Source organism: Papaver somniferum, unplaced genomic scaffold (assembly GCF_003573695.1).
Source record: "Papaver somniferum cultivar HN1 unplaced genomic scaffold, ASM357369v1 unplaced-scaffold_133, whole genome shotgun sequence".
Lineage (NCBI taxonomy): Eukaryota > Viridiplantae > Streptophyta > Magnoliopsida > Ranunculales > Papaveraceae > Papaver > Papaver somniferum.
This window is the reverse complement of record NW_020622492.1, coordinates 7,611,267-7,755,445: the sequence shown is the minus strand read 5'-3', so window position 1 is coordinate 7,755,445 and position 144,179 is coordinate 7,611,267. Positions and strand designations below refer to the sequence as shown.

Below are 144,179 nucleotides of genomic sequence, written 5' to 3'. Positions count from 1 at the left end.
TCACAAGAAGTTAGAACATGTAATATTTCATATATCTCTTTACCTGTAACTGATGAAGTTCCTTTACCTTCTGTTGTACAAGCACCTAAATTAGAGCTGAAACCTCTACATGATCACTTAAAGTACGCTTACTTGGGTGATGGGGAAGAGCTTCTAGTCATTATTGCAAAGAATCTCACAGCAGTACAGGAAGAACGCCTCCTTAGAATCCTTATAGAAGATGATATCAAGCCAGTACGTGATGCTCAACGTATGCTTAACCCTCCAATGATGGAGGTCGTGAAGAAAGAGATCCTCAAATTACTAAGCATGGGAGTGATTTACCCAATTTCTGACAGTAAATGGGTTAGTCCAGTACAAGTGGTGCCTAAGAAATCAGGTGTCACCGTTGTTAGAAATCAAGATGATGAACTCGTTCCTACAAGAGTTCAAAAAAGATGACGAGTGTGCATAGACTACATAAAGCTCAATTCGGCTACCCGCAAGGGTCACTTTCCTTTGCCTTTCATTGATCAGATGTTAGAGAGGTTTGCGGGACATTCACATTATTGCATTTTGGATGGTTATTCTGGCTATAATCAAATTGTTATTGCACCGGAGGATCAAGAGAAGACTACTTTCAATTTTCCTTTCGGTACATTTGCATATAGAAGAATGCAATTTGGTCTTTGCAATGCGCCTGCCACTTTTCAGAGATGTATGGTTAGTATATTTTCTGATTATGTGGAAAACATCATTGAGGTATTTATGGACAACTTTAGTGTTTATGGCGATTCATTTGATATTTGTTTAAATAATCTTGAACTTGTGCTTAAAAGATGCATATACACTAATCTTGTTTTAAACTGGGAGAAATGCCACTTTATGGTAAACCATGGAACTGTACTTAGCCACATTGTGTCCTCTCAAGTGCTCGAAGTAGAAAAAGAAAAGATAGACTTGATTAGGAACTTAAAATACCCCACTTCGGTGAGGGAAATTCGCTCATTTCTTGGTCATGCGGGTTTTTATAAGAGGTTTATCAAAGATTTCTCCAAAATATCAATGCTGATGTGCAAATTGTTGCAAAAGGAGGTTGCCTTTAACTTCGACCAGGAGTGCAAGGATGCTTTTAATAAATTGAAAGAATTTTTGACTATTGCACCAATTATTCAGTCACCTGACTGGAGTTTGCCGTTCGATTTAATGTGTGATTCAAGTGATTATGCAGTCGGAGCTGTTTTGGGTCAAAAAGTAGACAAGAGGTCACATGTGATCTATTATGCATCAAGTACCCTAAACGATGCTCAAATCAATTATCCTACCACTAGTATTTGCATTAGAAAAATTTGTAGCTTATTTGGTGGGTACTAATGTGATTGTATATTCTGATCATGCAGCACTACGATACCAATTGAAAAAGAAGGAGGCTAAGCCAAGACTCATACGTTGGATTCTTTTGCTGCAAGAATTCAATATGGAAATCAGAGATAAGAAAGGTGTTGATAATACAGTTGTCGATCATCTTAGTAGACTTGTTGTTTCCGAAGAAGAACTTCCCTTACAGGATCGTTTTCCAGACGAACAACTTTTCTCGATTGAAGAATCAACACCTTGGTATGTTGATATAGTGAACTATTTGGTTACAAGGAAAGTACCTAGTACGATGTCTAATTTTCAAAAGCTAAAGCTTAAGAAAATAGCCAAGCAGTATATGTGGGATGAGCCCTACTTGTGGAAATATGGTGTTGATCAAATTATCCGCAGGTGCGTACCAAACTCTGAATTTCAGTCAATTCTATCTTTTTGTCATTCTTATGCTTGTGGTGGTCACTTTGGTGCAAAACGTACCGCTCTCAAAGTCCTTGAGAGTGGCTTTTATTGGCCTACCTTATTTGAGGATGCATATGCTTTTTGCAAATCTTTTGATAGATGTCAACGAATGGGAAATCTAGGTGCTCTAAATCAAATGCCACTCAATCCTATTCTCAGTCGAGATTTTTGATGTGTGCGGCATTGATTTTATGGATCTTTTTGTTAATTCGAATGGAAAATTTTATATACTTCTTGTTGTGGATTATGTTTCTAAATGTGTGGAAGCTAAAGCCACCCCTACTAATGATTCTCAAGTTGTTTGTGAGTTTGTGAAGGAATATATTTTCTCTATACATGGTACACCAAGAGTGGTTATCAGTGATGGAGGCTCGCATTTCCAAAAATCCTTCCATGCTCTCTTCAAGAAGTACAACATTACACACAAGATTGGAACGCCGTATCACCCACAAACTAGTGGGCAAGCTGAAATTTTAAATCGTGAGATTAAGTCAATCCTTGGGAAAACCATTAATGCTACACGGAAAGATTGGAGTTACAGACTCAACGATGCACTTTGGGGGTATAGAACGGCATACAAGACACTAATTGGTATGTCTCCATATCGATTGGTTTATGGAAAATCTTGTCATCTCCCAGTTGAACTTGATCATAAGGAATTATGGACGGTAAAAATGTGCAAAATGGAGTATGATAAAGCGGTAAAATAGAGACAACTTCAAATTAATGAGATAGAGGAGATACGTAATGATGCTTACGAGGGTGCCCGTATATACAAGGAAAAGACTAAACTTTTCCATGACAAGATTATTTCTCGGAAAAGTTTTGTTGTGGGTCAAAAAGTTATTCTATTTATTCTCGTCTTAAATTATTTCCTGGTAATCTAAGGTCCCGTTGGAGTGGACCGTTTGTTGTTACTAATGTTTTTCCTCATGATGCAGTTGAGGTTACTAGTCTCGCAACATGAACAACTTTCAAAGTAAATGTCCATAGATTGAAGCCATATTATGAAAACTTCCCTACGGAGAATGTTGAGGTGATTGAACTTCAGGATTTACTCCCTCTGGAGGAGTAGTAAGGAGAATGCCAAGTCGGGCTGACGACTTTAAACCAAGCGCTTAATTGAAATTCAGGATTTACTCCCTTTTATTTTTTGTTTTTATTGTTTTCATATCATATTTGCATCCTCATGTTTAATTTCATTGAATCCGGAATCTATCTTAGAAGAGAATTATGACGAATACCTTTTCGTCAGAAAACTTCAGACTGCGCGTAGTTCAGTCCAGAGACCATAACTGTCAGACAGTTTTCCAAATTCCTTACTAATTTTCACAGTTTTTGCATTTTATCTGCTATTACGTCAGAATTCAGAACTGTCGGTTTTACACATTGAGGACAATGTGAAGTTTAAGTGTGGGGGAGTATTTTGCATATAGATTTTTCACTTTTTTTGTACATAGTTGCATTAAAAAAAAGAAGACTCCAACTTGTAGTTAGTTTAGAGTCACATAGTATACATGTCGCTAAGATTACATCGAAATTCTCACAAGAGTGACTGAATTTTAAGATGACAGAGAACGTGATCGGGTTTCTTGCTTGTTTGAGAGTTAAAGTTGGATTTAACCATGCCAGTGGAAATTGAGGTGCATAATGAATTCAGTAGTAGAATTTTGATCCCCTATAGTGGATACTACCTATTGTTACATCATGTGAGGCACCGACCTTTAATTTTTTGGACGTGTCTAAATATGTTTAGAGTATGTGTCACCGTACATTAATTCCGGGTAGAATGGTGAGATACCCAACCTCCCACCAATATAAGCACTACTTTGATCTCTTGAGTGCTATTTTATCAATCATGATGGTGACATCGAATTGCTAACTTACATACCACTTGTAATCTTGTTCGCAGCTAGCACCATCCACTTTATATCTCTCTACACCAACAGGTCCATAGAAACACATTATCATCAACAAGAGGAGCGACATAAAAATCTACAAGGAAAGTTGAAGACGTTTAAGGTTTACAGGCAACAGTACAGAAATGAGCAGATTTCAGATTCAAGTAAAGCAACAAGACAAGGAGCAGAATTTCTACATGTTGAAGACTTATGTACAAGAGCTAGAATTATCAAGATGAGAGTTCAAGAAGTTTATGATATCAAGACATACAAGTAGTGAAGAATCAAGCGGTAACGTACTTACACCATGGCCTTTGTACTTGTAATTTTATTTTATCTTTATTTGTTTTATTTTCTCTTGTCAAAAAAAAATGAGATAAAAAAAGAGATAAGAGAAAATTTTGTTAGGTTCATTAATAGTTTTATTGTTTTGTTTTGTTTTGTTTTGTTTTCATTTTGTGTATTTGTGTATTTTTCTTGTCTCAATAAAAAAAAACAAAAGCAAAAACAAGAGACGGGAAAAATGTGTTGCATCATATTTTGGTTTGTTTTTAGTTTTGTTCTTTCAATAAAGCCAGTGGGAAAGAAGGAATATCCATAATGAAGTTTCAAACAACAAGGATTTCAAGAAAAAGAGTTACATTATCAAGATTCTACGAAGTTCAAGAGTTATCATCAAGAGTTGAAGACCGAAGACGAAGATGAAGACAATGATTGAAGACCGGAGACATTTCTATGGATGCTGTGAGAGTGGTGCTAACTGCACGTCGAACGGATAACAAGGTAAGTAAGCATATTCTCACCTTCGTTAAGTGGTTAATTTCCTTTCGTAGAGATCATCAGAAAAATGGGTTTTTCAAAACAATAAAAGATGTGGGTTTTTAAAACAATTCTGAGGGTTTTGCCTTCCTACTATTCAACGTGTCGCAGGATTCTCTCTTCACTCCTACCTGAACACATGTGTGACCCATAAAAAAACTGTTTATTATTGAGAGCAACTTCATAAAACCCTTTCTGGTGAGGCAGAGTCAAGACTTTCGATCACTCTCGAACCTGGATTCTTTCGATAAGGGATGGTTATTTCTCTCTCAACTTTTAAGGATGAGATTGTATTCATATATATGTCTAAATTCTTATGACTAGTGTGCAGAATTTCTATGTCTTCTTAGCGCGTTGGATGCTATCATTTCGGAGAACTAGTAAGTTGGAAAAGTAGGTTTTGTGGGTATATCTCTAGTAAGCCCTCACGAGACTATAACTTGTCCACTAGGGACACCTAGGGGTTTAAAGGCCTGTTGCACATGCTAAGTGCATCCGTGACTTCGACGACAATGAGTTGTTGTGTTTTAGATAGTTTTCTCGAGGACTAGAAAAAACCAAGTGTGGGGGCATTTGTTAAGTGTATATTTTGCATATATTTAATATCGAATCCATGCTAGTTTGCTTACATTCGTGCAAATTATTGTATATTACGTTTGTTTTTCTCTATTTGTATTTTATTAGGTGAATCATCCAAAAGGAGCGAATGTGCACTTAAATATGTAATAAAAGAAGTTAGCCACAAGCAGAGAAGGGCCAAGCAGAGAAGGGCCAAAGACCAAGTGGAAATCGTTCGAATCCAAGAGTTCTTGCTATCATTTCGAAGAGTATGAAAAGACGAAGCCAACAGCGAAAGAATTGAGTCAATCCGACATTGTAAGAAGAAATTACGAAGTGAGTCAGAGATACAGAATTTCTGACACACAGAATTGATAAAGGCACCCGGTTGTTTTACTGGGGTCACTTCATCCTCTCTAACATCGGTTCTGCAGCAGATGATCACGATTATGGAGTTCGAGAGAGAAGATGGGCTTGCTGGCTTATTGATGCTGACAGAATATATGAGAGATAGCTCGGGTCTGTGATGGAATAGAGCTGCAGATAATGGCTGCGATGGAGAATCAGGTTGATGCATGGTTTTGCTGTGATGGAATGTTGGCAGAGACAATGATGCTAGGATTGGAAATGACGATGGAGCAGCGATGAAGAAGCTCGAGTTAATAGCAAGGATGAAGAGAACTCGATCATGGTATGCTGCTGCCACGATTGATGTTGGCGCTGGTTATGGAGATGCTGTTCACTTTGGTCGTAGACAATGGCAGAAAACTCATGTTTCAAACAGAGAGCTTTGTCAGTTGTAAGAAATGAGGAAGCTTGGGAAATGCAGAGAAAGTGGAGCTCAACTGATTTACAGGGAGACAAGTAGAGGAGACGGAAAATGGCAGTAACGTTGGTTGTTGTTGAATATGTGCTCGGTCAAAGGTGGAGCTCGAGAACAAGTCAGCGAAATGAGAGCTGTGGCAGATGGAAGAGAAAATGGTGATGGCAGTGCTGAGATGAGGAAAGCTCGAGAAAAGTGAGCTATGGTGATGATTGGAGCAGGTACAGACAGCTTGTGTTGGTCAGGGTATAGTCGGAGCTGTGAACGAAAGAAAAGAAGATTTAGGGATTCTACGGATGTAAAACTCAGCCGTATATAATCTCAGGGCTACTTACGGTGTGGTATTCCACCGTAGACAACTTCAGTTCAGCTTACGGTGTGAAGATTAAACCGTATGCAAACACAGGCGAGGCTACGGAGGGGTTTTTCCCACTGTATGAAAACTCAGGAAAAAGAAAAGAATTTTGCCGTGAAGAATAGATAACGAATACACTGTCAGTTCCCTGGAACTAACAGGACAATGATCGCAAGCCAAAGATCATGGGCTGCGTTTCTGTTGCGTATTGACGCAAGCCCATACGCTGAGGTTATATTTCTTTCACGACCAGACTTTGGCAGCAACCTGTTTTGGAATTTGGTGAGTTTTAGCAACTGTTTTTGGTACGTGATTCGAGCACGGGCACATCAACACTTGGGGACCTATATAAGAGACTCTTCTAATATTTTTAGAGAGATCTTTTAATCTTTTATCAAGCCATTGGAGAGGAGAATCAAGAGAAGAAAAGCTAGGGTTTGGAACTATTTTCATCACTGTAACTATTTTTTTACTATTTTATCATATGAAACTCATAGTTTTTGTTAGTACCATGAGTAGCTAAACCCATAATTGATTGAGGATGAATTCTAAGTTCTAAACTTGATTTGGATTAATATATGCATCTATATTGAGTTGTTCATATGATTAATGTTTGCTTCTACTTTAATGAATTCTATGATTGATTAATTGATTGCACTAGGTGGCCAACTATAGTAGTTTATTGATCGATCTATTGCTAGTAAAGGGTTAGGATATCCGTGTAATTGTTGAATAATTCTTACACGAGTAGAAAACGTGAGACCTTGCAGAGGGATTCTGTAGAGCAATCGCGTGTAGGGAAACATTAGAAAGCGGACCTTGCGCTAAGAGTCTAACTACTAAGACTAACCTAAGTTATAAAACATAAAACATTCGACCAAGATACACCTTGAGTACGCTACTACTTGGTGGCTTGGACAAATAGAATATGATATTTGAGGGCTTCGGTATTCAGTGACCAAAGAACTTTAGGAGGTAGCACTGCGCTAGTTGTTATCCCACGGTTGATGATAATCTATGTATGATTAATGAATGAATATATTAATTCATTGATGGTTTAGTAACGAAGAAGTATTCCTCGATCAACTCTCTCTCTCTGTTGCTTATAACTTAATCTTTCAATTGCTTTATTCACTTTGTTTACAATCTAAAACAAAATCCCCCATTTGTGACCTTTTTGACAACTAAACTCCCTGCTCTTCATGGGAACGATCCTTGCTTCCATTATATTACCAGTTAATTGTGTGAAAATAAGTGATTTAATTTAATTGCACTCACGACACGCATCAATATCATGTTTTTGATAAAATTGCAGTATCATCTGTTTACTTGATAGCTGATAAGAGATAGTTACTACCATTGTGGGTAGTTCATACTATCTAATAAAAAGCTGACGAACTACGGTCGTACTTTATCCCTTCGGGGTACGTAGGCAGCCGCACTGCGGTTCAACGCATGGTTGTTCATATCGTCTAAGAAGGGTGGTTGCTTCTTGGCAGTTCATACCGTCAGTTTGAGATGATTGCAACCCACTCGAGGTAGTTGTAGCTAGTTTACTGGTTATCCATACTACCTGGTAAGAGATGATTATTACCATCCTAGATAATTCATATCATCTGTCTGATCAACACGTGCGATAGAGATGATTGTTACCATTCGAGGTAACTCATATCATCTAACTTCTACCATGAGATAAGAGATGATTATTACTAATCGAGGTAATTCATATCATTTGTCTCGGTACTTGAGAAGGGATGGTTACTTCGCATAGTGGCAGTTCATACCATATGTCTAGTAATGATTACGAACTCCTTTGAGTAGTTCGTATCATTTTAAAATGATGTTCTGTTGAGCTTGACTGAGTAATGTGAGTTTTCCAGGCCCACTGGGGCCCCCCACCTACGGGTGGAAACCCGGAAGATCGTTAGCTATAACGGTAGCTGGTATCTGACTATCCTGATGTTGGCAACTTTCCATCCGTCAGGACTTAATTGCCTCCCCACCTACGGGTGGCAATCCGGAAGACCGTTGGCTGTAACGGTGGCTGGTATCCTACTACTCTGGCAAGAGATACAATGTATCCTCATAGTGGAAAGATGGAAATCATTTATCCGATTTGATGACCCTTGCGAAGTTGAGAAATCTTGTGGGATTTCTGGGCATTATGGTATGGGTCATATGCTCAGAGAATCAATAATTTGAAAGCCCTATCTCTTGAGTGACGTATCGGGAATTTAGAGATTTCCAAGCAGTCTTAACGCGACCCATTTGAAGCATAATTTCCTTGATCCGTCACAAGATTCGACGCACATGCGCATCTACTATTTGGCACCCATAAAAAGAGATTTTTTATTTAGAGATTTTTTAATCTTTAATCACACCTTCGGAGAGAAGAACACAAGGAAGAAAGCTAGGGTTTTGGAGCGATTTCACAATCGTAACAATTTCCCTTTCATTTTCTTATATGTTTAACATGGGTGTTTCTACATCCATGAGTAATTAAACCCATAATTGATTGAGGATGAATTCTAAGTTGTAGACTTGATTTGGATTAATATATGCATCTATTTTGAGTTCTTCATATGATTATTGTTTGCTTCTGCTTTAATGAATGTCTATGATTGATTAATCAATTGCTCTAGGTGGCCGACTATAGTAGTTTACTGATTGATTTATTGCTAGTAAAAGGTTAGGATATCCGTGTCATTGTTAAATAACCCATACAAAGAAATTAAGATCACTAATTTGTTGCACCCACGACACGCATCAAATTTTGGCGCCGTTGTCGGGCAGCCGTTGGTAGCTTTAGTTGTTATTTATTTTTGTTTTTAGATTTTCTTTTTAGTTTTTGATATTTGTTTTCTAGAATTTTGGTTTCAGGTACCTAATCTCTGGCACAGAAACAGTGGGATTATCCGAGGTGCGGAATTCAAACTCGCAAGGGAACGGTACTACAAGCACATCAGCAGTCGCAACAAGAACCGTCTACATCAGAGATGGTTAATACAGATGACGAGCGAGATCCTCCACCCCCGGAGAGAAAGATGTGACAGTTGACATCTCCATGCTTATATTCGCAACCACTATGCATTACAATCACTAACCCAGTGGAGCTGAAGTCGAATCTACTTCACCATTTTCCAAAGTTCAAGGGAGATCTTGGTGAAGATCCGGACCGTCATCTTCAAGTATTTCAGCACAAGATGACAAGTCTTAGGAAAGGTACGGAAGACAGAAATATGGCTATGCTACAAGCCTTTCCGTTTTCATTAATAGATTTAGCAGAAGAATGGTTGTATTACCTTCCTCCGGGGAGTATTACAACATGGACTGAGATGAAAAAGTTATTTCTACAGAATTATTTTCCTGTTTCTAAGGCGGACTCCGTTGATGGGTCGGATAACCGACTTTGTTTTACCGCAAGTGCACGGTGTCCAAATTGTAGACAACAACAAATATGGTTCGTTCCCACAACGAGTGTTCTAAACTACTTCTGACTAATGCAATCAACTTCCTAATCAAAATCAATTCAAGTGGAAAATTTCAGATGTTGTGCTAAGAAAACAGAATGCAAACTGAGCTATTAAAGTGTAGCAAGATGAGGAAAGGTTAAGGATCCGGGAATCCGTCGTAGGCTAGGTTTTACTTATGTTGTTTCGCAAGAGTCTCTATTTTACTCATGTAAAGTTGCAACACCTGGCTACTTAAACATGGAAGATATGTCGCTAAGAATTTTTGATAATGCAATGTAGTACGCCACGGCCGAGTCAGCCGAGCTACTCGCGAGTAACCCGGGTATCGGTCTTTGGCCGATACGATCCTCAAAAACTCGGACGAGCAGGGTACTCTCTATAAACTCGCCGAGTTATTCGGCAGACTTCCTTTCCTCTTCTGCATATATTTTTCACCACAAATATTTATAAAAACTTGAACACGGTCAAGGAGGACTTAGTCATAGGGAAAAATACTTATGATGGTAGATAAACCTGATTTAGGAAAGGAAGTTACTACCGTAATTAATTTACACATTTATAACTATTGAATTATGATTTTTACAAAGAATAATTGACATCATTTTAGGATTGAGAATTAAGAAAAGAAACCAACTAAGACTAGAATTTGGGAACGAGAAATAAGGAAGGTATATCAATCATGTGAACATTACGAGATAAATTAGGAAGCATAAATAAAATGCATATTAATTAGGAAGGAAACTAAAGAAGTCATATTAATTGACCCAGCGAGTAACTCGGCTGGGATCGGTGATCACTCCCCCGCCGAACCGGGACCGATCCCCGAGTCGTACTACATTGTGATAGTCGACTAAGGACTGTTTGATCTCGACCTAAAATTAGAATCCCTAATCACTATGTATACATCGCATACAAAGTAGAAGAGTATTCATAAATCTAATATCAATCAGGTCACAATGGGATTGTCTATAACTTCCCTGTGTAGTATACTTGGCATAAAACATGAAAAGGTTTATAAAACAACAATCAATATGTGAGATACTCAAACATAACAATAACCTCTTGTTCATGAACATAAATAATCTAGCCTATAAGTTCATCCTTTCACCCTAACAGTGGTTTAGAAAATCAAAGCAAAAAGAAAACAATAACAGCAAACCCTTGTTTTCTCCTCGGTAGACGGCCTCTCCAATCTGCGACAACTTATGTATATAAGGTGTTGCTGGGAATCCACATCTGGACCGTGATAAATGTTTCCAGACTCCGACAACAGTACCCAGCTCCATATTCAACAGTACCCAGCTCCATATTCAACAGTACCCAGCTCCATATTCCGTCTGCCTAGGCACCACTTCCAAATTTCGTCACCATTTGCTGCACGAACTCCAGCCAATTACCCAAACAACTCCATTCGACCAACCGAATACATACGAACCCCTAAATGTCACTGTTGCCGCTGTTACCACTACCACCAGCTTAAACTCATTGAAACCAGCCCGTCTTCAACTCATCACCGCAACCAACTGCACTCTCACTCCTTGGTAACCAGCCATACATTTCATAGCTAACAAATTCATAATCAACTTCCTCTTTCTCAAGAACAGCTACCAATAATCCTCGGCCTAAATGAGATCAAATACTAGAGAAACAGACACACCACCGCTTGCCTTCAATCCATCCACCACCACCAGTTACCAGTTGCAGCCATCCCGAGCTCACCCATTCACCGTTTGTTTGAACAACAACAAAATATGGTTTTCTAATACTCTTCCAGCATACAATTCAATATGACCAAAATCGTCAATGCTTCGAACCCTATACATCCACCTCCATTCACATCAATAACTCCAGAAATCAATCCATGCCAAACCCCCAAATTCCTCCTTGTCTTCACTTCTAAATAGCACTTCAATTTAGCCCCAACAGTAGACATCTCTTCCCGGAATTTTGCTTGTTGTAGTCATCTCCTTTTGCAATAGATTAGCTCCACCTAGTCCTCATGATTTCATCTTCATTTTCATATCAGAACTACCCATTGAAACCAATTTCAGGTCATATAAACATGGCCACATCCATCACCTGTTTGAGTGAATAAATCCCACAACTGTCTGCATCATTAGGAATTGTTGTGTCTGGGTTGATTGAAAACCCTAATATCAGCTACGGATTGCCCCAAAATTCGATCGCAATACATCGCAAAACATCAGCCACTTTCTTCCCCTGTTGTTCATTCTTCTTCCTCGAGAACATTCAATGAGACCCGAAATTCATCTCAACTGAATTTCACAGCAAACTCAGATTCATTTTCTTTCTACCAACAATCACCAACAACATACAACATCAGCATCTTCACTTTACTGATTTCATCAGCAAACTCTCTTTAGCCATGGTTTTCTCCGTGAATCTCATCGGACATCTGCTTGACTGAGAAATGAATTTATTTGCTTTGATAAAGAACAAATGCTGCTGTTTCGATGACCACAGAAATGTGGTAAAGAATTGGCCACGTCTCTTCTTTACACCTTAGCCAGGGTGGGCCGGGCTTGAGTAGTGCTGATTTAAACATACCAGGCCAGCCACAATTTAGTAGGGGTGTGCAACGGACGGACGGTTGCGGATTAGGGGTCACCCGCAACCAAACCGTCAAAGCTGCGGATTTGAAAAATCAAACCGTGACCGGCCCAACGCAGATCCGCGGATTGTGCGGTCCGGTTGCGGATTAACCGCGGATTAGGGATTAAAAAAAAAGAGATCTGGGCCTGTCTTTGGCATCGTGTTTTTAGTTGGTAGTCGTTACTACCGTTGCGTAAAGCCTAGTGGAAGCTCATTTAAGGTTTTACTTTACTATTGAATTGAATTGGAAGCCTAGTGGAAGCCCATTTAAGCCTAGTGGAAGCCAATGCTATTGAATTGGGGTCTGGGCCTGTCTTATGTTATAAGGTTTTACTTTACTAACCTACGGTGCGGGTAATCCGCGGTTTTCAATATTCAACCGCATCCAAACCGCTAAAACGTGCGGATTTGAGAATCCCACCCGTGTCCGACCCATACGTTTTGCGGTTCGGATGAAATCCGCAATTTTGCGGACGGATACGGATCAAATCCGCGGTTCCGGTTTTTATGCTCACCCCTACAATTTAGGCTCTATTGCTGCCAGTGATTTTTCTCATTTTTGTTGCAAACATCATTTTCCCTCCCTTAAGTCATTTATAGTTCCAGTTATCGGATTTCCTTGTAATTCTTATAAAAGACTTAAAACAATATTATTAGCAAAATATCGAGTCCTACCTAGTATAAATATGGGTATTAAAGTGTCGTACTTACGTGGTTATCAGATTCCCCCACACTTACATTTTGCTAGTCCCGAGCAAAACAAAGATTAGACCCGCTCAACAGCTAATCATATACAAAACTTCAAGACCCGCTCCACAGCTGGTCATCATGTTTTTTTTTAGAGACTCGCTCCACAGCTGGTCATAATATGATAAGAAAACGGTAAAAAAAATAGACCCGCTCCACAGTTGGACATGAAATGCAATAGGCTCAATAACCATTTTTTTTACAGACCCGCTCCACATCTGGTCTTACTTTGCAAATAAAGTGTAAACAGACCCGCTCAACAGCTGGTCTTGTCTTCACGAAAGTGATCCATTTTTATTTTTATTTTTTTTGTAAGAAAATTCATAACGAAATTGAATGCCTACAAAAAATATATATATACTTCACCACTCCCGCACACTTAAACATTACATTGTCCTCAATGTAATTGAGTCATCCAACATAGAGCTAAGGTGGGAAATTCCAAAATGCGATATGCAAGAGGCAAACAAAAATAGAAGATAGAGTAAAGGGAACAAACTGATGGGTTGTATATTTGCTCCCATCTTGTGCACAACAAGTAATCTCAAAATAAGTGAAGAATGATGCATAACAGCAACCTGCCAACATATATGTAAAGCCTGAAAAGCTGGGGATCAACCCAATACACAAGTTCAGCCGCAAATAAGAACATGTGAAGTCTATAATCAACCAAAAATATGTTAACACTAATCTCTGTACAAAACATTCATAAAAATCAAGTCATACTTTGTCGTGATCAGTAAACCATTCAAACCAACAATTACAGATTGTTCAATAGAGTGTAATTGAAGCACAAACTCTAAATTTGGTTCAAGATCGACTGAAATATTTTCAATAGACAAACTATCTTCACTAGGAGGAAGCAATGCGCTAACCATTACAATAGGCATAGAATCATCACACTCAGCAAAATGATTTAAACATATATCTAGTGGTTCACGTTCATCAATATCAACAACCCCAAAATCTGGTGTTAGGTCAGCGGATTAACTTCCGTTGTTAAGTTACCTTTATCACCCATAGGTTGATACAATGCATTGACAATTTGAATTAGCATGGGGTCATCGGAATCTGCAAAATAGGCTAAACAAGTCGAGAGTGGTTCAAAACCAGCAGTCCAAGTTAACTGCCCCCTATCAATTAGCTCCACATTCATACATGCATCTTGAGAATTATTAGATGGATCAACAAAAAATGGACCTACTGCAACAATAGTTTCATGCATAATGGGATCCTTAGAATCAACAAAATGCAATTAGAAAACAGATAAAGGTTCAAGTTCGTCGGTACAAATTACCTGACCACCATCAATTTGTTAAACATTCATAAACACATTCGTAGAATCACAAGATGGATCAGCCAAAGTAGGGCATAATGCAACAACATTATCATGAATAACGATATCGTTAGATTAGAAGATTCATTGTCATCATAAGCATCTACTACTTCTGAGTCGTTAAACTCAATAGTAGCATCCTCTACATATTCAGGTTCTTCTACATCATAATTGTCTGAACTTTGAGAATCTTGGGTATCGTCACTTCCACTCAAAAATTCTACAAGCTGATCATTATCAGTTTCTTCTTCGGAAGAATAATCACTATACTCTGAAGTACAATTAGAATGAGATTGAGATTGGTTTGAGAACCAACTTTGTTCCTCCTCCAACTGTCTAGTCATTTGACCTACTTGATATTCAACGTTTTCTAAGGCTTTTTGAGTGGTCTATTGAATTTGAGAAGTTTCTCGAGTAATTTCTAATGTATTGTAAGTTAATAACCTTAAGCTATCTTCCAAGCTCAAATTTCTATAGTATGAAACCTCATTGTTCTGCCTATTCAAATATTGTTCACCTACCTCATGCAAATAATTATCCCCATAGTATTGGGTTTGGTACATGTGTGAATAATCAAAGTATTTTGTTGAACATAAATTATTATAAACCAGATTACTATTTTCATATTCCCTCTGGTTTTCTAGTATCTTTATCCTTCTTTCCAAACTAGCTATATTCTGGTTGAAAATCTCAGCATGTGACAAGTTATCTCGATGGTAACTTTGGTACCCATGTGAATAATCATCAGTTTCGTAGTAATGCTGAAAAGGATTTTCATACCTGAGACGATTGTGTTCACGGATCTCCTGATACTGTGGTCCATACCTGTATTCTCCGAGAGGCCCGGACTCATCCCCTCGATAAAATGTCATCGCAACAACGATAGTACCTGAAAAGAAAACTCTAAAACAAAAATATGAAAAGGAACTAAAAAGAAAATAAAAACAAAAACTACACTATGTACAGAAACTATGACTAGAAAATTGAAGATATCAATAAGAGAGTATTTTGCAACCACTCCCCGGCAGCGGCGCCAAAAACTTGATGGTCGATAACCGACTTTGTTTTACCGCAAGTGCACGGTGTCCAAACTGTAGACAACAAGAAATGTGGTTCGCTCCCACAAGGAGTGTTCTAAACTACTTCTAACTAATGCAATCAACTTCCTAATCAAAATCAATTCAAATGGAAAATTTCAGATGTCGTGCTAAGAAAACAGAATGCAAACTGACCTATTAAAGTGTATCAAGATGAGGAAAGTTTAAGGATCCGGGAAACCGTCATAGGCTAGGTTTTACTTATGTTCTTTCGTAAGAGTCTCTATTTTACTCATGCAAAGTTGCAACACCTGGCTACTTAAACATGGAAGATATGTCGCTAAGAATTCTTGATAATCGACTAAGGACTGTTTGATATCGACCTAAAATTAGAATCCCTAATCGCTATGTATACATGGCATACAAAGTAGAAGAGTATTCATAAATCTAATATCAATCAGGTCACAATGGGATTGTCTATAACTTCCCTATGTAGTATACTTGGCATAAAACATGAAAAGATTTATAAACGACAACCAATATGTGACACTAGTGGAAAAGGGGTTAAAATGACCCGTAGCCTCGACCCTCATTGACGGTAAAACCGCAGACCGGTCAAGATGGTTGAGAAATTCTTTAACATCTAAACACGGTCGTCAATAACAAATTTTTATTATTATATTAACCCTCTTCAACTACCGATGCCGCCAGCCTAGATGATTCCGTGGTTCGATTTTCTCGAGATTGAGTCCACTCACTGATCTACGACTGTGATTTAAGTATCTTCTCTCCACATTAAAACTTAAAGAAACTTATCTCTTTATTTATTTTTCTTCTCTCTCACCTCTTTTGCAGGGGAGTTCCTCATCTCTATCCTTTCATTATATCAACATCCATCGTCTTGGTTTTTTCTATGTAAGTTTAATGGAGATTGAGTGTGTTCATTGGATTACTCTCTCACCTCTTTCATTATATCGACCTCCATCGTCTTCTTCTACAATATCTTCAGATCAGGAAGGAAGAGTAAAAGTCAACACCCTCAAACAAATAATCGATTTCAATGGTAGTATGTTCTTTCCATAAAATACTTTTCGTGATTAATTGGGTAATTATCTATGATCATTCTTTTTGTGATAGATCTCTGTTTTTCAATATGATTTTCTATTGTATTTTCTTTTAATTGATCGTTATTTTTTAATGAGGGTTTTATACTTTAATGGAAGAACTGATATATTATTGTAATTGGTTTTGGTTATTTTGCTGATTTCAGGGATTCACCAAAAGAAGAAGAAGTATCAACTGATTTACCAGCAAAAGGTAATTTAATGGTTTTTCTATGATTACTTCAATTCCTATTTTTGATTTCGATGTAAATCATTCGATTTTGTTTTCATTTTTGGGTTTTTTATGAAACATGAAACCTAGGATTTTAATTTGGGTTTTTCTAATTTGATTTTGTCTATATTTCACAAACAGCAGCTGGCTTAAGCTGATCTGTTTTGGGTTTCTTTTGATTTTTTTGGCTGAGATTTAGGGATTTATTTGATGATATTTGTTGGTGATGATTTGGGTATTGTAGGGTTCGAATGCAAAGACATTTTTAGTTCAAGATGGAAAAGATTCAGGTGTTGTTCTTGCTGCTACTAAGACTGACTAACATAAGAACCCTCCAAGAGTGGTGCACAGAACTGTCATGAAGAAGGAATTCAGTAGAATGGCCAAGGCTGTCGCCAACTAGGTAATTTAACAAACCCTTCTCTTATTTATGATACTGCAATTCTTAGTGTACGAGTTTGTCGTACTTCTTAGAATGTTGTTGTAACTCTAATGCAATTGTTTGGGTGCTCTTTTTTCAGTGTACTTACAGCAAAAAAAAAAAAGAATAAGAGCGGAAACCTTAAACTGATAAATTGTTGTGCACCTGAATTATTTTAAAATCCAGTGCATTTCGAATTTTACCTGTTACGGTATGGTATTACTTGACTGCAATGCAGGCAGGGTTGGCAAAAGAGGAGACATTTGCTCGCACATATTTTTATTCATTATTCTTAGTTTGAAAACTTGCTTCTCATACTTTTCAGGTATCCGATTATTATCAAGGTACTAAGTCAAAAAATATCTTGCTTAATACAGATTATCAAAATAAGGTAGCAGCTTTTGGAACTCCAAAAATTTATAAACAAAAGAAATGGACTTTGAAGGAACTTTGTGGTAAGTATGAGCATGGAGTGAGAATGTTATTTTGTAGTGACATTCCCTTTACAGAGAGAAGAGTGTTACTTGCGTTTATATTGCTTCAAACAGCTCAAACCTCCAAGAGACTTTTAGTTTGACACTACTAAGCTCTGTTATTCATTCTGATTAACATTTAGTCATGCTTTTTAGTCGCTTACGCTGTGCTTCTTATTTAATTAGCTGAAATTCAATTTATAAGAATAGGATAGGCGAGCTCAAAAGATTTGTTCGCCTAAAGCTGGAGGACCTTGAGATATTTAAAGTGAAGGTTGTATGATTGAAATTGCTGACGGATTTGGATGTCCAGAGAGAGAGGAAGAATGGGTCAGGTAAGAAAGAAATTCTATTGTCAGCTAATTGCAATTTGGGATTGAGAAGTATTTGTAGAGATTTTTAACACCTGAGACATCACAGTTACTCTACGACTTTGAATTGGGCTGACATAATTGAGTAAAAGGAACTTACACTTAGTTATAGCAACGTGTGTCCTCTCTTTTCAGAAAACATTAGTAAAGAAACTATAAACCCGAGTCCATTAATACGAAGTTTCATTTTTGTTGGACAAACCTTATTCTGTTTTCCATAATCTTTAATGTTACTTGCACAGTCTTAGTGATTAGGTTGAATTAAACAGATTGTAGTACTCTACTTATTATCACAAGTATATTACAGTGGTAAAATAGTTCATTTTACCAGAGACCCTGATTTTTTCAAAATTTTATTATGTTGCGTTATTATTGTTATTAATCTTAGCACTGGTAACTCTGATTGTGATTCCAAAATTTCTGTTTTATTAAAAATGTTTGCTCTTAGGTAGCTTAAAGTTGGTAATTTAAGCTAACTGTGCTTAAAACCTTTCATTTGGGGTTACGTATTGAACTAAAGGACTTGCAAATGACACCGTCATTTGAAGTAACAACCTGAAAAATATGATCAATTAGTTTTATGCTAATTTTTTCAAAACTTATGTGGTTCATCTGTTCATTCTGTAAACACTAAGTGTTAGACTCCTCTAAGAACCAAAGAATGCAATTACTCTTGATGATGGATCTTCTTTTAATGATCCCGAATGTTTCGCAAGCAAGTAAAAGCATGGGTGGATCCGATATATTAGTTTAGACATATCCAGACATAATGGTTCTGTGGAAATTTAAAGATAATAATAATAAAAAAATCCCGTTTATATTTCTTAAGCTTAATTGACTCCTCCTTTGATTTAGGTAAAGGTTTATACATTTTGTGTGGCAATACCTAATTTTGATATACGTCTGCGCTATATCAAAGTGTTTGCAGGATAATCCCTGAGAACGGTGATTCTTCTTATCTAATGGTTTGCAATCTTTACATGTTCATCTATATATTTTTATGGTGTTTTTGGTAATGAAGAGAGGTTGTAACTGACGTAGCAATAATGATGACAGTGCTTGCTGTCTCTAGCTTCTTTGTTGGAATTCAATGTATTCTTTTTAAGGCTTGTGTGCTACATTCTACATGTACACGTGCTTTTGATGTTTATAACTTTCACAGTAAATGTTTTGTTAATTGATCGCGCAAATGGCTCTGCTTTAGAGACTTTTGGTAGCTCTTGCTTCAATTTTTTTGTTGAGTATATAAACTAATCGCCGAGCATTATCTTAGGCGCCGCTAGAAGATGAGGTTGCAGAAGATTGGGGGAGCACATAAAAATTCAAAATGTCGTCGTAATAGGCTAATAGCTAGCAGAGGTAAATGCTTAATTTTTTTTAATATCTAGCAGAGTTTAATGAATGCCCATCTGCATGTATACTACAACTACCATTACATATTTGTAAAAATCCTTTTTCGATACTTTCTTGAATACTTTCTTTTCAGATCCGTTATTGCGTAACATGCAAATAAATTCACAACTATGAATAACGAGGAACTGAAAATTGTTCTCTTAAAAATAGGTTTTCAGAAAGTTGTTGTTACCTATGAATGCAAAATTGTTCAAGGTATGCTCAGCTATCAGCTCAAGCAGTTTGGAAACAAGGTTGTACTCAGTGTTCCTGAAACCAGAGTTGATGAATTCCAGGAGAATGATGTTTATGCAATTGTTATGGAGTAAATCATTTTGCTGGTTAACTGCACTTGTCTTCGAACTTCATTGTCAGTTAGGACTTAAACTGATATTGGTATGAACTCAGAATTTAAACCCTTTTTTGTGTAATTTGAACCTAATGAATCAATGAATGCTAAATCGAAAAATTATTTGAGTTCACCAGTGCAAGTTTGATTTGATTCTCATTTGATTTGGTTTGTTTGAGTTTGATTTGAGATTTAGTCAGATTTATCTATGACTGAATCAAAAAAAAAAAAGATTCAGATTTAGTCAGATTCAGTCAGGCCAGACAGCCAATCTGAATCTATTTTTTTTATATTCAGATTTATATCTATGACTGATACAAGTCGGTCATAAGTATTGAGAGTTGACATCGGTCGTTGATATAAGATTTTCAACGACCCACAGAGACAGGTCATAGTTGAAAAAGACGCCCAAATAGCGACCCTTTTTTCGACCAACAAGTTGATACGAGTTAAATGACTAGCTTTGTCGGTCGGAAACTGCTGATTTCCACTAGTTTGAGATACTCAAACATAACAATAATCTTTTGATTAAAGAACCTCTTGTTCATGAACATAAATAATCTAGCCTATAAGTTTATCCTTTCACCCTAATAGTGGTTTAGAAAATCATAGCAAAAAGAAAACAATAACAACAAACCCTTGTTTTCTCCTCCGTAGACGGCCTCCCCAATCTGCGAAAACTTATGTATATAAAGGTATTGCTGGGAATCCACATCTGGACAGTGATAAATGTTTCCAAGCCCAATGCATAATCTAGCCACAACACCTCACCTTCGAGCCAATTACCCAAACAACTCCATTCGACCAACCGACCACATACAAACCCCTAAATCTCACTGTTGTCGTTGTTACCACTACCACCAGATCAACAATTCAAAACTCATTGAAACCAGGCCGTCTTCAACTCATCACCGCTACCAACTGCACTCTCACTCCTTGGTAACCAGCCATATATTCCATAGCTAACAAATTCATAATCAACTTCCTCTTTCTCAAGAACAGCTACCAGTAGACCTCGGCCTGAATGAGATCATGAATGCTAGAGAAACAGACACACCACTGCTTGCCTTCAATCCAGCCACCACCACTGGTTACCATTTGCAGCCATCCCGAGCTCACCCATTCACCGTTTGTTTGAAGAACAACAAAATCTGGTTTTCTAATACTCTTTCAGCGTACAATTCAATATGACCCAAATCGCCAATGCTTCGAACCCTATACAGCCACCTCCATTCACATCAATAACTCCATAAATCATTTCATGCCAAACCCCCAAATTCCTCCTTGTCTTCACTTCTAAATAGCACTTGAATTTAGCCCCAACATTAGACATCTTTTCCCGGAATTTTGCTTGCTGTAGTCATCTCCTTTCTGCAATTGATTAGCTCCACCGAGTCCTCATGATTTCATCTTCATTTTCATATCAGAAGGACCCATTGGACACGAGCCACGGGAAGAGGTGCTAGATGCTCCACAAAAGTTTCAAGACGGCACCAACTCCACGACTGATGAACTCGAAATCGTTAATATCGGGAATGAAGAATCTCCCAGGCCTATCTCCATCAGCTCAACTTTGTCCACGGATGTACGCACGAAGCTCGTGCAACTTCTCAAAGAATACCAGGACATATTCGCTTGGACGTATGAAGAAATGCCTGATTTAGATGAAAAATTGGTCATCCATCATCTACATGTCATACCTGGATCCAAGCCGATCAAACAATCCCCGAGAAAATTCAGGCACGGGGTAGAAGAGCAAATCAAGACTGAGATACAGAAGTTGCTAGCTGCTGGCTTCATTAAACCCATCCATCATCCGACATGTTTGGCTAATGTGGTTCCGGTAAAAAAGAAGAACGGACAAATCAGGTGCTGCGTGGATTTTAGAGACTTGAACAGATGCTTCCCCAAAGACGATTTTCCCCTACCTAACATTGACATGTTGGTAGATGCCACCAGCGGACACGGCGTTCTCCTTCATGGATCATGATGCAAGTAAGACAGCTTTTCGAACTCCTCTCGGAAATTTTTATTATACTGTAATGCCATTTGGTTGGAAGAATGCCGGTGCAACGTACCAATGCGCTATGACGACAATCTTCCACGACATGATGCATAAGCAAGTTGAAGACTACGTGGACGATATAGTAGTCAAATCGACAGCTCGGGTGAATCACTTATGAGTCCTACGGCTAGTGTTCGAAAGGTGCTGTGAATATAAATTGAAGACGAATCCTTTGAAATGCGCTTTAGGCGTTTCTCAGGCAAGTTCCTGGGATTCCAAGTAACTGCTGAGGGGATCAAGGTGGACCCATCCAAGACCCAAGCTATCCTCACAATGCCGCTGCCGCGAACTGTGAAGGAGATCCAAAGCTTCATGGGCAAGGTGAACTACATTCGACGTTTTATACCTGGTTTGGCCCATCTCGTTGCTTCATTCACCCCCTTGCTGAAGAAAGGAGAGAGTTTCGTCTGGACCGTACTATAATAGGAAGCGTTTCAGAAAATTCAACGGATATTGTCGTCTCCAGCGGTCATGAAGTCCCCTGTCCAAGGAAGACCGTTGTGCCTCTACACCGCCTTCAGTGATACCGCCGTTAGGGCTTTGCTCGCTCAAGAGGATGATGAGGAAGTCGAACATACCATATAATATTTCAGTCGAATATTAAGAGATGCTGAACTCAGATATCCCAAAGAGTAAAAATCATGCCTAGCCCTGATTCATTCCATTCAGAAGTTTAGACATTACCTGCTGTCCAACAAGGTGGTGCTTATATCTAAATCTGATCTTGCGAAGTTTTTACTTTCAAAGCCGGTCTTGATGAGAAGGCCGTCGAAGTGGCTTCTTCGAATGTCAGAGCTAGACATAACGTGTGCATCACCAAGGGTTATCAAAGGACAAGCCATTGCAGATTTACTGGCAGCATTCCCTGGAGAAGGAACTACTGCACTACATGAGGATCTCCCTGAAGAATTTCCAGATATCCCCGTTGACGAAGGAGAGGCATGGCTACTGTATTTTGATGGCTCCGCCACTACTAGAAATAACACTGGAGGGGCAGGCATGGTCCTAGTGTCTCCAACTGGCGAAGCTTTCTCGCATTCCTTCAAGTTGGACTTTCAGTGCACCAACAACTCAACAGAGTATGAAACCTTTCTTATAGGACTGTCAATAGCCAAACAAGCAGGGGCCACTCTCCTGGAGATAAGAGGTGACTCTAAGTTACTGGTTAATCAGATGAATAGAATGTATACGTTGAAGGAGGTAACGCTGGCCCCATATCGATCATAAGCGCAAATATTATTAAACTACTTTGCTGATGCAAGCATAACCCATGTCGGTCGCAACAACAATAGGCATGCCGATTGTTTAGCCACGCTGGCATCCAAATTACAGTTCGAAGGTTTTAAAGAAAACCTGACGGTAAAAAGGAGGACGATATAATCAACATGGCTTTCACAATGCAAAGACACTAGGACCTCTGATTGGCGAACTCCTATCATTCAAGAACTCAACAGCTCGCTTTCTCAAGGAAAGGTCAGTCTCAAAACCCTGCAGAACTTCCTCATGCTTCATGGTATGCTATATCATCGAAGCCCAGATGGCTCCCTATCAAGATGTCTCGTAGATGAAGAAGCGCAGCTGCATCTTAACCGCGTTCATGATGAAATTTGTGGACAAACGTTGGTAGTAACGCTTTATCGACGTATTCAACGCCTGGGCTATTACTGGCTATAAATGGAAACCCAATCTCGGCTACTCCAAAAGGCTTTCTGTAACTGTAAAACACCGCCACATGAATTGGAGATTTTCATCAAAAGTCATGCTAGGGACAGGAGAGAGACGTATATTAGCTATCTCCGCGACGATGTAACTCCTTCTAATCAAAAGGATGCTGTCAAGATGAAACAAAAGGCGAAGAGATTCGTATTTCACGAAGGGATACTGTATCGCAAAATCTTTGGAGGGGATCTGTTACGGTGCCTGGCGGAGGTAGAGATTCCCATCATGTTGAAGGAAATGCATGAAGGGGAACCTCAAGGGAAGAGGAAACTATTTCTACAGATACACGAGAAATACTATTGGCCGACCATGGAGGATGATGCAGTTGCATTTGTTCAAAGCTGCCACAAATGTCAAATTCATGGGAACCTTGTTCACGCACCTTCCACTCCTTTACACTCGACAAGCAGACCATGGCCATTTTATAGCTGGGGACTTGACATTATTGGGAAGATCAATCTGTCGTCATCGAAGCAACACGAGTATATCATAACTGCGACAGAATATTTCACCAAATGGATTGAGGATATTCCTCTACGAGGGACTACATGAGCAATGATTGAGGCTTTCATTAAAGAGTACATCATTTGTCGTTTTGGTGTGCCAAACACATTATCACTGATAACGGCACCCCCTTCGCTAACAAACAGGTACGAGAGTTGGTTGAAGAATATGGGATTAAACAGGTCTTCTCCACCATTTACTATCTTCAAGGAAATGGACAGGTTGAAAGCACCAACAAAACATTAATTCAGATTCTCAGTGGGACAGTACATGACAACCCTAGAGACTGGCACGATCACTTATCGATGGCGTTATGGGCGTATCGGACGGCACCTAGAAGTTCCATTGGGGTTTCTCCATATTCACTTGTTTACGGTGAGGACACGATCCTCCTAGCATAAATTAAGGTTCCGTCAGCCAGGATTGCAGCAGCAAGTGGGGTCCACTAGAACGAGGCTGAAGCATCTATCTCAAGAATCACTGAGTTAGACACTCTCGATTCCCGAAGAAGCAAGGCAGAGGAACGTACTCAAGTGTACAGAAATAGGATCTCCAGGGCGTATGACAAGACTGTGAAGCCACATGTTTTTAAAGTAGGAGATCTAGTCTTGAAGACGTCCAAGCACATCCATCAAGACATGTCTGCGCCAAAGTTCTCTCCGAAATGGGAAGTTCCCTACGTGATTACCAAGGCTTACAATACCGGCTACAACAAGATCATTAAGGTGGATGGAAGCAAGTTAGAAGCAGTCATTAACGGAAAATGCCTCAAGGAATACCATGCTTGATCATTGTCCCGCTACTGTCCCGTGACATGATGATACATGCATCTTTCATTACACATTTGAATTATCAACTTATTCAAAAAAAAAAAACGTTAATGGAAAAACTTCATCCATCTACCGAAAAACCAATGTAATTCATTTCTCAAGAATGTACAAAAAAAATGACATGGAAATTAGCAATAAGGAGGCACGGCTTAGAAGAGGCCATCCAGCAGATTGTAGTTCATTGAGAGCATCATCTTCAGCCTAGTTTGGTATCTCTCTGTCCTATTTTTCAAGTTTTGACCCGCGGCCAGGGCCTTCTCCTACTCCAAGATAGCTTTCGTAACGGGAACTACATTCACAAGGATACCAGCTCGATCAACCTTGATGATGTCAAGACGCTGCCGCAACCAGCCCACGTTGAACTCCATGGATTCGCAGGTAGATACCATGTTCTCCCACTTTTCAAGATTTGATTCAGCAACGTTGCGAATAGAGATGTTCTCCATCTCAGCAATCATGGGAAGAAGGCAGGTTACCGTGGTGACCAAAGCAGATGAACAGTGCCGAACTACGCTCCTGGTTGAGATGTGGCCATACTTTCTCCATACCTTTGTGTACAAAAGCACAAACTCCTTCCGCACTAAGAATCCACCGACAACTCGGTAGATGGAAGATAGGCATTTCATGTGGATATCGAATGAAAGACCCACGTTGGGGTATTCATAAGATGAGATACCCAGATCAGCATCTTCAAGGTCCGCAGGGGTATGTGTGTTTGAGTTTGAATAAAGAGGACTAGTTAAGTCATCATCGTCGATAACTGTCACGCATGTTCCAGTGGGGTATCTCTGCCAAAAAGGGAGGATTATTCGCCTGATCATGAAGAACAAGCAACTGTTCGTAAAATAAAAGGAAAAGAAGAATGAACTGGTACGATCTTCTTAACTCGGAGAACACGAGCAGGGGATTCATCATGAAGCTCAGGTTCACACTGAGATGCAGGTCGTGCACGTTTAGCAGAAGACCCTGGATGGTATGAAGAAGACGATATACTATTGTTTGACATGATGGAGTTTCTGCAAGAAAATCCCATCGCAAAACAGTAAAAAGTGGTTCAAAATCCCTACATATACATATATATCGAGGAAACCTAAAGAAAGACTAAAAGCGGCTGCGGCGAGGTATACCCGATGGATAAGGATTCAACACCGACCAAGTCGTGCTTTCTTCCAAACCATAATCAAGAGTGGAAAGGCCGTTGGATATTTAAAAAAGGAACGGTTTTACCAGCCTCAGACGTTTGAGGCATAGGACGGTGTTCATCTACGTGGTAAATATGTTTTTACTTTAGCTTAATCTTTCTAGTATTTGAACTGTCACCATCTCATGCCTACCCCACAATAATGCAACCATTATGTGTTAGGCAGGGGACTTAATGTTGATGGTGGATTTTAGTTCAGGGCTAAAATTGTAAAACCAATCTTTAATGTGTTGACATCCTGCAAAGGGTAAAGCCATTTGATGAGTGATGAATACTTCTTCGCTTTATTTATTCGAAGCAATTCAATAAATACACAAAATTCACCCAGAATGGTGCATGTAGCAACAATCCCAAATATTCTGTGAGTTTTAACATTATTAATTAATGCACGACTAGCCTAGTGTTTCCTGTGTTGTTCCTAGCCGAGATCTCAATATTAGCATGACATGACGACTGAGTGTTCACTATCAGCAGAGTAACATGAATCTCCAAGTGCCAATTTTGAGACATGCAAGAAATGCCCGTACATGCTACTCTCTGACAAAGAGAATTTCGAATCGATGCACTCTCAACTCGATCGAACGCATTTAATTTCCTTAAGGAAAATCTGGACTGTCCATATCAGTCTCAGAAACGATCAAGACCACACAAGTTGGCCGCGCAATTTAACAAACCTAGCCAAACCCTGGCAAGAGTAGGCGATTGACTTGATGACCATCGACGGGCCCGCTTATGCCCTAGCTAGTCGAACATCACACGAACTCCTCTCAGCACGTCAAACGTCAGCCCTAAAAAAGGGTGGTTGCGCTGCTTTGGAAGAAGCTCGAAGAGCTTAGACTGTTCAAGGAAGTCTTAAAATCATCACGACAGTCCAACTTCACCAGCCTGGTTGGACGACTTAGATCATCCCGCGAATGATCAATGAAGCGCTAATGCACACATTGGCGGGTCCACTTTATCCCTATCTGATCGACTTGCTCACGGCATGGTCATAGAATCATGAACGTTTGCCCAAAACATGATGGGCGTGAGGCTTTTCAAGGGTCACGGAAATTCCACTAGTGTCTTAAATTGATCTCAACCATCCAACTTAGCCAGCATATTTGGATGGCTTAGATCGCGCCTAGGACCATTAGGGGGTGCACATATGTTCACCGTCATCCCAACGTGGCCCCCACACGATCGACCTCTCCAAAGGAGAAGCATAGCTTGCCAAACCGATCGACTAAATTCACGCGTGTGTGACCGTTTTAAAACCCTAATTAGGTTTTGCGGCGCTGCATAATTGTCGCAGTTCGATCGCGTCCATCCATCTTCACCAGCCTAAACATAGGGTGTAGATATAACTCAAGAGGTCCCAAGGATGTTGACGTGATCACCGTGGGCCCACCTATGTGTGTGACCGACCGTCCTGGGCCAACCATGGCCGAGCGCCTCGAAATGCACGCCCAAAGGTGGCATGTCACGCGGATTCCAAATCCTTTGCGGCAATGGATTTCTATCGCATATCGATCACGGCTACTCATCTTCGCCAGTCAACTTGAGTGGCCTAGATCAAACCTTCATGGGACAGAGAGGTATAGACGTGCACAACAACATACCGTCTCCATGCACGACCAATCGGTCCCACCAAAATTGGCGCCCATGAGTAGTTTCGGTCAAGCCAAAGAGGGATGCTTGCGCACCTCTTAGGAAACCTAGGATTCCATCAACGGTCGCAACTAAGTGCCGCAAACCATCTCGTCCGTCCAACTTTGCTAGCTTGGTCGGACAACTTAGGTTAAGAACTAGACGAACAATAAAACACATCGATGATCATCGTCCGCCACTCTTTCACAGGGAGTGATCGACCAGGAGATAGCTCGCCCGTGCGGTCTCCAAACGATCACTCGAAGATGGTTGGGCGTGATGCTATTCTAAGACGCTTATTCCGCGACTTATTCGGTTAAGCTTTAAAACGCGATGCTTCATACATATTGATTGTTTTCATTGCATTACATGCATCGAGCATACACGATATTTCATGAATATCAATTTCTTAAATAACTTAGTTATTTAACCTAATAGCATCACGTGCTATTTCTTGAGGCGGGTCCCATGACTCGACCCACTCACTCGAGACATCAAACATGTCACAAACTGGGGAATACTTATTGGGTACTGGTCTGGCGTTTTACAGCGTGCGGCGTGCAACGCGCCCATATATAAGAACGTGTCAAGAGGCATGGACGGTTAAGATGATGAGGGAAGTGGGCTAAGATGTTATCGTGCAATCACCTACACGACCCCACTAATCCATCACTCAACTTCCCCCACTTCCTACGAGATGAGGGTTTTCGCTCAATGACTTGTATAAATAGGTACTTCGCCTATTTCCAAACAACACGAACAAATACAGGAAAACCAAGTGTTGTCAATCCAGAAAACATCAGAACTGATAGCTTTCATTGTGCAAGCCAGTTCATCATTCTGATATAAGTCATAAACAGCCAACACCTTCATAATCTCAACACCTTCTTCGCTTACCTCCCTAAGATCAACCCCATCTCCTTAACTTTGTGACCGAAGCAAGTCTGGAACGGACATTTCTTGGTTTAGGCCAGAAATGTATAGACCGATCTCTCGAATAAAAATCACTCTCGTGCAATGCATTTGTTTAGGATTTAGATTCGTTTCTCATCCGCACACACCCAAATTTACCAAAACCAGTAGAAACAGTTTTCACTCATAAACACCAGGTTTGAAAGATCATCCATATTTCAGCTATGCAAATCAGCAAGTTGCAGCTCCTAATCCTTATGGGCGACAGAGTGGTTTTCAACAACCACAGTTCCGCCTACAACCCCCATCTCAGCCTCAACAACAGACCCGGAGCTCTAGTTTAGAGGAGATGATGAATATTATGATGCAGAAGCAAGATACAAATGCTCAAGAACAGAAAGCAATCTCTCAGCGTCAAGATGCAATTATGAAGAAACAAGATATGGCTATAAAATACTTGCAACTTGAAATGGGATAGTTAGCTACATACATGAATCAACTGAAAGCACAGACTTCGACAAAGTTGCCGTCACAAACTTTTGTGAATCCAAGGGAGAATTTTAATTAGTACTTTTGAGGAGTGGAAAGCAAAATGAAGAGCCGAAACATCAAGAAAGGGTTAGTTAGGGTTTAGAAAAGGAAGTAGAGGTGGAAACTGTTCCAAAGGAAAATCTAACTTCAACCGGCCAACCTAAGGATTCGGTTCCTATTTTTACCACACCACCTCCTTTTCCTAGTCATTTTTCCAAGTCAAAGAAGTAAGTTCTAGACAAGGATATTATGGATATTTTCAGCAAGGTGCATATCAACATTCCATTCAATGAGGCCATCAGAACGGTACCCAGGTATGCCAAGGTTCTGAAGGATTTATGTTCAAGAAAAGAGAGGTTGATTGCTAACGTGATCACTCGATCAGGTGAGAGAAAGTGCTTCGGATATGTTACTAAAGAAGATTCCTGCAAAGTGTAAAGATCCTGGTGGTTTTACAGTGCCAATTACTATTGGTGAAAAACGGTTTGAGCGTGCTTTGGTTGATTTTGGAGCTTCCATAAGCGCGATGTCAGCCGATGTTTATGATTCTTTGAATATGGAACCTTTAAAGGAGACAGGGATTATCATTCAATTAGATAATAAGTCTAACATATATACTAAGGGACTCGTGGAAGACGTGTTGGTGCAAGTGAATAAACTAATCTTTCCGGTTGATTTCTTTGTTGTGGATATGCAGAATAGGGACTATTGTTCGTCTACTTCATTACTTCTTGGGAGACCATTTATGAAGACTACTAAGACGAAGATTGATTATGATACTGGGACACTCACTATGGAGTTTGACAAAGAGGTTATACGCTTCAATATTTTTGAATCTATGCGTTATCCAAGTGATATCCATTCCGCATTTTCTGTTGATGTTATTGGTTTGTTAGCACAACAGATGTTTGATTTGAACAACGAAGATGAACTTGAATCTGCGCTATAAAATAGCATTGATTTGGACGTCCATGGCATTCCTAACTTGGACATTGATATTCTCAAGGAGTTTGTTGAGATATGTGGTGCTTTAACGGCATCACAAGAAGTTGGAACAAGTAATATTTCATATATCTCTTTACCTGTAACTGATGAAGTTCTTTTACCTTCTGTTGTACAGGAACCTAAGTTAGAGCTGAAACCTCTACCTGATCATTTAAAGTACGCTTACTTGGGTAATGGGGAAGAGCTTCCAGTCATTATTGCAAAGAATCTCACAACAATACAAGAATAACGCCTCCTTAGGGTTCTGAAAGAGCACAAAACGGCTATTGGTTGGACAATTGCTGATATCAAATGCATTAGTCAAGTCATGTGCATACATAGAATCCTAATGGAAAATGATGTAAATCCAGTACGGGATGATAAGCGTAGGCTTAAACCCCCAATGATGGAGGTCGTGAAGAAAGATATCCTCAAAATACTAAGTGTGGGAGTGATTTACCCAATTTATGACAGAAAATGGGTTAGTCTGGTGCAAGTGGTGCCTAAGAAATCAGGTGTCACTGTTGTTAGAAATTGAGATGATGAACTTGGTCCTACAAGAGTTCAAACATGATGGTGAGTGTGCATAGATTACAGAAAGATCAATTTGGCTACCTGCAAGGATCACTTTCCTTTGCCTTTTATTGATCAGATGTTAGAGAGGTTAGCGGGACATTCTCATTATTGCTTTTCAGATGGTTATTCGGGCTACAATCAAATTGTTATTGCACCGGAGGATCAAGAGAAGACTACTTTCACTTGTCCTTTAGGTACATTTGCATATAGAAGAATGTCATTTGGTCTTTGCAATACGCCTGCCACTTTTCAGAGATTTATAGTCAGTATATTTTCTGATTATGTGGAAAACATCATTGAGGTATTTATGGAAGACTTTAGTGTTTATGGTGATTCATTTGATATTTTTTTAAATAATCTTGAACTTGTGCTTAAAAAATGCATAGACACTAATCTTATTTAATCTTGGAGAAATGCCACTTTATGGTAAACCATGGAATTGTACTTGGCCACATCGTGTCCTCTCAAGGGCTCGAAGTAGACAAGGAAAAGATAGACTTGATTAGGAACTTACAATACCCCACTTCGGTGAGGGAGATTCGCTCGTTTCTTGGTCAAGCAGGTTTTTATAGGAGGTTTATCAAAGATTTCTTCAAAATATCAATGTCGATGTGCAAATTATTGCAAAAGGAGGTTGCCTTTAACTTCGACCAGCAGTACGAGGATGCCTTTGATAAATTGAAGGAATTGTTGACTACTGCACCAATTATTAAGTCACCTGACTGGAGTTTGCCATTCGAATTAATGTGTGATACAAGTGACTATGCAGTCGGAGTTGTTTTGGATCAAAAAGTAGACAAGAGGTCACATGTGATTTATTATGCATCAAGGACACTTAATGAGGCTCAAATCAACTATCCTACTCCGGAGAAAGAGTTGTTGGCTATAGTATTTGCATTAGAAAAATTCAGAGCTTATTTGGTGAGTACCAATGTGATTGTATATTCTGATCATGCAGCACTACGGTACCTATTGAAAAAGAAGGAGGCTAAGCCAATTCTCATACGTTGGATTCTTTTGCTACAAGAATTCAACATTGAAATCAGAGATAAAAAAGCTGTTGAGAATACATTTTCTGATCATCTTAGTAGACTTGTTGTTTCCGAATAAGAACTCCCCTTATAGTGTGGATGGGGGAAAACGGTTCGCTGGTTTTTCAGGGAATTGAAGAGACGAGCGTGCCGATAAGACTCCTCGACCGAGCAAACTGCTGAACCTCACACAGATGCATTGCAAAGGGAGTGCTTAGATTCGAGAGATTAATCTGTAGGATCCGGCCTAAACCAAGTCAATGGTCGTTCCAGAGTCAATTCGGTCACAAAGAGGGAGATGGGTTGATCTGTATGAGGGAAGATGAGAATTGTGTGGGATCAATGATGATGAAGGATTGTGGATGTGTTGGAGGTTTCTGCAAGTTTTCTGTGAACTGTTGGGTTCAAAGTCAGTTCTGGTCGATTTATGGAATTTCTGAGAGTGATGACTCGAAAAATTGTTGTTGTTCAATCGTGGATCCAGCGAATTATTTATATTGTCAGAATAACGAATACATTGATCCAGTAAGAGTGACAGTTTCATGAGTTAAAGAGTGGGACAACGGAAGATCGTGGTGAAACCAGTTCCAGGTCATGCGGAAACTTGGTTAACCGTCCACCCACTACTTTGCTAACTCCTTAAACCGTTTGCACGACTTACTCACATTTATCATCGTGGATGAATCCACGTGCCGTAGGCCGCCAGACTAAAACCCTAATTGATATCCCCCATGTGACGTGATTGATGTCTCACGAATCGTGGAGTCTGAATGACAGACGTGTTATTGACTGATTAGACAATGAATATAGGTTCTGTTGAATTGATCATGATTGATGAATGCTCAATGATTCATGGATTGAACATGTTAGACGTTCTTAGATATTGCTCATCTGAGAAAATATTGTGAATTCGAGCAACTGGGCATTGATAAAATATTTATAGTTGGATCAATATTCGAGCAATAGTTCGACGATTACTGATAAATTACTGTATATTGATAGCTGGATCAATGTTCGAACAACTGAGCAAGTATTGCTCAATTCGATAAACTACTGAATATTGATAGTGGGATCAATATTCGAGCAACTGAGCAAATATTACTCAGTTCGACGAATTATTGATAAATTACTGAATATTGATAGCTGGATCAATATTCGAGCAACTGAGCAAGTATTGCTCAATTCGATAAACTACTGAATATTGATAGTTAGATCAATCTTCGAGCAACTGAGCAAGTATTGCTCAGTTCGAAGAATTATTGATGAATTCCTGAATATTGATAGCTGGATCAATATTCGAGCAACTGAGCAAGTATTTCTCAATTCGATAAACTACTGAATATTGATAGTTAGATCAATATTCGAGCAAGTATTGCTCAATTCGATGAATTATTTATTGGTAACGTGACCCAATTAATTAAAATATTGGTAGATTACCGAATATTATATAATCAATCCATATGAATCAATATAAATTTATTAGTGTTTGAATCTTTCTCAGAATGATGATTTGTGGAGCGTTTATTCGAAACCCTAATTTTTGATCAATTGTTCATCAATTGATGAATCGCTAAAAATAGGTCATGAGTGATAGAAGGACCGACCACATGGTATGGTGGTCGTCCATGTGGCACCCCAGTGCTCGAGTGAGCATTCACCAGGGTCCTTAGTTGTCTAGTTGATGAAAGAATGATGATTAAATGCCGGTTTCATCATTTACTGAAATAGTGCTCGTTTGAGCATTAGGTGATAAAACCTAATTATTGAAAAGTAAGGAACCGACCAAGAGGGCATGAGACCGGCCCTTGGTGGTCGTGGGACCAGCTGATGGTCGTTTGAGCAAACTCCAGGTTGGTTGAAAAGAGTTTGGACCCAGTATGAGCGATTGCGCAAATTAGGTCAAAATTATGAAAATGTGTGGGACCGGCTCGTTGCAAGCCTCAGAGCCTCCCTTGGTCGGTCAAGGGAGCATGCCCGTGTCACCATAATGTCCCTGTCTCAATCCTGAGAGTTTCGGTATTTTCTGGTGTGCACTTGAGCAACATTGTGGATTTTCAGAAGAGTTTGATCTTCACTGAAATTCTTGATTTTTTGCTCGAATGAGCAAGTATGCTCGTTTGATCAATATTTCGTGAATATTAAAATAATAATATTTTAATATATTTTCGTGAGTATCCTAGTCGGTTGTGTGACCATATTGATTTTTGGCTTTTTCATGGTTTGAGCAATATTTGAGAAAACATGAAGAAACCATGATTTTTGCTCAAACTGAAGAGTTTCATGAGATGAAGAAAATAATAATTATGAAAGACTATGGATTGTAAGGTGTGGGACCGGCCAAGGCTAGCGCATGGCCGGCCGTCCAGGTAGCCCGGTCCCACGACACCTTTCCCGGTTTTATATTATTATTTTACATGAAACCGTGAAACTATGGAGAAACCATGAGTTTTGTTGAAACGGAGGAGTTTCATGAGATTAGGGAAATAATAATAATGAAAATACAAGGGATTGCAAGGTGTGGGACCGTCCACGGCCAGGGCATGGCCGGCCGGCTAGGTTGCCCGGTCCCGCAACACCTTTCCCTATTTTATATTATTATTTCTCATGAAATCGTGAAAATATGGAGAAACCGTGAGTTTTGTTCAAACAAGGATAGTTGCTAGAATGAAAGAGTTTTCATGGGTTCATGAAAATAACAAAATCAGGAAAAATAATGGAAGAGGCACGGGACCGGCCACGGCTAGGGCCCGGCCGGTGGGCCCGGCCCATGAGCGCCTCTTTATTATTTTAATGTTATTTTCCCTATCCTGTTTTGTGCAGGATTCCTCGTTTTTCCATATTTTCGAATGCTCGTTCGTGCATTCGGGTGCTCGTTCGTGCATCATTGTTGAGTACACTCACACAATTTATGGGACTTACTCAGTGATAGTCCAGATGCCCGATTGTTGAGTATTTATTACTAATTTATAAAATTCAATGGAGAATGATTCATGAAACTGAGTAATAAAAGTGAGTAGTTTTTTATTATCAATCCATAGGATCATCCGTGGATTCGACCATGAATTCGGAACAATAAAACGAGTATTACCATTCCATGGGATCGTGGATTCGACCATAGAATCGGAGTAATGATAGTAGTTATTACCATCCCATGAGATCAGTCGTGGATTCGATCTTGAAATCGGAGTAATGAGATTATCTATTACCATTCCATGAGATCAGCCGTGGATTCGATCATGAAATCGGAGTAATGAGATAAAATAGATTATCTTCTAGGAATTCAGTGGTGAATGTCACGGTAGAATTAATCTATCACATAAGGGATATTATCCAGTTAAACCGTCATACCCATTCTGAAAGGTGCATAGTCAGGAAACATCGAGTGTTTCCGAAGTCCTGAAGGTGTTATTGCTCTCAATCTTACGGAGAACCGCCTGGATCTATACACGGTCTCTCTACATAGTCAGAGAACAGTGAGTGTCACCGACGTCCTGAAGGCGTTGTTGCTCTCAATCTTATGGAGAAACGCCCAATCGTTCTTCTATGTAGAGGTGGGTCTCTCTATGTAGTCAGGGAACATCGAGTCACATACGTCCTGAATGCGTTGTTTCTCTCAATCTTACGGAGAACCTCCCAATTAAGATATTCTATATAGAGGTCATGATGAAATGCGAGGTATCGAACGCTCAGCTAGTAGAGGGAGAAACATATTCATCATGGCTCGTAAAATATGAATCATCACATGCCTGAAAGCCGTGTCTGAAACATGCAGTATCATTATTTTACAATTTTGACCTTTGTTGATAAGCCACCATCTACAACAAGATCGTTTTCCAGACGAACAACTTTTCTCAATTAAAGAATCAACACCTTGGTACGCTGATATATTGAACTATTTGGTTACAAGGAAAGTACCTAGTACAATGTCTACTTTTCAAAAGCTAAAGATTAAGAAAATAGCCAAGCAGTATGTGTGACATGAGCCCTACTTGTGGAAATATGGTGTTGATCAAATTATCCGCATGTGCGTACCAAACTCTGAATTTCAATCAATTCTATCTTTTTGTCATTCTTATGCTTGTGGTGGTCACTTTGGTGTAAAACGTACCGTTCCCAAAGTCCTTGAGAGTGGCTTTTATTGGCCTACCCTATTTGAGGATGCATATGCTTTTTGCAAATCTTGTGATAGATGTTAACGAACGGGCAATCTATGTGCTCGAAATCAAATGCCACTCAATCCTATTCTCACTTTCGAGATTTTTTATGTGTGGGGCATTGATTTTATGGGTCCTTTTGTTAATTTGAACGTAAAATTTTATATAATTCTTGTTGTGGATTATGTTTCTAAATGGGTGGAAGCTAAAGCCACCATTACTAATGATTCTCAAGTTGTTTGTGAGTTTATGAAGGAATACATCTTCTCTAGATATGGTACACCACGAGTGGTTATCAGTGATGGAGGCTCGCACTTCAAGAATTCCTTTCATGCTCTCCTCAAGAAGTACAACATTACATACAAGATTGGTACGCCGTATCACCCACAAACTAGTGGGAAAGCTGAAATTTCAAATCGTGAGATTAAGTCCATTCTTGAGAAAACAATTAACACTAGACGGAAGGATTGGAGTTATAGATTGAACGATGCACTTTGGGCGTACAGAACAACATATAAGACACCGATAGGTATGTCTCCATATCGAATGGTTTATGGGAAATATTGTCATCTCCCATTTGAACTTGAGCATAAGGATTATAGGCGGTAAAGATGTGCAACATGGAGTATGGAAGCTACAAATTAATGAGCTAGAGGAGATACGTAATGATACTTACGAGAGTGCTCGTATATACAAGGAGAAGACCAAAATTTTCCATGGCAAGATGATTTCTCGAAAGAGTTTTGTTGTGGGTCAAAAAGTTATTCTATTTAATTCTTGTCTTAAGTTATTTCCTGGTAGATAAGGTCCCGCTGGAGTGGACCGTTTGTTGTTACTAATGTTTTTCCTCATGGTGCAGTTGAGGTTACTAGTATCGCAAAAGGAACAACTTTCAAAGTCAACGGCCATAGATTGAAGCCATATTACGAAAACTTCCCTATGGAGAATGTGGACGTGACTGAACTTCATGATTTACTCCCTCTGGAGGAGTAGTAAGGAGAATGTCAAGTCGGGCTGCCGACTTTAAACCAAGCGCTAAATGGGAGGCAACCCATAGGTTTTGTATCTTAAACCCTTTTAATTTTTGTTTTTATTGTTTTCATATCATATTTTCATCCCCATGTTTAATTTCATTGAATTCGGAATCTATTTTAGGATTTTTTTTTATGACGAATGAATATCTTTTCGTCAGAAAAATTCATACTTCACGTAGTTCAGTCCAGAAACCATAACTGTCAGATCATTTATCGAAATATTGTTCCCTTTTGAAACTTTGTAGAAAAGACGTAGGCGAACAACTTCTGTGAAATGGAGTTTTTCCAAATTTCTTACAATTTGCACAGTTTGGCGTTTTATCTTTTGTTACGGTAGAATTCAGAGCTTTCGGTTTTACACATTGAAGAAAATGTGACGTTTAAGTGTGGGGGAGTATTTTGCATATATATATATATATATATATATATATATATATATATATATATATATATATATATATATATATATATATCACTTTTTTGTACATATTTGCATGAAAACTCCAACCTTTAGTTAGTTTGAAGTAACATAGTATACATGTCGCTAAGATTACATCGAAATTCTCACAAGAGTGACTGAACTTAAAGATGCCAAAGAACGTGATCGGGTTTCTTGCTTGTTTGAGAGTTAAAGTTGGATTTAACCATGGTAGTGGCAAATGAGGTGCAGACTGAATTCGGTATTAGAGTTGTGATCCCCTATAGTTGAGACTACCTATTGTTACATCATGTGAGGCACCGACCTTCAATTCTTTGTACGTGTCTAAATATGTGCTTTTAGAGTGTGTGTCACTGGTAGGATTAGAAATGATCCTAAAAATTCTAACTGCAAGTGCACAGTGTCGGCAAGCAACACAGGGCAAGCACAGGTCAGTTCCACAGGGACAAGGGGGTGCAAGTGCTATTTTTCTTATTTTAACCAATTTCTAACTGATTACACTAACCAGGGCAGATTACTGATCATGAGACTTTAAACAAGAACAACAAAAGTGACAGTTGAAGCAAGTTCAACACTGACAGTTGAAGCAACAACAACTGACAGTGAGGCAAGATGAATAATGGACAGTGAGTGTGTGAACAAGTAAAGATTGTGATGTTAAGACACCACAGTGAGCAGTGAAGGTAAAACAAGTGTAAGAAAACAAGAAAACAAAGCTAAACAGTTGAAGATGGAATTGTGGATGACAGGGAAGGTTGATGGCAAACTAGGGTTTAGATTCCACCTCTTAACCTAGACTAAGTCGGATATTCCAATTGCAACTAAATTATCCTCCCAAAGTACTAGCTATCTGATTAGAGCATAACTAGTCTGAGGTTTGGACCATAATCAATTAACATGGGCTGCTGCACTTTCAATCACAGGGGTATCCTAACTACAATGTATGCCTGACATACAATGTGAGAGCAAAGTGATGAGAGGCCAGAATTGTAGTCTCCTACACAATGGAATTAAGGTTTCATCTTCACCCTAGTGGTGAATTAGAACATGCTAACACCTAGAACTAAACAGTAAACAGGACATGAAATCAAAACAGAAATTAAACATTAAGCTAACAGTGAATTTATACAACTAAGAGCATTAGACTAACAAAACATCAAACAATTAAACACTAAAACATCAAACACTACACAGTGAACAAGAACCCTAATTATGAAATTGGATTAAAATTGAAATTTGAAATTAAAATTAAACCTAAAATAAACCCTAATTGATGGTTACTTGGATGACCCAAGAACCGTTTTAACATCCTACATCAGTTTCTATTTATAGCTTACATCAAATTCCTAATTTCTAAAAACCCTAATTTTGAAAACCCTAAATTGATTTGGGGAAAATCAAATTCTCTCACCCATGTGTGAATTCTGCTCGACCCATGCTCCTTGATGTCCCTCTGATGCTCTTCCTGCTCCAATTGATATACTGCAACCCTAGCTCGAGTTGTTTCATCAACTCCACACCTAGGTCAGAGAGATGTGGGTTTGGGGAAACGACTAGGCTAGGGAGAGAAAACTGTGGTGCGTACGGGTTTTGGTAGAGGCGGAGAGGGGTGTAGTGAAGCTCGAGGAGCAGCAGTTGCAGGCTGCCATGGTCGGGTGGAAGGAGGAGCTGGTTTTGGGGAAAATTGATTTGGGAAGAAGAACCCGATGGAGAAGAAGGGTCTGTTTGGTTAGGGGTATAGGTTTCTGATGCTAGGGTGTGAGCGGATGTATCAAAGGTTGATGGTCAGCGAAGCGAAAGCGTAAGATGAAAAGGTGATGGAATGATCCAACAGTGCGATAGGAACGACCGTTGGATGATGAGACACAACAAAACTGACGGCTTCAGATGGAGTTAGGTACTATAGTGTTTGACAGGAGCTTCGGATTTTGATGCACAATGATGAGGCGACCGTTGGATGACAAGATGGATCCGATCTGACGGCTCTCATGGAAATGGGTATGGATAATGGAAATGGATTTGGGTAAGGGTTTTGGGCCTTGGGTATTCCAAGCCCATATCTTCTTTAAGAACAATTCTTCCTTCTTCAAGCCCACTTCTAGTTGATCCGGCTCTTGCAAACATCATTCTTCGCTTCCTCCTATCGAGAGTCTTTGCCGTTCCTTTGCTCTTTTCGCTCCGTGAGATAACCAGGATTTATTTAGTACCTAAAAATGCAAAATTAATTAAGAAAATTATTTATTCTTGAAAACAACGAAAACACAGAATATGGGATAAAATGTAGAATTAATGCGCAAAAGATGAGTTAAATGCCAACAAAAAGGGATAAATATATACAATATTTGGCACTCATCAAATACCCCCAAACCTGAATTTTACTTGTCCTCAAGTAAAAACAAACTAAGGAAATCCTAACTATACCACTGTCGCTGGTCTCTCGAATGCATTTAGCGTATGCACTAAGCCTTTTAAACCACTAAGTGTCCCTAGTGGACGAGTTGAAGTCTCGTGAAGGTTTACCAGAGGTGTGCCTACAAAACCTAAGGACAAAATATAAGCTCAGATTCCATCAAATGTGACATGTGCAAAACAGTTTAAGCTCACAGCAAAATGGAGATGTCAATCTAGCTATCGAAGGCACAATCCTAGCACTGATAACAAAAAAAGACATGTGATAAGAGTGTAAAGTGTATCTACACATGTGTAAAGAAAGATCTGAAGTTATGACTACTAATCACCAAGAGATAGTTTCTCAGGCTAAGAACCGAGGTCGAAATCTAGCTAGCTGTCCGGACTTTACGAGAATTGTGAATGAGTTGGAGGTATTTCACAATTACTCGCGTTGTACATCAATGGCATACACCCTTCCTTGCTTATTACAATGAAACAACAAAATGACTATTTACATGACTCTTATTTACATTGACTACTCTCTTTTTATTTTTGGAACAAGAGATGATGGAATTGAACAATACTTGATTTTTTTGTATTTTTCTGATATATATATATATTTTTTTTTTCTCTTTTTTTTTTTTTTTTTTTGAATATATACATCGTTTTTTTTTTTTTTTTTAGAACAAGGAAACACTTTTGATACATATACAAAAGGAAACAAAATTACATGACACTTTGCAAGAGGTAGCCCTTTTTGATGCACCCAGTTAAATTCGATGGTTGTTTTTCTTAATGTAACCTCCACCTTCTATCCCAACCAACCAAAGAACAAGCTAGTCAAGTTTCGTTCAGTATTCTAAAGTGATTGGCAATCGTAACTTCCTATCAAACACCTTGAAGATCGAGGCCATACATGTATTGATAGATCGTGCGCGTGCAAATTTCTTATCACTATGTGAATTGTGCTAGAATCAGGGTGCCTAAATATCTAGACTAAGACTCCTAATAAAAATACATATTTGCACAAGAGTCAACATTTCAAGGTAAATGAGCTCCATTTTTATGATTTTTTTCATTTTTTTTAATTAATTTTTTTTTTTGAATTTTGATTTTTTTAATTTTTTTTGGAATTTTTCAATTTTTTCAAAAAGAAGAAGGAGTTCGTTTTCAATTATGGCAAATTATCATGGTATTCTACTCTATACCCCCAAACCTAAACTAAACATTGTCCTCAATGTTTCAAAATATGGAAAGAGTTAAAATGCAACATATGGAAAGGGACATGCTGAGTAGAGTAAAAGGAGAGAGAATACCCGATTTCGGCGAAAGCAGAATTAAAACTCCGTTATTCAAGGCAAAAATCCAACATATTTCAGCCGAGATCATATTGGATTAGCAAAATATATACAAAAGGAACAAAAGTTTTTTTTAAAATTTTATCTACTGGATTATATACAAAAATTCACCATACACTAACAATCTAAAGAGTTGAGGATCAACCCAAAAGACAAAGTGTAGAGGTTTCAGCAGCTTCACACAATAATAATATGATAGGCATGCAAGTGAAGCTGTGAAACAAAATGAGCTACCCCCAAACCTGGATTTTACAGAAGATATAATTTTGAAAACAAAATCGCGCAGTTTCGGGGGTTCATCATGCAAAAGGTCTAGCTCGAAATGAACTGTGCTAGGGACGGGCAAACATGCTATTTCCAACTGTGGTTCCTCAAATGTATTATATTTGGATGAAAAATAGTCCAAGAGGACTTGGGAAGCACACAGTTCCAATCCTAGATTAGGAATTTTCAGAAAAATTGGTTTTACAATATCGGTACAAACCAAATCTAGGTTGGGTGGAAGGCCAACAGATTGTGACTCATGTAGGAGAATAGGTGCGTCATTATTAATCAAATCAAAATCTCCTAATCATCTACACATGTCACATCATGCTCACAATCATCAATCAGTTTAGCAAGTTCACACTCAGAATCATCAACATCATCAACAAATTTATTCTCATGCATCGGCAAATCAGGAGAAATATCACAATGTGACCTAGGTAGAGAATCAGACACATCAAATATATTTTCGTGCATATTAGTGTCTACAGAAGATTCAACTATTCCTATGTCATGTTCATCTTCACAGAATAATTGTACGAATCCCATGTCAATATCAAAATCATATGAATTACAATGAGTATTAGAAAGAACAACATTCATGCAGGTCGAGGGCGAGAAGCCATATGTTATTGAACCAACAGGTTCCACAATATTTTCATGTTCTTCTAACATATCATCATAATCATCATAATCATCATCATGGTAGCATGCATATTGGTCCTCATTAAAAGTGGTGGTGTCATTAGTCGATTCATGTTCCTCTAAATTAGGTTCATATTCAACATCATTTACATGGATGGGACTAGACACTTCATTAGGGACAACATACATTTCCTCATGAATTTCCTTTTGTAGGTGAAGCAAAATCTGATCTAAATATGCCTGAATTCGTGATGTAGATCTATCGAAGTTTTGCTCACTGAGTCTGAAAGCTTCTGTGGTGGAGTCTAAATTCATGGGAGTACAAAATTCTTCATGTTCAAATTGTGGTGATTGGTACATGTGTGCATGGTCATTAGGGTTTATAAAAGATTGATCGCAACCCTCAAAGGATTGATTATGGTCCCAATGACTACCATTCTCACAATTTATGGGCATTTCATACCTTGGATTTTCTCTAGATTGCCTAAAATTATGCAAAATATGACAATTCTCAACAGGGTGGTCTAAACTACCACATGCGGGACATGCATAGGTTTCAGGTTGCCTAAGAAAAAATTAGATGTGACAGATTCCTCATGTGATTGCATTTCTAAAGCTGCGATTCGAGCTTCTATTTGATCCATAAGAGATGATTGTGTGAGTGAGGCATTAGCAAAATGTTCATTTTCACGTGTGGCGAATGATGCATGTGTGAATAGTCATTAGGGTTCATGTATTGAGGCTCGGGACTTTGAAAATGTCCATAATAATTCCTATGACTATTGACATCATGGTCCGTGGAAGGTTCATAACGTGGCATATGCCCATAAGCAAGTTCTCTAAGAGTTTTATTTCCATCCCCAGGAGCAGACCAAAATCCAGACATGATTGGCTCAAAAGCTAAGTAACTATGTTACAAAGCTCAGAATTTGGTTTTTAAAGGGTTTGGATTTTTGGGAAAAATTTGGTTTTGGTGGGAGACATTTTTTTTGGCAAGTTTGGTTTTAATGGGATATTTTGTCAAAATGGGAGCAAGTAAAATTTGGTTTTTGAATGGGAGAAAAGTTTTGGTTTTTGAAATTAGGAGCAAATTTTTTTTTTTTTTTTTTTTTTTTTAAACTTAGCCTAGCATAAATTATCACACCCCACAAAAGAAAATAAAAACAACAATAAATTATTACAAGCCCAAATAAAAAAATAAAGAAAAACAAAAATTATTACAAGCCCACAAATTAAAAATGGAAGCCCACAGGTTGGGTTCTCTTAATGGGTTTAGGCTTACCTTTGAAGCACAGCCCAGCTGCTCAGTTAGGTTGCAAAAGCCCAGTTGGGCTTTGGATCATCCTAAGCTTTGGCTTCAACACTCAAGGCCCAGTTGGGCTTGGTTCAAATTGTTAAGCTTGACAGCAACTTCAGCAGGCCCAGTTGGGCTTGTGATTTGCTACTGATTGGCTTGTGATTTTTTTCCTCAGCAGCACAGTCCTGTTGGGCTTGGTCTTCAGCAGGCTCACCAGCTCAGGGCTTTGCAGCAGGAGCAGATCAGCAGCAACAGGTGCAAAAGCTCACAGGATTCTTGGCCTGGCACCAGCAGGAGCACCACAGCAGCACAAGAGCACCAGCAGCACCAGGTGGTTCAGTTCAGGGCTTGCAGCAAGGCAGGGCAGCAGGTGGTTCAGTTCAGTGCAGGCAGGGCACCAGCAACAGATTTTCAACAGCACCACAACACCACAGCAGATTTCAGGCAGCAGCAGCAGTTCAGTGGCAGACTTAGCAACAACTCAACAGGAGTTACAGCAAGCAAAATTAGCAAGCAAGCATAGGAGTTACAGCAAGCAGAGTTCAGTAACAACCCAAAAGAAAGAAAGAGCAATTGCGCCGCAACCGAATCCCCGGCAGCGGCGCCAAAAACTTGGTAGGACTAGAAATGATCCTAAAAATTCTAACTGCAAGTGCACAGTGTCGGCAAGCAACACAGGGCAAGCACAGGTCAGTTCCACAGGGACAAGGGGGTGCAAGTGCTATTTTTCTTATTTTAACCAATTTCTAACTGATTACACTAACCAGGGCAGATTACTGATCATGAGACTTTAAACAAGAACAACAAAAGTGACAGTTGAAGCAAGTTCAACACTGACAGTTGAAGCAACAGCAACTGACAGTGAGGCAAGATGAATAATGGACAGTGAGTGTGTGAACAAGTAAAGATTGTGATGTTAAGACACCACAGTGAGCAGTGAAGGTAAAACAAGTGTAAGAAAACAAGAAAACAAAGCTAAACAGTTGAAGATGGAATTGTGGATGACAGGGAAGGTTGATGGCAAACTAGGGTTTAGATTCCACCTCTTAACCTAGACTAAGTCGGATATTCCAATTGCAACTAAATTATCCTCCCAAAGTACTAGCTATCTGATTAGAGCATAACTAGTCTGAGGTTTGGACCATAATCAATTAACATGGGCTGCTGCACTTTCAATCACAGGGGTATCCTAACTACAATGTATGCCTGACATACAATGTGAGAGCAAAGTGATGAGAGGCCAGAATTGTAGTCTCCTACACAGTGGAATTAAGGTTTCATCTTCACCCTAGTGGTGAATTAGAACATGCTAACACCTAGAACTAAACAGTAAACAGGACATGAAATCAAAACAGAAATTAAACATTAAGCTAACAGTGAATTTATACAACTAAGAGCAGTAGACTAACAAAACATCAAACAATTAAACACTAAAACATCAAACACTACACAGTGAACAAGAACCCTAATTATGAAATTGGATTAAAATTGAAATTTGAAATTAAAATTAAATCTAAAATAAACCCTAATTGATGGTTACTTGGATGACCCAAGAACCGTTTTAACATCCTACATCAGTTTCTATTTATAGCTTACATCAAATTCCTAATTTCTAAAAACCCTAATTTTGAAAACCCTAAATTGATTTGGGGAAAATCAAATTCTCTCACCCATGTGTGAATTCTGCTCGACCCATGCTCCTTGATGTCCCTCTGATGCTCTTCCTGCTCCAATTGATATACTGCAACCCTAGCTCGAGTTGTTTCATCAACTCCACACCTAGGTCAGAGAGATGTGGGTTTGGGGAAACGACTAGGCTAGGGAGAGAAAACTGTGGTGCGTACGGGTTTTGGTAGAGGCGGAGAGGGGTGTAGTGAAGCTCGAGGAGCAGCAGTTGCAGGCTGCCATGGTCGGGTGGAAGGAGGAGCTGGTTTTGGGGAAAATTGATTTGGGAAGAAGAACCCGATGGAGAAGAAGGGTCTTTTTGGTTAGGGGTATAGGTTTCTGATGCTAGGGTGTGAGCCGGATGTATCAAAGGTTGATGGTCAGCGAAGCGAAAGCGTAAGATGAAAAGGTGATGGAATGATCCAACAGTGCGATAGGAACGACCGTTGGATGATGAGACACAACAAAACTGACGGCTTCAGATGGAGTTAGGTACTATAGTGTTTGACAGGAGCTTCGGATTTTGATGCACAATGATGAGGCGACCGTTGGATGACAAGATGGATCCGATCTGACGGCTCTCATGGAAATGGGTATGGATAATGGAAATGGATTTGGGTAAGGGTTTTGGGCCTTGGGTATTCCAAGCCCATATCTTCTTTAAGAATAATTCTTCCTTCTTCAAGCCCACTTCTAGTTGATCCGGCTCTTGCAAACATCATTCTTCGCTTCCTCCTATCGAGAGTCTTTGCCGTTCCTTTGCTCTTTTCGCTCCGTGAGATAACCAGGATTTATTTAGTACCTAAAAATGCAAAATTAATTAAGAAAATTATTTATTCTTGAAAACAACGAAAACACAGAATATGGGATAAAATGTAGAATTAATGCGCAAAAGATGAGTTAAATGCCAACAAAAAGGGATAAATATATACAATATTTGGCACTCATCAGTCACCGTACGTTAATTCTTGGTAGAATAGTGATATACCCAACTTCCCACCAATAGAAGCACTACTTTGATCTCTTGAGTGTTATTTTATCAATCATGATGGTGACATCGAATTGCTAACTTACATACCACTTGTAATCTTGTTAGCAGTTAGCACCATCCACTTTATCTCTCTCTACACCAACAGGTCCATAGAAACACCACCATCATCAACAAGAAGAGCATCACAAATCCGAAGGGAAGTTGAAGACGTTCAAAGTTTACAGGCAACGGTACAGAAAATGAGCAGATTTCAGATTCAAGTAAAGCAACAAGACAAGAAGCAGAATTTTTACATGTTGAAGACTTATGTACAAAAGCAAAAATCATCAAGATGAGAGTTCAAGAGGTTTATGATATCAAGACATACAAGTTGTGAAGAATCAAACGGTAAAGTACTTACACCATGGCCTTTGTACTTACAATTTTATTTTTATCTTTATTTGTATTTTTTTTTATTTTCTCTTGTTTAAACAAAAAAAAAAGATAGAAAATTTCTTTACGTTCATTACTAGTTTTATTATTTTGTTTTGTATCTAATTTATTTTTCTTGTCTTATATATATATTCAAAAAAATAAAAAATAATAATAAAAATAAAGAGAGACAAGAAAAATTCGTTGTAACATATTGTGGTTTGTTTTTAGTTTTGTTCTTTCAATAAAGCCAATGGAAGAAGGAAAAAAAAAAGGATTTTCAAAATGATAAAGATGTGGGTTTTCAAAACTATTCAGAGGGTTTTTCCTTCCTACTATTCAACGTGTCACATGAATCTCTCTTCATTCCTACCTGGACACATGTGTGACCCATAAAAAAGTTGTTTATTATTGAAAGCAACTTCATAAAACCCTTTTTGGTGAGGTAGATTCGAGACTTTCGTTCACTCTCGAACTCGGATTCTTTCGATAAGGAATAGTTATTTCTCTCTCAACTTTTAAGGATGAGATTGTGTTCATATATATGTCTAACTTCTCATGACTAGTGTGCAGAATCTCTATGTCTTCTTAGCACATTGGATGCTATCATTTGGGAGAACTAGTAAGTTGGAAAAGTAGGTTTTGTGGGTATATCTCTAATAAGCCCTCACGAGACTATAACTCGTCCACTAGGGACACCTAGGGGTTTAAAGTAATGTTACATTAGCTAAGTGCATCCGTTTTCTCGACGATATGGAATTGTTGTATTTTAGGTAGTTTGCTCGAGGACTAGCAAAAGCCAAGTGTGGGGGAATTCGTTAAGTGCATATTTTGCATATATTTAGTGTCAATTCCATGCTAGTATTTGCTATTTTCTTGTAAATTATTTTGTATATTACGTTTGTTTTGTCTTATTAATGTTCCGCTAGGTGAATCATCCAAAAGAAGTGAATTTGCACTTTATTGTGCAATAAAAGAAGTTAGCCGCAAGCGGAGAAGAGCCAAAAATCAGATGGAACTCGTTCAACTCTAGGAGTTCTTGCTATCATCTCAAAGAGGACGAAAAGACAAAGGCAACGGCGAAAATAATGAAGTCAATACGATGTCCTATGGAGATTTTATGGGCGTTTGAAGCAAAGCAAAGTTGCGATGAAGTACATATTTTATAAAGGCACTCGCTTGAATTATTCGGGGAAGCCAAAGTTCAAAGTTAGTCCGTCAAGTCTCCAAGACTGAGAAGGGTATTATTGTATTATAAAGGCGACTTGTATTGTTACTCCGGGTGCCATCATCTTTCCCATGCAACCCATACGACTAGTTCATGGTTCCGGTGGAGCTGTGAATGGTTGCTGCTATTATTGATGGGAGTTCACGAGAATGATGTAATGGGAGTGATGATTGTTTTATGGAAGATGGAGGAATCTGTGGTCACTGCTTGCGTCTGAAATGGAGCTCGAGGAGGAGTCTGTTGCTCGATGGAAGAACATGGAAATTGAAAAAGCGGGGGTCTAACAACCACACCCAATTATTTCGAGAAATCTGTATGGACAAACTCCAATATACTTTTATGAGAACCAACTAGACAGTTAGACACAATCAATAGAAAAGTATATCAAAGAGTTTTATATCTCTATCTCTTGATTTAAATATTACTCAAGCAATCTGCGAGCCTCGATTAAATACAAGAGGGATAAACTTGGATGGTACCAAATACCAATATCCAAGGATCAATCAATTTCCAATCAACAACCAAAGGTTGGATTTCACTATTGATCGATACAACAACCAAAGGTTGTGATATTTGAATTATATAACAAAATATAATGCGGAATAGAAATAACACAGACACCATAAATTTTGTTAACGAGGAAACCACAAATGCAGGAAAAACCACGGGACCTAGTCCAGATTGAAAACCATACTTTATTAAGCCGCTACAAACACTATCCTACTACAAACTAACTTCGGTATGGACTGTAGTTGAACCCTAATCAATCTCACACTGATTCAAGGTACAGTTTTCGCTCCTTACGTCTCTGATCCCAGCAGGATACTACACACTTGATTTCCTTAGATGATCTCACCCACAACCAAGATTTGCTACGACCCAAAGTCGAAGACTTTAATAAACAAATTTGTATCATACAGAAAAGTCTACAAGGATAGATAAATATGTCTCCCACAGATAAACCTAAAAGTTTTGTTATGTCTTTTGATAAAAATCAAGCTAAAGAAGAACCAATTGACAAACCGGACTTATATTCCCGAAGAACAGCCTAGTATTATCAATCACCTCACAATAATCTAAATAGTATGGTAGCGAAATTAGATATTGCGGAATCACAAACGATGAGACGAAGATGTTAGTGATTTCTTTTTATCTTGCCCTATCGGAGATATAATCTCAAGTCAATTATTCAATTGAACTTGTGCGATTGAAAATGACAAGATCAGATCGCTCAACTACAAGAGAAGTAGTTTCGTCTGGCTTCACAATCCCAATGAAGTCTTTAAGTCGTTAATCGACAGGGTCTCGAGAAGAAACCTACGAATAAAGGAGAATAGACTCTAGCAAACCAACTAGTATCACACAGGAGGTGTGGGGATTAGTTTTGCACAGTTGCTATACGTCTCCTTATAAAGTTTTCAAATCAGGGTTTGCAATCTAAGTTACCTTGGTAACAAAGCATTCAATAATCACCGTTAGATGAAAAACTGATTTATCCAAGCTAATATCTTTCAACCGTTAAATCGAAACTTAGCTTCTCACGCACACATGAAATGTATTCATTTAGGTTTGAGTAACCGTACCTAAACATGTACATTGGTTGGTTCATAAATGGTTGACCAATGGTTAGCCATATGAGTGCTTTCATATTAACCGTATTCATCTTTCTCATAACTAGTTCAAATTACTCATAAGAACTAGTTCAAGAGTTGTTCAATTGCTTAGGTCTTTATACATAGACACAATCGAAACAAAATCGGTTTTATTCGTTTGAATCAATTCATGAATAATATAGCCACGGTTTGCAAAGATTGCATTTCTTATAATTTATTGTTTTAAGTTCATGAACTACCGATTTGAGAAATAACCAGCTCGGGTACGCGTACGGGTTCGCGTACCTAAGGTGACTGGTTTTGAGTTGGTTTTAGTTTCCAAACTCAGCAGAAATTCACGGACGTGAACTTCCGCCAGTATGCGTACGGGTACGCGTACCCAACCTGTCTCCTTCACCAATACCGCATGCACACATATGCACACACTTGGTTTTCGGCACATGGAATTATACACTAATGTGCGAACACACTATATGCTTACATCCATAGGTGGTTACATATTCTCAACTCTACATTTTAATCATTGAAACATTCTTCTATAATGTTATAATAGTTGTTAGACATAAAGAATCGACTATCGTCATCAAAGCTATTTTCAAGATTTAAACGTCATCATGACTTTCGTCACGGGTAAAGATGAAAATGGTTAAAGCAAAATCTTACCAACACGTATTTCGAGAAAAAGATAGGCGAGTAAACTAGGCTCGAAATAGCAAACGTGTATGTATGAAAACTATCATACTTATACGAATTTTGTATCAAGAGTAGGAGATAGAGCAGATAGACTTTTGAGTGACAAGATGAGTTCAAGTCTCCACATAACTTTTAGTCGGATGAAATTCCACTGGTTCCTTGAGTAGTTCTTCGTCTTTGCAAGATAATCGCCATGGAGTCTGGAGCTAAACTATTCTTAACTATCCTAGACCGAGACTTAGTCATAAGTATAATAGAAATCAAGACATATAGTTTTGATCACTAATATTGACAAACATGCTTGAGATAGCAACGCATGCGAGTTCGACCGAGCAATGCTCTAACAATCTCCCCCTTTGTCAATTTTAGTTACAAAACTATCAATACATATGGATTGCAAAATAAATAAAACTTTGTAGCTTCTCGTCCACATGCTTGATCTCCTTGGTGCTTCAACATTACTTGAAAACTTCGTATTTTCCAAGTACTCCCATGATTCCATAGATGTTCAATTCAGCATCATAGTTGTTGAAGTCGTAGCCATAATAATGAGAAAACAAAAGCTCTCGATCATTGTTATACAGTGTCATAGTATTATACACAGCATCAAAGTTCTTATATCACAACTTCGACAACATTACTATGGTGATATGTATCACTCCCCCTTAGTCAATACTTTCGTCTCAACATGAAAACCACTCCCCCTTACATAATGACCCGTAAAACACGTAAATCATATGTATTTTTCGTGTGAACTACATATTAATTCTCCCCCTTTTTGTCAATAAAATTGGCAAAGGTCCGAAAACGGGATCCTAATGAAATTTCCACGAAGACGCTTCAAGACCAAAGAAAAGTACATATCAACTTGTTTAGATGCAATCATAAAGTCGAGGCTGAATGCATTCATCAAGGAGTTTATAAAGACACAAGATAACCCCTAAATAATTCCACAACCGCACTCCCCACAAAGATATGGAAATTAAGCGCAAGTTCAAAAGAACTCTCCCTAATTTGATGTCATTCCCAAGAGAACAACAAGAGCGACCATACTTTTGCAAGAAAAGAAGGATTTTATTGGACACCAAAAACCATAAAGAAATGATTTTCTATATCCAAAATTCTCAATTAAACTAACCACAAGAGAACCCATGATTAATTTAATCGGAATACACAACAGATTAAACACAAAAGTGATCAACTTAATTGAACATGATCGACATAAGAGAACTTATAGAGCTACGACTATGTTAACCATAAAAGAATGATTAACTCAATCGTATTATGCTCAACATAATAAAAACTTATGGAGCATTGTAGTATACACATAGAATATGGATCAGGGAATGATCAATACTGCGACATATACAAAGATTCATTTTATCTTCATCACTATTTGCATAACGACTTATAATAGACGTAATCTTTGTCAACAAAAGATTTCAAACTATCTTTCATCAAAAATTGACATAATAGGCTTAACTTTTGTTTGTCAAAAGTTCATCGATCTTGTATCAATACTTGCATATCGACATATAAAAGAGATAACATTTGACATCATATGGGACAATAATAGTTCACGGACGCAAACACACATATCCCATAACATATTGCAATATATAAAACCATAAAGATTAATACTGCAAAAATCTCCTTCCAAACAATTTTTAGAATTTAAATAAATAAACCTAAAAATAAAGATGAAAAACGTTGGACATAACCACGTGTACTCACAATAATGGTTATTCCAAACCCTAGTTATTCTTCTTTAAAAAAACAAGAATAAAAAGTTTCCTAGGCATCATTTTACTTACTTTCATAATTCTTCTCGTAATCCCTATAATCTTCAAGCTCATCTTCAATCAGATCAATCCTTGATTCGAGGTTTTCAATCTTCTCTTCCAATCTTTTGGAAGATAGAATCAGTTCGTTTTTCAGAGCACTCACTTGTTCTAAAAAGAGATTCATGGTTAAAGATATCTTCTCAAACTGGGATACAAACGGATTTCCATCAAAAGAACCATCACGTTTGTAGGAGAACACCTCATTATCAGATAAGTCGAAACGAATCTTCTTCGATGGAAACCTAACAGTCCACACATCACTTTCTTTGCTTGAAAGACTGGATGAAGACATGATAGAAGAGAGAAAAGAAATTCCCAGTTTCTGAAAAATACTTCTTATAGAGAGGAAGATATTCCAAGAAGATCTTTTAACTGAAACCCTAGACTAAGGGTAGGAAAGGAATAACGATTTTTGAAGGAGAAAACGTTTATGAACAATTATCAAAAAGACTATTAATCAAACCCAACAAACTAAGAATAGATATACAACCCTCTCAGTAGGATACGGTCCTTGTTTGAAAAGGGTACAAGAACCATCTCTTATTCTATTACAGGATAAGCTCCTTCCTATCCAGTCCAGGATCGGAAGTTCTCCATCTCAAAGATGTAATTTGATTTTGTTCTGCCTTTGAAAGAACAAAATTAGGTGTTTTATCCATTCTTCTTAGACCAGTTTGGAATATTCTGTTTAGTGGGTTATGAGTAGTCTTGGAATTCTCTTCTGTACTATTAATAGTACTTATGGACGATTTCTTTTTCCTCTTTGACAAACGTTTTTTGATAGAGGAAACAATCTCTTGATTTCTTGTGCTCAGATTATCCAGGTGTTCCTGTTTTTCACACAATGTGTCAAACATTTTTGAAACGCACTTGTGGATTTCTATATCATTGCTTTCGTTGGATATATAATCAAGTGTAATTTGCTGAGAAGAAATAATCGAGGGATGGTATTTCTCATATGAATCACGATTTCACATTGCAACTTCTTGTCTTAGAACAACCAGTTGATCTTCCAAAAGTTCAATCCTTTTCATTAGAATTTCTTCCTTTGAAGTAAAAGGATTGAGTGATTCGGAGTGGACTGGACTGCTTGGGGGACATGTGTGATTTTCAGCAAAGAGGTTAACGGAACTTATACAGACTTCTTCCTTTGGATAGTAGTCAAGAGTAGCCATCCAATCCTTTTTAACTCATTAACCTTCTCACCAGAATTTCTTGAAGTATGAGCACTTTTGAAGCACTTTAAACAAGACTTATTTTTAAAATTCTTTTGATCTTTTTTATTCTCCTTATTGATTGAGTTATCTTTCTTATGAGACTTTCTTTTACTCTGTCTGAGTGTCTTTTTCAACTATTGTATGAACAATGAAAGAGATGAATTAAAGCTATTCTCATTTTCTTCAATCATTTTTGAGCGGCGATATTTCTTATCAGTTGTGGTAACAAAGTTTATTACCAATTGATGTTTCTCTCGATGTTGTATTTCAAGATAAAAAAAAATTTTAACTTTCCAACCAGAGTATTTCTGGAGAGTGTATCAAGGTTATTTCCCTCAACGATGGCATACTTCTTAGAATCGTATTTAGATGACAGCGATCTGAGAATTTTCATCACAATTTCCTTTTCAGGAATAATCTTACCCAATGCAAAAGATACATTAACAATTTCAGACAATTTGTGATTAAACTCATCAAATGAATCCTCATCTGCTATACGAAGGTTTTCCCAATTGGAATTAAGGTTTTGAAGCCTATCTTCCTTTTCACTGGTATTTCCTTCGAATACGGTTTCTAAGATATCCCACACATCTTTAGAACTAGTGCAATTTGACACATGGTGCTGAAGATTTCGGGTAATGGCATGTATGATGACATTCAAACCGTCGGAGTTTTTCTTTGCAGCAAGTATCTCAGCAGCATCGTATTCGCCAATATTTTTTGGAACATTAACATTACCTACTGCAACAACGGGAGCATCATATCCATTAACAACATATACCCATGATTGAAAATCACGCGCTTGAAGAAACGCTCGCATAACAATTTTCCACCATAAGTAATTAGAGACATCGAAGCTTGGTGGTACGCTAATAGAGATAGCACCTTTGTCCATAGAGTAAGATCGCTACAAACACAGACTTATAGGGTCTTGAACGTGTTTGCCTTCTCTGATACCAATTGAAAAAGTGAGGGTCTAACAACCGCACCCAATTATTTCGATTAGCAATCTGTATGGACAAACTCCAATATACTTTTATGAGAATCAACTAGACAGTTAGACTCAATCAATAGAAAAGTATATCAAAGAGTTTTATATCTCTATCTCTTGATTTAAATCTTACTCAAGCAATCTGCGAGTCTCAATTAAATACAAGAGAGATAAACTTGGATGGTACCAAAGAAAAATATCCAAGGATCAATCAATTTGCAATCAACAACCAAAGGTTGGATTTCAATATATACAACGCACAACCTGTGATATTTCAATTATATAACAAAATATAATGCGGAATAGAAATAACACAGGCAACAGAAATTTTGTTAACGAGGAAACCGCAAATGCAGAAAAACCTCGGGATCTAGTCCAGATTGAACATCACACTGCATTAAGCCGCCACAGACACTAGCCTACTACAAACTAAGTTCGGTCTGGACTGTAGTTGAACCCTAATAAATCTCACACTGATTCAAGGTACAGTTGCGCTCCTCACGTCTCTGATCCCAGCAGGATACTACGCACTTGATTCCCTTAGATGATCTCACCCACAACTAAGAGTTTCTACGACCCAAAGTCGAAGGATTTAATATACAAATTTGTATCACACAAAAAAGTCTATGATAATAGATAAATCTGTCTCCCACGGATAAACCTATGAATTTTTGTTCTGTCTTTTGATAAAATCAAGGTGAATATGAACTAATTGATAATCCGGACTTATATTCCCGAAAAACATCCTAGTATTATCAATCACCTCACAATAATCTAAATCATATGGTAGCGAAACTAGATATTGCGGAATCACAAACGAAGAGACGAATATGTTTATGATTTATTTTTATCTTACCCTATCGGAGATATAAGTCAATTATTCAATTAAACTCGTACGATAGAAAACGGCAAGATCAGATCGCTCAACTACAAGAGAATTAGTTTCGTCTGAATTCACAATCCCAATGAAGTCTTTAAGTCGTTAATCGATAAGGTCTCGAGAAGAAATCTACGATTAAAGGAGAATCGACTCTAGCAAACCAACTAGTATCACACAGAAGGTGTTGGGATTAGTTTTCCACAGTTGCTAGACTTCTCCTTATATAGTTTTCAAATCAGGGTTTGCAATCTAAGTTACCTTGGTAACAAAGCATTCAATAATCACCGTTAGATGAAAAACCTGATTTATCCAAGCTAATATCTTTCAACTGTTAGATCGAAACTTAGCTTGTCACACACACATGAAATGTATTCATTTAAGTTTGAGTAATCGTACCTAAACGTGTACATTGGTTGGTTCACAAATGGTTGACCAATGGTTAGCCATATGAGTGCTTTCATATTAACCGTATTCATATTTCTCATAACTAGTTCAAATGACTCATAAGAACTAGTTCAAGAGTTGTTCAATTGCTTAGGTCTTTATACATAGACACAATCGGAAAAAAACTGGTTCCATTCATTTGAATCAATTCATGAACAATATAGCAACGGTTTGCAAAGATTGCATTCCTTATAATTTCTTTTTTTAAGTCCATGAACTACCGATTTGAAAAATAACCAGCTTGGGTACGCGTACGGGTATGCGTACCTTAGCTACCGGATTTTGAGTTGGTTTTAGTTTCTAAACTCAGCAGAATTTTTCGGACGTGAACTTCCGCCAGTACACGTACGGGTACGCATACGGTTTTACCTAAGTTGTCTGGTTTTGAGTTCGTAAACTCCAAACTTAGCAGAAATTTACGGATGTGAACTTCCGCCAGTATGCGTACGGGTACGCGTACCCAACCTGTCTCCTTCACCAATACCGCATGTACACATATGCACGCACTTGGTTTTCGGCACATGGATTTATACACTAATGTGCGAACACACTATATGCTTACATCCATAGGTGGTTACATATTCTCAACTCTACATTTCAATCATTGAGACATTCTTCTATAATGTTATAATAGTCGTTAGACATAAAAAATCGACTATCTTCATCAAAGCTATTTTCAAGATTGAAATGTCATCATGACTTTCGTCATGAGTAAAGATGAAAATGGTTAAAGCAAAATCTTACGAACACGTATTCGAGAAAAATATAGGCGAGTAAACTCGGCTCGAAATAGCAAATGTGTATGTATGAAAAGTATCATTTTTATGACTTTTGTCTCAAGAGTAGGAGATAGAGTAGATAGACTTTTGAGTGAAAAGATGGGTTCAGGTCTCCACATACCTTTTAGTCGAATGAAGTTCCACTGGTTCCTTGAGTAGTTCTTTGTCTTTGTAAGATAATCGCCATGGAGTCTGGAGCTCAACTATTCCTAACTATCCTTGACCGAGACTTAGTCATAAGTACTAGAAATCAGGACATATAGTTTTGATCACTAATATTGATAAACATGCTTGAGATAGCAACACATGTGAGTTCGACCGAGCAATGCTCTAACATAAGTGATGATGATGCTACTGAGATTGATTAAAACACAATGATGATGACGTTGTGGTGTTGTTAATGGAAGAAAATGGAACTTGGAGTTGTGAGTTCAGCTCGATATAATCAGCAACAGAGAAGATGATGGAGTTGGGGTCAAGTAGTTGTTGCTCGAGAAACCAGTAACGATGGAATAATGGAGTTGGTTAACAACGAAGGAGAAACCAAAATGGTCATTGGTATTAGTTTTGTGGATATAGATGATGGGAGAACCTGAGTTATGAATTAATGGAGATGGTTGTTATTGGAGGTTATCGTTGCTACTGCCGATATCGGAATTTGTATTAGTTTTGGGTTAACCGAGAAAACAAAGAGCTTGGAAAAGATGATGGTGGTTGACTGATTGATTAGGGATTCCTGTGACATGGGGTGATTACGAAAGAGATATAACAAAGATTATTTTCTGTCAAAGAGGATCAGAGACCGGCGATTGATGAAGAAGTTTGGCAGTGGTTGAATGACGATGATCAGATGGAGTTTTCTGTAATAGGGAAGGTGTAGCTTGAGTTGGACTTTGGGTGTTGTGAAGATATAACAGAGAGAAATCATGTCTCGTTGGTACTGGAATGTATGGGAGCGGAGATTAAGATTGATGGTAGACAATGGTCTTGGATCGGGTTTTAGTCGATAGTCATGGCAGCAATGTCAGTGAGCTTGAGAAAGCCGGAGATAAAGAATGAAGTTACCGGCAGAGATATGCAGCCAGGGTTGAAGATTTGGATTTTCACAGAAAGCCTGGTATACGCGGGAGCTATTGGATTCAGAAGATTATGAAACTCACGATTACCAAAATATCCGTGGACAGATAGGGTCGAGAATGAAAATCCAGGGGAAAAATATTTTCACGGAGTTGTGTATGTCCGTGAGTTTCCGAGGAAGAAACCTGGAAATTCCGTCACTTTGGAAAATCACGGTGGCTTATCTGTCTGTTAATCTGACGAAGGAAACTAAAAAATCCAGGGAAAATAATTTCTCACGGGAGGAGAAGTGGCCGTGGGAAGTTGGTAGGTTATTGAAATTTTGCACTGTCAGTTCAACGAAACTAACAAGCTAACAAGGTTAAGCAATGGTTTTTGGGATGGAATTCTACCCTCTCTGCAGTCCATTAGATGATTAGATGAGTTCTTTCATGCAACCAGTTTTCAACGTGTGCTGTTTTTGGAAATTTATCGAGTTTTGGCAACTGCTTTGCACGGGATTCGATGCACAGGCGCATCTACTATTTGGCACCTATAAAAAGAGAATTTTTATTTAGAGATTTTTTAATCTTTAATCACGCCTTCGTAGAGAAGAACACAAGGAAGAAAGCTAGGGTTTTGGAGCGATTTCACCATCTTAACAATTTCTCTTTCATATTCTTATATCTTTAACATGAGTGTTTCTACATCCATGAGTAGTTAAACCCATAATTGATTGAGGATGAATTCTAAGTTCTAGATTTGATTTGGATTAATATATGCATATATTTTGAGTTCTTCATATGATTATTGTTTGCTTATACTTTAATGAATGTCTATGATTGATTATTGCTCTAGGTGGACGACTATAGTAGTTTATTGATTGATTTATTGCTAGTAAAGGGTTAGGATATCCGTGTCATTGTTGAATAACCCATACACAAGTAGAAAACGTGAGACCTTGCAGAGGGATTCTGTGGAGCAATCGCGTGTAGAAAAATATTAGAAAGTGGACCTTGCGCTAAGAGTCTAACTACTAAGATTAACCTAAGTCATAAAATATAAAGCGTTCGAACAAGTTACACCTTGAGTGCGTTACTACTTGGTGGCTTGGACGAATAGATTTTGATATTCGAGCGCTTCGGTATCCAGTGACCAAAGGACTTTTGGGGATAGCACTGCGCTAATTGTTATTCCACGGTTGATAATAATGTATGATTAATGATGAATTGATGAATATATTGAGTCATTGACGGTTTAGTAACGAAGAAGGATTCCTCGATCATCTCTCTCCATATTGCTTACAACTTAATTCTTTAATTACTTTGTTTATTTACTTCTAAATCTAAAACAAAACCCCCATTGTGACCTTTTGAACAACTAAATCTCACTTCTCTTCGTGGGAACGAACTTTACTTTCATTATATTACTTGTTAATTGAGTGAAATTAAGATCACTGATTTGTTGCATCCATGACACGCATCACATAGTTTGAGTCTGACACTGAGATTTTTCAATTCTTGGATAAGTATGAAGAAAATCACCAAGAAAATCTTCAACTAAAGGTTTCGCTGGAGAAACTTGAATCTTCACTTCAGGTGAAAAATCTTGAGATAGATTTTCTTAATGCTGAGTTCACCAGAACCCTCCTTTGAAAGAAAAAGAAATTAATACCCTTAAGTGTGACCTACAAAGGTTGTCTGGAAGTTCTGACGAATAACTCATTTTTTCCAGCCGGTTTTGGAATAATTGCAAAAATGCAAATCATGTTCAGAGTAAGTGTTGGAAATTCAAAAGGAATAACAAAAGTATTGCCAAACTTAAATATGACATGCAAAGGATGAATCTGGCTTTGGGTAATCAACAAGGTACTCCTGAAGACAAGAAGAAATCCAAAAGAACCAGATCTAGACGAGGTAAGAAATCTGTTTATACAACAAACCTTGATAACTCACTATGTGATAAAAGATGTGAGCATTTGGCTCACTTCGTCACTGTCTACTACTAATGACGTCGGCATCCTCATCTTTAACTTGGAAAAATGAGGATTGCATCAAGGTTGCTCAAGTTTTGTATATGTATTAATTTCTTATTTTATTTTTGTTAAGAAAATATCTCATTGTTAAAATATATAATGGATCATAAACCGTAAAAGACATGTTCAAAGTTCTTCTAGGGTTCGGGCGTCCATAAGTCTATTTATATTCATTTGTGATCAAATTCTCTTTACTTCTTTATCTTTGAAAGATACAGTTTCATGACTCATATAACTATAGGTACTGAAAAGACGAGGGTACCCAATTATACCTCAATCTAAAACTTTTCCACCTATAAGTCCTTTCTCCAAAAGTGATTGTCTATGTACTGAGTCAAGACAATACAAGGAATCGGTTCACACTTCGTGTGATCGTCTATGGATACGAGATCGAGACAATACGAAAACAAGATAACTAGCGTGATTGACTATGGATACAAGATCGAGACAACACAACAACGAAGTATGGTTACTTGATAATAGGTTCGGACTTAACCAAACACTATAGGATTGCTATCAAGTAATTAGGAATTAATGTTTATGTATTTTACTTCTAATTATAATAAATCAATTATAATTGCGGAAATAGAAAAGTAGAAGACACATCAATATTTTGTTAACGAGGAAACCACAAATGCAGAAAAACCCCAGGACCTTGTCCAGAAATGAATACTCTCCGAATTAAGACGCTATACAAAATCTAAACCAACTTCGTATAGTTGAGACAAAGCAACTAGACCTATAGTTCACCTAGTTCCCTCAGTATATCTGCGCCTCCAACTTTAAATAAGTCACGCACTTGGAACAATTCCTTTGGTTCGTATTCCAAACAATAAAGAAACAGCAAATCTGTTCGGTAACAACTCTTTTCAATCAACGTGATATGAGTTTGACAAAAGGATCTTCCGTTTGACCAACAAACTCCTTTGTCGGGTTCTTAGATCTATCTATTCAACAACTACCAAAGTAATTGTTTAGACTATGCAATCAATACTATGAATCACAAAGAAATGTATTGATGCCGATCTACGCAAATAATCAATCCAATCTATAAAAGGATAAATCGATTATGGTTGGATCCCAAACCGATCAAGTTTTGTGCACACCAAAGATTATGAACTCAAATAAGAAATCTTCTTTGTCTTCAAATCTTCTTAGATCTTCAATAAACACCTGCACACAAACAACTTGAATCTCTTGTGATCAATCACACACAGAACTGAGTCTGTAAACGATGGATTATCACAAGATGTCTTTACATCTACAAACAGTCTAAAGATCCCCGTCGATACTTCGATCTAGTTTGAGTGAATCTTATATATCAGAAGAGAAGATTCTCAAGCATAAACAAACTAGGTGCATCCAAAGTTCAACAACCGTTAGTCAATCAAATCAATCGAAAACTAATATTAAACTGAAATTATATAGTTTCCCACCAACGGTACTCGTAGAGCTTCTCAATCCCAAAGAAGTCTTTAAAACGAGGGTTCGTAAGAGATTTCACCTAATTAGGGTACTTTCCTCTCCGAATAGATGGCTCCACCAGTAAGAACACGACTAGGTAGTTTTGCTGGCTCTGAGGATTAGTTTTCTCGAAATGCTAACTTCAATATTTATAAACTAAGGAAGTTTGGACACAAGGAATTTCCAAAACCCAATATTCTCAAAGATATGCAATAAAGCCAAAATCAGTTTTCATAATTCCTGAATGCTCTATCCAAATATTGACCGAAATCTCAGTAGAAAATCTCCAATTAGTAAATGCACATTACCAATTTTAATTTTCTAAATATATGCATTTAATTGCTGGAAATTAAAAACCTTAATTAAAAGATTCTCAATTTATTTCGATCCTGGATTCTCCTTTAGTTATTAAGGAATATCTTTGAATAATAATAGATAAGAATTACTGCACATGTTCAAAGTATGTCGACATCTTTACTTTGTAAAGCATTTTCCATATTTACAATCTTAGAACCGATTTGCCACACTTCCAAACGAGTTCAGAATTGGTTCATCTGATTTCCAATAACTATGTGATTGATCAAAAACATTCAATCACTGTTCATGTGTTTAACGGTTCTACCAAACACAAAGTTCGGTTCTACCTCCAAGTGGCTAGCAGGATCAGTTACACTAGTTTCCATAAAATGGCTAACTAAGTACCAGGATCGGTTACCACTATCTCATGGTATTACTTGTGATCGGTTGCACAAGTTATAGGACCGGTTACACCAATTACTAAAACTTGTTAACCTACTACAAGGATCGATTACACATCTTGTGGTTAGTCCCACCAAGTTCTAGGATCGGTTACCCAATGACTAGGAATGGTAACACCAATTACAAATATCGATCATACAATCTCAGGTGATTACTTAAGATTGGTTTCACTAATAAAAGTCATACGGATACATAAGTAAGGCATTGTGAATAGTTTTACCAAGATACATAAACAAGTTATGAGCGGTTATACTAAACACACATATTGGTAATCCAAAGATTAGCAATGAATAACAATACCAATAAGCCTAGCGATTTCCCTTTCAATTCACAAAACAAGTTTATGAATTGTACTTCCTTTTAACGAAAGTAAAACATTGTTTCCTAGGACGAAATCTTCACCCATACCCATACATAACCACAATAGCATTCATACATGTCGATGTATTATATACGAAGTTCAAAAGATAGGCGTTATACTTCGTATTATAATTCCATAATACTACGTCTAACTAGAGTATAATCATTCACAGCTTCGCAGTTATGTTTTCAATATAGCACGACTTGAAAGATACGTCAGGAATGAAACAGTTCAAGTCAAAATATTACTAACCTCAAGAGGAAGGATGATTTCATCGATGTAGTGATAAGTGCATAATTCATATGATTTTAGTGTCCATTCCATACTTGTTTTAGCTATTATTCTCGCATATTTTCGTATTATTACTCTTGTTTTCTCTTATTTTCCTCTATTAGGTGAATCATCCAAAAAGGAGCTACAAAGTTCTAAAAATATCTAGGAAGAGAAGTATTCCAAGTATCCAAGTGTCCAAATCCAAGAAAAGTGGAAGAAATGCGACGAAAAGGAGCAAAACACACATAATCAAGAGAAGGGCCAAATACCGATCTTAACTCATTCAAATTAAGGATTTCTCATCAAAATCTTGAATATAATTGAAAGATAAAAATAATGCAAAAAGAATGAGGTCATTCCGAGTTCGGATGAAGAAGTTATGGCTAAAACAAGCTTTTATTGAATACGAAGACAGTGAAGTCCGCGAACTAGGTTCGCAGACTTAATTCCGAAAATTTCATCTGGAATTTGAAGTTTACGGACTGGGTTCGCAAACTTAGGTAGTAGGAAACGTGTATAAACTCCTTGGAAGGCCTAAGGGCACGTTTGGGAACATTATTTCGTTATTTTGGGTCGGATTCTTGAACCGAACCCAATACGTGCCAAGCAATGTAAACCTATAAAAAGGTATTAGTTTATTTGAAATCATATCACATCATAGGTCACGAAATTGTTAGGGTTTGGATAGAAGAAACATCATACGGAGCGATTATCAATCGTAACATTATCTCTTTACTTTTCTCATATGTATATCATGGATGTTTCTACATCCATGAGTAGCTAAACACCTATTGATTGAGGATGAATTCTAAGTTGTAAACAAGATTTGAGTTACTATATTAATCTACTTTGAAGTTCTTCATATGATTATCGTTTGTTTATACTATTTGAATATTTATGATTGATTGATAGATTCTTTAGGTGGCCAACCAAATTGATTTGTTAATTCAATTTATTGCTAGCATTAAGTTAGGAGATAATTAATCGTCGAATAACTTGTACACAAGTAGAGAACACAAAACCTTACAGAGGGATTCTGTGGAGCGATTGTGTGTATAAACAACACTAAAAAGTGGACCTTGATCGAAGAGTCTAACTAGTAGGATCAATCTATAAATTCACAAAAGATAAAGCATTCGATTGGATTACACCTTGAGTGATCTACTACTTGGTGGTTCGTTGATTAGAATCTGGTAGGCGAGAACTTCCGTATCCAGTGATATAAGGAATTTAGAGGATAGCACTGATCTAGCTGTTATTCTACGGTTGGTGATAATCTATGATTAACGACGAGAAGGCAATTATAATAACTCATTGACGGTTTATTAACGAAGAAGGATTCCTCGATCACATCTCTCTATATTGCTTACAACTGAATATTTTTAATTGCTTTTATTTACTTTGTTCGAAATCTAAAACAAAAGCCCCCTTTATGACACTTTGACAACTAAAACTCACTGCTCTTCGTGGGAACGATCCTTACTTCTATTATATTACCAGTTAATTGTGTGGAAATAAGATTATTAATTTGTTGCACTCATGACACGCATCAAATTTTGGCGTCGTTGTCGGGGAGCAGTCGGTAGCTTTAGTTGTTATTTCTTTTAGTATTATTATTGTTTTTAGAATTTATTTGTAGTTTTTAATTTCGTTTTCTAGATTTGGGTTTCAGGTGCTTAATCTCTGGCACCGAAAGATTGGGATTATTTGAGGTGCGGTATTCAAACTTGCAAAGGATCGGTACTACAAGCACGTCAGCACTTGCAACGAGAACCCTCTACAGAAGAGATGGTTAATACAGACGACGAGATAGATCCACCACCTCTTCCTCCTCCAAGGAGGATGCTCAAAGATCTAACATCTTTAGATTAACAAAAGCTTTGCATCGACTTAGATAATTCTATTGAACTCAAATCTCAGTTGATACATTGGTCTCCGAAGTTTAAAGGGATACCTGGAGATGATCCAAATAAACACTTGCTATTATTTCAACATAGGTTGACAAGTTTGAAGCCAACTGGGACTGGCAAAGACAGAGCTTTACTTACAGCTTTTCCTTTTTCTTTGACAAACTCCGTGGAAGAATGGTTTTATATCCTTTCACAAGCCTTTTGTCAATTCTAATGAAAAATTTTATGTACTTCTTGTTGTGGATTATGTTTCAAAATGGGTCGAAGCTAAAGCCACCCCTACTAATGATTCTCAGGTTGTTTCTGAGTTTGTGAAGGAATATTTTTTCTAGACATGGTACACCAAGAGTGGTTATCAATGACGGAGGCTCACATTTTTAGAAATCCTTCCATGCTCTACTCAAGAAGTACAACATAACACACAAGGTTGGTACACCGTATCACCCACAAACTAGTGGGCAAGCCGAGATCTCGAACCGTGATATTAAATCCATTCTTGAGAAAAACGTGAACACTACACGGAAAGATTGGAGTTATAGGCTTAACGATGCACTTGGGGAATATAGAACGACTTACAAAACACCGATTGGTATGTCTCCATATCGGTTGGTTTATGGAAAATCTTGTCATCTTCCGGTTGAACTTGAACCCAAGGTATATTGGGCGATAAAGATGTGTAACATGGATTATGACAATGCAGGGAAACAAAGGAAGTTACAACTCAACGATTTAGAGGAGATACGTAATGATGCTTACGAGAGTTCTCGTATCTACAAGGAAAAGACGAAACTTTTCCACGACAAGATGATTTCTAGAAAGAGCTTTGTTGTGGGTCAAAAAGTTCTTTTATTTTATTCTCGTCTTAAACTATTTCCTGGTAAGCTAAGGTCCAGACAAATTGGACCGTACGTAGTTGCTAATGTTTATTCTCATGGCGCAGTTGGAATTTCTAGTCTTAGAGATGGAACAAATTTAAAGGTGAAAAGCCATAGATTGAAGACATATTATGAAAGCATTGCTTATGTGGATATGGATGTGCAAGAATTTCATGATTATCTCCCTCTGGAGGAGTAATTGACGGAATGCTAAGTTGGGCTGAGGACATTAAACTAAGCACTAAATGGGAGGCAACCCATCGGTTTTGTATTTCTATCCCTTTTGTTTTTAATTTTATTAGTTTTGGATATCATATATTGCATTCCCATCTAAGATTTTACAAGTCCTAAATCTATAATGAAAGTTTTGACGAATTCTCGTCAGAATATTCTGACTACGCACTTGTCACGTAAATATATCTCGAGACTTCATACGGAGTCCGATTTGAGTAGTTGACCACAGCTTTTAAGGAGGACAGAGTCATCTTTATTTTCCAAAAATAAAATATGAATTCGGAGTCTGTTAAGTTGGAGCGATAGACCTTAACATTTGAGTTTCGGTATTTTTCCAGAACTTTTTCAAATTGCATGTCAGTCAGTCCGGAGGCCATAAAAGTCAGACAATTTATCGAAACATTGTTCCCATTTAACAACTTATAGAAAAGACGTAGGCGAAAAACTTTCGCTGCGGATGTTTTTCCAAGTTCCCTACCCATTGGTACAGTTTTCGTGTTTTTCAGGGTTGTTATGTCAGAAATCAGAATTTTCGGTTTTGAACATTGATGACAATGTTGAGTTTAAGTGTGGGGGAGCATTTAGTATATACTATTTGCATATACACATAATAATAATATTCTTTGATTTCTTGCATTCTTGAGACTTCATCTTTTGGAGTTACTTATGAGCTATTTAGGATGACACTTTACACCTTTTAAGGTTGAAACAGTTCTTACAGTTGTAGATTAAGTTCCATTTATTTCAATCCTTAAATATATACGTTCGTAATTGAATGCGAAACTAAGCTATGGTAGTCGTTTGAAAGATTCATCCTCGCAATTAATCATTACTGAATCACTTTCTTTTTATCTTTGCAGTTATATGTTTCTCTAAAGTGATTTGGTGGGATCCTGATACTGCCATGGATGTTATAGCAAGGTAATCACTGGTTGAGTATTTGAAAGCCCCATAAGACAATTGTTTTACACTCGTAGAGAGTGAGCTATATATATATATATATATGTATATGTATAAGGCTCCTCTTTATTTCTCGACACTTGGATAGAAATACGTGTGAAATGTTGTCCCTGTCTCCGTCGCCTAAGCAAGCGCGGAATGCAGGATCCAGGGAAACTGTCACATATTTTCTGAAAAGGAACATGCTCTTAGAGTATCGAATCTTGTGGTATATGAAAATAAAAACCTATCATCATTATATATCAAGTCAAAGAGACTATTGATGAGGTTCTTGACACTTGGGTGGCAGTATGCGTGAAACGTTGTCACTGTCTCCGTCGCCTAAGCAAGCGTGGAACGTAGGATCCAAGGAAACTATCGCATATTTGTTAAAAAGGAAACATGCGCTTAGATTATCTAATCATGTGGTCAAGTTAAATGGGTGCTTTTCTCAACTATTGAGCTATAAATAAGAGTCCTTTGACGATATTCATACAAGTATTGTGGGTAACATATTTCACTTTAGTCAATATTTGCACACTTCACTTTTCTATTTCCATTTTCTTATCTATCCATGGGATTTCAGTATGCGAGTGTTATGAAAAAAGTTTCAAAAAGTACGATGGCTATCTTAGTAGAGTTTTACAACCAGGTTGAATATCGCACGTAAGTAATTGCTTGTGTGTGATGATTGGAATGTATGTGGGATGTTTGCAGCTAAAGAACATACGCAAGCTAATTATTTGGCTTTTTGCTTTGTGTCTATCCTTATTAGTTCTTCCAAGGCGAGATATTGGAGTAGGTTTTGTGGGTATACCTCTTGTAAGCCCTCACGAGACTATAACTCGTCCACTAGGGACACCTAGGGGTTTAAAGGCATGTTATTCATTCTAAGAGTAACCTTATCCTCACGACATGGAGTTGTTGTATTTAGGATTAGTTTTATTTAGTTTGATCGAGGACTAGCAAAAGCTAAGTGTGGGGGAATTTGATAAGTGCATAATTCATATGATTTTAGTGTCCATTCCATACTTGTTTTAGCTATTATTCTTGCATATTTTTGTATTATTACTCTTGTTTTCTCTTATTTGCCTCTATTAGGTGAATCATCCAAAAAGGAGCTACAAAATGCTGAAAAGATCTAGGAAGAGAAGTATTCCAAGTCCAAGAGAAGTGGAAGAAATGCGACGAAAAGGAGCAAAACATACATAATCAAGAGAATGTCCAAAGACCAATCTTAACTCATTCAAATTAAGGATTTCTCATCATCATATTGAATAGAATTGAAACATAAAAAGAATGAGGTCAGTCCGAGTTCGGATGAAGATGTTATGGCCAAAACAAGCTTTTATTGAATACGAGGATAGTGAAATCCGCGAACTAGGTTCGCATACCGGGTTCGCAGACTTAATTCCGAAAATTTCTGCTGGAATTTGAAGTTTGCGGACTGGGTTCGCAAAATTAGGTAGTAGGAAACGTGTATAAATTCCTTGGAAGGCCTAAGGGCATGTTTTGGAACGTTATTTCATTATTTTGGGTCGGATTCTTGAACCGAACCCAATAGTGAATACCAAGCAGCGTAAACCTATAAAAACATATTAGGTTATGTGAAATCATATCACATCATGAGTCACAAAATAGTTAGGGTTTGGAGAGAAGAAACATCATACATAATGATTATCAATCGTAGCGTTATCTCTTTACTTTTCTCATATGTATATCATGGATGTTTCTACATCCATGAGTAGCTAAACACCTATTGATTGAGGATGAATTCTAAGTTGTAAACAAGATTTGAGTTATTATATTAATCTACTTTGAAGTTCTTCATATGATTATCGTTGTTTATACTATTTGAATATTTATGATTGATTGATAGATTATTTAGGTGGCCAAATAAATTGATTTGTTGATTCAATTTATTTCTAGTATTAAGTTAGGAGATAAGCAATCGTCGAATAACTTGTACACAAGTAGAGAACACAAAACCTTACAGAGGGATTCTGTGGAACGATTGTGTGTATAAACAACACTAAAAAGTGGACCTTGATATAAGAGTCTAACTAGTAGGATCAATCTATAAATTGAAAGAAGATAAATCATTCGATTGGATTACACCTTGAGTGATCTACTACTTGGTGGTTCATTGAATAGAATCTGGTAGGCGAGAATTTCCGTATCCAGTGATATAAGGAATTTAGGGGATAGCATTGATCTAGCCATTATTCTAGTGTTGGTGATAATCTATGATTAACGACGAGTAGGAAATTATAATAACTCATTGACGGTTTATTAACGAAGAAGGATTCCTCGATCACATCTATCTCCATTTCTTACAACTTAATATTTTCAATTGCTTTTATTTACTTTGTTCGAAATCTAAAACAAAACCCCCCTTTATGACACTTTGATAACTAAAACTCACTGCTCTTCGTGGGAACGATCCTTACTTCCATTATATTACCATTTAATTGTGTGGAAATAAGATTATTAATTTGTTGCACTCATGACACGCATCAAATTTTGGCGTCGTTGCCGGGGAGAAGTCGGTAGCTTTAGTTGTTATTTATTTTAGTTTTATTACTGTTTTTAGAATTTTTTTGTAGTTTTTAATTTCGTTTTCTAGGTTTTGGTTTCAGGTGCTTAATCTATGGCACCGAAAGATTGGGATTATTGTGAGGTGCGGTATTTAAACTCGCAAAGGAACGGTACTACAAGCACGTCAGCACTTTCAACGAGAACCCTCTACCGAAGAGATGGTTAATACAGACGACGAGATAGATCCACCGCCTCCTCCTCCTCCTCCAAGGAGGACGCTCAAATATCTAACATCTCTATCTTTTTATCAACAAAAGTTTTGCATCGACTTAGATAATTCTATTGAACTCAAATCTTAGTTGATACATTGGTTGCCGAAGTTTAAAGGACTACCTGGAGATGATCCAAATAAACACTTGCTATTATTTCAACATAGGTTGACAAATTTGAAGCCAACTGGGACTGGCAAAGACAGAGCTTTACTTACAACTTTTCCTTTTTCTTTGATAGATTCCGCGGAAGAATGGTTTTACAGCCTTCCACAAGGAAGGATTACATCGTGGAATGATATGCAAAAAATGTTTTTAAAAAAGTACTTTCCCGCGTCCAAATCAGCAACTATTTGTAAAGTAATAAGTGGAATTGAGAAAATTGTTGGTGAAACTCTTTACGACTACTGGGAACGGTACAAGAAGTTATTGTCTAGTTGTCCACACCACCAAATCAGTGAGCAACTCATAGTGCAGTATTTTTATGATGGGATGCTTCAATCGGAGAGAAATCTCATGGATGCGGCTAGTGGTGGTGCATTAAATAACAAAACCATTGATGAAGCCACGGAACTAATCGAGAATATGGCTGCAAACACGCAAAAATTTAATACAAGAGGCGCATCGACGGCTAGGAGGGTCAACGAAGTTAGTTCTTCTTCACACTTAGAGGATAGAATGGGTAATATGGAGAAGATGATGAAACAAATGGAAGTGTTAGTTCAAGTGAATCAGTTAATCTTTCCAGTTGATTTCTACATTGTGGATATGCACAATGGAGATAATTGTTCATTAACTCCGTTACTTCTTGGGAGACCGTTCATGAAGACTGCAAAGACGAAGATTGATGTTGAAAGTGGTGCACTCACTATGGAATTTGATAAGGAGATCATACGGTTCAATATTTTTGAAACCATGTGTTATCCTAGTGATGTTCACCCCGCTTTCTCCATTGATGTTATTGGTTCGTTAGTGCAGCAAATGTTTGATTTTAATGCTGAAGATGAACTTGGAGTTGTGTTACGAAATAATATTGATTTATATGTTCATGGACAACCAAACCTGGACGTTGACTTAGCCAAGGATCTAGTGTAGATGTGTGGTGCCTTAACAGCACTACAAGAAGCAAAAATGGGTAATATTTCTTATATTTTTTTACCTATAACTAATGAGGTTCCATTACCTTCTATTGTGCAGGCACCTAAACTTGAATTGAAGCCACTTACAGACCACCTACAGTACGCGTACTTGGATGATAAAGAAGAACTTCCGGTGATTATTACAAAGAACCTCACCCCAATACAAGAAGAACGTCTACTTAGGGTTCTGAAAGAGCACAAAACGGCTATTGGTTGGACAATTGCTGATATTAAAGGCACTAGTCCATCCATGTGCATGCATAGAAACCTAATGGAAGATGATTTTAAGACTGTACGTGATGCTCAGCGTAGGCTTAACCCCCCAATGATGGAGTTCGTGAAGAAAGTGATCCTCAAATTACTAAGTGTGGGGGTGATTTACCCAATTTCTGACAGCAAATGGGTTAGCCTAATTCAAGTAGTGCCTAAGAAAGAAGACATCACTGTTGTTAGAAATCAAGATGATGAAATCGTTCCTACAAGGGTTCAAACTGGATGGAGAGTGTGCATAGACTACAGAAAACTTAATGCCGCAACCCGAAAGGATCACTTTCCTTTTCCTTTCATTGATCAGATGTTAGAAAGATTAGCGGGATACTCACATTATTGATTTTTGGACGGTTATTCGGGGTACAATCAAATTTTTGTTGCACCAGAAGATCAAGAGAAGACTATGTTCACTTGTCCTTTTGGTACGTTTGCTTATAGATGGATGTCGTTTGGTTTTTGCAATGCGCCTGCCACTTTTCAGAGGTGTATGGTTAGTTTTTTTCTGACTATGTGGAACGCATCATTGAGGTATTTATGGATGATTTTAGTGTTTATGGTGATTCATTTGATATTTGTTCACAAAATCTTGAACTCGTGCTTAAAAGATGCATAGACACTAATCTTGTTTTTAAATTGGGAGAAATGCCACTTTATGGTAAACCATGGCATAGTGCTCGGTCACATTATTGCAAAAAGAGGTTATTTTTACAATATCCCACTTCGGTGAGGTAAATTCGTTCTTTTCTAGGTCACACAGGTTTTTGCAGGCGGTTTATCAAGGATTTATCCAAAATCTCAATGCCGATATGCAGATTATTGCAAAAAGAGGTTATTTTTGACTTCAACAAGGAGTGCAAGGATACCTTTGATAAATTGAAAGAATTTTTGACGACTGCACCAATTATCAAGTCACCGGTTTGGAATTTGCCATTTGAATTAATGTATGAAGCAAGTGACTATGCAGTTGGAGCCGTTTTGGGCCAAAGAGTAGACAAATCAATTATTCTACCACCGAGAAAGAATTTTTGGCTATAGTGCTTGCATTAGAAAAATTTAGATCCTATTTGGTGGGTTCAAAAGTGGCTGTGTATTCTGATCATGCAGCCCTTAGGTACCTACTAAAGAAGAAAGAAGTTAAGCCAAGACTTATACTGTGGATACTACTATTGCAAGAATTTGATTATGAGATAAAGGATAAAAGAGGTGTTGAAAATACCGTTCCTGATCATCTTAGTAGACTTGTTGTTTCCGAAGAAGAACTTCCTTTACAAGATCGTTTTCCAGACGAACAACTTTTCTCAATTGAAGATTCAACACCCTGGTACGCGGATATAGTGAACTACTTGGTTACAAGACAAGTACCTAGTACAATGTCTAATTTTCAAAAGCTTAAGCTTACGAAAATAGCCAAGTAATATGTGTGGGATGACCCTACTTGTGGAAATACGGTTCTGATCAAATCATTCGCAGGTGCGTACCTAATTCTGAATTTGAATCAATTCTTACTTTTTGTCATACTTATGCATGTGGTGGTCACTTTGGTTCTAAACGTACCGCTTTCAAAGTACTTGAAAGTGGATTTTATTGGCCTACCCTATTTGAGGATTCATATATTTTTTGGAAATCTTGTGATAGATGTCAAAGAACGGGCACTCTCGGTGCACGAAATCAAATGCCACTCACACCAATTCTTACTGTTGAAGTATTTAATGTGCGGGGAATTGATTTTATGGGTCCCTTTGTCAATTCTAATGAAAAAATTTATATACTTCTTGTTGTGGATTATGTTTCAAAATGGGTTGAAGCTAAAGTCACCCCCTACTGATGATTCTCAAGTTGTTTGTGAGTTTGTGAAGGAATACATTTTTTCTAGACATGGTACACCAAGAGTGGTTATCAGTGACGGAGGCTCACATTTTCAGAAATCCTTTCATGCTCTACTCAAGAAGTACAACATAACACACAAGGTTGGTACACCATATCACCCACAAACTAGTGTGCAAGCTGAGATCTCGAACTGTGCTATTAAATCCATTCTTGAGAAAACCGTGAACACTACACGGAAAGATTGGAGTTATAGGATTAACGATGCACTTTGGGCATATAGAACGGCTTAAAAAACACCGATTGGTATGTCTCCATATCAGTTGGTTTATGGAAAAGCTTGTCATCTTCCGGTTGAACTTGAACACAAGGCATATTGGGCGATAAAGATGTGCAACATGGATTATGACAATGCGGGGAAACAAAGGAAGTTACAACTCAACGATTTAGAGGAGATACGTAATGATGTTTACGAGAGTTCTCGTATCTACAAGGAAAAGACGAAATTTTTCCATGACAAGATGATTTCTCGAAAGAGTTTTGTGGTGGGTCAAAAAGTTCTTTTATTTTATTCTCGTCTTAAACTATTTCCTGGTAAGCTAAGGTCCAGATAAATTGGATCGTATGTTGTTACTAATGTTTATTCTCATGGCACAGTTGAAATTTCTAGTCTTAGAGATTGAACAAATTTAAAGGTGAACGTCCATAGATTGAAGCCATAGTATGAAATCGTTGCTTATGTGGATATGGATTTCAAGAATTTCATGATTATCTCCCTCTGGAGGAGTAATTGACGGAATGCTAAATTGGGCTGAGGACATTAAACTAAGCGCTAAATGAGAGGCAACCCATCGGTTTTGTATTTCTATCCCTTTTGTTTTTAATTTTATTAGTTTTGGATATCATATATTGCTTTCCCATCTTATATTTTACAATTCCTAAATCTATAATGAAAGTTTTGACGAATTCTCGTCAGAAAATTCTGACTGCGCACTTGTCACGAAAATAGATATCGAGACTTCATACGAAGTCCGATTTGAGTGGTTGACCCCAACTTTTAAAGAGGGTAGACTCATCTTTAGTTTTATTTAGTTTTATCGAGGACTAGAAAAATCTAAGTGTGGGGGAATTTTATAAGTGCATAATTCATATGATTTTAGTGTTCATTCCATACTTGTTTTAATTATTATTCTTGCATATTTTCGTATTATTACTCTTGTTTTCTCTTATTTGCCTATATTAGGTGAATCATCCAAAAAGGAGCTACAAAATTCTTAAAAGATCTAGGAAGAGAAGTATTCCAAGTGTCTAAGTCCAAGAGAAGTGGAAGAAATGCGACGAAAAGGAGCAAAACATACATAATCAAGAGAAGGGCCAAAGACCAATCTTAACTCATTCAAATTAAGGATTTATCATCATCATCTTGAATAGAATTGAAAGATAAAAAGAATGCAAAAATAATGAGGTCATTCCGAGTTCGGATGAAGAAGTTATGGCCAAAACAATCTTTTATTGAATACGAAGACAGTGAAGTTCGCGAACTAGGTTCGCATACCGGGTTCGCAGACTTAATTCCGAAAATATCTGCTGGAATTTGAAGTTTGCGGACTGGGTTCGCAAACTTAGGTAGTAGTAAACGTGTATAAACTCCTTGGAAGGCCTAAGGGCATGTTTGGGAACGTTATTTCGTTAATTTGGGTCGGATTCTTGAACCGAACCCAATACGTGAATACCAAGAAATGTAAACCTATAAAAAGGTATTAGGTTATGTGAAATCATATCACATCATAGTTCACGAAACTTTTAGGGTTTGGAGAGAAGAAACATCATATAGAGCGATTATCAATCATAACGTTATCTCTTTACTTTTCTCATATGTATATCATGGATGTTTCTACATCCATGAGTAGATAAACACCTATTGATTGTGGATGAATTCTAAGTTGTAAATAAGATTTGAGTTATTATATTAATCTACTTTGAAGTTCCTCATATGATTATCGTTTGTTTATACAATTTGAATATTTATGATTGATAGATAGATTGTTTAGGTGGCCAACTAAATTAATTTGTTGATTCAATCTATTGCTGGTATTAAGTTAGGAGATAAGTAATCGTCGAATAACTAGTACACAAGTAGAGAAAACAAAACCTTACAGAGGGATTTTGTGGAGCGATTGTGTGTATAGACAACACTAAAAAGTGGACCTTGATCTAAGAATCTTACTAATAGGATCAATCTATAAATTCACAAAAGATAAAGCATTCGATTGGATTACACCTTGAGTGATATACTACTTGGTGGTTCGTTGAATAAAATCTGATAGGCGAGAACTTCCGTATCCAGTGATATAAGGAATTTAGGGGATAACACTGATCTAGCTGTTATTCTGCGGTTGGTGATAATCTATGATTAACGACGAGTAGGAAATTATAATAACTCATTGACGGTTTATTAACGAAGAAGGATTCCTCGATCACATCTCTCTCTATTGCTTACAACTTTATATTTTCAATTGCTTTTATTTACTTTGTTCGAAATCTAAAACAAAACCCTCCTTTGTGACGCTTTTACAACTAAAACTCACATCTCTTCGTGGGAACGATCCTTACTTCCATTATATTACCAATTAATTGTATGGAAATAATATTATTAATTTTTTGCACTCCCGACACGCATCATGTAGCTCTTTACTTCTTCGCATTCTTCAAATCTTCGAGTAATACTTATAAGTCTCATATCCTAATAACTTTCTAGATAACCTATATGAAGTTGACTCTAATAAGTAATCAAGCGACTCTTTAAATGAGTTTTGGTTCACTAAAATATGAAATATGACAACCAAACTTGACATACCAATGCTTAGTGGGTTCATCCGAGCAATGCTCTAACAATCTCCCTCTTTGTCAATTTTAGTGACAAAACTCTTACATCATATGGATAAACAAATTACAAGAATTCATTATACATACGCTTGATTCCAAGTTTCAACAGTACAATAACCTGCATATATTCAATCCATAAATGCCGTTGTTGACAATATAATAACAAAGCTAATACTCCCCCTAAAGGTGAGATAGGTAGATTTTCAATCCCCACGTCTTTGTTATTTCCTCCTGTAATCCATATAACTACAAATCATTATATGATACGTTTCTCCCACTTAGTCAATGCTTTATTCTCGTTAGATATAACGTTTTAGCACCATTGTCCTTTCCTTAGTGAATCACATCACTTGTTTACTCCATATATTTCTTCCCCTTTTTGTCACAAAACTACAAAGGTACGAGCAAATAAAGGACAAACCGAAAGGATCTTACAAATCTAAAAGACTTGCATAACCTATAAGAGTTAAGCACGAAGGTTTCACATACCATTTTAGATACAAAGTAATTTTATTTTGATATGTTATCAAGGAAACAATTGCCCGAAGAAATTTTCCCTAATAGTTTAGCAAAATAAAAATTGACTGAGCACCTTAGTTATTTTCCTAAACCGATTGTACAAATACAATCGCTTGTTTGATAAGACCAAAATAAAGATCACAATTAACTCTATTTTTCTCACCAGATTCTAATTATTCGAACAATAACTTAGACCTTTCACTTTAAACAAGACAAGTACTAGGTTAGTTAACTAGTATTTCTTGTTAAGGCATTCGATTAGAATAACCGAATCCTCCACTTTGATAAGTCTAACTAAGATCATAATTAACTTAGTTTCTCTTATCCGGAATCGAAATGGACTAAACAAATGATCCCGAATTTTTTTGTTAAGCCATAAACAATTCATACAAATCAAATAAATCAACTTGCATAATTATTTATCTTAACTGGAAGCAATTGAAACAAACATAGACATTAAAGCACCGCAATTGCACTGAAATTTCTTTAAGCCTAAACAATTGATACCAAACAATAAAGCAAGATAACAATCCTCAACCGGAAACAATTGAACCATACACACACATCCATACACAAATAATGGAATAAACATCAATTGTACCGAATTTTTTTTAAGCAAAAGAAAAATATATGCAATAAAATCAGGCTTTTCTTAAACAGGAAAACAATTAACTAACAAATTCGTTACCTCAAGTTCCGCATCCCCTTCACCCCAGAAAGATATATCATTAAGCGCAAGTTCACATAGAACTCTCCCCCGTTGTGTTGTCATCCTATCGGAAGACAAAAGAACAACAACAAAAGGCAACCTTTACCAGAGAAAGATTGAAAATCGGTTTTAAATAATGCGATGCAAAAGTTGAAAACCCGAAATACACATGCTTTTATGCTAAACCAAAAACGATTCAACATATTGTGACTTTTTCACACATGAGTTTCAATCGGAACCCCTTATGATCCTTTGATAAAGCCTACCAACATGGGCTAGAACTCAATCCCGCTAAATCAAAAAGTCACCCAAACCATAAGGGTTCACACACAATATGAGATCGAATATTAAGTTTATGAAAACCGAAATCAACCATCCCATACACACATAGCAATAATATAAAGCATTCAAGCACATGCTATGTAATCGAAAACTATCACACGAAAAATTATAAAATAATAATTTTATTCATAAATAATAGTTTTATTCAAAATAGACCTTATACAATTACTGAAAGAGATCAAAAACTGATGTCTATTTTCCTGGATTAAGTCTTACATTATGTAACTTAATCTCTAGTGGTGCTCTTATTGTTTATTGAGGTTTCATCAGTACTCAAACTTTTGAAGCATGTATCAAGAGACTTGTCTGCAACCACTTCCTGTTTTTCAAGTTCTTCAATTACAACCTTGAGTTCAGCAAGAACACTTCTTGTTTCATCAATTCTTTCTTTGAGCCAATCTTGATGTTGAACTGTTATTATGAGATTGGTTCTCAGTTCTTCAAAATCTTGGATATAGTGAATCATACTATCATAAGGAATCCACTTGGTTTCGGTTGGATCTTGAAAGTTGTAAGCCAACAGACATGACTTATCTTGAGATCCATTCGAACTATCTGAATCAGACACGATTTTTGATATGTTTTTATTTTTCCTTTCTGTATTGATTCCTTGACAATCCTTAACCTTTTAAGATCCCTCCTTATTAGCCTTTGTGATACTGCGAGTTATTGGAGGCATGCTCGGTTATTTAAATGGGGATTAATCAGGGTTTCTTAATACAAGAAAGAGATTGTTTCCCTTAAGAAGAAACAAATTTTCGGACCTGGACGCTTGTGGAATACCGAAAATATACACAGAATATATTTTGTTTCAATTATCCGAACTTCTCATGCTGGAAGGTTTATTAAAATTCGAAAATTTCAAATGAAACCTATTTTTTGAAAGATCATGTTAAACATGAACAATATTTTAGACAGACATGGATCCGCAACTATCCATAAACTATCACAGATTTTTCTGATAAACAGACACAAACATTGTGCTCTTGTTTTATGTACTTTTCCCATCCAAAGTTATGAGCACAAATAGGATGAGTTTGCACATTCTCAATACAACTAAGTTGTATTGGAGTAAGCTTTTTCTATCTTACAACGTGTATCAGAAACATAGTTCATGTTTCTCTTTGGGAATTTTTGCCCAAGATATTTTCTCTCAAGAAGGTGATCTTTTCTTGATCTAACAATATGATCATTAGAACAAACTGTACTGATGTGAGATTTCGGAGATGGATAAATCTCTCTTAGTTCTATCAATGATATTTTCATAAGATTTTCTCATTCTAAGGATTTCGTTATGATGCACATCAGCATGATTGTCTGGAACAATTATCGGAAATTCATGATTGTTTCCATTGGCAGAGATTCTCTCTTTTCCTTTCTTCTGGAGTCATTCTTCATCAAAACAAGAATTGTTTCGATATGGGTGAGGAGGAACCTTTTTCCAGAAGCGATTATCAACTCTTACTTTTGATTCTTTTGAGTTGACTATATCGAGATGGGGTGAAATCCTTCTTTCTACTGAGGAATAATCGTTCAATTTATTAAGACAAGAAACTTCCTTCAATATTTTACCACTGTATTTTGAAGAAGTATAAGTTTCTTGTCAAGTGACTGAAAGTTGTATTCCTTAAGATCACGAGCATGGAATCGGTTCAAAGCTTCCTTTGGACAAGATTCCGTCTGATTATCAGTAGATATAGAAGCTGGTTTCTCATCCTCTTATGACTTGATTTAGTTACTACCATCATCATGATTTATTTCGGATGTGATCAAACAAGTTTTTTTTATCACAATATCTCGAAGTCTAGCAAGGACCTTTGATTTCTTCATCAGAAGAAATTACAACAGAATCATTAGTCAGAATCATAGGATGTGTCTCTTTATCTTGAGTAAGAGATTTACCAACAGCTTCTAATTTGACAATGAGATCCATATTTTCTTTGGCTAGAATATTCAGTTGAATGTCTTTATCTCTGATCTCATTTTTAAAAATATTTGACTCTGTCTTTAATATTAACACTTTTGTAGACAGAGATTTTATAGGCTTTAGGAGTTTTACCAACTCTTTATCAGTATCTTCTTTTCCATCAGAGAACGACTCATATGTACTCTTGATTTTCATAACTCCTGGATCATGGGTCAACGAATTGGTAACATCTTCAACTTTTGAGTATTCATACTCTTGTATAACGTTAACTGAGTCAGACATAGATTCAATTCTTATAGGTTGGGTCGCACCAAACACGGATTGTTAGATATTTTCGTGTTTGCCTACTTTGATACCAATTGAAAAGACAAGGGTACCAAATATACCTCAATATAAAAAATTTCCACCTATAAGTCCTTTCTCCGAAAGTGATTGTCTATGGACTGAGTCAAGACAATACAACGAATAGGTTCACACTACGTGTGATCATCTACGGATACGAGATCGAGACAATACAACAACAAGATAACTTGCGTGATTGACAATGGATACAAGATCGAGACAATACAACAACGAAGTATGGTTACTTGATAATAGGTTCGGCCTTAACCAAACACTATAGGATTGCTATCAAGTAATTAGGAATTAACGTTTGTGTATTTTACTTCTAATTATAATAAATCAATTATGATTGCGGAAATAGAAAAGTAAAAGACACAACAAGATTCTGTTAACGAGGAAACCAAAAATGCAGAAAAACCCCGGGACCTTGTCCAGAATTGAATACTCTCAGAATTAAGACGCTATACAAAATCTAAACCAACTTCGTATAGTTGAGACCAAGCAACTAAACCTATAGTTCACCTAGTTCCCTCAGTATTCCTGCGCCTCCAACTTACAATAAGTCACGCACTTGGAATAGTTCCTTTGGTTCGTATTCCAAACAGTAAAGGAACAACAAATCTATTTGGTAACAACTCTTTTCAATCAACGTGATATGAGTTCGACAAAAGGCTCTTCCGTTTAACAAATAAACTCCTTTGTCGGGTTCTTAGATCAATCTATTCAACAACTACCAAAGTAATTATTTAGACTATGCAATCAATAATATGAATCACAAACAAATGTATTGGTGTCAATATATGCAACTAATCAATCCAATCTATAAAAAGATAAACCGATTATAGTTGGATCCCCAGCAGATCAAATTTTGTGCACACCAAAGATTATGAACTCAAATAAGAAATCTTTTTTGTCTTCAAATCTTCTTAGATCTTCAATAAACACCTGCACACAAACAACTTGAATCTCTTGTAATCAATCACACACAAAATGGAGTCTATTAAACGATGGATTATCACAAGACGTCTTTAGATCTACAAACAGTCTAAAGATCCCCGTCGATACTTCGATCTAGTTTGTGTGAATCTTATATCAGAAGAGAAGATTCTCAAGCAGAAACAAACTAGGTGCAATCAAAGTTCAAAAAACATTAGTCAATCAAATCAATTAAATACTAATAATAAATTGCAATTATCTAGTTTCCTACCAACGGTAATCGTAGAGCTTCTCAATCCCAAAGAAGTCTTTAAAACGAGCGGTCGTAAGAGATTTCGCCTAATTAGGGTACTTTCCTCTCTGAATAGACAACTCCACCAGTAAAAACACAACTAGGTTACCCAAGGAAGTTTGCTCGAAATGCAAAATTCAATATTTATAGACCAAGGAAGTTTGGACAGCAAGGAATTTCCAAAACCGAATATTCTCAAAGATATGCAATAAAGCCAAAATTGGTTTTCATAATTCCTGGAATGCTCTGTCCAAATATTGTCTGAAATCTCAGTAGAAAATCTTCAATTAGTAAATGCACTTTACCAATTTTTATTTTCTAAAGATATACATTTAATTACTGAAAATTAAAAGCATATAAAATTAAAAACCTTAATTAAAAGATTCTCAACTTATTTCGATCTGGGATTCTCCATAGTTATTAAGGAATATCTTTGAATAATAATAGATAATAATTACTGCACATGTTCAAAGTATGTCGAAATATTTACTTTGTAAATCCTTTTTCATATTTACAATCTTGGAACCCATTTGCCACACTTCCAAACGAGTTCAGAATTGGTTCATCTGAATTCCAAGAACTATGTGATTGATCAAAAACATTCAATCACCATTCATGGGTTTAACGGTTCTACCAAACACAAAGTTCGGTTCTACCTCCAAGTGGCTACTAGGATCGGTTACACTAGTTTCCATAAAATGGCTAACTAAGTACCAGGATCGGTCATCACTATCTCATGGTATTACTTATGATCGGTTGCACAAGTTATAAGATCGGTTACACCAATTACTAAAACTTGTTAACCTACTACAAGGATCGATTACACATATTGTGATTAGTCCCACCAAGTTCTATGATAGGTTACCCAATAACTAGGAATGGTCACACCAACTACAAATATCGATCATACCATCTCACGTGATTACTTAAGATTGGTTTCACTAATAAAAGTCATACCGATACCTAAGTCAGGCATTGTGAATAGTTTTACCAAGATACATAAACAAGTTATGAGAGGTTACACTAAACAAACATATTGGTAATCCAAAGATTTGCAATGAATAACAATACCAATAAGCCTAGCGATTTCCCTTTCGATTCACAAAACAAGTTTATGAATTGTACTTCCTTTAAACGAATGTAAAACATTGTTTCCTAGGACGAAATATTCACCCATACCCTTAAATAATCACAATAGCATTCATAATATTATGTCAATATCTTATATACGAAGTTCAAAAGATAGGCGTTATACTTCGTTATAATTCCTTAATACTACGTCTAACTAGAGTATAATCATTCACAACTTCGTAGTTATGTTTTAAATATAACACGACTTGAAAGATACGTTAGGAATGAAACAGTTCAAGTCAAAACATTACTAACCTCAAGAGGAAGGATGATGTCGTCGATATATCTCTTTACTTCTTCACATTCTTCAAGTCTTCGAGTAATACTTGTAAGTCTCGTATCCTAATAACTTTCTAGCTAACCTATACGAAGTTGAATCTAGTAAATAATCAAGCGACTCTTTAAATGAGTTTTGGTTCACTAAAATATGACAACCAAACTTGACATACCAACGCTTGGTGGGTTCAACCGAGCAATGCTCTAACAATCTTCCCCTTTGTCAATTTTAGTGACAAAACTCTTACATCATATGGATAAACAAATGACAAGAATTCATTATACATACATTTGATTCCAAGTTTCAACAGCACAATAACCTGCAAATATTCAATCCATAAATGCCGTTGTTGACATTATAATAACAAAGCTAATACTCCCGCTAAAGGTGAGTGATAGACACATTTTTGTGTCTACGTTGTCCTTAATTTTCTGTATTGTTGGTACTCGATTTTTGTACTTATTAGGGTATTTTGTGTGTTTGTAGGTATTTTTTGGCAATAAACATTTTTGGAAAATTCGGCTCGAAAAGTTGCTAAAGGCACCCGGAGGGAACATGTTATTCGGACTCGCCGTTTTGGATATGGGGTAACCTATTACTATGGGGCACTCCACTGACTAAGGGGCACACTAGATGATATTTTCACCCCAAGAATCCACCTGCTATTCGCACACCTATACATGATAGGGGGAGGTCATCTTCTCCATTTGAATTATATTTTGGCGAGAATTGGTTCTCGAAAACCCGAGAGCTTACAGTGAAGATTTCGACGAGTTTGAAGGAGATTAAATAGCTGGAATTGGCATCAAATATCCTGCTTTGACTAAACAGGTAGGTAATTTCGTCAGAATCGATTAACTTTGGCTACAATCACGCGTGGGAGAAAACAGGGAGTACGTGTATGGGAGATTTTCTTCATTAAAGTCGAGAAGATTTGGGGAGATTTTCTCGTTCCAATTAGTTGAGACCAGCATGTTTAATCGAAACAGAGATGGTACGATCTTTAATTTAGAGAAATTAGGAGTGTGGTGTGATGTGGAAGAAAACATGGTACATTTGTTCTTCGAGATATTCTCGAGATTTTTACTTCATCTGTTGAAGGTTTGCATGAGTTTAAAGCATGCTAAACTTCTTATGGAGCGTGTTTGAGGATGATGAGAGTGCACAGAGTACATGCAGACGTGTGAAGAAGTTAATTCAGGAAATTATTTCCGATGACTGCATGGAATTATTACAGAGACTTGGCGAGTTATTACGGGATATTCTTGATGGAGGTGGGTATCAAGAGAGTTTTGAAGACTCATAGTGGGATATGGAGAGTTTGGGGAGCAGTTTAGAGCTTCAACAGAGCTGAAAATCAAGTTGCAGGAAAACTGTTTTCTGCTGGTGCATTGAAGAACACAAAGAACATAAGACGCATCAGAACTGTCATTTAGCTACAGTGTCAGTGATAAATAATTTATATCATTCTCTGTAACAGTGCAACAATTATAAGCGTTACAAATTGTTGTTTTCACTCTACTCATCTTTATAATCACCTATTGAGCAATGAAATTAACTTTTGAGTGTGTTTTCACCATGCGGAGCTAGAACCCATTACTAGGACAACGGAGGAAGCAACTTTTCATGATTGTGGTAAATGAATTAATTCTTTATATGACTTTTTTCATAGATTTAATTGCGTTATGATTTCTACTAATTATTTGTTATTTTGTTTGATGTCGCATGTTTGGTTTTAATTACTTTTATTGCGTCATGCTCACAACTTACAACTAATGTTTTATGAAATCTATTTTTGGCAAAGAATTAGAGTCACTACTTCTTTTGTTTGAAATATATTGTTTAGAATTAATGATTGAACCACAAGAATATGAAAAGTAGTGAAATCATGTGTCCTAGTATTTCTTCATCCTATGACCTTATTTTGTATATTTTCCTTTGTTTATAGTATTTTGTATATTCAAGCCTAAATAAATCTCATCAAGTCCGAGTGAACGACAACTCTATTTACCACTATCTAAAATCACATCAATTTTAGGCGCCGCCAACGCGGATTTGTTTATAGATTTGTTTGTAGGTTTTATTTTATTTGTTCTTTTTTACGCGTTTTGCTATTTTTGTTTGCTTTCAGATTTAGAGCTAAGCTAAAGGAAAAGAGAAAGTGCTGAAAAGAAAGGAAAAGCCCAAAAAGCAAAGAAAAGAGAAATCCAAAAGGAGTGAAGAAGAAGATTTTGTAAATATTTTTATTTTTATTTTTTTAGAAACTGTAATTAAGGTTTTTATTTTTGTAATATTTTATTTTTTGACATTCTTTTTCTTCTTTTCTTTTGGACATTGAACATTGTACTTTATTTTTAAAACCCTACGGAAGGGTAGTTTTAAATAAACTGTTTGCAGAGAAGGACGGCGATTACGATATCGCCTCGGCCCCTCGGGTTCGTACATGACATAGAAGTCATGGCCCGAGTTGACTTCAACGGTTCATCCCCCGTCTGGAACGGGAGGTAAGAATTTTAAACACCCGCGAATCCCCTGTCAGCGGGTTTACTGGATGATTTTGTATGCATATATGTTGAGGACCTGAAATCGGATTTAATTTTATAGTAAAGGGAAAGGCCTGTCCAAATCAAGATAAGGACTCGGATTTCATCACCGTTTCCTTATTGCCCGCCTTAGGAACACGTAACCTACGCGAACCTAAGCCTTAAAATTTGGACTAGAACGAGACCGATAGGGTAACGAGCTTAATAGAAAAGTCGTTCGAAAAATATTGGTTGCTCTATTGAGCATACTTCGATGTTCATGATGGTTTATGGAAATTGAATATTCCGCCTTGTACTGCCGGTGAGGCCTTGGGTATCAAAGCTCCACTGAGCTTCCCTCGTCTCTATTCAACTTACTTTAACTCGGATTGGTTCCAGAGAGGTTTGCTCAGATTGTAACGAACTCCTTTTCGAAAGAATAGAAGCTAGTCTAGAAACAATCTAAGTGGAGCCATCATGCTTTTTGTTTGCTAGATAAAATAGGCTTGTTGTGGTCGAGTCATCCTTGTTTGTGCTTGTTTAGAATTCCCATGCAGTTAGGATGTCGAACTGGTATAGCCAATACAATAATTATCCAACTGAACAACATGGACATTACTCTTTTTATGATCATAGTGTGAATAGTGGTTGGGCACGCCAACCTTTTCAAGGTTTTGGGTCATACCATGGTGATCCCAATTACTATCCACACGCGCATCGGTCATACGGGCAAGAAGATTATAATACTAGTTCTTCGTCTTTAGAGGATACAATCAAACTATTGAAAAGTTGTCCTTTTTATGATCCTTCAGTTCCTATTCCTTCTCTAGAAGAGTCTCTCAGGAATTTAGCTGAGTCAGCACGTAAGTTAGCTGAATCGACATACAAATTAGATGAGGTGAACAACGTAGTTATGGACGAAAGAACTGCAGCAACGACTGAATCTTCTTTGGAAGATATCCTCAATAGGTTAAGTGAAAACTTAGATCCAACACTTAGGGAGCTTTCTTTAGAAGAGACCCTTGAGAGGATAGTTGAGTCGGCACGTATACTTGAGTTAGAGACGAACGAAAGTATTGCTCGAAATGACTTGAATTTCCAATATAGTGTATCCAATAATACTCTTGAAAATGAGGATAATTATTTGCATAATAAAGATATCGAGGTTAGAATTGGTGACACTCCTTGTGTAGATGAGGTTCAGCCATTTCCATGTTATGATAATGATGAGTATGATGTGGACAATGTTGATGAAGAATCTGAAGTATTTAGGCACGTTGATCAGGAATTTGTTACTCCTATTGAGCTTGATAATGATAATGATATTTCTGGTTCAAATCCCGATAATTTTAATTATTATCCACCTATTCAAAAGGATGGGGATTTGACTAGAGATAATTCCGTTTTAGACGAAGTTGTACTTCCTTTTGATTACGAAGCCAATGATGGTTTAGAGGAACTAGTTTATCCTGAGAATATTGTTTTCGAGTCTAGAAATTTAGAAACTATACTCTTAGAAGGAAATGAACTCGTAGAGATGAGTGAGGATGAACCTGACTTAGAAGAATCAATTGACCATTTCCAGGAATCTGATGACCTAGAAATTAGGGAAGTTGTGACTAGTCTTTCTAGAGACACTGAAAACTATAAGTTTAGGGGTGATCATCATTCTCCATGTGCTTTAACTCTTAGAAAGGTCCCTCACTTGGGACTTGACATATGTGCCTCAAACATTTTACAAGATTATCTTCATACGCGTTTTCCCGAACCTAATAATGTCCAGGAAGAAGTTCAGTTGTTAGAAACCCATCCTATGGTTGATGTGGTTTACCAAGGATATGATACCCAGATTGATTTTGTTTTCCCACCAAAAACTTTTATTCCAATTGTGGGAATGTTTGAATTTGAAATGTGTCAGTTATTGAGTTTTAAGACTAAACCTAATTACTTTAGGAGATTAGGGTCGACACATTTATTTAAAGAACACCACCACTCTTATTGTGGTCATATGTGTGAATCAAATCTGATTGACTTAGAGGATACCCAGTTATTCAGGTTATTATTACGTGCTTCTAAGTTTGTATTTGAGTTTTTCCAAACTCTAGAACCTGAACATTCGGATCTAACTTATGAGGAAATGCAACCCATGGAAATATTTTATATAGACCCTGTTATAGAACCTGAACCTGAACCATAGCTAGATGTAGTTGTCTTAAACAGGAAACTAGACAAGGTTGTGCTTTATTTGTTAATTTTCTTGGCATGTTGCAGATTCCTTTTGCTTGTGATAGCTCTATTTGGTTTTGGTGATCCGAAGTTATTCCGGCTATTACTTTATGATTCTATGAGGTGATTAATTCCTTCCGATGTCTGGCTGAAGACTTTAAACTTAGAACTTCTTGGGAGGTAACCCATGCTCATGCAACACGGTAATATCTTTCCTTAACTCTTTTGCTTCAAGTGGTAACAATTTCTCCTTGTTCATGCTTTTAATTTTATCTTTAGAACATTGAGGATAATGTTAGATTTAAGTTTCGGGGTATGGGAGGAACTTTTTAGTTGCAATTAATAAACTCCACAGCCTAGAAATTTATGTTTATTAATGATGGAACTAACCAATCTAAGTGGATGAGAACATCTTGGTTGTAGGAGTTGAGGAACCAATCTGATTAGATGAAAACATCTAAAGAGTCTATTCATAAAAGCACATAGCTCAGGTGTTATAATTAAAAAAAAAGATGGTAGTTTCGCCATATCTCGTTGTATCCTAATCCTTATGTTTTTATTTTTTAAGTGATTTGGTGGGGCACACGATTCAAGTTGTTACCATTGCTAGGGTGAAATAGAATGATTGAGATACCACAAAAAAAAAGACCAGACCATCAGACCAACCGGAAGAAATTCAATAAAGTCGACCACTGGTGCCGATGTATATGCCAGTTGTGTTGACCTAGAGTTAGGTTTATCGACCACTGGTCCCCTTGTATATGCCAGTTGTGTTGATATTAGTCAGACCGGTATCTCAATCCATTAGCATAGGTTCATCTTGGCAGAGGCCTTCAGACAGATATGGGAAACACCGTTCACTTTAAACATCTATTTTTTCTCTTTATCCATCTTCTTGATCTTTTCATGTGATTGGTTGACTCCGGTTATGATGTCTAGAAGCTATCTGAGTAGACCTCTGTCACTTATATATGAATTTTAGTATGCTGAGTGAAAACTCGTGTACAACAATTGGAATCTCTCATCAGGGTAATTCCTCCTGTAGTCAATGAGAGTATGCCAACCAAGGAGATTCATTAGTGCCTTCCAAGGTTCTGCGTAGATAGCTATGGTTTGGATTAATGGTTTTGTGGGTACACCTCTGGTAAACCCCCCCGAGACTATATCTAGGTCACCAGGGCCACTTGTTTTCTAGATTGGATTTGCTCGAGGACTAGCAAATAATAAGTATGGGGGTATTTGATAGACACATTTTTGTGTCTACGTTGTCCTTAATTTTATGTATTGTTGGTACTCGATTTTTGTACTTATTATGGTGTTTTGTGTGTCTGTAGATATTTTTTGGAAATAAACATTTTTGGAAAATTCGGCTCGAAAAGTTGCTAAAGGCACCCGGAGGGCACATGTTATTCGGACTCACTGTTTTGGATATGGGGTAACCTATTACTATGGGGCACTCCACTGACTAAGGGACACACTAGATGATATTTGCACCCCAAGAATCCACCTTCTATTCGCACACCTGTACATGATAGGGGGAGGTCATCTTCTCCATTTGAATTAAATTTTGGCTGGAATTGGTTCTTGAAAACCCGAGAGCTTACAATGAAGATTTCGACGAGTTTGAAGGAGATTAAATAGCTGGAATTGGCATAAAATATCCTGCTTTGACTAAACAGGGTAGGTAATGTCGTCAGAATCGATTAACTTTGGCCACAATCACGCGTGGGAGAAAACATGGAGTACGTGTATGAGAGGATTTTCTTCATTAAAGTCGAGAAGATTTGGGGAGACTTTCTCGTTCCAATTAGTTGAGACCAGCCTGTTTAATCGAAACAGAGATGGTAAGAGCTTTAATTTCGAGAAATTAGGAGTGTGGTGTGATGTGGGAGAAAACAGGTCACATTTGTTCTTCGAGATATTCTCGAGATTTTTACTTCATCTGTTGAAGGTTTGCATGAGTTTGAAGCATGCTAAACTTCTTATGGGGCGTGTTTGAGGATGATGAGAGTGCACAGAGTAGCTGCAGACATGTGAAGAAGTTGATTCAGGAAATTATTTCCGATGACTGCATGGAATTATTACAGAGATTTGGCGAGTTATTACGGGATATTCTTGATGTAGTTGGGTATAAAAAGAGTTTTCAAGACTCATAGTGGGATATGGAGAGTTTGGGGAGCAGTTTAGAGCTTCAACATAGCTGAAAATCAAGTTGCAGGAAAACTGTTTTCTGTTGGTGCACTGAAGAACACGAAGAACATAAGACGCATCAGAACTGTCGTTTAGCTACAGTGTCGGTGACAAATAATTTATATCGTTCTATGTAACAGTGCTTTACTCTTTCGTTAGATATAACGTTTTAGCACCATTGTACTTTCCTTAGTGAATCACATCACTTGTTTACTCCATATATTTCTCCCACTTTTTGTCACAAAATGACAAAGGTACGAGCAAATAAAGGACAACCCGAAATGATCTTACAAATCTAAAAGGCTTGCATAACCTATAAGAGTTAAGCACGAAGGTTTCACATACAATTTTAGATAACCAATATCAAAACCGAAATTACAAAGTAATTTATTTTGATATGTTATCAAGGAAACAATTGCCCGGAGTAATTTTCTCTAATAACTTAGCAAATTAAAAAATGACTAAGCACCTTAGTTCTTTTGCTAAACCGATTGTACAAATACAATCGCTTGTTTGATAAGACCAAAATAAAGATCAGAATTAACTCTATTTTTATCATCAGGTTCTAATTATTCGAACAATAACTTAGACCTTTCACTTTAAACAAGACAAGTACTAGGTTAGTCAACTAGTATTTCTTGTTAAGGCATTCGATTAGACTTGAATAGACGAATCCTCCACTTTGATAAGTCTAACTAATATTAAAATTAACTTAGTTTATGTTATTCGAAATCGAATTGGACTAAACAAATGATCCCGAAATTTTTTGTTAAGCCATAAAAAATTAATAAAAACCAAATAAATCAACTTGCATAATCATCTAACAAATTGTACCGAAATTTTGTTAAGCAAAAGCAAAATATATGCAATAAAATCAAGCTTTTCTTAAACAGGAAAACGATTAACTAACAAATTCGTTACCTCAAGTTCCGCATCCTCTTCACCCCAGAAAGATATATCATTAAGCGCAAGTTCACATAGAACTCTCCCCCGTTGTGTTATCATCCTCTCGCAAGACAAAAGAACAAAAACAAAAGGCAACCTTTACCAGAGAAAGGTTGAAAATCGGTTTTAACTAATGCGATGCAAAAGTTGAAAACCTGAAGCACACATGATTTTATGCTAAACCAAAAACAATTCAACATATTGTGAATTTTTCACACATGAGTTTCAATCGAAACCCCTTATAATCCTTTGATAAAGCTTACCAACATGGGCTAGAACTCAATCCCGCTAAATCAAAAAGTCACCCAAACCATGAGGGATCACCACAATATGAGATCGACTATTAAGGTTATGAAAACCGAAATCAACCATCCCATACACGCATAGTAATAATATAAAGCATTCGAGCACAGGCTATGTAATCGAAAACTATCACACGAAAAATTACAAAATAACAATTTTATTCGTAAATAATAGTTTTATTCAAAATAGACCTTATAAAATTAATGAAAGGGATCAAAAACTGATGTCTATTTTCCTGGATTAAGTCTTTCATTATGTAACTTAATCTCTAATGGTGCTCTCATTGTTTACTGAGGTTTGTTTCATCAGTACTCAAACTTTTGAATCATGTCTCAAGAGACTTGTTGATAGGTGTCTAAAACATCTTAATTTTTATCTATTGTTTATGCTTTCTTTGCTTAGTTTTCTTGTAAATTGTGTATCTGTTTATGGGGTGAAAACTGTTTCTGCTGGTTTTGGAAAATTTGGGTGTGTGTGGATGAGAAACGAATCTAAACCCTAAACAAATGCACTGCACGGAAGTACTTTTGATTCGATAGATCAATCTATACAATTCTGTCCTAAACCAAGAAATGGTCGTTCCATACTTGCTTGTGTTACAAAGCGAAGGAGGTGGGGTTGATCTTAGGAAGGGAAGCGAAGAAGGTGTTGAGATTATGAAGGTGTTGGTTGTTTATGAATTGTATCAGAATAATGAACTGGCTTGCATAATGAAAGCTATCAGTTCTGGGTGTTTTCTGGATACTGATGACAACACTTGGTTTTTTTTTTGCTTGTTCTTCTTGTTTGGAAATAGGCGAAGGACCTATTTATACAAGTCATTGAGCGCAAACCCTCATCTCGTAGGAAGTGGAGGAAGTTGAGTGATGGAGTAGTGGGGTCGTGTAGGTGATTGCACGATCACGTCTTAGCCACTTCCCTCATCATCTTAGCCATCCATGCCTCCTGACACGTTCATATATATGAGCACGTTGCACGCCGCACGCTGTAAACCGCCAGACCAATACCCCAGTAAGTATCCCCCAGTTTGTGACATGTTTGATGTCTCGAGTGAGTGGGTCGAGTCGTGGGACCCGCCGCAAGAAATAACACGTGATGATATTAGGTTAAATAACTAAGTTATTTAAGAAATTGATATTCATGAAATATCGTGTATGCTCGATGCATGCAATGCATTGAAAACAATCAATATGTATGAAGCATCGCTATTTTAAAGCTCAATAGAGTAAGTCGCGAATTAAGCGACTTAAAATAGCAGCATGTTCAGACATCTTCAAGCGATCGTTTGAAGGCCGCATGGGCGGCCCATCCCTTCGCCGATCACTCCCTGAGGTAGAGTGACGGACGGTGATCACCAAGGTGCCTCATTTGCTGTTTAACTCTTAACCTAGGCTGTCTGACCAAGATGGAAAAGTTGGACGAACAAGATGATCTACGACACATATTTGCGACCGTTGATGGATTTTTAGGGTTTTAAAGAGGTGTGCAAACATCACTCTTTAGCTTTACCGAAATCAAGTATGGACAACGTTTTTAGTGGGACCGACCGAGCATGCGTGTACGGCCTACCGGTGTGCATGTCCGTACCACTTTGTCTCATGAAGCCTTGATCTAGGCCACTCAAGTTGACTGGCAAAGATGAGTGTCCGTGATCAATTTGCGATAGAAATACATTGCCACAAAGGATTTGGAAGCCGCGTGACATGCCACCTTTGGGCGTGCGTTTCGAGGCGCTCGACCATGGTAGATCTAGGACGGTCGGTCACACGCATATGTGGGCCCATGGTGATCACGTTGATACTCTTGGTACCTCTTAAGTCTATATCTACACCCTCCATCCAAGCTGGCGAAGATGGATGGTCGTGATCAAACTGCGACACATATGCCATGCCGCAAACCCTAATTAAGGTTTTGGGCCGGTCACGTGTGTGTGACTTTAGCTAAGCGGTTTGGAAGGCTATGCTCCTTCTTTGAGGAGACTGACCGTGTGGGGCCCACGTTGGGCCGATGGTGAACATATGTGTACATGTCCGATGGTCCTAGGCGCGATCTAAGCCATCCAAACATGTCGGAGAAGTTGGCTGGTTGTGATCGATTTAAGACGTTGGTGCCATTTCCTCGACTCTTTAAGCATCACGCCAGCCTCACTTTGAGCAAGCGTTTTATGCTCTATGGCCAGGCCGTGAGAGAGTCGATCGGGTAGGTGAGGAGTGGGTCCTCCAACGTGTGCATTAGCGCCTCACAGATCATTTGCGGGATGATCTAAGCCGTCCAACTAGGCTGGTGAAGTTGGACGGTCGTGATGATTTTAAGAATGCCTTGAACAGTCTAAGCTCGTCGAGCTTCTTCCAAAGAAGCGTAACCACCCTATTTTAGAGATGGCGTTTGACGTACTGGGTGGAGTTCGTGTGATGTTTGACCGGCTAGGGCATAAGAGGGTCTGCTGGTGGTCATCACAATTATCGCCTACTCCTGCTAGGGTTCGATTAGGATGGTTAAATCATGTGGCCAACTTGTATGGCCATGATCGTTTCTGAGACTGATTTGGATAGTCCATATTTTCCTTAAAGGAAATTAAATGCGTTCGATCGAGCTGAAAGCGTATCAATTCGAAATTATCTTTGTCAGAGAATGATGCAGCATGTACGAGTATTTCGTGCATGTCTCAAAATTGGCACTTGGAGATTCATGTTACTCTCAGTCGTCATGTCATGCTAATAATGAGAGTTCAGCTAGGAACAACGCATGAAACACTAGGCTAATAATGCATTAATTGATAATGTTATAAATTCAGAGAATACTTGGGATTGTTTCTACATGCACCATACTAGGTGAATTTTGTATATTTATCGAATTGCTTCAAATAAATAAAGCGAGAGGTTCTCTGCGCTCATTGCTTACCAAATGGCTTTATCCTTTGCAGGATGTCAGCATATTAAAATCGGTTTTACAATTTTAGCCCTGAACTAAAATCCACCATCAACATTAAGTCCCCTGCCTAACACGTAATGGTTGCACTATTGCGGGGTAGGCATTAGATGGTGACAATAAAATAAACTCACATGAAAGGTTTCAGTGCGTGTTACTCGGATGTAGTCTGGCCCGTTTCTTGGACTCGATGCATTTCTTCTTATCGCACGATAGATGCTTTCAAATACTCAGGTTCGATAAGCATCCGCTGATTGCTATCTCGCATATGTAGCCTTTATACACGACAAGTAGAGACTCGTTTTCTTCCCGGGATCTTGTTGGCTTGTGAAGTATAAAGAAGACTCTGAAACTTTTCTTCCCATCAGAATTGCTTCCTTCTTTATTTCAGGTATAACTTTCATCACACGACTTGATCTTTCGATTGATGATGATTGATCTTTTTGTTCATATAATCATAACCTCTTCCTGCAGAATCTTATGGAGGATGCTGGTGATAACAACTCTGGTACCTCTCCGGAGAGAAGCTTTGAAGTCGACAAACCTGAGGCTGATGCGTTCGAGGAGGTGATGGCTAAAATTGATCTTCCGCTTCGCGAGACTGATCATGCTATACATGGCATGTCCATTCTGCATCTACACATCGCTCGAAAACGCGCTCAAACTCTTTTGGCTTCAATCGACAAGGAAGAAAAATAGAGGCGTGATGAAGCGTCGCAATCACCGGTGAGCTCGAGAGCCGAGAGGTTTGCATCACGGCTAAAGAGGCGAAGGGTTGAACATGAATGGCCTCCTAGTGAAGATAAGCGCGATTATATGATCCAAGATGGCGTGATAATCCTCGATACAGATGAACCCGAGTGCCCAAAGGTAGTAAGCACAATTTCCAACACTGTAGTGGCCGTTGAGGAAGATACGGAAGCTGTTCCTGCTGAAGATGCTGAAGCAGAGAACGTCGCTGATGTTGCAGAAATATCCGAGAGGGAAGTTGAGGCAGATCCGGAGGAAGAAAAGGTCACGGCCTATGACAACGGTGTTGAAGCATACTCCGGCGATGATGAAGGCACATCTCCTTGATTACTAAATCTCTCTGTTTCCCCTCTATCTTTTTTTTTGGACGAGTATCTTTTCGTAATTTATGAACACTTCCTCCTTGTACTCAGTGGAAGCTTAGTTCAAGGTCTTCCTCTTTTTGCTTTCTTGTTTGAATAAGGGTTTCATATTGTTTTGATATAAATCTTCCAATATGGGTATATCAGAGTCTTATCAGGTTCATGTGATTGTACGTTATTCTTGTGATGAAAAATAATGCTATAATGAAACACCACGGACCTGCCTGTGCTCCTGACATGAGGTCTGCCTGATTTCTGTCGGAGTAGACTTCTCAAAGCGCTTTCCCCCTTTTCCTCTGCACATATTCAATTCCTCCAACGTTTTTCTAGAGGATAAGAAATGTTTCTTTTAGGGTTTTCTTTCTGGTTTAATCTGGTGATGATTTAGGCTGACTCAGAATTCTGTGTCATGTTTTGAGAGGAAAAGAAATTCCTAAAATGGAATAGTACTTTGATTAAAAATTAAAACCCTAATAATTAAATGCAAATAGTGCAATCATTTTGGAGGAATTAAAAACATTGCATTAAAGGAAAATTGTTGGAGGAACTACTACGGAGAATAGTGGAGGAAAAGGGTAGTACAACACTTTTAGGTATTGTAGGGCTTGGGCCATCGTGAGTGAATCGTCACGCCCTCAAGCTTGTCGGCATTGATGATCTTGCAATAGCCGCTTAGGAGGACATCTGCTACCAAATACGGTTCATCTTCTTTTGTTACTGGCAAATCAGATTGGGTAGTCATCTTCACCGCCATGTTTCCAACTTGAAACCTGGTCATCTTGGTTACCATATATCCAATTTGAAAAGGATTTGGGCTCGGCACAACACCTTGATTCTGGGACACGTTGTCTCTGATTGCTTCCAAGCTCTTGGCAAAACGCTTGAAAGGATCAGCACCCCAATTGAAATAAGTCCCCGGGTCTCAGTAGGGAGAGGATTTACTGTTTGTAAAAAAGGTTGTTCAATGAGACTTACTTGGGCTTGGAACCTTTTAAGGTATGACGTCTGGCTTTCTCCAGGAAGTTGCGTCACATTTGTAAGTTGTTGATACGGCAACAAACAATCTTCAGGATTTGACGGTTGATTGGAGATTCTTTCAGGTATTGAAATCGGCAAAGGACACACTCCCAGTGCTTCTTTGTTGTCGTGTATCCAAGGGCGTCCCAGGACCATGTCGTAATTCAGATACTCTTTGACTGTAAAATTTAGTCTGTGTTGGAGCATCACCAATTTTAACTTCAAGGTCAATGCCTCCATAGGCGTCTCTGAATTCTCCCTCCGAGCTCCTGATCACGGTTGGGCTGCGAATAACTTTCTGTATTTAAATTTTTGCGGCTCTCAGAGTCTTGACAGTGATGACGTTGAATTCGGAGGATGTGTCAATCAATATGTTGTAGAACTCGACATCCTTCAAACGAGTGACGGTCAAAAGTCCCCAGTTCCCCTTGCTGGTTGCATCTTCCAGGAAAGACTGAGGCTTCGTTGTTTCCCCTTCTGGATACAAACGCCTTCCCGATAAAATGCGGTTGAGGGCTGCAAATATGTCTTGACGCTGTGCCTTGGAGAAATACAAGATTTCACATAAATGCTCCATCGTAGACTGTAGAGTCTTGCGAACAGAATCCCCGGAGATCATGTAGCTCCTAATAGGAAGGGGATCCCTATGAACACCTTAGTTTCCTAACTGGAGTTCTCCTTCCTCTACGTTTTCTCTGAAAAGGTGCTTCAATTTGTTGCAATCCTTAGTCGGGTGATGGACGAACCTATGGTAACGACAATATTTGGGATTTGCCATCTCTTCATCGGTCGGCTGACGTCTGATAGGAGGTAGCTTGATAACGTTATCTTGAATCCACGCTTATAAGAATTCTATGACTTTATTCATGAGAAATGGGAAGTCCGGGACGATATCTCCAGCTTCTTGCATAGGGGTTTTGTCGGCTCCCTTTCGAGATGAAGTTGTCTGCGCTGGAGCTGCACGCTTGGGTTGCTGTTCCGTTGTTGAAGCTTTCCCATTCGCCCACCACGCTCACAGAAGGACCAGTATTATATTTCTTGTTGATGAGACGCCTGCTTCCTCGACTCTCACGTGTATCTTCGTTTCGAACAATTCTGGTTCTTTCCAGCAATGCTGGGATTGTTGTGGCCAAACGCTTAGCGGCTTCATGGAGCTCAGAAAATGTTTGAAAGCCCAGATTCTCTAAAAAAACACGGTATATGGGAACCATTCCGTTAATACATAACTCCACCAACTGGCGTTCGGTGACATTCGGATCATGACAATCCAAGAATTGAATCCCGAGTCTCTTAACGAAGTCGTTTGGATGCTCGTTGTTTCGTTGAAAGATTCTTCCTAAGTCTGAAAAGGTGATCTTCTCAGACATGAAGAAATACTTCCTGTAGAAGGAACTGACCATCTCACTCCAATTGGGTATGATGTTAGGTGCGATGTTGTACCAGGCGTATGCTCTTCCAGTAAGTGACTTCGAGAACTCTTTCAGTCGGAGAACATGATTATATTCATGTTCTCCTAAAGATTCTAAAAATCGAGAGATATTCTCACGAGCGTTACCAGTACCATCATAAAGAGAGAATTGAGGAGATGTGTAGCCCCTTGGAAGGGGAATCCGTTGTACGTATTGAGGGTATGGAGGTTGATGCTGGTGCGTGTCCATTGGATTTACTTTGCTCTGACTTTGGAGGAGTGGTTCCAGGTCCTCACGCGTAATGAAGTTGGATGATAGGTCTCTTTCCCTTGGGAGTTCAGGAGCAACACGAGTTTCTTCGTCCATGTAGGCTAGCGCCATTGAAGTGCCTGCTCCGGATGCTTTAAAGGTGCTCCTTGTTGGCTCCAGGGGTCGTGGTGACTCTTGCGACAGTCGCTATGTTAATGTTTTGATAAAAGTAAGTACCTCTTTCTGAGTTGAAGCCATGTCCGTCTGATCCTTGGAAAGAACTTCCTTCCTTTCCATCAAATCTACCATGGTAATAGGTGGTTTTCCTGCTCTGGTCCCTCCAGTCCCTCGCCCTGATGGGGGAGTGGAGGTTGCTCGGGTAACGATGGAGGCGTTACACTTGAAGAAATGTCAGGGTTTGCGGCTGTTCTGGCTCTGGTGACATAAGGCGTCACACCCAATGGAATATCTTCTGTCCGCTGGTGTTGGTGGTAGAGGAGACGGCTCCACGAGATGTATTGATCACATTCTGCACAACTGCTCTATTGATAGGCACATCGGAACCGAGAGTGTTGTCAGCGCTAGTTCCATCGGAATTGATCGTTGATCCTGACCTAAGTTCTACCATCTTGAAATTTGAAATTGAAAATTGATCTTGCAACCGAGAGATTAATCTCCCACTGTGGTCACCAATTTTTTATGGGGTGAAAACTGTTTCTGCTAGTTTTGGTAAATTTGGGTGTGTGTGGATGAGAAACGAATCTAAATCCTAAACAAATGCACTTGACGGGAGTACTTTTGATTCGAGAGATCAATCTATACAATTCTTGCCTAAACCAAGAAGTGGCCGTTACAGACTTGCTTCGGTCACAAAGCGAAGGAGATGGGGTTGATCTTAGGGAGGGAAGCGAAGAAGGTGTTGAGATTATGAAGGTGTTGGTTGTTTATGACTTGTATTAGAATGATGAACTGGCTTGCATAATGAAAGATATCAGTTATGGGTGTTTTCTGGATACTGATGACAAAACTTGGTTTTTCTGTGTTTGTTCGTGTTGTTTGGAAATAGGCGAAGGACCTATTTATACAAGTCATTGAGCGCAAACCCTCATCTCGTATGAAGTGGAGGAAGTTGAGTGATGGAGTAGTGGGGTCGTGTAGGTGATTGCACGATCACATCTTAGCCCACTTCGCTCATCATCTTAACCGTCCATGCCTCCTGACACGTTTTTATATATGGGTTTGTTGCACGACGCACGCTATAAACCTCCATACCAATACCCCAGTAACTATCCCCCAGTTTGTGACATGTTTGATGTCTCGAGTGAGTGGGTCGGTTCGTGGGTGCCGCAAGAAATAACACATGATGCTATTAAGTTAAATAACTAAGTTATTTAAGAAATTGATATTCATGAAATATCGTGTATTCTCGATGCATGTAATGCGTTGAAAATAATCAATATGTATGAAGCATCGCTATTTTAAAGCTTAATGGAGTAAGTCGCGGATTAAGCATCTTAAAATAGTGGCATGTTGAGACATCTTCAAGGGGTCGTTTGAAGGCCGCATGGGTGGATCATCCCTTGGACGGTCACTCCCCGAGGTAGAGTGACGGACGGTGATCACCAAGGTGCCTCATTGGCTGTTTAACTCTTAACCTAGGATGTCTGACCAAGCAGGAAAAGTTGGACGGACGAGATGATCTACGACACATATTTGCGACCGTTGATGGATTTTTAGGGTTTTAAAGAGGTGTGCAAACATCACTCTTTAGCTTGACCGAAATCAAGCATGGACAACGTTTTTGGTGGGACCGACCGGGCATGCGTGTAGACGGCCTACCGGTGTGCATGTCCGTACCACTTTGTCTCATGAAGGCTTGATCTAGGTCACTCAAGTTTACTGGCAAAGATGAGTGGCCGTGATCGATTTGCGATAGAAATCCATTGCCACAAAGGATTTGGAAGCCGCGTGACATGCCACCTTTGGGCGTGCGTTTCGAGGCACTCGGCCATGGTTGGCCTAGGACGGTCGGTCACACGCACAGGTGGGCCCACGACGATCACGTTGATACTCTTGGTACCTCTTAAGTCTATATCTACACCCTCCATCCAAGCTGGCGAAGATGGATGGTCGTGATCAAACTGCGGCACATATGCCATGTCGCAAACCCTAATTAGGGTTTTGGGACGGTCACGTGTGCGTTACTTTAGCTAAGCGGTTTGGCAGGGTATGCTCCTCCTTTGAGGAGACTGACCGTGTGGGGCCAACTTTGGGCCGACGGTGAACATATGTGTACCTGTCCGATGGTCCTAGGCGCGATCTAAGCCATCCAAACATTCCGGAGAAGTTGGATGGTTGTGATCGATTTAAGACGCTAGTGGAATTTCCACGACTCTTTAAGCATTACGCCAGCCTCACTTCGAGGAAGCGTTTTTTGCTCTATGGCCAGGCGGTGAAAGAGTCGATCGGGTAGGTGAAGAGTGGGTCCTCCAATGTGTGCATTAGTGCCTCACTGATCATTCACGAGATGATCTAAGCCGTCCAACTAGAGTGGTGAAGTTGGACTGTCGTGATGATTTTAAGACTTCCTTGAACAGTCTAAGCTCGTCGAGATTCTTCCAAAGCAGCGCAACCACCCTATTTTAGGGATGGCGTTTGACGTGCTGGGCGGAGTTCGTGTGATGTTCGACCGGCTAGGGGATAAGCGGGTCCGCCGGTGGTCATCACAATGATCGCCTACTCCTGTTATGGTTCTATTAGGATGGTTAAATCATATGGCCAACTTGTGTGGCCATGATCGTTTCTGAGACTGATTTGGATAGTCCAGATTTTCCTTAAGAAAATTAAATGCGTTCGATCGAGCTGAAAGCGTATCGATTCGAAATTCTCTTTGTTAAAGAATGATGCAGCCTCTACGAGTATCTCGTGCATGTCTCAAAATTGGCACTTGGAGATTCATGTTACTCTGCTGTGAGTGAACACTCAGTCGTCATGTCATGCTAATAATGAGAGCTCGGCTAGGAACATCATAGGAAACACTAGGCTAATCATGCATTAATTGATAATGCGATAAATTTAGAAAATACTTGGGATTGTTGCTACATGCACCATTCTAGATGAATTTTGTATATTTATCGAATTGCTTCAAATAAATAAAGCGAGAGGTTCTCTGCGCTCATTGCTTACCAAATGGCTTTATCCTTTGCAGGATGTCAGCATATTAGAATCGGTTTTACAATTTTAGACCTCAACTAAAATCCATCATCACAGTATCTTATGTTTGCTTTTGAGTTTTAGGTACTTTGGAGTCATTTGGAACAAAAGAAGAGAAACGTCGCTTAAAAGGGAAAAAATGTTGGAGGCGGGTTATTTCTCATTATTTGCTTTTATTTCTTCACCTCTGTTTGAAAAGTATGTCGGCTTTAGTGAAGCAAATTCATTGTCTGAAAAGCATGACATCTTTAGTGATGAATAGAAATTAAAGAGAATAAGTGGATCTGAGAAGTAAGAGACGACTGTTATTGGTAAAAAAATGAGAAGAAGAGAAAAAGCGTCATTTCTCACATGTGGATGCTACTAGAAGCACAATGGAGGAAAATGAGCTATCATTCTCTGGTGGCTCGCGTCAACTCTTAGGGTGCCTAGAGTCATCTGGGTACCTCTTATCTACTCTTCCTGGATGGCTATATCCATTCCCACTCCTACACAAAACCTAAATTTTGGTGGAGAAGAATTATTATTTTCCTCTGCCTGTAAATGAGTGATGGCGGCTCCAGTAGAGAGGGGAAGAGAGACTCAGAAATTGAGAGAAGAAAGTGATGGAATTCAGAGATGACGATTTGAGAAGAAATTGGAGGTGTTGTTTCTGTTAATGAATCTGTAAAGGGTTTAAGGATGTGTGTTGCAAACAACGAAATAGAGATCTAGGAAGATAAATTGCAGATGGGTATTGCTCATTTTGAAGATTCAACAAATGTAGATGGTGCAATTGGTGGAGAAATAAAGTTTAGGGTTTGAATGTATGTTGTTGGTAGTCTGTTAAAACCAAGAGAAGATTGAATCTGAGATGGGTTTCTGTCTCTGCTACTATTAATCGAAAATTAGGGTCTCTGCTGAGTTCTGAGTATGATAAGGGTTCGAACAGCTAGATAATTGTACGGGTTCACTGTTGTTGAGTTGAGAAAGGCTGGTATGGATGAATCTGAAGTTGTAACTGATGTTGTGAGATGGTATTGTTGGTGTTGAGATGAAGTAGAATATTCAAGTACACATCTCAGAAGATGGCTTTAATGGTTGTAATGGATTCAAGTGTTGCTTTGACTGAAGCTGCTGTTATAAGTGATTGCAGAATGAATTTGGTGGTGTTTGAGGTGCAGCTACAAATGGAAGAAATGCTGTTGCAGTTGGAGCTCAAATCTGGTGGATGAATGGAAGATCAGAAATGGTGATTGCAGTTACAGAGACGGGTTCAGGTGATGCTGCAATGAGTTATCAAGCTGTTGCAGCAGTGGTGGTGTTTATGAATGGTTTACAGTGGAGTCTCTTGGGCTGAAGGAGAGGAAATTAAGCAGTTGCAGGTCATGGATATGTGTTGGATTCAAGCTACAATGGTTATGGATCTGTGTGAGTTGTTGCCTAGGTATTGAAGTCGAGGGAGATGGGTACTTGAGCTAGAATTGAGAAGATTGCAGGCATGAATCGAATGGTTGTGTGCAAGAGTGCAAAGTGGTTGAGATGAGATTTGGTCACGAAATTAAGCTTGAGCAGATGTTAGTGCTAGACAGATATGCAGAGAAAAAAGAAACGATGCTTTATGTGAGATTACAGTAGCTCATTGATGGAACAGAGACTAAAACTTGTGCAGTTGATTAGCGAGGCAGACACTGATGATAAGAAGCTATGACTGGTAATAGCAATGCAGATGCAACTGCAAAGCAGTTGTGATTAGAGTCTGAGCAGTTGCAGGTGGTGGTGCTGAACTAAATTGCAGGTGGGAGTTGTTTGGTGATGGACAAGACTGAGATAGATAATTTGCTGGTGTTGCGAAGCTAAGATTGAAATGGCAGTGGTGGACAAGACTGAGATAGATAATTTCCTGGAAGGCACCTGGAACAACCCCGTCCAGCGTGCCTTCCCATCCTCGGCAAGTGGCCCGTCGTAGGCTCTGATACCATTTGTAATGACCCGTCCCTCCACCGATACTGACCCCACTTAACCACTGCGGTTATCCGCCAATGTGGGGTTTTCAACGGGCATCGTTGCGGTAATCCAACAGAAAACTTCCCGGATGGTCACCCATCCCTGGATTGCTCCCGCCCAAGCACACTTAACTGCAGAGTTTTCTGCCAACTCTGGAACCAATTGTGCTGAAAAGGGCTCGGTATAATGTATATGTTCCTTGCCTCTTGTGAGACTAGTATCCAGCTCAACATCCTAGCATACTCTCCCACCGAGCACAAGCGAACCGTCCCTAGTTGTATTCCAACTAACACTGATATTGCTCTCACTTACTTAATGCGGTTATCCAGCAGCGTGAGATTTTTAACGGCACTACTGTCGTTATCCAATAGCAGCTTCCGAGTGGTCACCCATCCTGTGAATACTCCCGGCCGATCACGCTTAACTGAAAAGTTTTTCCCACAACTTAGTCAAGTGAACCCATCAGGCCTAGGTGATAGGAAAGGACAAACCATTACTTATATTTCATTCGGCCAACCACTGCCGAATATCGGGGTATTACAATACCACCACCTTAAATTGGAGTCGTCCTCGACTCCGGAATATATCCAAGCCAAGATCTCCGATGTTCCCTTCACCTCATGAGACAAGTACCTGGATCAACAATCCTATCTAGCGTACCTTCCCACCCTCGGCAGGTGATCCTTCGTCTATGATACCATTTGTAATGACCCGTCCCTCCACCGATATTGTCCCCACTTAGCCACTGCGGTCATCTGGAAGTGTGGGGTTTTCTACGGGCGTCGCTGCGGTCATCCAGCACCAACTTCCCGGGAGGTTACCGATCCAAGGATTTTTCCCGCCCGAGCACGCTTAACCGCAGAGTTTTCTTCCAACTCTGGAGACAGCTGTGCTGAAAAGGCCTCGGTGTTAGGAGAGGACAAATCATTACTTATATTTCATTCGGCCAACCACTGCCGAATATCGTGGTATTACAATACCACCATCTTAAATTGGAGTCGTCCTCGACTCCTGAATATATACTCAAGCCCAGATCTCCGACGTTCCCTGCCGCTCATGAGAAGCACCTGGAACAACCCCGTACAGCGTGCCTTCCCACCCTCGGCAGGTGACCCGTCGTAGGATCTGATACCATTTGTAATGACCCGTACCTCCACCGATATTGTCCCCACTTAGCTACTGCGTTTATCCGGCAGTGTGGGGTTTTCAAAGGGCATCGCTGCGGTAATCCAGAAGAAAACTTCCCGGATGGTCACCCATCCCATGATTTCTCCCGCCCGAGCACACTTAACTGCAGAGTTTTCTGCCAACTCTGGAGCCAATTGTGCTGAAAAGGCCTCGATATAATGTAGACGTTCCTTGCCTCTTGTGAGACTAGTATCCAGCTCAACACCCTAGCATACTCTCCCACCGAGCACAAGCGAATCGTCCCTAGTTGTATCCCAACTAACACCGATATTGCTCCTACTTACCCACTGCGGTTATCCAGCTTCGTGGGATTTTTAACGGCAATACTGCGGTTAACCAGCAGCAGCTTCCCGAGAGGTCACCCATCATGTGACTACTCCGGGTCGAACACGCTTAACTGAAAAGTTTTTCCCACAACTCAGTCAAGTGAACCCATCAGGACTCGGTGATAGGAAAGGACAAACCATTACTTATATTCCATTCGTCCAACCACTGCCGAATATATGGGTATTACAGCTGCGGACAAGGAATCTATCTCATTGCGTGAAAGTTTCCCGGATGAGCAACTATTCTCAATTGCCTTCAGAGAACCATGGTATGCTGATATTGTTAATTTCTTAGTGTATAAACAAATCTCAAAGAACTTGTCTTGTTCTGAGAGGGACAAAATTAAGCGGCTAAGAAACCAATACATATGGGATGATCCATACTTATGGAATCATTGTAGTGACCAAGTAATACGAAGGTGCGTTCCCCAATCTGAATTTAATTCTATCTTGTCTTTTTGTCACTCCTATGCTTGCGGAGGACATTTTGGGAGTAAGAGAACCGCTCACATGGTACTTGAAAGTGGTTTCTTTTGGCCTACCTTGTTTAAGGATGCATATACATTTTGTACAACTTGTGATAGGTGCCAAAGAACAGGCAATCTAGATGCTCGAAATCAACTGCCACAAACTTTTATTTAATTTATAGAAGTTTTTGATGTATGGGGTATCGATTTTATGAGTCCTTTTGTCAACTCTCATGGAAATTTTTATATATTACTTGTTGTTGATTATGTCTCGAAATGGGTGGAAGCTAAAGCCACCCCAACTAATGATTCTAAAGTGGTTTCAGATTTTTTGCAAGCTAATATTTTTGCAAGGTTTGGAATTCCAAGATCCATAATTAGCGATGGGGGTTCATACTTCAAAAAAAGGTTCTTACAAAACTTGTTGAAGAAGTACAATGTGTCACACAGGATTGCAACACCTTATCATCCCCAAACAAATGGACAAGCCGAGGTTCCTAACCGAGAGGCGAAATCCATTCTTGAGAAGACGGTGAATCCAACAAGGAAAGATTGGAGCATGCGACTTAATGATGCCTTGTAGGCTTATAGAACCGCATACAAGACACCTATTGGGATGTCTCCCTTTAGGCTTGTTTAAGGTAAACCTTGTCACCTACCCGTTGAAATTGAGCATAAGGAATTTTGGGCTATTAAGTAATGCAATATGGAGATGGATGGTGCTGGAAAGCAAAGGAAGCTACAACTGCAAGAGCCAGTAGAGCTTCGCAATGATGCATTTGAAATCTCATGCATTTACAAGGAGAAAACGAAGGCATTTAATGATACTATGATTTCTAGAAAAAAAAATTGTGTTGGGAAAAAAGTGCTTTTGTTTAATTTTCGCTTGCAATTATTTCCGGGTAAATTAAGGTCACGTTGGATTGGACCTTTTATTGTTACCAATGTGTTTTCTCATGGTGCAGAAGAAATTCGTAGCATTGCTACATGGAAAGAGTTTAAAGTGAATGGGCACCGGTTGAAGCCATATTATGAGAACTTCTTTTCGGAAGTCGTGGAAGGAGTCAATTTTGTGGAAGCACTCCCTCTGGAGGAGTAATTGGAGCTGAAAGTCGGGCTGACGACTTTAAACCAAGCGCTAAGTGGGAGGAAACCCGCCGGTTTTGTACCTTTATCTTTTTATTTTTAAGCATTTTATCTTTGTTTTTGCATATCATTTGCGGAATTTCCCACCTTGAACTTTACTTTGAATGACTAAATTTTACATTGAGGACAATGTAAAGTTTAAGTGTGGGGGAGAATTTATATGTTTTTAGAGTTTGATGCCTTTAGTTAAATAAAAAGATAGAGAAAAATAGAAAAAACAAAATTGCTTTATACACTCCGAACCTAGAAACATGTGCCTTTAGGATGACACTACCAATATAAGTGGATGGAACCATCTTGGTTGCAGGAGTTGAGGAACCTATTAACTAAAATGACGGACATAGCTCATGTGTTAGAAATAATATGATAGTTGTTACCGTATCTCGGAATGTCACCATATCACTTTCTATTTTTATTTTTGCAAACTTTTTGTTTCTCTAAGTGATTTGGTGGGTCACTAACATCGAATTGTTATTCCTGCTAGAATAAAATAGAGTGATTGAGTTACTAAAAAAAAAATATACCAGACCAATTAGACCAAAAGGTGTATATACAAAAAAAATGACACTTGGATAGCAATATGTGTGTGTTCTCCCTGTCTCTGTCGCCTAAATAATCGTGGAATGCAGGATCCACGGGAATTACCATGTAATCCGCTGACAAGAAGCATGCGCTTGGATCCAAAAGATATAATCATGTTGTCAATTCGAAAAAAGAAAAAAGAAAAAAAAAAGTGAAAAAGTAAAAGAAAAGAAAAAGTTATTATTATTATTATTCAATTAATAAAATCGATCACTGGTTCACTTGTATATGCCAGTTGAATTGATCTAGAATTAAGATTTGTCGACCGTTGGTTCCCTTGTATATGCCAACAGTGTTGATACTAGAATTCAGACTAGTATCTCAATCCAATAGGATTCATAGGTTCATCTTGGCGGTGACCTTCAGACTTATATGGGAAACACCGTTCACTTAGTCAACATTCGCAAACATATATCTTTATATCCATCTTCTTAATGTGTTCATGTGTGATTGTGGTTGGATAGATTCCGAGTATTGTGGTTTGTTCGAATTTCAGAGTACAACTTTGTTTTAGTTATATATGAATTGGATTTGCATCAGGGTACTTCCTCCTGTAGCCATTTTGGATTTGTTCATAGATTTTTCACAGGTAGCTGGAGTTGGAAATATAGGTTTTGTAGGTAGACCTCTTGTAAACCTTCACGAGACTATAGCTCGTCCACTGGGGACACATAGGGGTTCAAAGGCTTGTTATACGTGCTAAGTGTGACCGTAGCCTCGACGAAACGGAGTTGTATGTATGTTTTAGAATTATTTTGTTTGATTTGCTCGAGGACTAGCAAAGTCTAAGTGTGAGGGAATTTGATAGGTGTCTAAAACACCTTAATATTTCTCTATTGTTTATGCTTTCTTTGCTTAGTTTTCTTGTAAATTATGTATCTTAGGTTTGCTTTTGAGTTTTAAGTACTTTGGAGTCATTTGGAACAAAAGAAGAAGAAACGTCGTTGTTGATGGTGGTTTTTAGCTTAGGGTTAAAATCGTAAAACCGTACAACTGACATGACGTCACTATGACCATTAGCTAATTTATTGAATCGATCAGCATGCCTACGTAAGAATTACCAGGGTACTTTTTTTTATGTGTCATGTTCCACGGCAGAACCCTTAACATTGACCGACATCATCTATGTCAAACCCTAATTCTCATGCTACCGCGCCAAGGCATGCCAACCATGCCTGCCACACCACTGTGCCAATGGAAAACCATGCCAGCCACATCTCCGCGCCAAGGAATGCCAACCATGCCAGCCGCACCACTGTGCCAATGGAAAACCATGCCAGCCACATCTCCGCGCCAAGGCATGCCAACCATGCCAGCCACATCTCCGTGCCAAGGCATACCAACCATGCCAGCCGCACCATTGTGCCAATGGAAAACCATGCCAGCCACATCTCCACGCCATGGCATGCCAACCATGTCAGCCGCACCACTGTGCCAATGGAAAACCATGCCATCCACATCTCCACGCCAAGGCATGCCAACCATGTAAGCCGCACCACTGTGCCAATGGCAAACCATGCCAGCCACATCTCCGCGCCAAGGCATGCCAACCATGCTAGCCACACCATGCTCCAATTGCATGCCAAACCCTTGGCCCTACCATGCCAAGCCAACCGCACCTTTCCTTGGCCCCAACCATGCTAGCCGCACCATGTGCCAATGGTATGCCAAACCCTTGGCCCCACCATGCCAAGCTAACCGCGCCTTGCCTTGGCTCCAACCATGCTAGACGCACCATGCGCCAATGGCATGCCAAACCCTTGGCCCCGCCATGCCAAGTCAACCGCACCTTTCCTTGGCCCCACCATGCCAAGTCGTCTGTACCAAACCCTTGGCCCCACTATGCCAAGCCATCCGCGCCATTGGCCTTGTCCCCACCATGCCGGCCTTCCCCATGCGGCTATCAAAACGAAGGCGTGCGACGATTAACGACCACCCTTCCATCCTGAATGCAAATCCAAACCGTCCAAGGTCGCCAAACAACGCATGGTAATCTTTGGCCCAAAACCCTAGTTTTGGCTATGCCAAGCCGCGCCAAGGCTTGCCATGCCACATGTGCCAATGGCCTGCCAACCACCTTGCCGCAAAACACCATGTCTTCCTTTCCTATACGGCTACCAAAACGAAGGCGTGCGACGATCAACGACCACCCTTCCATCCTAGAGGCAAATCCTAGCCGTCCAAGGTCGCCAAACAACGCAGGGTAACCTTTGGCCCAAAATCCTAGTTTTGGCCACGCCAAACCGCGCCAAGGCATGCCATGCCACATCTGCCAATGGCATGCCAACCACCTTGCCGCACCATACCATGCCGGCCTTCCCTATGCGGCTACCAAAACGAAGGTGTGCGACGATCAAAGACCACCCTTCCATCCTGGATGCAAATCCTAGCCGTCCAAGGTCGCCAAACAACGCATGGTAAGCTTTGGCCCAAAACCCTAGTTTTGGCCACGCCAAACCGCGCCAAGGCATTCCATGCCACATGTGCCAATGGCATGCCAACCACCTTGCCACACCATACCATGCCGGCCTTCCCTATGTGGCTGCGAAAACGAAGGCGTGCGACGATCAACGGCCACCCTTCCATCCTGGATGCAAATCCTAGCCGTCCAAGGTCGCCAAACAATGCATGGTAACCTTTGGCCCAAAACCCTAGTTTTGGCCACGCCAAACCGCTCCAAGGCATGCCATGCCACATGTTCCAATGGAATGCCAACCACCTTGTCGCGCCATACCATGCCGGCCTTTCCCATGCGGCTACCAAAACGAAGGCGTGCGATGATCAACGTCCACCCTTCCATCCTAGATGCAAATCCTAGCCGTCCAAGGTCGCCAAACAATGCATGGTAACCTTTGGCCCAAAACCCTAGTTTTGGCCACGCCAAACCGCGCCAAGGAATGCCATGCCACATGTGCCAAATGGCATGCCAATCACCTTGCCGCGCTATACCATGACGGACTTCCCTATGCGGCTACCAAAACGAAGGCCTGCAACAATCAACGGCCACTTTTTCATCTAAGATGCAGATCTTATCTGTCTAAGGTTACCAGCTAACGCATGGCAACTTTTGGCCCTAGTTTGGTCGCGCCTAAACAAAGCCAAAACCCTAACTTTTGGCCGCGCCTAAACTGGGCCACATTAAAGCCATATTGATCATACTTTCATGCCACTGGCTACCAAACGAAAGGTTGCAATAATCAACGACTACCTTCCTCTTAAGATGCAAAATCTCGACCATTGAAGGTCACCACCGAGCCGGAAAGTCTCCCAAGATCAACTTGCCAGACAACAATAACATGCTACATGTTTTCCACGAAAACACTTGATACCTCAACACGTGTCACAAACTGGGGGATGCTCATTGGGTATTGGTTTGGCGGTTTACAACGTGCGGTGTACACTACGCTCGTTATAAGAAAGTGTCATAAGGATGAGGCGGTTAGTAAATACAGGGATTAACGGTGAAACGCTTTCTTTTATGGAAAATCAATTCCAAGCGTTACCGGTTACTACCTCCTCCCATTTACTCACCCGTTTTCCATTTCTTAATGAGACCAGAGTACATTTCACTTCGACTTGTATAAATAGGCATTACCTATTTCCACCGAACAACAAGCTCTGGTCAGGAGCATACAACAATCATAAAACGTTTGCTAGCTTTGCCATTTGTTAGCTTCCCACTTTCTGATACAAATCACAAAATAACTACTCTTCCAGAATCAACTATTCTGGTCTCAACACTCTCTTCGCTTCCCTCCCAAAAACCAACCCTTCTCCTCCACTTTGTGACCGAAGCAAGTCTGGAACGGTCATTTCTTGGTTTAGGACGGACTTGTACAGATTGATATCTCGAATCTAAAGTACTCCCTTGTAGTACCTTGTTTAGAGTTTAGATTTGTTTATCACCCACATCACACGAAATTACCGAAACCAGCAGAAACTGTTTTCACCCTCAAACAATTGGACACCACAGTGGGAGATTGATCTTTCGGTTACAATGTCAATTTTTGACCATCGATCTCATGGTTCGACCCCAGACATCAAGGCGGTAGAAGCAGGCGATCCGCTCAGGGATCGACAACTCAGTTACCAGACGACCCGATTATCAGTCTTGACATGGCGAGAGATGATTGGGGACTGCCTAGAAGTTAAAAGCGCACGATCCAACTAGGGATCGACGACTCGATTATCAGATGAGACGACTGGGGACTTTCCACAATCACGGCGATGCCTCCCGTTAAACTCAGTCTTAAACCCGGAAGATTCCCTTTTCATCAGGAGACCTGAAAAACCGAGTAAATCCTCCCTAGACAAAATACATGGTTTGTTATTTCAAGTTTTTACGGGAATGATAAAATCGATAGCCATGTTATGTTTCACCCCATGTCATCTACCGACACGCAACGCTCACGGTTCCATGGTTTTCCTGGGATGTTTGCGTCACTTTTAATCGTAACCAAGACAACATCATTCCCAAAACAATCCATTCCAAAAAAAATCATTCCAAAAGAATAATCCAAAACCCTCAAGGTAATATTTGTCTATCAACCTAAAAATCCAGGAAATCAAAACAATAAACTAGGCGTTTCATTTTCCTTTCAAAAAAAAAAAAACTAAAAATAAGAAGTTCAGAAGACAGAAATACATTCAAGGAAAGCTTTTCAACAATGGCTTGCTCTTCTTAGCAAGAGCCTCCTTCGTGCTTTGGAGATCCGCCCTCTTCAACTTCAGCTTCTTGGACAATTTTTCGACTTCCGCTTCCTTCTTCTTCACCATATCCGCAGGAGGACCTTCGACTGTTTCGACCAAAAACTTTTCAACCTCAGAGAAACCGTCAACGAATCAAAGAACATTGAACTCGAAGTTTACATACATGTCACGATGGAACCTCTAGCTCGAGATTACATCCTCAGAAACAGTATTACCGGTCATGTTGCACATGTCGTTAATCGAGGACAAAGCTTCCTCCACACGCTTAGCCAACGCAAATCGACTAGTAACCTTCTTGGTCGTGGAGATATGTTTGTAGCTTTCCCATATCTTGGTGTATAGCGCCGCATGTTTGGCTGGCACGCTAAATCCCCCGATCAACACATGATACGGATAAGGAACCAGGTATGGAGGGTTGAAAGTCGCGCCCGCGTCTACATCAGCAACCGGAAAGGGATTCCTAATGACAATTGCACCTGCGGCCACTGGAGTACTCTCCATTGTCTGAGTCACAACGACGTTTTCATCTCGATCAACATCCATTTCAAGGTTGCCCGGTGCGGCTTCCACAATTGGAGACAAAGTTGTATCACCACCAGTCTCCGTTTCAGGGCCATCTTCAGAAACGGTTTCCCCCTATGACATTACGGATTATATATTTTCCAAAGAGAAAGAAAGAAAGAAAAAACATGCGGGAGACTAACTGATTCGCTTTCAGACTGGCTAGAGGAAGATTCAGCAGTGTTGTCGGAAGAACCACTCTCGCCATCACTGAACTCCGATATTTCATCCTTCTCGGGTTCCCCATCGCCACGGATAGGCTCAGCACCGCCACCCCCTGTCTTGACAAGCGATGTTTTCTGACTACTTTCAAGTTTGGTAAAGGCGTCCACGCTGTTGAGTCCCTATGCAAGATACAAAGACGGATACTCAGGAAAGAAACAAGGGTATACAAGATCCAACTAAAGTCAAGATGAAAATTACGTACCCGCATATTGAACGAACTGAAAGTCGGTGGGGATGCCGAAACTGACTGGGAACTATCTGCATGGCTTTTAGATCTTCGCTCCTTTACTTGGGGACTATCTGCATTCGGGCTACCGGATTTTTTCTTGGGCGAAGAAGGTTCCCTCAGCAGTGGATGCTCAGCTAAAACCGCAAGAGAAGGCTTACCACGAAGGTTTTCTACCACATCATTCACGAATTCATGGAAAACGAGAAACTCATCCTGCCAAAATATGTTATATTTGGAGGTTGTTGATGGATTTCGTTCCGCAAGCAGGAAAGGGAGACTTTTACCCGACACAAGAATAGTAGAATCGAGAATAGTTGGCAACGAGACTTCTGGAACAACCGGATGATGAACAAGTGGGACCCCTTGGGTCAAAACCCATATGCTGAGCCGCCCTATCGATATTGTAAGAGACTTCTTTGCAAGATCCTCGAAATAAAGACGTCACATAACCGGGCGTGCAGCTTCGCATGAACACCATCTCTCCAACACTTATATCCACTTTATCAGAAGACAAAGACATGCTCGGAGCAGGAGCAAAGGTACTGATCTGAGTTATGGATGTGTGCACCGGAGCCCATGGACGAAAATTGACCGTGTGCGAGTTGTCAAGGAATCCAACCAGGTTCGAACCAACCTTTGGGTGCCTATTCGACCAGCGCAGTATCCTAGAGCCACCCCAAGACTCGGAAAGTATGGCCAACGGTTTTGGAGCATACCTTTCGAAGTGATCCCACATCCACGCTTGGAGAAAGGCGACATGAATATACGAATCCACTTTCATGTAACCATTTGAAGCGCACATGTCCGCGACCAGCTGATCCAAGTGTGTGTATAGAGAACCAAGAAACAAGACGCCAATAGGTAGAACGACACCTTTTTCAAATTTTATGGAAAACTTGATAAGTTCATGTCTTATCTCCTTCTTACCCGAGCCGTCATCGAAAATATCTATGGATAACCAAAGAGCCAAGAACGTCGTGACATGAAGAGTACTATTCTTATGATTCGGTTCCAAACCATCGATAAACCACTGAGACACCTACCAGCCATAGAAGCACCTCGTCTCGTTTTCATTCCGAACGAATCCTTTTGATTTCCCAACCAGAGCGGCGTGCATTTCTTCTTCATCTGCAGACAATTTGACATCGAGGTTTCCTATTACAGGAAGGTTCAGCAACACGAATCCTTTTGATTTCCCAACCAGAGCGCCACATGTTTGGCTGATGTGATTTGTAGATAGTGGTAAAAGTGGTTCGATTCTCAGACTTGTGAAGGATATTAATTATATTTAAATCCTAATATTCAAATAGAAAACTCACTAAAAATTATAGCAAACTCAATCAAAGATGATATCAATACTAAAAGAAACACTGAGCCTAAGATTCCACTATTTTCCAAATTCAAAGTGATTTAATCCAATATTCATATTCATGCAATTTTTTCGTTCAATTTGATTCTAAACTATTGCAACAAGTAGATTCTCAAAATAACAGGTGTAAATCCGAAGCATAGAACATCAAAAACCTAGGTCCAATCATGCTCTATCAAAAGAAATAACAATTTATTAACAAGAATCATTCAAACAATTTTCACCCAAGGCAAAACAATCATAAAAATAATTACGATAAATAAATAAATAATAATATACCACTTTTTGTTGGAAAAATATCTTCCTCTATCACCTCAGCAATGGGGTTTAGCTCCTCATATTAACCACTTGCTCAAAATACATGTTTGTTGCTCAAAAGTTGATTAAAAAGAAGAGAAGGTATAAAACAACGTGTTTCTAACGGATATAATTGTTACGAACCACTGTTACAGAGTACCCTAACACAGAACTGTTGCGAACTCAGAATAGTTGTTACAGAAATTGTTACAAAGTGATTGAATTTTTAAAGAAAAGGCCATGGATTCTGCGACTGTCTTCGTCTGTCAAATGTTCTTCAGCTTCGTCTTCTTCCTCCTGCTGCTGCAACTTTCTCTACAGTGTGATTTCTTCGTACCAGAGCTTCCCCTAAACTACGTAAAGGCCCCAAACTACTCGATAATCCCCCTCTGTGATACTCTCCTCTTATTTATATACCACAGGTCATATGAATCCCGAGAATATCTTCCTTTTTCTTCTCTCCCAAGTTCCGTAACTTCCTGCTGTTTTCCTTACTTTCACGCCTCTCTGATTTGGTTTAAACTCTTCAAAACAGAGAGTAAAATCTCTCGATAATATATCCTCTCTTAACTTCACACGTACCTTCCCTTTAATGAACAGGAATTCCCGAAAATATGCTAACTTCCTGTTTTACCCAACTCGAAGATATTTCCTTCTATTTCTCTACTGCACGCGTTAAAAAGAGTCCGGCCCCTTCTAAGCCTTTCCTTATTCGAAAGATACGAATCCTGGAGGAATTTATCTTCTTCCTGTTGCACGTAATTCCCATATTTAGAGACATAAAAATCCCGAGACTTACCACTACCTGTTTTGCGTCAAATCAATAATCAGACCTGTTTAATCGACCAAAACTCCTATGTTATCCATGTTCATCACTAACAGGCCAAAATAAATCCATTCCCGTAAAAATCTCTTGTTAAATCTTGTCCAAATCCAAACCAGCAAATACACAGAGAGCTGTAACCATTTTCCCGCCAAATTTAATTTTTCAAACGGAGAAGATGACCTCCCCCTAACCAACTGTCGGGTGTCTGTAACACTTGGGGTGTCCTGGTTGTAAATAACAAGTGGGTGCCCCTTAGTAATTGAGTGTCCCTTATCCAAATAAGGGTTTCCTTTAGTGATTTTCTCCCACGAGCGCAAATAACACTCTTCGAGCCAATTTCGCCGCGAAATCTTATTTTTCCAAAAACACCTACAAAGACATAGAAAGCCAAAATAAATACAAAATTGAGCACTAACAATATATATAATTGAGATTATATCAGACACTAAAATGTGTCTATCAAATACCCCCAAACCTATTATTTGCTAGTCCTCGAACAAAAATAAAAATAAAATCTTAACTCACTGTCGCAGGCATCGTCGGTTGCATTTAGCGTATGCAATAAGCCTTTAAACCCCTAGGTGTTCCTAGTGGCGGAGTGTTGTCTCCGGAGGGATTACCAGAGGTATACCCACAAAACCTTTTTACTCCAGACCCTAGTTATCTACACAGAACCTTGGAAGGCACTAAAGAATCTCCTTGGTTGGCATACTTATTGACTACAAGAGGAAGTACCCTGATGCGAAATTCCAATTGTTGTACACGAGTTTGCACTCAAACATACTAAAATTCATATGAAGTGACAGAGCTCTACTCAGATAGTCGCACTATGGACATCAATATCCGGAGTCAAAACTAATCACATGGATAGATCAAGAAGATGGATATAGAAAAACATATATGGTTTTGATGCTTACTAGGTGAACGGTGTTTCTCATATGTGTTTGAAGGCCTCCGCCAAAATGAACCTATCCTAATGGACTGAGATACTAGTCTGACTAATATCAACAAACTGGCATATACAAGGGAACCAGTGATTGATAATCCTAACTCTGGGTCAACACAACTGGCATATACAAGGGTTCCAGTGGTCGACTTTATTGAATTTATTCCAGTTGGTCTGATGGTCTGGTCTTTTTTTTTCAACTATTTTTTTTCTACATTTTTTTTTTGTATCTCAATCACTCTAATTCACCCTAGCATTGGTAACAACTTGAATCGTGAGCCCCACCTAATCACTTAGAGAAACATAGTTTAAAAACAAAATAAAATAAAAACAGAAGTGAAAAGGACTCAACGAGATATGGTGAAACTATCATGTTATTTCTAACACCTGAGCTCTGTGCTTTTATGAATAGACTCTTTAGATGTCGCTATCTAGTCAGATTGGTTCCTCAACTCCTACAACCAAAATGCTTCCATCCACTTAGATTGGTTAGTGCCATCCTTATTAAGCATAATTTTCTAAGCTCTGGAGTTTAATTATTGCAACGAAAAGGTAACAAAAAGTTCTACCCCACCCCCAAACTTAAATCTAACATTGTACTCAATGTTTCTAATCAAAGAACAGTACCAAAAATATAAGTAACATGAGGAAATAGTAAAGAGAGAAGTCGGAAAGATAGTACCTGGGTGAAGTGTAACCAAGAAAACTACAAAAATATTATACAACATACAAAATCGCCTCGATGGTCAATCAAGGTAAACAGGGCCCTCCATAGGGACCTCCTCAACATCATATGTAAGACAAGGCTCTAAAAAGTGCTTCAATCGCTGACCGTTAATCTTCGAACAACTACTACCATCTGGTGTCTCCATTTCAATAACGCCATGAGGAAAAACAGTACGGACCACAAAAGGACCGGTCCACCGAGTGTCATAAAGAAGAACTTTTTGACCTGGAGAAAATGACTTTCGTAAAATATTTCTATCATGCACAAGTTTCATTTTGTTCTTATACTCCTTAGCACTATCGTATGCATATCTACGAATCTCGTCCAACTCATTGAGCTGGAGCTTTCTTTGAGCTCCTGCCTTGTCAAGTGAAAAGGTTAAGTTCTTAATATCCCAATAGGCTCGATGCTCTAACTCAACAGGCAGGTGACATGCCTTGCCAAACACTAAACGATAAGGTGACATTCCAATGGGTGTCTTAAACGCAGTACGGTAAGCCCATAAGGCATCGGTAAGCCTCGACGACCAGTCTTTCCTATTTGGATTAACTGTTTTCTCTAGAATACGTTTAATTTCCCTATTAGAAACCTCTACCTGACCACTAGTCTGAGGGTGATATGGGGTTGCTACTTTATGGATAATACCGTATTGTTTCACTAAAAGAGAAAACGGTCTATTACAAAAGTGTGAACCTCCATCCCTAATTATAGCTCGCGGCGTACCAAAACGTGTAAGTATATTCTCTTTCAAAAACTGGACTACGACCCTGTGGTCATTCATTCTACACGGAACCGCCTCAACCCACTTAGACACATAGTCTACAACGACAAGTATGTAAAGATAACCAAAATAAATAGGAAATGGGCCCATAAAATCAATGCCCCACACATCAAAGACCTCAATCACTAAAATAGGGTTCAAAGGCATCATATTTCTACGGGAGATGGTTCCTAACTTCTGGCAACGCTCACAAGAAACAAAATGACTCTGGGAATCTTTAAACAACGAAGGCCAGTAAAATCCACACTGCAAAATCTTAGCAGCAGTCTGCTTAGCACTAAAATAACTAGCCTAGACAAGTGATCTGCTACTACATTTTCTGCACCCTTTTTGTCTCTAATGTATGGGGAAAATTCCTGTAACAATAGGATCCATCTAATCAATCTAGGTTTGGTATCCTTCTTAGATAAAAGGTATTTCAAAGCAGCATGATCTGTATAGATTATGATCTTAGAACCTAATAGGTAAGACCTAAACTTATCCAAGGCAAACACGATGGCTAAAAGTTCCTTCTCGGTAGTTGTGTAGTTCATTTGGGCATCATTCAGAGTTTTTCTAGCATAATAAATCACATGAAGTAATTTGTTTTCTCGTTGTCTTAAAACGACGCCTATAGCATAATCTGAAGAATCACACATAATCTCAAAGGGGAGGTTCCAGTTAGGTGCCTGGACTATCGGGGCAGTAGTGAGTAAAGTTTTAAGCTTCTCAAAAGCCTCTAAACAAGCATCATCAAAGACAAACTTAACATCTTTTGCAAGCAAATTGCAAAGAGGTCTAGAAATCAAGCTAAAATCCTTAATGAATCGACGGTAAAAACCTGCATTCCCTAGGAATGACCTAATATCTTTTACGGTTTTTGGGACTTATAAAGTCTTAATAAGGTCAACTTTGGCTTTGTCTACCTCTATACCCTTTGAAGAGACGATGTGCCCTAATACAATTCCTGATTTAACCATGAAATGATATTTTTCCCAATTAAGCACTAAATTTTTTCCTTACACCTAGTCAACACTGATGTCAAATGATGCAAGCACTCATCGAAAGATGAACCAAACACTGAAAAATCATCCATAAAGACCTCTAAGAACCGTTCTACCATATCAGAAAATATGCTTATCATACAACGCTGAAAAGTTGCAGGGGCATTACATAGCCCGAAAGGCATGCGTCTACACGCAAAGGTACCAAAGGGACAGGTAAAAGTGGTTTTCTCTTGGTCTTCTGGGGCAATAACGATCTGATTATAACCGGAGTAGCCATCTAAGAAGCAATAGTGACTATGTCCAGCTAATCGTTCTAGCATTTGGTCGATAAAAGGAAGGGGAAAGTGATCCTTCCTTGTGACCTTGTTCAATTTCCTATAGTCAATACACACACGCCATCCCGTGGTCACTCGGGTTGGGATTAATTCATTATTATCATTCTGGACTACAGTGATACCTGATTTCTTGGGGACAACCTGAACAGGGCTGACCCACTTACTGTCTGAAATTGGGTAAATAATACCCGCATATAACAACTTAAGCACCTCTTTTCAAAATACCTCTTTCATGTTAGGGTTCAATCGACGTTGCATCTCCCTAGAAGGTTTGGAATCTTCCTCTAAATGAATCTGATGCATACACACAGTAGGACTTATACCCTTAATGTCTTCTATAGTCCACCCTAAAGCTTCTTTATTGTCTTGAAGTACATTTACTAGCCTACTTTCCTGATAACTATCCAAATTGGAAGCTACAATCACAGGTAAAGTCTCAGATGGGCCTAAAAACACATACTTTAGAGTATCGGGTAGTGGTTTAAGGTCCAACTTTGGGGGCTCTTCTAAAGAAGGAATTAGGGTAGTCTCAGAAACTGGTAACGGTTCGAACCTAGCTTTCCATCTATCAGTGTCTAACACAGGGTAGAATCTAATAGAGCATTCACCTGTTCAATAGTGCTATCGTCGTCAAAATCTAAACCAAAATGGGATAGACAACTTTCTAATGGGTCTTCAGACAAGATGTTTGGTAATGACTCCTGAACTAAGGCTTCTATCATGTTCACCTCCTCAACACATGTGTCATCTAGCTCATGAGGTTGCTTACTGACATTAAAAATGTTCATCTCCATAGTCATATTACCAAAAGATAAACTCATCACACCATTTCGACAGTTAATGATCGCATTAGACGTAGCTAAAAATGGGCGACCTAAAATCACAGGTATCTGGTTCTCTGGGTCAGGGACAGGTTGGGTATCTAGGACCACGAAATCCACTGGATAAATAAACTTGTCGACCTCAATAAGAACATCCTCGATAACACCTCGAGGGATTTTAACAGACCTATCAGCTAACTGCAGTGTCATCTGAGTAGGTTTCATTTCACCAAGTCCTAGCTGTAAGTATACATGGAATGGCAGTAAGTTCACACTGGCTCCTAAGTCAAGTAAAGCTTTTTCTACCCGGAAGTTACCTATTGTGCAAGCAATGGTAGGAGAACCTGGGTCTTTGTACTTTGGAGTTGTGGTGTTCTGAATGATTGAACTTACGTGACTAGCTAAAAAGGCTTTCTTATGGACGCTAAGTTTTCGCTTTCGCGTACACATATCCTTAAGGAACTTGGCATAAGCAGGAATTTTCCTAATTGCATCTAATAAGGGAAGGTTTATGGTAACTTGCTTAAAAACCTCCACTATGTCATTAAAGTTCGATTCCTTCTTTGTTGGTACTAATAGCTGAGGAAATGGGGCTCTAGGCCTAAAATCAGACCTTTCAGGAACCGAATTCACATCATCAGAAACTTTATCAGTCTCTTCAGCTACTGGTCCTGAGAGGTGAGATCCTGAGGGGTGAACTACAGTATGTTCACTATCGGGCATGGTTACCTTATTTCTACAACTCTACCACTTCTAAGGGTTCTAACAGCATTCAATTGATTCGATGGTTTTGCACCTAATTCATGAACTCCTCTAGGGTTGGGTTGTGTTTGACTAGGAAACTTACCTTTTTCTCTCAAAGAATCACTTATCAGACCAACCTGGGTTTTTAACTCGGAAATAGCCTGACTATTTTCTTGTCCTATCCTGTTACTAGCTGTAGACTCTGTTCTACGGATACTGGAATTTTGCAGTTTGCTGAGTTAACAAGGCGAGAGATTCCTCTAAACTTAGGATTTTCTTATCTGACTGATTCTGAAACTGAGCTAGTCCTGAAGGATTCTTAGTATAGCCAAAACCTGGGGGAGCATTAGAATTACTAAACTGACCTTGACTTTGGCCCTTAGACCACGAAAGGTTCGGATGGTTTCTCCAACCAGGATTATAGGTTTCTGAATATGGGTCAATCTTTTGACGGTTATCAAATCTAGTGTTATTATAAAGAGCATTGGCCTGCTCTTCAATATTCTGGCCTTCCCAAAAAGGCTCCACTCTACCACTAGTCTGGCCCACTTCTAAGGCTTCTAACCTTTTTGCTATAGCAGCAATTTTGGCATCTGATTCATAGCCTCCTTCTACCCTATTAACGTTTTCTACTTAAAAGAATTGTTTTCTGGGGTCCCTACTATTTTCCCATTGCTGGGTTTTTTCGGCGATTTCATTAAAAAATTCCATCGCCGCATCAACAGTTTGGTTTTCAAATTCACCAGTGCATAGAGACTCAACCATGGTCGTTGTGGAATAATCTAAACCCTCATAAAGGATCTGAACTAGCCTAACATTTTCTAAACCATGATGAGGGCACTGGGATAATAAATCATTGAACCTTTCCAAATACCTATATAAAGATTCTCCCTCTTGTTGTGAAAATGTGCATATTTGCGTCCTAATAGACGATGTTTTGTGCCTAGGGAAAAACTTATTGAAAAAGGCAGATGTAAGTTGTTCATATATCTCAATTGACTCGGAGTCCAAACTATACAGCCACGACTTGGCCTTATCTTTCAGGGAAAATGTGAATAACCTAAGTTTCAAAGCATCATCATCTAAGCCTCTAATTCTTAGAGTACTACAAATTTCCTCAAAATCCCTAACATGGTAATAAGGGTTTTCATTTTCTTTCCCTAAAAATATTGGGAACATCTGTAAGGTCCCAGATTTCATTTCATAGGGTGCCTCCGTTTCAGCTAACTTAATACACGAAGGACGGGTAGTCCTAGTTGTATTTAACAAAGCTTTCAAAGTTTCCATTTCTGGCGCTATCGGAGCAACAGGGATTCTCTCTTAGTCAAAGAACGTTCAAAAACAGACTCTTCAAAAGCCGGACTTTCTAGATTAAGGTAATCGAGACGCTTCGAACTACTAGGTTTCTCTTTAACAAATCTACCTAGTGTGTCTCTTTTACGTTCAGGCATACAATAGAATTTTCTAAATTGGAAGGGTAAGCAAACACAGATCAAGGCCGACTCAACCAAATCAAACCTATTGATTTCTAGCAAACAAAAAGCATGATGGCTCCACTTAGATTGTTTCTAGACCAGCTTCTAATCCTTCGAACGGGAATTCATTACAATTTAAGCAAACCCATCTGGAATCAATCCGAGTTAACGTAAGTTGAATAGAGGCGAGGGAAGCTCGGTGGAGCTTTGATACCCAAGGCCTCACCGGTATTACAAGGCGACGCAGTCACGCATTCAACTTACAGAAACCGTCAAGAACTTCGAAGTATGCTTAAAAGAGTAACCAATATTTTTCGAATGCCTTTCCTGTTAAGCTCGTTCTAGTCAAAATTTTAGGCTTAGGTTCGCGTAGGTTTACGTGTTCCTAAAGCGTGCAAGAAGAGAACTGTGATGAAATCCGAACCCTTATCTTGTATGGCCAGGCCTTGCCCTTTACTAGAAAAATAAATGTCCGTATTCAGTCCTCAACATATATGCATACGAAGGAGTCCAGTAACTCGCTGACAGGGGATTCGCGAGTGTTTAAAATATTACCTCCCGTTCCAGACGGGGATGAATCGGTTGTAGTCGACTCGGGCCACTGACTCCGATGTCTAGTGTACGAACCCAAGGTGCAGAGACAATATCGTAATTGTCCTCCTTCTCTGCAAACAGTTTATATTTAAAGTACCCTTCCGTAGGGTAATAAAAAAAATAATGTCCCAAAGTCCAAAAGTCCAAAAAAAATAAAGAAAAATTACAAAAATAATAAACCCTAATACAGTTTTTTTTTTTAAAATAAAATAAACAAACCCTAAACTTTTTTTTTTGGGTGGTTTAAGCCTATGTTTTTTTTTTATTTTTTTTTTAAATTTAATATATTTTAAATGTCTGGGTGGGCTAAAAAATAAAATTTAGCCAATACTCCATTAAAACTTATACAAAGCCTTTAGTTGGTAACCTAGCAACAAGATGGGCTCCAACACCTCTTTGAATAGCAATGCCTAATCTATGAAAAATAAAATTACCAAAACCACTACTAGCATCGTTATTAACAATACAATTCTGCAGGCGCTTGAAAAAACATAAAGTATCTTCACCAAGTTCCCCAAGAGTAGAAAACGCTAAGACACCCAAACCATATCCAAGTGAAGCACACTTTTCCAAATATTTAGCTTGCTTACGCGAAACCGCCTTAGAAATAGATTTACCTGGGACAAAAGAACGAATGCCTTCACCAGTGAAGGGAGAGACACCTGTGACATCCATGCAAACATCTTGACCATTCTCCCAGTTGACCATTCTCCCAGTTGAGAACCCTAAACTAAAATTGTCTATAAAAAAATAAAAATAAAAATAAAATTTTCTTCTTTTCTGTTCTTTTTGCTTTAATCTTTAGCTCCAAGTCTTTATGAAATCACCAAACTCCTTGGCTCAATTTTCTTTATGATCCAGAACCTGTAGACACAAGATAAATATCCAAAAACATAAAAAAAAAACAAAAAAAAAATCTAAAACCCTAAAAACAAGTCCGCGTCGGTGGCGCCAAAAATTGATGTGATTTGTAGATAGTGGTAAAAGTGGTTCGATTCTCAGACTTGTGAAGGATATTAATTAGACTTAAATCCTAATATTCAAATAGAAAACTCACTAAAAATTATAGCAAACTCAATCAAAGATGATATCAATACTAAAAGAAACACTGAGGCTAAGATTCCACTATTTTCCAAATTCAAAGTGATTTAATCCAATATTCATATTCATGCAATTTTTTCGTTCAATTTGATTCTAAACTATTGCAACAAGTAGATTCTCAAAATAACAGGTGTAAATCCGAAGCATAGAACATCAAAAACCTAGGTCCAAGCATGCTCTATCAAAAGAAATAACAATTGCTTAACAAGAATCATTCAAACAATTTTCACTAAAGGCAAAACAATCATAAAAATAATTGTGATAAATAAATAAATAAGAATATACCACTTTTTGTTGGAAAAATAGCTTCCTCTATCGCCTCAGCAATGGGGTTTAGCTCCTCATATTAACCACTAGCTCAAAATACATGTTTGTTGCTCAAAAGTTGATTAAAAAGAAGAGAAGGTATAAAACAACGTGTTTGTAACGGATATAATTGTTACGAACCACTGTTACAGAGTACCCTAACACAGAACTGTTGCGAACTCTAAATAGTTTTTACAGAAATTGTTACAAAGTGATTGAATTTTGAAAGAAAAGGCCACGGATTCTGCGACTGTCTTCGTCTGTCCAATGTTCTTCAGCTTCGTCTTCTTCCTCCTGCTGCTGCAACTTTCTATGCAGTGTGATTTCTTCGTACCAGAGCTTCCTCTAAACTACGTAAAGGCCCCAAACTACTCAATAATCCCCCTATGTGATACTCTCCTCTTATTTATATACCACAGGTCATATGAATCCCGAGAATATCTTCCTTTTCATTCTCTCCCAAGTTCCATAACTTCCTGCTGTTTTCCTTACTTTCAGGCCTCTCTGATTTGGTTAAAACTCTTCAAAACAGAGAGTAAAATATCTCGAGAATATATCCTCTCTTAACTTCACAAGTACCTTCCCTTTAATGAACATGAATTCCTGAAAATATGCTAACTTCCTGTTTTACCCAACTCGAAGATATTTCCTTCTATTTCTCTTCTGCACGCATTAAACAGAGTCTGGGCCCTTTTAAAACTTTCCTTATTCGAAAGATACGAATCATGGAGGAATTTATCTTCTTCCTGTTGCACGTAATTCCCATATTTAGACACATAAAAATCCCGAGACTTACCACTACCTGTTTTGCGTCAAATCAATAATCAGACCTGTTTAATCGACCAAAACTCCTATGTTATCCATGTTCATCACTAACAGGCCAAAATAAATCCATTCCCGTAAAAATCTCTTGTTAAATCTCGTCCAAATCCAAACCAGCAAATACACAGAGAGTTGTAACCATTTTCCCGCCAAATTTAATTTTTCAAACGGAGAAGATGACCTCCCCCTAAACAACTGTCGGGTGTCTTTAACACTTGGGTGTCCTGGTTGTAAATAACAAGTGGGTGCCCCTTAGTAATTGAGTGTCCCTTATCCAAATAAGGGGTGCCTTTAGTGATTTTCTCCCATGAGCGCAAATAACACTTTTCGATCCAATTTCGCCGCAAAATCTTATTTTTCCAAAAACACCTACAAAGACATAAAAAGCCAAAATAAATACAAAATTGAGCACTAACAATATATACAATTGAGATTATATCAGACACTAAAATGTGTCTATCAAATACCCCCAAACTTATTATTTGCTAGTCCTCGAGCAAAAATAAAAATAAAATCTTAACTCACTGTCGCAGGCATCGTCGATTGCATTTAGCGTATGCAATAAGCCTTTAAACCCCTAGGTGTCCATAGTGGCAGAGTGTTGTCTCCGGAGGGATTACCAGAGGTATACCCACAAAAACTTTTTACTCCAGACCCTAGCTATCTACACAGAACCTTGGAAGGAACTAAAGAATCTCCTTGGTTGGCATACTTATTGACTACAGGAGGAAGTACCCTGATGCGAAATTCTAATTGTTGTACACGAGTTTGCACTCAAGCATACTAAAATTCATATGAAGTGACAGAGCTCTACTCAGATAGTCACACTATGGACATCAATATCCGGAGTCAAAACTAATCACATGGATAGATCAAGAAGATGGATATAGAAAAACATATATGGTTTTGATGTTTACTAGGTGAACGGTGTTTCTCATATCTGTCTGAAGGCCTTCGCCAAAATGAACCTATCCTAATGGACTGAGATACTAGTCTGACTAATATCAACACACTCGCATATACAAGGGAACCAGTGATTGATAATCCTAACTCTAGGTCAACACAACTGGCATATACAAGGGTTCCAGTGGTCGACTTTATTGAATTTATTCCAGTTGGTCTGATGGTCTGGTCTGGTCTTTTTTTTTTTTTTTTTGTATCTCAATCACTCTAATTCACCCTAGCATTGGTAACAACTTGAATCGTGAGCCCCACCTAATCACTTAGAGAAACATGGTTTAAAAAAAAAACAAAATAAAAACAGAAGTGAAAAGGACTCAACGAGATATGGTGAAACTATCATGTTATTTATAACCCCTGATCTCTGTGCTTTTATGAATAGACTCTTTAGATGTTGTCATCTAGTCAGATTGGTTCCTCAACTCCTACAACCAAAATGCTTCCATCCACTTAGATTGGTTAGTGTCATCCTTAATAAGCATAAATTTCTAGGCTCTGGAGTTTAATTATTACAACGAAAAGGTAACAAAAAGTTCTACCCCACCCCAAACTTAAATCTAACATTGTCCTCAATGTTTCTAATCAAAGAACAGTACCAAAAATATAAGTAACTTGAGGAAATAGTAAATAGAGAAGTCGGAAAGATAGTACCTGGGTGAAGTGTAACAAAAAATACTACAAAAATATTATACAACATACAAAATCGCCTCGATGGTCAATCAAGGTAAACAGGGTCCTCCAGAGGGACATCCTCAACATCATCTGTAGGACAAGGCTCTAAAAAGGGCTTCAATCGCTGACTGTTAACCTTCTAAGAACTACTACCATATGGTGTCTCAATCTCAACAGTGCCATGAGAAAAAACAGTACGGACCACAAAAGGACCGGTCCACCGAGAGCGCAACTTCACGGGGAATAGATGCAAACGAGTGTCATACAGAAGAAATTTTTGACCTGGAGAAAATGACTTTCGTAAAATATTCCTATCATGCAAAAGTTTCATTATGTTCTTATACTCCTTTGGACTATCGTATGCATCTCTACGAATCTCGTCCAACTCATTGAGCTGGAGCTTTCTTTGAGCTCCTGCCTTATCTAGTGAAAAGTTTAAGTTCTTAATAGCCCAATAGGCTCGATGCTCTAACTCAATAGGTAGGTGACATGCCTTTCCAAACACTAAACGATAAGGTGACATTCCAATGGGTGTCTTAAACGCAGTACGGTAAGCCCATAAGGCATCAGTAAGCCTCGACGACCAGTCTTTCCTACTTGGATTAACTGTTTTCTCTAGAATGCGTTTAATTTCCCTATTGGAAACCTCTACCTGACCACTAGTCTGAGGGTGATATGGGGTTGCTACTTTATGGCTAATACCGTATTGTTTCATTAAAAGAGAAAACGGCCTATTACAAAAGTGTGAACCTCCATCACTAATTATAGATCACGGCGTACCAAAACGTGTAAGTATATTCTCTTTCAAAAACTGGACTACGACCCTGTGGTAATTCGTTCTACACGGAACCGCCTCAACCCACTTAGACACATAGTCTACAACGGCAAGAATGTAGAGATAACCAAACGAAATAGGAAATGGGACCATAAAATCAATTCCCCGCACATCAATGACCTCAATCACTAAAATAGGGTTCAAAGGCATCATATTTCTACGAGAAATGGTTCCTAACTTCTAGAAATGCTCACAAGAAACACAATGACTATGGGAATCTTTAAACAACGAAGGCCGGTAAAATCCACACTGCAAAATCTTAGCAGCAGTCTTCTTAGCACTAAAATGACCCCCAAATGCATGTTCATGACAAAAGGAGATAATACTAGACTGGTCACTCTCAGATACACATCTCCTAATAATCTTGTCCGGACAATACTTAAACAGATAAGGATCGTCCCAAAATAAATGCTTAACCTCGACTAAAAACCTAGAACGATCTTGCTTACCTGAATGTTGAGGGGTTCGACCAGTAACAAGATAATTCACTATATTTGCATACCAAGGTGATTTGGAAACAGAGAACAATTGTTCATCAGGAAATCTATCCCTTATAGGAAGGTAATCACTAGGGGAACTAATAACTAGCCTAGACAAGTGATCTGCTACTACATCTTCTGCACCCTTTTTGTCTCTAATGTCTGGGGAAAATTCCTGTAACAATAGGATCCATCTAATCAATCTAGGTTTGGTATCCTTCTTAGATAAAAGGTATTTCAAAGCAGCATGATCTGTATAGATTATGATCTTAGAACCTAATAGGTAAGACCTAAATTTATCCAAGGCAAACATGATGGCTAAAAGTTCCTTCTCGGTAGTTGTATAGTTCATTTGGGCATCATTCAGAGTTTTGCTAGCATAATAAATCACATGAAGTAATTTGTTTTCTCGTTGTCCTAAAACGACGCCTATAGCATAATCTGAAGAATCACACATAATCTCAAAGGGTAGGTTCCAGTTAGGTTCCTGGACTATCGAGGCAGTAGTGAGTAAAGTTTTAAGCTTCTCAAAAGCCTCTAAACAAGCATCATCAAAGACAAACTTAACACCTTTTGCAAGCAAATTGCAAAGAGGTTTAGAAATCAAGCTAAAGTCCTTAATGAATCGACGATAAAAACCTGCATGCCCTAGGAATGACCTAATATATTTTACGGTTTTTGGGACTTGTAAAGTCTTAATAAGGTCAACTTTGGCTTTGTCTACCTCTATACCCTTTGAAGAGACGATGTGCCCTAATACAATTCCTGATTTAACCATGAAATGGCATTTTTCCCAATTAAGCACTAAATTTTTTTCTTTACACCTAGTCAACACTAATGTCAAATGATGCAAGCACTCATCGAAAGATGGACCAAACACTGAAAAATCATCCATAAAGACCTCTAAGAACCATTCTACCATATCAGAAAATATGCTCATCATACAACTCTGAATAGTTGCAGGGGCATTACATAGACCGAAAGGCATGCGTCTATACGCAAAGGTACCAAAGAGACAGGTAAAAGTGGTTTTCTCTTGGTCTTCTAGGGCAATAACGATCTGATTATAACCGGAGTAGCCATCTAAGAAGCAATAGTGACTATGTCCAGCTAATCACTCTCGCATTTGGTCGATAAAAGGAAGGGGAAAGTGATCCTTCCTTGTGACCTTGTTCAATTTCTTATAGTCAATACACACACGCCATCCCGTGGTCACTCGGGTTGGGATTAATTCATTATTATCATTCTGGACTACAGTGATACCTAATTTCTTGGGGACAACCTGAACAGGGCTGACCCACTTACTGTCTGAAATTGGGTAAATAATACCCGCATCTAACAACTTAAGCACCTCTTTTCGAACTACCTCTTTCATGTTAGGGTTCCGTCGACGTTGCATCTCCCTAGAAGGTTTGGAGTCTTCCTCTAAATGAATCTGATGCATACACATAGACTTGTGATGCCATCCCTACAAAAATTGATGTGATTTGTAGATAGTGGTAAAAGTGGTTCGATTCTCAGACTTGTGAAGGATATTAATTAGACTTAAATCCTAATGTTCAAATAGAAAACTCACTAAAAATTATAGCAAACTCAATCAAAGATGATATCAATACTAAAAGAAACACTGAGGCTAAGATTCCAATATTTTCCAAATTCAAAGTGATTTAATCCAATATTCATATTCATGCAATTTTTTCGTTCAATTTGATTCTAAACTATTGCAACAAGTAGATTCTCAAAATAACAGGTGTAAATCCGAAGCATAGAACATCAAAAACCTAGGTCCAAGCATGCTCTATCAAAAGAAATAACAATTTCTTAACAAGAATCATTCAAACAATTTTCACTCAAGGCAAAACAATCATAAAAATAATTGCGATAAATAAATAAATAAGAATATACCACTTTTTGTTGGAAAAATAGCTTCCTTTATCGCCTCAGCAATGGGGTTTAGCTCCTCATATTAACCACTTGCTCAAATTACATGTTTGTTGCTCAAAAGTTGATTAAAAAGAAGAGAAGGTATAAAACAACGTGTTTGTAACGGATATAATTGTTACGAACACTGTTACATAGTACCCTAACACAGAACTATTGCGAACTCTGAATAGTTGTTACAGAAATTGTTACAAAGTGATTGAATTTTGAAAGAAAAGGCCACGGATTCTGCGACTGTCTTCGTCTGTCCAATGTTCTTCAGCTTCGTCTGTCCACGGATTCTATGAACCTAGAAACATGTGCCTTTAGGATGGCACTACCAATATAAGTGGATGGAACCATCTTGGTTGCAGGAGTTGAGGAACATATTAACTAAAAGGACGGACAGAGCTCATGTGTTAGAAATAATATGATAGTTGTTACCGTATATCGGAATGTCACCATATCACTTTCTGTTTTTATTTTTGCAAACTTTTTGTTTCTCTAAGTGATTTGGTGGGTCACTAACATCGAATTTTTATTCCTGCTAGAATGAAATAGAGTGATTGAGTTACTAAAAAAAAAAATACCAGACCAACTAGACCAACCGGTGTATATACAAAAAAAATGACACTTGGATAGCAATATTTGTGTTTTCTCCCTGACTTTGTCGCCTAAACAAGCGTGGAATGCAGGATCCACGGGAATTACCATGTAATCCACTGACAAGAAGCATGCGCTTGGATCCAAAATATATAATCATGTTGTCAATTCGAAAAAACAAAAAAGAAAAAAAAAGTGAAAAAAGAAAAAGAAAAGAAAAAGTTATTATTATTATTCTTCAATTAATAAAATCGATCACTGGTTCACTTGTATATGCCAGTTGAATTGATCTAGGATTAAGATTTGTCGACCGTTGGTTCCCTTGTATATGCCAATAGTGTTGATACTAGAATTCAGACCAGTATCTCAATCGAATAGGATTCATAGGTTCATCTTGGCGGTGACCTTCAGACTGATATGGGAAACACCGTTCACTTAGTCAACATTCGCAAACATCTACCTCTATATCCATCTTCTTAATCTTTTCATGTGTGATTGTGATTGGATAGATTTCGAGTATTGTGGTTTGTTCGACTTTCAGAGTACAACTTTGTTTACTTATATATGAATTGGATTTGCATCAGGGTACTTCCTCCTATAGCCATTTTGGATTTGTTCATAGATTTTTCACAGGTAGCTGGAGTTGGAAATATAGGTTTTGTAGGTAAACCTCTTGTAAACCTTCACGAGACTATAACTCGTCCACTGGGGACACCTAGGGGTTCAAAGGCTTGTTATACGTGCTAAGTGTGACCGTAGCCTCGACGAAACAGAGTTGTATGTATGTTTTAGAATTATTTTGTTTGATTTGCTCGAGGACTAGCAAAGTCTAAGTGTCGGGGAATTTGATAGGTATCTAAAGCACCTTAATATTTCTCTATTTTTTATGCTTTCTTTGCTTAGTTTTCTTGTAAATTATGTATCTTAGGTTTGCTTTTGAGTTTTAAGTACTTTGGAGCTATTTGGAACAAAAGAAGAAGAAACGTCGCTGTTGATGGTGGTTTTTAGCTTAGGGTTAAAATCGTAAAACCGTACAACTGACATGACGTCACTATGACCATTAACTAATTTATTAAATCGATCAGCATGCCTACGTAAGAATTACCAGGGTACTTTTTTTATGTGTCATGTTCCACGACAGAACCCTTAACATTGACCGACATCATCTATGATAAACCCTAATTCTCATGCTACCGCGCCAAGGCATGCCAACCATGCCTGCCACACCACTGTGCCAATGGAAAACCATGCCAGCCACATCTCCGTGCCAAGGCATGCCAACCATACCAGCCACATCTCCGCGCCAAGGCATGCCAACCATGCCAGCCACATCTCCACGCCATGGCATGCCAACCATGCCAGCCGCACCACTATGCCCATGGAAAACCATGCCATCCACATCTCCACACCAAGGCATGCCAACCATGCCAGCCGCACCACTGTGCCAATGACAAACCATGCCAGCCACATCTCCGCGCCAAGGCATGCCAACCATGCTAGCCGCACCATGCGCCAATGGCATGCCAAACCCTTGGCCCCACCATGCCAAGCCAACCGCACCTTGACTTGGCCCCAACCATGCTAGCCACACCATGCGCCAATGGTATGCCAAACCCTTGGCCCCACCATGCCAAGCCAACCGCGCCTTGCCTTGGCTCCAACCATGCTAGCCGCACCATGCGCCAATGGCATGCGAAACCCTTGGCCCCGCCATTCCAAGCCAACCGCACATTGCCTTGGCCCCACCATGCCAAGTCGTCTATAACAAACCCTTGGCCCCACTATGCCAAGCCATCCGCGCCATTGTCCTTGGCCCCACCATGCGGCTACCAAAACGAAGGCGTGCGACGATCAACGGCCACCCTTCCATACTGAATGCAAATCCAAGCCGTCCAAGGTCGCCAAACAACACATGGTAATCTTTGGCCCAAAACCCTAGTTTTGGCTATGCCAAGCCGCGCCAAGGCTTGCCATGCCACATGTGCCAATGGCCTGCCAACCACCTTGTCGCGCAACACCATGTCGTCCTTCCCTAAGCGGCTACCAAAACGAAGGCGTGCGACGATCAACGACCACCCTTCCATCCTAGATGCAAATCCTAGCCGTCCAAGGTCGCCAAACAACGCATGGTAACCTTTGGCCCAAAACCCTAGTTTTGGCCATGCCAAACCGCGCCAAGGCATGCCATGCCACATGTGCCAATGGCATGCAAACCACCTTGCCGCACCATACCATGCCGGCCTTCCCTATGCGGCTACCAAAATGAAGGCGTGCGACGATCAACGACCACCCTTCCATCCTGGATGCAAATCCTAGCCGTCCAAGGTCGCCAAACAACGCATGGTAACCTTTGGCCCAAAACCCTAGTTTTGGCCACACCAAACCACGCCAAGGCATGTCATGCCACATGTGCCAATGGCATGCCAACCACCTTGCCGCACCATACCATGCCGGCCTTCCCTATGTGGCTACCAAAACGAAGGCGTACGACGATCAACGGCCACCCTTCCATCCTGGATGCAAATCCTAGCCACCTAAGGTCGCCAAACAACGCATGGTAACCTTTGGCCCAAAACCCTAGTTTTGGCCACGCCAAACCGCGCCAAGGAATGCCATGCCACATGTGCCAAATGGCATGCCAATCACCTTGCCGCGCCATACCATGACGGCCTTCCCTATGCGGCTACCAAAACGAAGGCCTGCAACAATCAACGACAACTTTTTCATCTAAGATGCAGATCTTATCCGTCCAAGGTTACCAGCTAACGCATGGCAACCTTTGGCCCTAGTTTGTTCGCGCCTAAACAAAGCCAAAACCCTAACTTTTGGACGCGCCTAAACTGGGCCACATTAAAGCCATACTGATCATACTTTCATGCCACTGGCTACCAAACGAAATGTTGCAATAATCAACGGCTACCTTCCTCTTAAGATGCAAGATCTCGACCATTGAAGGTCACCACCGAGCCGGCAAGTCTCCCAAGCTCAACTTTCCAGACAAAAACAACATGCTACATGTTTTCCACGAAAACACTCGATATATCAACACGTGTCACAAACTGGGGGATGCTCATTGTGTATTGGTTTGGCGGTTTACAGCGTGCGTTGTACACTACGCTCGTTATAAGAAAGTGTCATAAGGATGAGGCGGTTAGTAAATACAGGGAGTAACGGTGAAACGCTTTCTTTTATGGAACATCAATTCCAAGCGTTACCGGTTACCACCTCCTCCCATTTACTCACCCGTTTTCCATTTCTTAATGAGACCAGAGTACATTTCACTTCGACTTGTATAAATAGGCATTACCTATTTCCACCGAACAACAAGCTCTGGTCAGGAGCATACAACAATCATAAAACGTTTGCTAGCTTTGCCATTTGTTAGCTTCCCACTTTCTGATACAAATCACAAAATAACTACTCTTCCAGAATCAACTATTCTGGTCTCAACACTCTCTTCGCTTCCCTCCCAAAAACCAACCCTTCTCCTCCACTTTGTGACCGAAGCAAGTCTGGAACGGTCATTTATTGGTTTAGGAAGGACTTGTACAGATTGATCTCTCGAATCTAAAGTACTCCCTTGTAGTACCTTGTTTAGGGTTTAGATTTGTTTATCACCCACATCACACGGAATTACCGAAACCAGCAGAAACTGTTTTCACCCTCAAACAATTGGCGACCACAGTGGGAGATTGATCTTTCGGTTGCAATGTCAATTTTCGACCATCGATCTCATGCTTCGACCCAGACATCAAGGCGTTAGAAGCAGGCGATCCTCTCAGGGATCGACGACTCAGTTACCAGACGACCCGATTATCAGTCTTGACATGGCGAGGGATGATTGGGGACTGCCTAGAGGTTAAAAGCGCACGATCCAACCAGGGATCGACGACTCGATTATCAGATGAGACGACTGGGGACTTTCCACAATCACGGCGATGCCTCCCGTTAAACTCAGTCTTAAACCCGGAAGATTCCCTTTTCATCAGGAGACCTGAAAAACCGAGTAAATCCTACCTAGACAAAATACCTGGTTTGCTATTTCAAGTTTTCACGGGAATGATAAAACCGATAGCCATGTTATGTTTCACCCCATGTCATCTACCGACACGCAACGCTCACGATTCCATGGTTTTCCTGGGATGTTTACGTCACTTGCAATCGTAACCAAGACAACATCATTCCCAAAATAATCCATTCCAAAAAAATTCATTCCAAAAGAATAATCCAAAACCCTCAAGGTAATATTTGTCTATCAACCCAAAAATCCAGGAAATCAAAACAATAAACTAGGCGTTTCATTTGCCTTTCAAAAAAAAAAAACCTAAAAATAAGAAGTTCAGAAGACAGAAATACATTCAAGGAAAGTTTTTCAACAATGGCTTGCTCTTCTTAGCAAGATCCTCCTTCGTGCTTTGGAGAGACGCCCTCTTCAACTTCAACTTCTTGGACAATTTTTCGACTTCCGCTTCCTTCTTCTTCACCATATCCGCAGAAGGACCTTCGACTGTTTCGACCAGCAACTTTTCAACCTCAGAGAAACCGTCAACGAACCAAAGAACACTGAACTCGAAGTTTACACACATGTCATGATGGAACCTCCAGCTCGAGATTACATCCTCAGAAACAGTATTACCGGTCACGTTGCACATGTCGTTAATCGAAGACATAGCTTCCTCCACACGCTTAACCAACGCAAATCGACTAGTAACCTTCTTGGTCGTGGAGATATGTCTGTAGCTTTCCCATATCTTGGTGTATAGCGCCGCATGTTTGGCTAGCACGCTAAATCCCCCGATCAACACATGATCCGGATAAGGAACCAGGTATGGAGGGTTGAAAGTCGCGCCCGCGTCTACATCAACAACCGGCAAGGGATTCCTAACGATAATTGAACCTGCGGCCACTGGAGTACTCTCCATTGTCTGAGTCACAACGACGTTTTCATCTCGATCAACATCCATTTCAAGGTCGCCCGGTGCGGCTTCCACAATTGGGGACAAAGTTGTATCACCACCAGTCTCCGTTTCAGGGTCATCTTCAGAAACGGTTTTCCCCTATGACATCACGGATTAGATATTTTCCAAAGAGAAAGAAAGAAAAAAAAATGCGGGAGACTCACTGATTCGCTTTCAGACTGGCTAGAGGAAGATTCAGTAGTGATGTCGAAAGAACTACTCTCTCCATCACTGAACTCCGATCTTTCATCCTTCTCGGGTTCCCCACCGCCACGGATAGGCTCAAAACCGCCACCCTCCATCTCGACAAGCGATGTTTTCTGACTACCTTCAAGTTTTGTAAAGGCGTTCATGCTGCTGAGACCCTACGCAAGATACAAAGACGGATACTCAGGAAAGAAACAAGGGTATACAAGATCCAACTAAAGTCAAGAGGAAAATCACGTACCTGCGTATTGAACGAACTGAAAGTCGGTAGGGCTGTCGAAACTCACTGGGAACTATCTGCATGGCTTTTAGATCTTCGCTCCCTTACTTGGGGAATATCTGCATTCGGGCTATCAGATTTTCGCTTGGGCGAAGAAGGATCCCTCAGCAGTGGATGCTCCGCTAAAACCGCAGGAGAAGGCTTACCACGAAGGTTTTCTACCACATCATTCACGAATTCATGGAAAACGAGAAACTCATCCTGCTAAAATATGTTATATTTGGAGGTTGTTGATGGATTTCGTTCCGCAAGCAGGAAAGGGAGACTTTTACCCGACACAAGAACAGTAGAATCGAGAACAGTTGGCAACGAGACTTCTGGAACAACCGGATGATGAACAAGTGGGACCCCTTGTTCAAAACCCATATGCCGAGCCGCCCTATCGATATTGTAACAGACTTATTTGCAAGATCCTCGAAATAAAGACGGCACATAACCGGGCGTGCAGCTTCGCATGAACACCATCTCTCCAACACTCATATCCTCTTTATCAGAAGACAAAGACATGCTCGGAGCAGGAGCAAAGGTACTGATCTGAGTTATGGATGCATGCACCGGAGCCCATGGACGAAAATTAACCGTGTGCGAGTTGTCAAGGAATCCAACCAGGTTCGAACCAACCTTTGGGTGCCTATTCGACCAGCGCAGTATCCTAGAGCCACCCCAAGACTCGGGAAGTATGGCCAACGGTTTTGGAGCATACCTTTCGAAGTGCTCCCACATCCACGCTTGGAGAAAGGCGGCATGAATATACGAATCCACTTTCATGTAGCCATTTGAAGCGCACATGTCCGCGACCAGCTGATTCAAGTGTGTGTACAGAGAACCAAGAAACAAGCCGCCAATAGGGAGAACGACACCTTTTTCCAATTTTATGGCAAACTTGATAAGTTCCTGTCTTATCTCCTTCTTACCCGAGCCGTCATCGAAAATATCTCTGGATAACCAAAGAGCCAAGAACGTCGCGACATGAAGCGTACTATTCTTCTTATTCGGTTCCAACCCATTGAGAAACCACTGAGACACCTACCAGCCATAGAAGCACCTCGTCTCATTTTCTTTCCGAACGAATCCTTTTGATTTCCCAACCAGAGCGGCGTGCATTTCTTCTTCATCTGCAGACAATTTGACATTGAGGTTTCCTATTACAGGAAGGTTCAGCAACACGTCCATGCTCTCTAAGGAGATAGTCATTTCACCCCACCTACATATGTCCGTGTGAGTGTCTGGACACTGGAAATAAAAGCAACCAAGACTGGAATATCTTTCCTAATTTGAAGCACCGCGGAAGCCGCGACAGCATCAATGATCTGCGCCTTGGTCAAACTGGATTTTATACATTCCTGGCTCATCATGAATCTCATCCATTTATCAAAGGGAAGCAACGGACTCACAGAGATTTTAAATTCAATAGGAGAAGCATGATGCTCTTTCCTCTGATGACAAAACCTTATTAAACCTCCTGGCCGAACCGACCGGGCCTCTCCTACACTTTCCGGACCAGTCAGAAGAATCGACACATACTTGGGATGATTTCTCCTAATCATGGCGGATGTTGTGAAGAACTCATCATCTATGTTTGTCTTGGAATTGCCAACATATTTCGGTACAGCGGAACTTTTCTCAAATGACATCCTAACAAAAATTCTCTCATGCTACTTCCACCTTAGAAATAACTACAATGGAACAATACGAAAAGAAATTATTACGGAAAGTGCATGGAAATTATTTTATCAGACACAGGAGATCCATCCTGGATGCAAGCCAGTTTGTTTCAAAGTCATAATGCGCATAGGCAAAGAAATAGGGACTGACAGACCCTACATCACCTCCTCATGCCAAGACCGTACCCTGCAGGGGGGAATTTGCGCCCGGTCGAGGAGGCACGCCCCACCACGGGAACCCTACATACGGTCACACCAGGAAAAAGGAGTAAACCCTAGAAGCTAGGTTTTCGCGGGAAGGGAATGAAAATTACCATCTCATGCATGCCTACTTTGCACGGTAATTGAGGAGGCCAACATCACTACACTATTCACGCCTAAATGTTACTACAAGTTCGTACAAAGCATACCTACGGTTAGGATTCATACCAACGCAGAAGGACAACATTTCTACAAGTTCACGAAAAGGTATGCCTACAGCTAGGGTTTGCACTAACACAAAAAAAAACAAAAAAAACAAGTTAAAGAGGAAGTGTTGGAAGACATACCTGGGATTCGCTCGTCCGATTTACTGTTACCACACGGCCAGAATAAAAAAAATATAGGTGTGAAATAAAAGGAGAGTTCGGCCCTCCTTGGGGGTTTGAATAAGCAAATGACTTCTTATTTGAGTCAAGTAAGGAAAAGAGTCAACCGGGCCCGCGAAGACCAATCACATGCCAAGACCGTCCGCGTCATTGCCTTGGCCCCACCACTCCAAGCCGTCCGCCATGCTTGCCTCACCAGGACTGCGCCATTCCTTTGTCCCCACATGCTAAGCCGTCCGCGCATGCTTTACCTCACCAAATTGCGCCATTGCCTTGGTCTCACCACACCAAGCCGTCCGCCATGCTTGCCTTGCCAGGACCGCGTCATTCCTTGGCCCCACATTCCAAGCCGTCTGCATGCTTTGCCTCACCAAACTGCTCCATTGCCTTGGCCCCAGTATGCCACGCCGTCCGCGCCATGACTTGCCGCACCAGCACCGAAAACTCGCCAAGTTAGCGTCATGATGTTCCCTAACCCAGCCAAGGTGATTCATAGCCAGACTAAGCCGACGATCTTCATCTCACCACTTCACGGTCTACACCACAAATAGAATCTACCCAAGGCCGCCAAACACGAGGATCATGGACTCTCCTTACCTCTCGAAAAAGGTTAGTCGGACCTTCCAAACCATCTTTCCACGACTTGTCGTTTCGATTTTTGTCCTTGCCCGTCACCATCTTATGCTTACCTCGCAACAATGCTCTTGTTCCGAGATAAGCAGGGGACTTAATGTTGATGGTGGTTTTTAGCTTAGGGTTAAAATCGTAAAACCGTACAACTGACATGACGTCACTATGACCATTAGCACATTTATTGAATCGATCATCATGTATACGTAATAATTACCAGGGTACCTTTTTTTATGTGTCATGTTCCACGGCAGAACCCTTAACATTGACCGACATCATCTATGTCAAACCCTAATTCTCATGCTACCGCGCCAAGGCATGCCAACCATGCCAGCCGCACCACTGTGTCAATGGCAAACCATGCCAGCCACATCTCCGCGCCAAGACATGCCAACCATGCCAGCTGCACCACTGTGCCAATGGAAAACCCTGCCAGCCACATCTCCGTGCCAAGGCATGCCAACCATGCCAGCTGCACCACTGTGCCAATGGCAAACTATGCCAGCCACATCTCCGCGGCAAGGCATACCAACCATGCCAACCACATTTCCACGCCAAGGCATGCCAACCATGCCAGCCGCACCACTATGCCAATGGAAAACCATGCCAGCCACATCTCCGCACCATGCGCCAATGGCATGCCAAACCCTTGGCCCCACCATGCCAAGCCAACCACACCTTTCCTTGTCCCCAACCATGATAGTCGCACCATGCGTCAATGGCATGCCAAACCCTTGGCCCCACCATGGCAAGCCAACCGCGCCTTGCCTTGGCCCCAACCATGCTAGCCGCACCATGCGCCAATGGCATGCCAAACCCTTGGCCCTGCCATGCCAAGCCCACCGCACCTTGCCTTGGCCCCACCATGCCAAGAAGCTCGTACCAAACCCTTGGCCCCACTATGCCAAGCCATCCGCGTCATTGGCCTTGTCACCACCATGCCGGCCTTCCCCATGCGGCTACCAAAACGAAGGCGTGCGACGATCAACGTCCACCCTTCTATCCTGGATGCAAATCCTAGCCGTCCAAGGTCGCCAAACAACGCATGGTAACCTTTGTCCCAAAACCCTAGTTTTGGCCACGCCAAACCGCGCCAAGGCATGCCATGCCGCATGTGCCAATGGCATGCCAACCACCTTGTCGCGCCACACCATGTCGGCCTTCCCTATGCGGCTACAATAACGGAGGCGTGCGACAATAAACATCCACCCTTCCATCCTAGATGCAAATCCTAGCCGTCCAAGGTCGCCAAACAGCGCATGGTAACCTTTGGCCCAAAACCCTAGTTTTGGCCACGCCAAACCGCGCCAAGACATGCCAATGGCATGCCAACCACCTTGCCGCACCATTCCATGCCGGCCTTCCCTATGAGGCTACCAAAACGAAGGCGTGCGATGATCAACGGCCAACCTTCCATCCTGGATGCAAATCCTAGCCATCCAAGGTCGCCAAACAATGCATGGTAACCCTAGTTTTGGCCACACCAAACCGCGCCAAGGCATGCCATGCCACATGTTCAAATGGCATGCCAACCACCTTGTCGTGCCATACCATGCCGGCCTTCCCCATGCGGCTACCAAAACGAAGGCGTGCGACGATCAACGGCCACCCTTCCATCCTAGATGCAAATCCTAGCCGTCCAAGGTCGCCAAACAACGCATGATAACCTTTGGCCCAAAACCCTAGTTTTGGCCACGCCAAACCGCACCAAGGCATGCCATGCCACATGTGCCAAATGGCATTCCAATCACCTTGCCGCGCCATACCATGTCGTCCTTCCCTATGCGTCTACCAAAACGAAGGCCTGCAACAATCAACGGCCACTTTTTCATCTAAGATGCAGATCTTAGACGTCCATGGTTACCAGCTAACGCATGGAAACCTTTGGCCCTATTTTGGTCGCGCCTAAACAAAGCCAAAACCCTAACTTTTGGCCACGCCTAAACTGGGCCACATTAAAGCCATACTGATCATACTTTCATTCCACTGGCTACCAAACGAAAGGTTGCAATAATCAACGGCTACCTTCCTCTTAAGATGCAAAATCTCGACCGTTGAAGGTCACCACTGAGCCGGCAAGTCTCCCAAGCTCAACTTGCCAGACAACAACAACATGCTACATGTTTTCCACGAAAACACTCGAGACATCAACACATGTCACAAACTGGGGGATGCTCATTGGTTATAGGTTTGGCGGTTTACAGCGTGCGGCGTACACTACGCTCGTTATAATAAAGTGTCATAAGGATGAGGCGGTTAGTAAATACAGGGAGTAATAGTGAAATGCTTTCTTTTATGGTACATCAATTGCAAGCGTTACCGGTTACCACCTCCTCCCATTTACTCACCCGTTTTCTATTTCTTAATGAGACCAGAGTACGTTTAACTTCGACTCGTATAAATAGGCATTACCTATTTCCACCGAACAACAAGTTCTGGTCAGGAGCATACAACAATCATTCATTTGCTAGCTTTCCCATCTGTTAGCTTCCCACTTTCTGATACAAGTCACAAAACAACTACTCTTCCAGAATCAACTATTCTGGTCTCAACACTCTCTTCGCTTCCCTCCCCAAAACCAACCCTTCTCCTCCACTTTGTGACCGAAGCAAGTATGGAACGGACATTTCTTGGTTTATGCCGGACTTGTACAGATTGATCTCTCGAATCTAAAGTACTCCCTTGCAGTACATTGTTTAGGGTTTAGATTATTTTCTCACCCACATCACAGGAAATTCCCGAAACCAGCAGAAACTGTTTTCACCCTCAAACAGTCACTTAAAAGGGAAAAAGTGTTGGAGGCGGATTATTTCTCATTATTTTCTTTTACTTATTCATCTCTGTCTGAAAAGTATATCGGCTTTAATGATGCAAATTCATTGTCTGAAAATCATGACAGCTTTAGTGATGAATACAAATTAAAGAGAAGAAGTGGATCTGAGAAGTAAGAGACGACTTCTATTGGTGGAAGAATGCGAAGAAGATAAAAAGCATCATTTCTCACATGCGGATGCTACTGGAAGCACACTGGAGGATTCAAGCTACAATGGTTATGGATCTGTGTAAGTTGTTGCCCGGGTATTGCAATCGAGGGAGATGGGTACTTGAGCTGGAATTGAGAAGATTGCAGGCATGAATCGAATGGTTGTGTGCAAGAGTACAAAGTGGTTGAGATGAGAGTTGGTTACGAAAGTAAGCTTGAGCAGATGTTGGTGCTAGGCAGATATGCAGAGAAGAAAGAAATGATGCTTTATGTAAGATTGTAGTGGCTCATTGATGGAACAGAGGCTAAAACTTATGCAGTTTATTAGTGAGGCAGAGACTGGTGATAAGAATTTATGACTGGTAATAGCAATTCAGATGCAACTGCAAAGCAGTTGTGGTTAGAGTCTGAGCAGTTGCATCTGGTGGTGCCGAACTAAATTGCATGTGGGAGTTGTTTGGTGGTGGACAAGACTGAGATAGATACTTTGCTGGTGCTGCGAAGCTAAGATTGAAATGGAAGTGGTTGTGACAGTGAGAGTTGTTGCGTGTCGTTAATGCAAAAAATTAATAAAGATATTTCCCACTAATTAACTACTAATATAGTGATAGTAAGAGATAGTTCCCACAGAGAGCTGTGTAATTGATAGGTTATTTGATCAGCAAGATATAATAAATAATAAAGGGGGTTTGGTTGTGAGATAAATATAAAGACAATAATAAAGAAAAGAGATGATCAAGGAATCCTTCGACGTTACCAAGCGTTAACAGGATTAGAATACTTACCTATCGTTCATAAGAACCATTCATCACCAACCGTATAATAACATCTAGAGCAGTGTTATCTCCAAATCTCCTTGTGTAACTTGATATCGAAGCGCTCGCATATCAAGTTCTATCCAACTGAGCCACCAAGTAGTAGCGCACTCAAGGTGTAACCCAATCAGAAGCCTTAAGTTGTGTGAACTTAGATTGATCCTAGCAGTTAGACTCTTAGCGCAAGCCTTAAGGGTTATTCAACAATTACACGGATGTCCTAACCTTTACTAGCAATAGAATTATCAATAGATTAATCCAATTGTACACTTGAACAATCTAGAAATCAATCATAAATCCTAGATATAGTAAAAACAACGATGATGATTAAAACTCTCAATAGATTTGTATTAATAATAAATCTTGCTTAGAACATTGAATTCATCCTTAATCAACAAAGGTTTAGTTTCTCATGATTACACAATTACCCGGTTTCCCCCTAAAGGGGTAAACCCTAAAATATTAATGAAGAACAAAAGTATAATATGAGATCGATGATCCTATTTTACATAACCTAATACCTTTTTATAGGTTTACATTACTTGGTCTCCAAGTATTTAGTTCGGTTCAATAACTCGACCCGAAAATACGACATAAAGACTCCCAAACGTGACCTTAGTCCTTCCAAGGTATTAATACACGTTTTCCACTTGCTAAGTACGCGTACCCAGTCCGCAAACTTCAAAATCCAGCAAAAAATTTCGGAATTAAAGTATGCGTACCTGTCCACATACTTTACTGTCTTCGGTATTCGATAAAAACTTTTTTGACCACAACTTCTTCGTCCAAACTCGGAATGATCTCATTCTTTTTTAATTCTTTTTATATTTCAATTATCTTCAAGATGGTGATGATAAATCCTTAATTTGAATGATTTAAGATCGGTATTTGGCCCGTGTCTTGATTTTGAGCGCTTTGCTCCTTTTCGTCGCACTTCTTCAACTTCTCTTGGACTTGGGCACTTGGAATACTTATCTCCTTAGCTATTTTCAGCACTTTGTAGCTTCTTTTTGGATTATTCACCTATTAGAGGTAAATAAGAGAAAACAAGAGTAATAATACGAAAATATGCAAGAATAATAGCTAAAGCAAGTATGGAATGGACACTAAATCATATGAATTATGCACTTATAAAATTCCCCCACACTTAGCTTTTTCTATTCCTCGAGCAAACTAAATAACACTAATCCTAAATACAACAACTCCATCTCGTTGAGAATACAGTTACTCTTAGCATGAATAACAGGCCTTTAAACCCCTAGGTGTCCCTAGTGGACGAGTTATAGTCTCTTGAGGGATTACAAGAGGTATACCCACAAAACCTACTCCAATTTCTCTCCTTGGAAGAACCGTTAAGGATAGACACAAAGTAGAAAGCCAAATAATTATCTTTCATATGTTCTTTAGCTGCAAATATCCCACGTACATTCCAATCATCACACATAAGCAATTACTTCCGTGTGACATTCAACCTGATTGCAAAACTTAACTAAGATAGTCATCGTACTTGTTTCAACTTTCGTCACACACTCGCATACTGAAATAACATGGATAGATAAGAGAATGGAAATAGAAAAGTGAAGTGTGTAAATGTTGACTAAATTGAAAGATGTTACCCACAATACTTGTGTGAACGTCGTCAAAGGATTCTTATTTATAGCGCAATAGTTGAGAGATCGAAGCACCCATTTAACTCGACCACATGATTAGATACTCTAAGCGCATGTTCCTTTTCAGCAAGTACATGATAGTTGCCTTGGATCCTGCGTTCCATGTTTGCTTAGGCGACCGAGACAGGGACAACGTTTCACACATACTGCTATCCAAGTGTTTGAGAACCTCATCAATAGTCTTTTTGACTTGCTATGTAATGATGATATGATTTTTATTTTTATCGACTATGATTAGTCCGAAATTTCGGACCTATCATTCATTAGTGTCGATAAATGAAGAGGAGCCTTATATATATTTCCTTTTTTTTTGTTCTTTTATTTTGGCTCACTCTTTATAAGTGTAAGACAATTGTCTTATGGGGCTTTTAAATAAACTCAACCAATGATTACCTTGCTGCAACATCCATGGCAGTATTAGGCTCCCACCAAATCCCTTTAGAGAAATATATAACTGCAAAAATAAAAAGAAAGTGATTCAGTAATGATTAATTGTGAGGATAAGTCTTTCAAACGACTACCACAACTTAGTTTCGCATTCAATTATGAACGTATATAATTATGGATTGTAGAACGATAAAGTGGAACTCAATCTATAGCCGTAAAAACTGTTTCAACCTGAAAAGGTTTAGTGCATCATCCTAAAGATGAAGTCTCAATAATGCAAGAAATCAAAGAGTATGATTTTTTTTATTTTTCTTTCTATGCAAGACAAACATGCTTAACTACTCCCCCACACTTAAACTCAACATTGTCCTCAATGTTCAAAACCGAAAATTCTGATTTCTGACATAACATCCCTGAAAAACTCAAAAACTGTACCAATGGGTAGGGAACTAGGAAAAACATCCTCAACGAAAGTTGTTCGCCTACGTCTTTTCTATACGGTTTCCAAAGGGCACAGTGATTAGATAAATGGTCTGACTTTTATGGGCTCCGTACTGACTGACATGCAATCTGAAAAAAGTTCTATAAAAATACCGAAACTCAAATTTCCAGGCCTATCGCTCTAAATTAAAAAACTCCAAATTCATATTTTCTTTTTGTAAAATAAATATGAGTCTGTACTATTTAAAGTTTGGGGTCAACCACTCAAATCGGACTCCGTATGAATTCTCGAGAGCTATTTTCGTAACAAGTGCGCAGTCAGAATTTTCTGACGAGAATTCATCCAAACTTTCATTATAGATATAGGACTTCGTAAAATCTAAAATTTGAATGAAATATATGATATGAAAAACTAATAAAATTAAAAACAAAAGGGATGAGATACAAAACCAATGGGTTACCTCCCTCGCAGCGCGTCCGTACACCAATAATCTGAAAATTTAGTAATCCTTCCAAATAACAATCTGCAATTCAAATAACAGCTTCACAAAAACATTAGCACAAAACATAAATATTGAAGCTATCACTTTATTGAAGTTTCCCCTACACTTAGTCCTTTATAAAACATAGAATTCGGGAACTTCAAAAGGTTCCTCAGCTTGGTGAACCTGCACAATACTCGAATCAAACACATCAAGTGGTGGATACTTAGAAGCAAAATAATCAGTTAAAACTTTAGAAGCACACAACTCCAATCCTAAGTGAGGTATTTTCCTAAAATTTGGGTTAACAACTCTTTTAGAATCTACTTCAATTGGATGGAAAGGATCAATAGATATAGAATTATGCAAAGGATTAGAAAAACCTTGTTTCGGATCCTCATTCGTAATTAACAGTGAATTATTTACCTCAATTATATCGTGGTCCTCTATCGAGCTATTATTATATAGATCAATTGGGTCTTCCACAAAATTAATCAATT

The 144,179-nt window shown here is 39.2% G+C and overlaps 1 pseudogene; it reads left to right on the top strand.

The window, feature by feature from the left end:
* The first annotated feature begins 119,631 nt into the window (after window positions 1–119,631).
* Window positions 119,632–119,731, top strand: LOC113333822 (annotated as a pseudogene).
* Window positions 119,732–144,179: the final 24,448 nt, after the last annotated feature.